The sequence below is a fragment of the Miscanthus floridulus genome, chromosome 10 (assembly GCF_019320115.1).
Source record: "Miscanthus floridulus cultivar M001 chromosome 10, ASM1932011v1, whole genome shotgun sequence".
Lineage (NCBI taxonomy): Eukaryota > Viridiplantae > Streptophyta > Magnoliopsida > Poales > Poaceae > Miscanthus > Miscanthus floridulus.
The window spans coordinates 38015338-38159516 of record NC_089589.1 but is presented as its reverse complement, the minus strand read 5'-3'; the positions used below and the strand labels follow the sequence as shown (position 1 = coordinate 38159516).

General features: G+C 44.9%; 1 protein-coding gene across 1 annotated transcript; it reads left to right on the top strand.

The window, feature by feature from the left end:
- Positions 1-37198: 37198 nt before the first annotated feature.
- On the top strand, positions 37199-135437 carry LOC136488430 (uncharacterized). Its single transcript, XM_066485364.1, has 4 exons — positions 37199-37573; positions 133839-134552; positions 135030-135069; positions 135210-135437. Exons 1-4 carry the CDS (start codon positions 37199-37201, stop codon positions 135233-135235), a joined length of 1155 nt encoding a protein of 384 aa, XP_066341461.1. The 3' UTR covers positions 135236-135437.
- Positions 135438-144179: the final 8742 nt, after the last annotated feature.

Genomic DNA, 144179 nt, shown 5'->3' with positions numbered 1-144179 from the left:
GAGTCATGCCCCGCAAGGCTTCGTCTTGTGGGCTGGGCCGCCCCTGGGGGCACAGCCCATGTGGTCTGCCATGTGTATCTAGGGTCATACCCCCCACAGCTAGTCCTCGAGCGCCTTGTACTGTCGCACCCAATTTTGCAAAGCAAAACCAAGTACTCATATATGTGCGCCCAGGATGTCCAAACACACACATATATCACAAATTGCAATAGTATCAAAGTAAAGTACTTATTACATCGCATATCTCATCATAAAGTTAATACAAAGTTTGCTCGAAGGCAATATTATTACAAACATAGCGGAATAACTAGCCCAACTGCCACAGGGACTCCAACTGGTGAACGTCTCCCTAGTAGTCCTGGACATCCTCTAGAAACTCTTCATATCCATTATCTATTACCCATCCGAGATTTTCATTGGATGTAAAGCAAGTGTAAGCTCACCATGCTTAGCAAGTATAACAAAGGGATCTATGAGGCTCAAATAGGCTTGACACTGTTTGACTGCGGTTTGCAATTTTAGTTGATCAATTTTTAGCAACCTGAACTACTACTTTAATGAACAGTCCCAATTCCCAAGTGGTATTAAAGTATCAGCAAGCTTTATCTCATAACCCATCCTTCCATCATCCACAGTAACCACTAATCTTGAAGGATCTAGACCGCTCGTATCCGTGAGCACGACTGTTATAACAGGTTAATTATTTCTGCAGAAATTGTACATCTTTACCCACTGAGCCGTGATTCCCAATGCCGGGGTTCGCGAGACCCACTACACCTCTTCCTAGGAAGTGTGGCAGATTTTCACTATGAAACCCTTAGCTAGTTGCACTAACAGGTCGTAGCTACAAAGGAATGGCACACGTGGGCATCGCAGCACGGTGCACACCCTAACAGAAAAAGGAAAGATACCCTCTTACCCCTTACTGGAGCTATAGATGAGCTAGTACAAACTAGATGATAGGTTAAAGTCAGAGCCATGTGACACTCGGGGTTGTACGGTCCCTCCTGGGTTGCCGCTTTAGGATTAAGTCCTTAAGGAGAGGCACTAGAGTACTCAACCCCGTACTCCAGCCCCTATCTGTTGCTAAAAAGTTCCATTTTATCATATTCCATATAGTCTTTAAACATGTTTAACAATTACTTCATGTTAAGCGCTGCAGCATCTATCCAAAATGCCTACCCAATATACCCAAGTATGAAGGATATGTGGTACACGGAATTATCTAGGTAAAGTCCTTAAAGGCAATTCAAATTAACTCATGCATGAATGTAAGTGATAGTAGTTCATAGGTAACAAGGGGCCTTTGGTACACTTGCCTTCCTCAAAGTCGTCCTGGCAGTACTGTTGATCCTGCTAGGGTTCCTCAGTCACCTCGAATGGCTCACCCTCTAATCATGATCCAAACATCAATCAAGCATCATTCCAATCATTACATGCATACAAGATAGAACTCCATTAGAACAGTACACCAAACAGTGAAAACATATGTTGAAAAGCTTATAGATCTATTCTATGCATTGCTACGAACACATGAGCGAAAGAATCACTCAAATCGGACTTAAAACATGAAAGTTATGCATGAAATAAGATGTAATGGCAATTCTGTAAATAAACTAACCTATTTTTGAATTAAAACAATTAAAAATCTGAATTTAAATGAAATTTGGACTGGGCATACTATTTCTAGAAATGATAGGGTCCTAAACGAATAAAATCAGGACTAAAAAATAATTATTTTGAACTAACCAGGACTGCGGGTTGATTCACTAAAAACTGGGGGGCTATTTTGTAAAACTGGCATGGCTGACCGCGTGTTGACCGGGGCTGCTGACTCATCTGACACGTGGCACACTGTGGTTCGCTCAGTGCACAACATGGTGTGGACTAGTGCTGACGCAGGCACGGTACGCCGGGTCCATGGTTCACCGTGGACCGGCCACTTAAATCCAATCGGTTTCTAATCTGGGACATCCGTGCTAGATCCAACGGCGCAGGGGTGAGGGCCGGGCGATGGCTCACTAAGGAAGAAGGAGATACCGGCGGCGCCATGGCCGGTGCGACTGGAACTTGGGCTATGGCTTCCCAGGGTGCCAAAACAAGATCTGAGGGCACAGGGACGGTCAGGAGCTCACCGCGGGGTCGACGGTGGTGGTCGCGGCGTCCGGGAGGGCTCCGAAGCTGGTCGTTGATGGCGGTCGTGAACTAGAGAGAGAAAAGGCGCGTGGGTGAGGATGTAACCGGGCAAAACAAGGCCAAAACGCGAATTGGGGAGTACCAATGGGCGCGGGGAAGTTCGGCGGTGCTTCGGGTGGCTTTGGCGACGGCATTCGCGCTCGGGAGGGGAGGATTCACCGACGGCGGTGGCTCACGGCAGCGAGCAGGGGATGGAGAAGGGCAGAGGGGAGGCTTGGCCTTTATAGGTGGGTGGCTGCGGCGTGAAAGGAAGGGGAGCAAGGCGGGTTCGGCGCTTTCCATACGGGCGCCGGTGGCCTTCCATCGGAGCCGCGCCATTGACATGCAGAGAAAAGGAAAGGGAGCGTCGGGGAAGAAAGGAAGGTGGACGACGCGGCTGACGGGCGGGTCCAGATGCACAGCAAGAGAACGGCGCGTGCGGGCGTAGGCCGAGCAGGCCACAGCAGCGCGCTGCCGAGCGCGTGCGGGCGTAGGCCGAGCATGCCGCGTTGGTGGGCTGTCGCGCAGAGCGGGCCGCAGCGAAGCAGCAGCTGGGCCATCGAGTGAGTCGCGCAGAGCAGGCCAAGCGGGTGAGGAGCCAGCTGGGCCGCGGGGGAGGAAGGAGCGGGCCAACGTCGGGAAGGAGGCCGGGCTGGTTCGGTTGGGCTGAAAAAGAAGATGAATTCTTTTCAAATCCAATTTTTTTCCAATTCTATTTTCTCCATTTTCATTTTTAAGCCAAATTCAAATAAGTTTTGAATGCAAATTTCAAATCATCTAGCCCTACACTCAATCAAAAACCATATGATTCGGCATGAATGCAACAAACAAGTTTCTAAACTTATAGTTTATTTTATTTATACAATATTTATTATTTGGCCTATGTTAGAAATACCTAGAAAATGTATAAATAGGGCAAGAATTTAATTGCTAATTTGTAGTAGAATTTTGGGTGTTACATGTACCCATTGTGCAACGCCGTCTTGAGCTTGTCCGAGCAAGTGCGAACAAAGCCGAGCAGTCAAACTCATGGTCCAACCACCATGATGAGTTGCCGAGCAGTTGTGAGCAGTTGCCGAGCAGCATAACCCAAGCATGGCTTGCCATAAGGGTGTAAGGAGCACAAGTTCAGAATCGAAAATTTCTTCATAGTGGACCAATTGTGCCCACTTAGAGTCCAACCACGAAAAAAGGAGATAGCCTTCTTCAACTTCAAGAGGCGCGGAGTCTTCCAGATTTAAGCAAACACACTCACCATAAGGTGAAGTGTGCCCACTTAGTCCCTGAGCCTAACAGTAGATGAGTAGTCATGTGATGCCAGGGTCCAAAGTAGAAGAATAGTAGAAAACCAGCTGAGCAGGCAGCCAGTCCCCAGGTGTAGCCCCAAAAAGCACATTCACCACAAGGTGAAGTGTGCCCACTTAGTCCCCAAGCCTGATTGTAGGTGACATAGTCACGTGGTGCCAGGGTCAGAAATAGCAGTCAACTTGTAGAAAACAGAATCACGGAGAAATCACCGGAGTAATGGTTGTACAGTAGCAATTACTGAGCCATGACGGTTGGCGGAGAGGTCACTGAATATTTGGTGAGCCATAACTAATTGTAGAGATAAATCAGCAATATGGGCCGAGGTTGTGCGAAGGCCTAGGTAATGGCCCACCTTCAGTTGTGGAGAATTCGGGGTGGCGTAAATCGCGGAAATGGTTCCCCAAAAACCCTGGAATGCGAAAGGGTGGGGAAAGTGCTTTATAACTGCGCCACCGCATCCCACGTTCCCACCTTTGCCACTTTGCCATTTTGTCTTCCTCCTTAGCCCTCACATTTCTAGATTCGCATCCACACTTGCTTCTACCGCTAAACCCTAATCAGATTTGAGAGATGGCGCCGAAGAAGGGTGCTGCCAAATCGAAGAAGACGAGCCCCAAGAAGGCGAGCGCCGAAGCCCGGCATGACGAAGAGTGGGTGTCATCATGAACGGGAGAAGCAGAGCTCAACAGATTGGTGGAAGCTGGTGTTCTTCCTAACCGCGCTACCGCCGGATGGTGGCTGACCCTTGGTGAGCCCTTCCCAATGCCTCATACTGATGAAGTGGTGGTATTTGAGGATTATTTCTGGTGTGGGTTGAGATTTCCTATTCATCCATTCCTGAGGGATTTGTTGGAGCTTTGGTGGTTAGCATGTGCAATCTCCACCCAAATACCATTTTACACATCTCTATCTTCATCTATTTCTATGAGGCATATCTTAGAATCCTTCCCCACTACAACTTCTTCCGTCACCTATTCTGGCTGAAGAAGAGAGGCGATGGTGATTCCAAGGTGGTCGACAGAGTGTACCTTTAGCTGCGCGATGGAATGGCGGGGGAGTACCTTACTGTGCCGCTAAACATGTCACTAAAGGGGAGGAACGCCAGGTGGTTCTACATGAGGCAGAGCCACCCGACCGTCCGCTGCGACACTGACCATATCTTGGAGAGCCAGAAGAGCTAGTCAGAGATGCCAAGCAACGCTAACATGGAGCAAGTGAGGGAGCTCCTTAACTTAATAAAGGGTGTGAAGACCAACAACAGATTGGTGGCGGCGAGCTTTATAGTGCGCCGTGTTCAGCCCTGTAAGGAGAGAGCCCACCTCGCCTTTGAATTCAAGGGAGAGATCGATGGTACCTGGGAGAGGCCGAAGATGCTATCGAGGGATGTTGTGGAAGAGCGGGCTGTAGAGCTATTCGCTCTGTTTGCCTCATTTAGTATGTCAGGGTATACGAAGCTCTTTAACTACAAGAATATGCCTCCTTAGGTAAATATCTCAGTTGTAAGTTCCTGATGCTTTTTACCTTTTGTCATTTCTGAGCATCGGACTGATTCACTTATGCAATGATCCACTCGTAGGATAGGGCGGTGTACTTCTCGGGCATGGCGAGGAGCGAATGGCCAAAGGGAGTAGACGCTCGGCCACCACTGCAGATAGAGGAGCAAACTGTCAACATCTCATCGGAGAGTTCATCCTCGGTGTCGGAGAAAATCCGAGGGAAGAGGGCAGCGGTAGACGAGCTGGACCAGAAGAAGAGAAAGATGGCAGCCACTGCTCCCCTCAAACCGAGCGGCATCTCACTTGGTGGCGACCAGACCACTCGAACGTGAAGAACCGTGGTGTTCGAGTGGTCGGATGACGATGAAATTTCGGTGGCTGCTCCACTAAGCACTAAAGCACCTCCGCACAACACGCACACAGAAGAACAATAGAAGGGAGGCGAAGAAGTCCCCGAGCAATGGGCAAGGAGAGTCCCTACGCAGCAGGTGATGGGGGCCTCCGCGCAGCAGGCGATGAGAGTCCCCGAGCAGCAGGCGGAGGATGTTCCAGAGCGATAAGCAAAACAGAGGCCGACAGTGGAGGAGGCGGCACCTCCACCCTAAAGCACAGAAGTTGACCCACGGTCGTGCCTGGGTGCTCGGGAGGCATCACCGGTTCAAGAAATTGTACCAACAGACCAAACCGTAAGTATCCTTGCCTTGGAGTTACTTTGCTATCGTTTCTTAACTTTTTTCGCGACTGGCGAGAAGATCTGATGTGGTGCAAAGCGTGCGGAGGATCCGGCCTCGCCCGTCCAGACTGTCGAGCAATCGAAGGCTGGTCCTGGAGCAAAAAAGGTGCTAGTAGACCCTATGCTGGAGTCCCTAGTTGCTCGGTCGCCTATGGAGGAGTCAACCATGGCTACTGGCAGACTTGGCGGTGGCGAGAGGTTGGTTGACAGGTCGGCGATGATGCCAGAGGTGACAGCGAAAACCACTAGATCTTTAGGGGCAGAGCCTAGAGCTGTCGATGCTACACCATCGTGCAGCATGGAGGGGCCTACGGTGTCAGCGGAGTAGACGGCGCTGCCTGAGGCATCGAAGGGCGTGATCGGACATGCTATCTAGCCATCGAGCCCCTAGGTGCAGCCACCAAGCCCCAAGGTGGTGCCTCCAGCTATAGTGGAGGAGGACGAGGTGGAAGAGATCGAGTGTGATGAACCTTGACCTCAATCTATCTGAATCCTTCGCAAATGCAGTGATGAGGTGGTGGTTGTCAAGGAGGAGGACACCACCAGGGAGATGAGGAGACTGAAGTCCACCCTTGGTGGGGTGATGAAACAAATCGAGGTCAGTACTGCATTAGGAGTGCTTCTCTTTGACATTGCAGGTTGGAGTTCATCATTATCATTGTGCATTTGCGGGGGATAACTCGGACTGCCGAGCAGCGGCACCAGCTGATAAAGAGGATGGAGCCCCTCACCGAGGAGAACAAAAAACTCAATGCGGCGATGAACCTCATGGAGAGAAACATCCAGAAGGCCCAGCGTGAGCGAGACCTTGTAGAGTCCAACACGCGGGACCTAGAGTACCAGAAGGGCATCCTATCCGAACAGCTACGAAGCAAGTTCGAGTAGCTGGCCACTATCTCCGAGCAACTGATGGGTGCTTCTGAGTAGTTGGAGCAGCTGCGGAAAGTTTTCGAACAGAAGAAATGTATGTCATATCGGCGAATGTGCTTTGTATTGCTGAATAGCTATATCTTTGGTGATGACCGTTGTGCTTGTAGAGCAAGATGCGGAGCTCGGCCAGCTACGCCAGGCCCTCGAATGACTCCGAGAGGAGAAGGCGAAGGAGTCAGAGCGAGCAGACAAACTGGTCGAGGAGCTAAAAGGTGAATACTTCTAGGTCAGAGTTACTGCTAAAGTGCTTTTCTTGTTTGATGGAACCTTGTAATGCTTGCAGGCTACCATCATAAAGTCAAGGCATAGTTTGATGTGCTGGTGCAGGAGGCCAGTTCCCAAAGGGACAAGTTCGACACCGTAGTCGCCAGAGTTAAACCGGTGCTTGACTGTGTCGACCTGGAGGTGGCTCCTCAGCCCGACGATAGGCCGCAGTGTTTGGACACCATCATCCAGAGGTGCAAGGCAGTGTGGGAGAACTTCAAGAGCTTCAACAGCGACGCCATTGTTACCACCGCTACTCACACCCTTGTGGTGGTTCGGTCCCACTATCTAGCCATTGACCTTCAGGCAATAGGGGTCAGATTCGTCGAAGGGCTGAGCAAGGCGGAGACCCAGTAGCTAGAGGATGAGGTGGATGACGCGGCAAAAAAGCTAGCTAGCGACATTGACCTGTTTGGTGAGATGAGTGGCGATGGCAAAGCTCGATGATCTGCTCAAAGATTATCATCTATAATATCTAGACAGTGTAGTTAGAACGCGCGAAAGCACAAAAAACATTTATGTATGTGTATAAATGTTATAAGGTTCATGTGCATGCAGTTTGCTAGTATTTTGGTGAAAAAAATCTTCGTAGTTTTAACCATAACGCAATTATATGTAGTATAAGTAAAGTCCGAGCAGCTAGTTCGCTACTGAACCCTATGGCCTCGGCTAGGCCATAGTCCATAACGTCGAGCGCGGAGCCCGTGCACATGTAGGAGGAATAGGCGTGACCAAGGAACTGTAGCCGACCACCCATAACATAGAGCGCGGAGCTCATGGCACGTGTAGGGAGAGATCGAAGACTGGCTCTTCTCCATAGAGAATAGAGCGGAAAGTGTGCAGCTCGGCGGTTGTCGAAATAACTTGGAGATACACGTAGTATTAGTAGCGTCCGCGTAGTTAGTTCTTTACTGGGCTCTCGGCCTTGGCTAGCCCATAGTCCATAACGTCAAGCACGGAGCCCGTGCACGTGTAGGAGGAACAGGCATGACCAAGGAACCGTAGCCGACCACCCATAACGCAGAGCGCAGAGCCCGTGGCACGTGTAGGAAGAGATTGGAGACTAGGTCTTCTCCAAAGAGAATAGAACAGAACGTATGCTGCTCACTGATCGATGAAATATCTTGGAGATTTGGAGAAAAATCTTCAGCGATTTGGAGAAACATGTGGCAAAATACGTTGGCAATTTGGAGAAAACATGTTCGACGATTTGGAGAAAACATGTTCAGCGATTTGGAGAGACTTGTGGCGAAATACGTTGGTGATTTGGAGAAAACGTGTTCGGCGATTTGGAGAAAACGTGTTCGGCGATTTGGAGAAAAACCCATTCGGCGAGATATGTTGGTGATTCCGTATTGGAGTTCGTTGTGGAGTAGCTTAGAGCTCGGTGACCGTAAGTGGAGATTAAACCGTAATGAAGAAAAAATGGAGACAAATTGTGGAGACCAAAACTTTATTCATTATAAAGTGGAGAGTACATATCTAGAGCGTTTCAGGGATAGAAACGTATGAGGTGCTCGATGTGCCATGAGTTTGGTACATCGATTCTATCTTAGTCACATAGGCGATAAGACCTTGGTCGGGTAACCTCTTTGACGACGTAAGGCCCTTCCCATGGGGAGGAGAGCTTGTGCATCCCTTCGGTTTTTTGTTTCCTATGGAGAACGAGGTCACCAACAGCAAATGAATGACCTTTGATGTTGTGGTTGTAGTACCTTCGCAAGCCTTCTAGATACTTGGTTGTGCGGATGCAAGTGATCAGGCATTCTTCCTCGTCCCTATCAACGTCCTCTATCTGAATAGCTGCGGCTTGCTCTTCATTAAAATTTTCCACCCTAGGTGCTCAGAAGGCAATATCCACTGGTAGTATGGCTTCTAAGCCGTAGACCAAGAAATATGGTGACACACCAGTGCTGCAACTAGCTTGAGTGTGTAGTCCCTAGACTACAGCTGGTAGCTCCTTGAGCCATCTGCCCAGATGCTTTTCTTCTTTCTGATATAACCTCTTTTTGAGGGCATCAAGGATCATGCCGTTCGCCCGTTCGACCTGGCCATTGGCTCTAGGATGGGCAACAGAGACGTACTTGATGGAGATGCATCGGTCTTCGTAGAAGTCCCAAAAGTGATGGCTAGTAAACGTAGTTCTGAGGTCGGTGATGATGTTGTTCGAGAGACCGAATCTGTGGAAGATATCTTCGAAGAGCTCGACTGCTTTCTTTGCAGTAGCTGAGACGAGCGGTTTATACTCGATCCACTTGGAGAACTTGTCAATGGCGACGTATATGTATCGAAAGCCACCTGGCGCTGGCTTGAAAGGCCCAATCATATCTAGTCCCCAACATGCAAAGGGCCAGGAAGTTGGGATGGTCTGCAGCTCTTGTGCCGGCATGTGTATTTGCTTGGCAAAAAAATGGCATCCTTCACAACATTGGACGGGGTCTTCTACATCGGAGATGGCCGTGGGCTAGTAAAAACTAGCTCAGAAAGCTTTGCCGACCAGTGTTCTCGAGGCCGCGTGGTTGCCGCAAGAACCAGAGTGAATTTCAAGAAGTAGCTTCACTCCGTCTTCTTGGGTGATGCATTTTTGTAGTATCCCTTCCTTGGTAGTTTTCCTCATCAAGTTGCCATCCACCAGCACGTAATGCTTGCTTTGATGGATTAGGCGTTTGGTTTTAGTCTTATCGGCGGGTACTTCAGCACTGGAGAGGTACTTGATGAACTATTCCCTCCAATCAGCGGCTGGTAAAGGTACCATAAGTACCAGCTGCTCGGCGGGGGAAACTTCCTGAATTTCCTTATCTTCCTTAATGGATGGTGCTAGAAGATCTTGAACAAAGACCCCTGATAGAATCATGGTGCGAGAGGAACCTAACTTGGATAGATGATCGGCGAGCTAATTTTGATCACGTACCACGTGGTGGTACTCGATACCGTAGAACTTCCCTTCAAGCTTCCTGATTTCAGCACAATATGCATCCATCTTTTCACTGGAGTAGGACTAGTCTTTGTTGAGCTGGTTGATGACCAGCGTGGAGTCTCCGTATACCATGAGGCGTTTGACGCTGAGCTCAATGGCTATATGGAGTTTGTGGAGACATGCTTCATATTCGACGGTGTTGTTGGAGGTCGGAAAGTGTATCTGGAGAACGTATCGGAGCTTATCCGTGGTCAGTGTAATGAACAGAATGCCCACACTAGCACCATTGATGTTAAGGGTGCTGTCGAAGTACATCACCCAGTGCTCAGGGCAGGTGGCGGCGATGGGCTCTTGGATCTCGATCCACTCAGTGACGAAATCAGCAAGCACCTAAGACTTGATGGTAGGCCTGCTTCTGAATTCAATGGCGTAAGTGCCGAGCTTGATAGCCCACTTGATTATATGGCCGTTGGCCTCTTTGTTGCGGAGGATGTCCCCTAGAGGGAACTCAGTGACCACGGCGATCTTGTAATACTTGAAGTAGTGACGGAGCTTGCGCGAAGTAATTAGGATGGCGTATAACAGCTTCTGGACCTAAGGATAATGAGTCTTGGGCTCATTAAGAACCTCGCTGATGAAATATACCAGACATTGCACCTTATAGGTGTGCCTAGCCTCCTCATGTTCAACCACGATGGCTGTGCTGATGACATGAGAAGTAGCAGCAATGTAGATCAGGAGAGTTTCGTCTAGCCATGGCGCCATCATGATTGGAGGCTTTGTTAGGAAGAACTTGAGCTGCTCGAAGGCTGTGTCTACCTCCTCTGACTAGGAAAAGCGCTTGGAGGCCTTGAAGAGTTTAAAGAATGGTAGCCCTTTTTCGCTGAGGTGCGATATGAAGCGGCTTAAGGTAGCCATGCAGCCTGTAAGCTTCTATATATCCTTGACGCATGTTGGTGATGGCGAAGACCTTGTTAGGATTGGGCTCAATGCCTCGTGTGCTGACAATGTAGCCTAGAAGTATACCAGATGGAACTCCAAAGATGCACTTTGAAGGGTTTAGCTTCCATCGGTACCTTTTAAGGTTGACGAACGTTTCTTCGAGATCGGCGATAAGATCATCGGCGGTCTTGGACTTGATGACCACATCGTCGATGTAAGCTTTGACGTTGCAGCCGATTTGTTGATCGAGGCACATGTAGATAGCCCTTTGATAAGTCGCCCTAGCGTTCTTGAGTCTGAAGGACATGGTGGTGTAGAAGTACACACCAAAGGGCATGATGAACGATGTCTTGATTTGGTCTTCTTCCTTGAGGGAGATCTGGCGATAGCTGGAGTAACAATCAAGGAAGGAGAGCAGTTCGCATCCGACGGTGGAGTCTACAACCTGATCTATCCGAGGCAGACCGAAGGGGTCTTTAGGGTAGTGTTTGTTAAGATCAGTGTAATCAACGCACATTCTCCATTCTTTATTCTTTTTTCAAACAAGAACAAGGTTTGCTAACCACTCAGGATGATACACTTCTTTTATGAATCCGGCAGCTAAGAGCCATTTTATTTCTACCTTAATAGCCTCCTTCTTGTTTGGTGTGAATCGACTGAGTTTCTGCTTGATTAGGCTTGGCGGTCGACGAGACATTCAAGGAGTGCTCGATCTGCAGGTTTCCAAGCAAACACGTCGGTGTTGGCACGTAGGAAGGAGACGAGCGCGCTTTCCTATTTGGGGTCAAGGTGAGCCCCAATCTTCACGGTGTTGGAGGGGTCATCGAGGCCAAGGCCAACCTCCTTTATTTTCTTAGACTTGGTGGAGGCACGAGGAGGCTCTAGCTCTAGGATCTCCATGTCATCGGTGGGCACCGTCTTGGCTTCAGTGACCACACTAGCCATCTGGTTGGAGAGGTCGGTGGCTTCGGCGAGGGCGAGACTCTCTGTCTCATAGGCATAGGCGATGGAGAGGTTGGCCCGTAGGGCCAGGACTCCTATAGGCGAAGGCATCTTCAACACCAGATAAGCATAGTGCGGTACGGCCATGAACTTGGCCAGAGCTGGCCGACCAAGTATGGCATGGTAGGTGGTGTTGAAGTCGGTGATGTAGAAGTTGATATGCTCGATGCGGTAGTTGCTTGCCGTGCTGAACTGTACTGGTAGGGTGATCTCTCCAAGCGGTTTGGAGGCCTTGCCAGGTACCATACCCCAGAAGGAAGAGTCAGAGGGTGTGAGATCTGCTAACTCGAGGCCTAGCTCCTTTAGGGCTCTGGCGAAGAGGAGATTCAGAGCACTCCCACCATCGATGAGCACTTTCCTAAAAAGCACCTTCTGGACAGTTGCATTGAGGACGAGGGGGAAATGCCCTGTGTAGGGGATGTCCACCCACTAGTCGGCCCTGCTGAAGGTGATGGGGACCTCGGACCATGGGCGATAGCTAGGGTTGGTGGCGGCATCTTCTGTTGTGACGACGAGCACCCACCATGTGGCGAGCTTCCATTCTCTTCTGCTCTCAGTGGAGGTGAGGCCCTCGAAGATGGTGGCGACCACCTTGTCGTGGTCTTGGAAGGCATTGTTATTGCCCTAAGGTGGTCGGCGGCCTCTAGCTCCATCGTTGGTGTCGTCGTCCAGCTTTTTGTTCTAGAACTCCTTAGCCATCGTCTAGCTTTTTGTCCTAGAACTCCTTAGCCAAGCTGAGGCAGTTCTTCATCTTATGTTTGGTGTTCTTATGGAGAGGACATGGGCCATCAAGGATCTTCTTGTATTGCTCATCGTAGTTGTGCTTGGCCCAAGGTTCATTGACGGCGGCGACGATGTGGTCTGGCCGGCGGTGGCAATTTTGGCCAGACTTGGGTCCTTCAGGCCGATCACGGCTGCTGTCACGATGGTAACTGCAGTCATCGTAGTGGCGGTCATTGTGGCATTGGTCGTCGAGGCGGTCGTCATAGCGGCGTGTTAGGCGATGAGTGCCTGCATCCTCATTGAAACACACCTCGGCTTCCTCGATGTCAGCATAGTAGTTGGCGGTCGTGATCATCTCACCAATCCTTGTGGGTGGCTTGCGGTTGAACTTGGAACGAAGCTCGTGGTGGTGGAGTCCTCGGATGAAGGCGGTGATGACCTCAGCTTCCATGATGTTGGGAATATAATTCCTCATCTCGGAAAAGCATCGGATGTAGCTGCGGAGGAGCTCGAACGGCTTCTGGTTGATGCAGTTCAGATCATGCTTGGTGCCTAGCCAAGTACACATAGCCATGTAATTGTCGGTGAAGACTTTTTTAGCTCTTCCTAGGATCCGATGGAGTCCGGGGCAAGGCTTGTAAACTAGATTATGGCGGCTAGCGTGAGCATGACGGGAAGATAGTTCGCCATGACACTAGTGTCTCCTCCGGCGGCGCGGATAGCAGTGGTGTAAGCCTATAGCCACTGTGTCAGGTTCATCCTTCCTTCATAGGGCTCGACCCCAGTGATCTTGAAACCATGGGGCCACTGAAGTGTTCGGAGCACCCTTGTGAATGCTAGGGGCCCCTTGGGGTTGTCGGTGCTGTCGTCTGCAGCATTGCCGTCGGCTAGTGGCTTGAAAGCTAAGTCCAGGTTACTGTACTCTTGCTCGTACTCCTGGCGATGTCGTACTTCTTCTTCATGGCGACCAAAGCGGCATTCATCGATATGTCGTCGTGCATCTTGGAGATTGTTGAGCTACACTCGGACGTCCTGGTCGACCTCCTGGTCGGGTTGGTGGTGATGTTCAATGTGTTGCCCCTAGCTCTGCCCTAGAGGGGTTGCCTGTCGATGCGGCACTAGTCGATGAAGCGACTTGGGTGGTGATCGGATCTTGTGGCGACTGATCGGTGAATCGAGGTTGTGGAGTAAGAAGGTCTCTAATCCTAGCAGATCTCATTGACCTAGCAATGCACTGCTTTAAGCATTGCGGCGACCTTGGTGACCTCCAGTGTCTGTTGGAGCCAGGCGAGCTTGTTGGTGGCCACGGCCAGGTTGGCGCTTGGAGTCTTGTAGATGTCATGGCCGTCAACATAGAGAAACTCGTCTTGAGGTTGCTCTGGAGTGGCCTTCCTTGCGAGTCAAGCTGCTGCTCAGCCATCACAAGGGTAATCTCATTTGCACGACATTGTGCGTGGTTGACGTTCTGGTTCTCATGAGCGGCGCATTCCTCCTCAGTTTCACCATTCCAAGGGGGCTATCGACACTGACGTTGAAGATCGTGCCACCCCAGAACGGAGGGAGAGGAAGTTGCTCGGTGAAGGTTACGATGAGGGTCTCTATAGAGCCCTAGGACTTGGAGTCTGGATTCTCCTCCGAGATGGTCTGAACAGACGCTCCGGAGCGTCGGCCGATGTGGAGCATGTTGACAGCCGGCGAAGGCTGGTCGGTGATCTGGTCAGTGGGAGGATGGACATCTCCAAGCTGGTCGGTGAATCTACCCCTTAGGGCATCTTGGTAAGCGGCAGTGGCATTGGTGAACCCAAAGGGTAGGGCCATAGCCCATTGAGTTTCCCAAGCAGCCTTCGACAGATCTAGATCGGAGGGTGGTCGGTGCTGAACCAGAGTGTCTAAAGCTGATTCGGTGATGGAGAGGCAATCGGTGAGCTTCAGACCAACCCGATCGATAGATGCGATCAGATCATCATTGTTGATCTACCTCATCTGGTAGTGAGGAAGCGGGCAATGAGTCGTTGTTGAAGGCAACCTCGAAGGCGGTTCCAAGATTGGATCTGTAGTTGCAGGTGTGGGGGTGATTGGCGCAAAATTGATCTGCACCGGCTCGAGGAGCTCTCCAACTTCGTTAGCATTGATGATCCACGAGATCAATCCGACCGTGAAGATCTAGCTAGGCTATGGGAGGTACGAAGAGCCTGTGGAAAAAGCCATCTTGTTCGATAAGGAAATAGCACGCAATCCCCCTACCTGGCGCGCCAACTGTCGATAGAATATCATCGGCAGTCCTTCGAGGGGTATCCCATGAAGGTAGATTGATCGGCAGAGAAGCATGAGATCAAGAACAAGAAGGCAATAGAGACACACGAGTTAGACAAGTTTCGGCCGTCAGTATGATGTAATACCCTACTCCTGTGGTCTGTTGGTTTGTATTAGCTATCATATGATATTGCGTGAGTTTGGAGGGGGGTCCCTGCCCGCCTTATATAGTCCGGGGGCAGGGTTACAAGTCGGTTAGATCTGAGAGATAACCGGAAAGTAATAACAAATTACAAGAATCTTGGGATCATACGTATCCTAATAGATCTCATAGTATCTTCAGGATATCTTCCCGGTGTCTTATGGGAGGCACCGAGCAGAGTCATGCCCCACAAGGCTTCGTCTTGTGGGCTAGGCCACTGTCGACGAAATATGGTCAGCAGTCTACCTAGGGGTATGCCCAAGGTAGTAGATTGTCGACAGACAGATGCACAAGCCACAAACAAGATGGTGACGCAAGACAGACACGTCGCTGGATGACTGGTATAAGAAGTGGTTCTACATCCACGAAGAGCCAAACACGATCACCCTGTGCGACGTGGGGTTCATTCCGGAGAAGAAGAACAGCTGGTCGGAGAAGCCCGAGCACTTGGAACAGATCGCAGAACTGCTTGGGATGATCCCGTGGGGGAAATTGGATGGTCCAAGCATGGTCAGGAACTTCATCAGCCGAAGGATCCAGCCCTGCCAGAGGAGGGTACATCCAGGCTATGAATACTAGGGTAGCATAGATCCAACGAGGACCAGGAAAGAGGCGCTTGACAAGATAGAAATCAAAGCCAAGATTGGAGAGCTATTCAACTTAGCTGATCCGAATTATGTCAGGTTAAGCGACATCGAGCATGCCTTCAAGCTGGCCCGACCTCCCCCAAAGGTAAATTATGCTGCCTTGTACCTATAGAGTTATGTTGTAACAAAAATTGACTGTGTTGTCGCCTTTATGTTTCCTAGAGTAATGGTCATGACAGGGCAGTAGTGTTTGTGTCTCCACCCCCTGGTGTGGATTGGCCACAAGTTGCCAGCCCAACCGCCCAGACCAGTGCTAGGGCCGAAGATGTCGACTGGGCCATACTCGGGGTTGGGGAGGAGGCAATGGCCAGGGCTGCTGGCAAGCGGCCGGTGGCCAGCAAACGTCGTTAGGCCATCTTCCCGCTGTCAGATGATGAAACAGAGGATGCAGACATCTTCCGACTCATCCCTCGAAAGAGGAGGAGACAACTAGAGACGACAGAATAGGGTGGCTCCTTCGTGCCAGCGGGGATCACATCACCGACCATTGCAACGCAGAGGACAAGCGGCAAAGGGGTCGAGCACCAAGCCCCGGCGCCGGTACTGGTCATGGAAAAAGACCCAGTGGCACCCGCCGAGCACATGGAGCAAGCATGGTCGAAGAGACGCTCCTTCGCCACGTCATTTCGTGCTTCTAAGCTATAAGTATTTGCAACCTTGATGTAAGCTTACAATTTGTATTGGATATTGTTGTCTTTTGAACTTATCTCTGATATATTAGGTCGGCATCCACCGAAAATCCCGATTAGCTAGCCGGGTGCGGCATGGCTTTGCCAGCAATGGCGGAGAGAACTGCCCAGCAGCCAGCTATGGAGGAACCTATAGAAGAAAATCCACCGGAGCCTCAGCAGATGAGCGGCCAGACGACAGTCCTTGAGCAGCTGGTCGAGAAGAGAGCCGAGCCAAGTACAAGTGCTCCAAGCACTAACACTGCTGAGGGGGATACTTCAGCGCTAAGGGAATCAGACCAAGTTGAGGAGCAGTAGCCGGAGGTGGCCCAGAGCATGCTTGCCAATGCTACGGCTCGTGGGAAAGCCATAGTGGTCACAGGGACTACCAACTCCAGACAAGCACCGCTACCTGAACAAGAGGCTGAAGAGGACAAAGTAGAAGAGGTCTTGGGCCGTCCCCAAGACAAGCGACAACACATATATGTGTCGCGCTGGCAGAATGACCAGTGGGTTATGCATGAGGAAATCCCAGAGGTCGAAGAGACCATGAAAGTTGAACGAGCGGCAAAATGTCTGGTGACAGAAGTCCAGGTATGTTTGGCTTGACCACTTGATCCTGCTATCCAATCGAATTGTCTGACTTAGCTTTTTTTGCATGTAGGACTTGATGAAGACTGCAAGGTTCTGGAAAAAGTGCTTCGACTAGATCGACGGAATCACAGCAAGCAATAGAGAACTGGCGGCCGAGGTGGAACGCTTGTGCCACCAACTTGAAGCCGTTGACCAGGAGAGGACGGAGCAAGAGGCATAGAACCAAAACCTGGTCGTCCAGCTTAGTAACAAAGAGCAGGAAAAAACAAGTAAGTTGTCATTTTATCACAACAAATGCATGACACGTGTTGTTGCATAGTTGGTAGTAACGGCTGTAGTGCAGGCTTAGAAGCTGAAGTAGTCTGTCTCCAAGAGGAGAATAGTCGTGTGGCCATAGAGTGTGGTCGCCTAAAGGAAGACAACAAGAAACTGGCGCACGACCAGTCGCAACTCCAGGACCGCACAACCAAGATGAAGGAGGAACTAAAAAGTAAGTGTTCCAGACCACCTTGCTCACTCTGTTGCCCGCCTTATCCTATCGTGGCGTAACATTTTAATGTCTTGTGCGTGTTACAGTTTTAAAAGTCAATGCCAAGAAGCATCTGGAAGCCGTGATGAAAGATCATGATGGCTGGAAGGCGCGATGCCTAGAGATCACCGAGGATCAGGACACATGGAAGAACCGGTGCCAGGAGGTGGCAACTGGCATTTTGCCCGTCCTCGACCTTATCAACCCAGCGCTTACAGAGGAAGTGCTAAGGACATCGTAGCTCAGACTAGTCGAGAGATGCCGAAAGGCATGGGGATGGTTCCAAGAGTTCGTGAAGGAGGCGGGTGAGTACACAGGTGCACATGTGCTAAGCATGGTGCATGCCCACTACCCCCTGATCGATCTCAAGCGCCTGGAGGCTGGGTACCTGAAGGAGGTAGACCCAAACAAGGCTGAGGAGCTTCGGATGACCTAGCTAGACCTGTCATCAAAGATAATTGGCGACATTAACCTGTGTGGAGGTAGGACAGCACCTGTACAGGGTACGCCATCGACAAGTTAGCTGGAAACGCCATCAATTGTGAGCCAACCGACGAAACATGTGGTCTCGACCAGCCAGGCATCGGCGGGGCCATCCCCTTCAGCTCGACCAGTACAAGAGTCCCCGAGACTCGAGTAGGATATCGGAAGTAGCGAGCAGCGGGTGCCGTGTGTCCCGACCAGCCAATAGAATAGGCTAGAGCTGTAGAAGAAGGACGTAGTTGTGTTATTGTAAACTTGGGCCTCTTCAGGCAAGCTTGTAATAACGTAACTGTATATCATCATAAGCTTGTTTGCGTTGTATAAAACGTATTTAAGCTTGAAACTCATTTTGGTGTAACTAAGTGAGAACATGTTAACGTTCTGTTTAGTTGTACCATTTTACTCGACACGTCATCCCGAAAAGTTTGTGCGGCCCTAGTTTGCCATGTGGTCGGAGTGTGAGGTGCGTGACCTGTGCACACATAGACACGAACAAGTCAAACCAAGGGGGACCTGCCGATCACCCGTAGCGTAGAGAGCAGATCCCATGCACGCATTGGGAGGAACCGGAGACAGGGCCTGCTCCGAAAACCGTAGAAGGGATGGTGGTCGACTTTTACCAGCTAAGTTAGAATAACCGTAAAATTTGAAGTGACACATTAGAGTGGTCGGAGAGATCATAATAGCTTTATTGAAGTAAATTGAAAGTACAAGAGGAGTACATATCTCAGTAGTTAAGCATAGAAACGTCTAAGCTTGTTGATATGCCATGAATTTGGTACGTCCGTACCGTCCAGGTGAGCTAACCTGTAAGACGTTGGTCGTGTGACTTCCTTGATCATGAAGGGCCCCTCCCATGGGGTTGTGAGTTTATGGACACCAGCCTAGTTCGTCTTCCACTTTAGGACTAGGTCCCCGACCATGAAGAACCACTCTTTAACGTTCTTGTTGTAGTACCTACGCAAAATAGCAAGGTATTTGGTTGTACGTACACAAGAATCGAGCCGTTTCTCTTCTGCACTATTCACTTCTAGCTCCCATACTTCGTTGACCTTGCCTTCATCGAAGTTCTCTACCCGTGCAGACCTGAAAGTTATATCTATTGGGAGGACTGCCTCAGCGCCGTAAACCATAAAGTATGGTGAGACGCCGGTGTTACGACTGGGCTGAGTTCTGAGGCCCCAGACCACGGCTGGCAACTCTTTGAGCCATCTTTCAGGGGCTTTGTCATTTTTTGTGTACATTCTCTTTTTCAATGCGTCCAAGATCATGCCATTTGCCCGCTCGACTTGTCCATTAGCTCTAGGGTGCGCCACCGAGACGTATTTTACTACTATGCTCCTTTCATCGCAGAAGTACTAAAAAGCGTTCCCAGTGAACTGAGTACCCAGATCAGTGATGATGCTGTTGGGTATGCTAAAATGGTGGATGACCTGGTCGAGGAACGTGACAGCCTTTTCTAAGGATGCCTGTACCAGAGGCATGTGTTCTATCCACTTAGAAAATTTGTTGATCAGCACAAAGACGCATGTAAATTTCCCAGGAGCCGGTTTGAAGGGCCCGATCATATCCAGTCCCCAGCATGTGAAGGGCCAAGAGGTTGGTATTGTCTGAATCTCATGTGTTGGTACATGGATTCTCTTGGTGAAGAACTGACAACCCTCATAGTGGTAGACTAGCTTCTCTGCGTCGGCTACTGCTGACGGCCAATAGAACCCTGCTCGGAAAGCCTTATCGACTAGCGTTCTTGAGGCCACGTGGTTGCCGCAGGAGCCAGAGTGGATTTGGTCTAGGAGACGTTCGCCATCCTCCTGGGTTATACACTTCATCAAGATTTCCTCCTTTGCGTTCTTGCGCCATAACTTGCCATCGACGAGCAGGTACTGCTTACTGCGACGCATCAGGCGCTCGTTTTCTGTCCGATCAGTGTAATCACTGCCATCTGTTAGGTACTTGATGAAAGGTATTCTCCAGTCGGGCTCATGAGTGGTCGGAGGTGGCTCGGTGGTGCTCGACACTGGAACCGTAGCCACCAATTGCTGGTCCAGAGGCTTGTCGACCGTGGAATCTTCCTCTTCGATGGAAGGCGTGAGCAGGTCTTGGATGAATACGCCATGTGGGACTTTGGCTCGGGATGATCCTAATTTTGATAGCGCATCCACTGCTTGATTTTTGTCCCGGACCACGTGTATGTACTCGATGCCATAGAACCTGCCTTCTAGCTTTCTGATCGATTTACAGTATGCATCCATCTTTTCGTTGGTCGTGTCCCAGTTCTTGTTGAGTTGGTTGATGACCAGAGCCGAGTCTCCATAGACATAGAGACGTTTAACACCGAGCTCGACAGTAATGCGCAAACCATGTAGGCATGCTTCGTACTCGGCGGCATTATTAGATGCTGGGAAATAAATCCTGAGGACGTACCGGAGCTGCTCCTTGGATGGTGACACGAAAAGGACTCCTGCTCCCGCGCCATCAATGTTGAGAGAGCCGTCGAAGTACATCGTCCAATACTCGTTGGACCCCGGAGAGGCAGGCGTGCTTAAGTCTATCCACTCGATGATGAAATCGATGAGTGCCTGAGACTTGATTGTAGTGCGGCTTGCAAATTCCAAGGAGAAGGGGCATAGCTCCATTGCCCATTTGACGATGCGCCCATTTGCATCCTTGTTGCTAATGATGTCTCGCAGAGGGTACTCAGTCATGACCACCACACGATATCCATCGAAGTAATGTTTCAACTTTCGGGATGTTATCAGTATGGCGTAGATCAACTTTTGAATCTGTGGGTACCTGGTCTTGGACTCATTGAGTACCTCACTGATGAAATAGATTGGTCGCTGTACCTTGTAGATGTGGCCAGGCTTGTCGCGCTCGACCACCATGGCCGTGGAGACCACTCGATTAGTAGCCGCAATGTAAAGTAGAAGTGTTTCATCTTCTCTGGGAGAAGTGAGGACCAGAGGCGACGCAAGGTATTGTTTCAGCTATGTGAAGGCAGCGTCTGCTTCCTCCGACCACTCAAACTTTTCGGATGCTTTGAGCAGTTTAAAGAACAGTAATCCTTTTTCGCCTAATCTTGATATGAAACGGCTGAGGGCGGCCATGCATCTGGTAAGTTTATGAACATCCTTCACCTTTTTGGGTGGCTTCATGTCCAAGACAACTTTGACTTTCTCCGGGTTAGGGCGTATGCCGTCGTAACTAACGACGTTGCCAAGTAGTATGCCAGAAGGAACACCAAAGATGCACTTTTTTGGGTTTAATTTCCACTGGAATGTGTTAAGGGCTGCAAAGGCGCGTTCCAAGTTGTCAACAAGGGTATGTGCTTCCTTGGTTTTGACAACTATATCATCAACATAAGCCTCGACGAGGTCGTCTCTTATCTCGTCTTTGAGGCAGGCCTGTATAGCGCGTTGGTAGGTAGCCCCGGTGTTCTTGAGCCCGAACAACATGGTCGTGTAGCAGTAGGCGCCGAAAGGCGTGATAAAAGATGTCTTGATCTGGTCATCCTTTTTGAGAGCGATCTGGTGATAACCAGAGTAGCAATCGAGAAAGGAAAGCAGCTCGCAACCGGCGGTTAAATCTATGACCTCGTCTATGCGAGGTAAGCCGAAGGGGTCCTTAGGGCAGTGTTTATTGAGATTAGTGTAATCAACACACATTCTCCATTCATTATTCTTTTTGCGTACAAGAACCAGGTTGGCTAACCACTCCGGATGATACACTTCTTTGATAAATCCGGCTGCCAAAAGCCGCGTAACTTCTACCCTAATCGCCTCCTTTTTGTCGTGAGCGAACCGTTGTAGCTTCTGCTTGATAGGTTTGGCCTTGCCGTTGACATTCAAGGAGTGCTCGATCAAGTTCCAAGGTACACCGGGCATGTCAGCAGGTTTCCATGCGAACACATCCACATTGCTCCTCAAGAACCTGACGAGCGCATCTTCCTATTTGGGATCCAGGTTGGCCCCGATAAGGGCCGTTTTGCTGGGATCACCGTCGACCAGCTGGATCACCTTGTGCTCCTTGGACTTGATGTTCTTGCATGGAGCCTCGAGCTTTGGGATCTCCAGGTGGTCGGCCGAGGTCTTCTTTGCGTCGAGCATGGTCTCGGCCATGCGAATAGAGAGGTCGTGAGCCTCTGCTATTTTGAAACTATCGTCCTCGCAGGTATAAGCTACGTACACGTTGCCTCGGAGGGTTAGAACTCCTTTCTCGGTAGGCATCTTGAGCATCAAATACCTATAATGAGGTATGGCCATGAACTTGGTGAGCGATGGTCGACCAAGAATAGCATGGTAGGTGTCGTTGAAGTCAGCGACCACGAAGTTGACGTAGTCAGTGCGGAAGTGGTCCGAGGTCCCAAATTGCACAGGTAGCGTGATCTGCCCGAGAGGTGTAGAGCTCTGTCCGGGGAGAATGCCCCAGAACTGTGCCTCGTACGGCTTGAGGTCCGCCTGGGCTATCTTCAGGGTGGGCAGACTATTCTTGAACAGTATATCGATGGAGCTGCCGCCGTCGACCAGTACTCTATCGAACTGAACCTTGTTGATACAAGGATCGAGGACCAGGGGAAAACATCCTGGCTCAGGTATTGCGGCCCATTGGTCCTTTCTGCTGAAGGAGATTTTGCGGTGAGACCACGGAGGGAGCCGCGGATCGGTGAGGAGGTTGTCGGTGTTGGCCACGTTCAAGCAAGCGCGGGCGAGCAGCTTGCGTTCTCATTTGGTCTCGATGGACACTTTGCCTTCGATGATGGTGTGCACACGATCAGTTGGCTTGACGTACTTGTGACAAGGATCTACGTCTTCATCGTCGTTATCCTCGTTGCGCTGTTCCCCTACGTCATTAGGCTTGTCGGATGTATCCGGAGCCTGTTGACGCGTGTAGATAGACTTGAGAACGCGGCAATTCTCCATGGTATGGTTTGACTTAGGATGGAGCTGGCAGGGCCCTTTCAATGCTTTGGCGTAGTCGTCTTCGTAGTTACGACATCCGCCACCTTTTTTAACGGTGTTGACTTTGCCGTCGTCTTCCCGAGCGCGCTTGCCCCTATAATTGTCACGGCGGTTACGCCACTAATTACGTTGGTCATGGTGGTCGCGGGAGTCGTTGCGCTGATTACGTTGCGTTCCGACCACGGTTGCCATGGTAGTCGTTGCGGTGTGGGGGTGGTCAGAGCGTGGAACCCTTGCTGCTTCTTCAATAATTATCTTTTTAGCGTCGTCGGCGTCCGCATATTTCTTAGCAGTGGCCAGGAGTGCTGTGACCAATTTAGGTCTCTTGCGGAGGAGCTTGTCCCTTAGGGCGTCATGGAAGCGGAGGCTAGTGATGAAAGCCTCGATTGCCTCGTTGTCGGAGATTGATGGGACCTTGATGCGCATCTCTGAGAAACGCCGGACGTACTCACGTAGTGGCTCATCTTTTCGATCTTGAATCCGTTGTAGATCATATTTGTTGCCGGGTTGTTCGCAAGTAGCAATGAAGTTGTCGATGAAGGCTTGCTTGAGCTCTTGCCAAGAATCAAAGTAGTTCGCCAGCAAGCTGACCAGCCATTGGTGACCTGCATGGCCAATAGTGACTGGGAAGTAGTTAGACATAACGTGCTCGTCAGCCATGGCTGATCTGCACGCAGTTCCATAGAGCATGACCCATAATTCGAGGTTCTCCTTGCCATCGTACTTCTAAAGTTTCTCGAGCTTGAAGTTCTTGGGCCATATGACTTGGCGAAGGTGCGGAGTAAACTGCTTCAAACCCGGCGGGCCGTGGGCAGTGTCATATTCCATATGGCAATAACTTTCATGGGATGCTCGATCGTTGGCTCTCTGGTTGATGCGATCGCGTAGATCATGTTCCCCGAGGTAGCGGCGGAGATCGTTATTGCCATCACGGCGATCCCGGTTGCCATCCTGATTAACCCTGCGACCGTGGTGACTGCGGCGATTATCGCGGTTATCTCAGCGGTTGTCATCCCGAACATCGCAGCGGTTGTCCTCCCGATGGCGGTTGTTGTCCCGACCACCATCATGACCACCGTTTCCGCCTTGACGGTTGTCTGATGGGTCATTGTTGTGTGAGCCATGTTGGTTAGGTGGTTGCGAGCGACTTGAGTATTGGCGGCTGTGGCTTGATTCGACTGAAACGGATGGAGTCCGGGCTTGATTCACCATCTCTGCGGTCTGAGCCATAGCAGCCGTCAGATAAGCTTGTATATCATCGTGAACTGCCTGGGTTTTGGGGTGTTGGGTAGCCATTGCATTGTCGCCATGGCGACAGCTACATTAGCGCTTGGAGTCCTGAAGACCTGTTTGTCCCCCACCCTATCGAAAGCATTGTTGAGGTCGCGTGGCTGGACCCTTATGAGTCGTGCCTCCTCTTCTGCTTCAGCTTCGATTTGCCGACGATTAAACCGGTCAATATTGCATGCCTCGCGTGCAATCCTTTCTTGTTCCATTTCGCCAACTGCTGGCGGTTCGTCATTGCTGACAACATTGATCAAATCCCCTCGCCTTGGCGGGAAAGACGGGAATTGTAGGAACCCCGGGGCGTGGTCTGGGATATCCAGATCGTATTCGACGCCTTCATCATCGTGATGCTGGAGCTCGATGTGGATGGAGGCATTAGATGCGATGCTAGACGAGGAGCTGGAGTCACCCTCTTGGACCGTGTGGACGGATCCTTCTTGATAATCCTCAATCCAGATCATGTTGATGAAGTTGCTTGGCCTCGGCCGAGGCTGATGTACAAAACACAGATCCGAGCAGCATTGTATGTTGTATGCGTAGTTGGAGGCAGCATTTCGTAGGCCGTAGGGCTGGGCCTGGTAGTTCTTCGTTGAGGCTTTGTACTCAGAGAGCCAGAGACCCATCGCGGAGGCTGGCCGGCGACAAGCGGAGCGCCCTTCAGGAGTAGATATGACCACGAGATCTGTACCAAGTCATGCAGGATGACTGGCCTGAACTGGTTGGGTAGATCTATTGTGGGGAGCGGTTACCTGCTCATTAGGTTGACTTTGAATTGTACTTACCAGAGCTAGGGTTTCAGCGAGTTTGGTGCCGACCCGATCGATAGAGTCGAGCAGGTCGGTGTTGTCGATCTGCTTCCCTTTGTAGCAGGGAAGCAGACGACGGGTTGTCGACATGGCTAAAAATGACGCAGGCATGGTCGGAGCCAGATGTACCATGGTTGGAGCTAGATCCATTGTGGTCGGAGCTGTATCCACCATGGTCGGAGCTGTATCCACCGTGGTCGGAGCTGTATCCACCGTGGTCGGAGCCATAGCCGATGCAGGTGGAGCAATGGTCGACGCAGATTGAATCCATGCTTCCTCCGTGGTCATGGCAATGAAGTCATCGGAGCCGGTGGTCCAGGTGATCTGGCCGACGGTGAACGTGAGGCCGTTCGGTGTAGCCATAGAGCCGGAGATGATGACCATCTTGTTTGCTTGGAGAGCAGTACGCACACCCCCTACCTGGCGCGCCACTATCGATGAAATATGGTCGGCAGTCTACCTAGGGGTATGCCCAAGGTAGTAGATTGTCGGCAGACAGGTGCGCAAGCCACAAACAAGACGGTGACGCAAGACAGACACAAGGTTTTATCCAGGTTCGGCCGCCGAGAAGGCGTAATACCTACGTCCTGCGTCTGATTGTATCGCTGTATGTCAATGAGAGATGTTTTTTAGAGGGGTCCCCTGCCCACCTTATATAGTCCGGGGGGCAGGGTTACAGATCTAGAAACTAATCCTAGTCAGTTACAATTGCCATAGGTGACCGGATAAGGATTCCTATTCTAACTGACCAAGATCTTGCTTGATCGCCAAATCTATCTTGACTCCTTGCGCGGGACTCCGAACAGGTTGGCCGGGCCACGCGTCATCTTTTGGTGGACCGGACCCACTGATCCGGGCCAGCCCAATCTTAGCCGTAAGGGTATAGGGGTTAATACCCCCACAGCCACCCCTGGGGGCGCAGCCCATGTGGTCTGCTATGGGTATCTGGGGTCATACCCCCCACAATGCATCACCCTATGGAGGACATTATGGAGCATTTCGTACACATGCTAAGATCTAGCAAAGCGGATTCTTCTGGTCAATGATGTATCAAGATACAAAGGAATTTGTTAGAAGATGCGCTAGATGCTAGAAACATGGAAACATCAACACTCGGGATGCAATGGCACTCATGAACAGCCTCCAAGTGGAGTTGTTTGATGTCTAGGGGATCAACTTCATGGGACCATTCCCAATGTCTAGAGATGCTGAATACATCTTGGTGGCGGTGGACTATGTGTCCAAATGGGTGGAAGCACTTCCATGTCGAGCCACCGACTCCAAGCATTCCAAGAAATTGTTCCATGAAGTAATATTCCCATGATTTAGAACACCTTGAATGGTCATAAGTGATGGAGGGTCACATTTCATCAACAAGTCATTCAGATAGTTCTTGGCAAAATATGGAGTCAAGCACAAAATTGCAACTCCATACCATCCTCAAACAAGTGGTCAAGCTGAAACATCAAATAAGCAAATCAAGAACATTTTGCAAAAGTCCTGGATGAGATGGGTAAGAAATGGAAGTACAAGCTTCATGATGCACTTTGGGCATATCGAACTGCATACAAGACACCCATAGGTATGTCACCTTATCAACTTGTATATGGAAAAACATGCCATTTGCCTATTGAACTGGAATTCAGGGCCCATTGGGCAATCAAGAAATGGAATATGGATCTCCACCTAGCTGGTAAGAATCGTCAAATGCAACTATCTGAGCTGAAAGAATGGAGAGAAAAGGCTTATCACAACACCAAGATTTACAAAGAGAGAACAAAAAGATGTCATGATAAGAGAATCAAGCATAAGGAGTTCAAGACTGAAGATAAGGTTCTACTATTCAATTCAAGGGTAAAGCTCTTTGTCCATGGAAAACTTCGAAGCAAATGGGAAGGGCCATTCAAGGTGATTGAAGCCTCATCACATGGTGTTGTCATGCTTCAAGATGATATAGGTAACACCTTCTAGGTAAATGGTCAACGTTTGAAAGTTTTTCTTGAACCTCAAAAATTAAAATAAATTGACTTGATTGAATTTTTGCAATTTAATAATCCAACTTAAAACTCAATCTTGTCCTCATTTCATTTTAAGTTTCATCCTGCAGTTAAATGAATTTTGACTCTCTGGTGCCCTCACCAGAAGAGTCCTCTTTGTTTTCACCATTTCTATCTATGAATAAAAGCCAGGTATAGTCTCAAAGAAGTGTTGGGATGTGCCACACCCCATTGTGAACAAAAGAGTTGAAGCACATCATGAACTGGTGAAGGAGCCTGCACAAAACTTCTAGAATTTGGTTTTATCCTCTCTCTCACTTGTTCATATGCTTACTCCCTGTTTTGCTATTATTTAAGCCTGCAAATTAAAAAGAACCAAGACCACACTTTGATTTTTTTAAAGTGACATGTTTATAACATTATTGAGATGGAAGCTTGCATAAAGATTGTTCCATATACATATACTTATGCTTGTGGGAAAATATTTTTATAGGACAATCATATTGACTAAGTTGTTGTGGAGTGTGATATAGTTCTGGCTTAGAAATTCAACCGGTTCTATTCAAAGTACTTGGAGATTTTTTTTTTGATAAAATATCATAAAACTATAGTGTCACATACTCCTTAATGGTGAGAAATTCCTACCAAAGCCATATCAAGTTCTTACATGTTTTAAACCTTCTTCATATACTGCTTGTTATTGCATTGAGTTTTGGTCAAACCTTGTGACCCTTGTTGAGAAATTTATCATGCTCCCAAGATCAAGATCACGTACACCACCAAAATATGCACTACTCCTACACTAGGAGTAGGCGCAAAAACATGCCTTCCATTTAGATCCACCCAAAAATATTCTACTGCTACACTAGGAGTAGGCAAAAACATGCATGATAGGTTCCACAAAAATATATGCTCCATGTTTTAAAAGTATGATCTCTCTCTAAATATATGGTTTAGTAGAGGAGACATGGGCTATGCAAAAGTACGAGAAAAAGAATATATATATATATATATATATATATATATATATATATATATATATATATATATATATATATATATATATATATATATATATATATATATATATATATATATATATATATATATATATATATATATATGGACACATGAAGGTCCAAGTATAGAAAAAATATGTGAGCACATGAAGGCTCATGCTTAGTAAAAAAAGAAGAGAGAAGAAAGATAGCCATGTCTCAAAATAATAAGTTAGAGAGAGATCTTATCTACAAAAGGAGTATACATACACCATATATCCACACACATGCACATCTTGGTCTAAGAGTATGACATTTTTCACCATGGATCCATTGTTTGCCTTAGCAATATATTCCATACAAGTATGCTTTCATATTTTCCCTACCTGAGCTCCACATAAGTTTTTTTGAAGTAGGAAGGAAAAGAAGGCATTACTATGATATGCCCTGGTGAGGAATCATACACCATTGAGCGATTTGAGAGTACCATTTGAGGAGTATAAGTGAACTATGCTTTTCTTGTGAAAACTTTAAAAAAACTCCAAGTTGCTAAGATGAGAATTTGGGAAGATGACTTCGCTTCAAGAGCTATTCCACTTTTCAACCGCCCAAGGATATATGTTAGCTAACGCCACATATCCCACCTGTGTAAGAAATGTTTTGGAATAGGCTTTATGTTGGCTATATATCTTAAGATGTTATGCTCATGTTTACTTTTATCTTTCATCTGTACTTTTATCTTATATCTTTACTCGAGGACGAGCAAAGAACAAGTGTGGGGGAACTTGATGGCTGTTGCTAACATCAACCATAAATATAAGGACCAATAAAGATGTTAAGATTTTACTTGGTTCCACTTGTACTTGGAGAATTATGCTTGCAGGGTCAAATAGGGAAGATTATGCAAAAACAGGACATCTAGAAGCATCCAAAGGATTTTGGTTTACTTCATAGGATCAATGGGCCCATCGTCATATACTCCAAGTATGCAAACCGAAGTCAACAAGTGTGCAAACCTACGAAAATCCACTCAAGACGGAGTGTAGGGCCCACTTACCAGAGGGGGTGGCCCACCTGCCATAAGGGGGGTCGGCCGACCCTATGTGTAGGTCGGCTGACCTGCTAGTGGGCCCCTAGCCCTCCACCACCTCGCGCACGCTTCCAAGATCTGCACCGTTGATTCTAAGGTGGTTTGAAGTCGGTTTATCCAATGGTGGCCAAGGAAAGTGACATGGATTGATGAAATGGCGTTTGCATGCTCCCTAGTCCACCTTTCACTATAAAAGGACCGCCATACCTCTTCTAGAAAGGCACACTATGCAATAGAGCTTCATTCTAATTTCATACACTTTGTAGTAGTGTCCCTCTAGGTGGCTCTCACCTAGCTGTAGTAGTGTTGGTGCAGAAAGTGACCAACACGTAAATATTTGTAGTTTTGCCGTACGTTGTGATCGGAGGTGTCCTAGCACTCAATGACACAGGGCTTATACTAGTTCAGGCAACGTGCCCTATGTCTAGTTTGAGTCGGTCGGTGACTTTATTCCTGAGCCCAGGTGCTCAAAGTTTCCAGTGGGGTTACAAACAAGAAGGAGAAAGATGGGGGGTACAAGAGGTCTGGTCGGACTCTGGTTAGAGGGGCCAAGAGTGACGGGAGCTCCGCTATGTGCTAAGTGTTCGAGCATGTGCTCGTGGTTTGAACCTGGTGGTTTTGTTGTTTTGTACTAGTAAACTGATCGATCTGAATCAACTGAGATGTGTTGGAGAGAGCGCATCCCCTTTTATAGATGAAGGGGATGGCCTTACAAGTGAGAGGGAGATAGTGTGTATGCTTACTAAGTCTTGTTGCCCACACCGGTGGGTACAGGATGATGGTAGGCGCCCACAATACTGTTTAATGTCAGATGCATGTGGGAGGTTGTGTCATCTTCTTCAGGTATGGCAGATGTCGATGCCTGCCACACTATTGATACCCAGAGGCATGCAAGGGGTTTTACCATGTTCGCCTGGCATGGTAAATGCCGGCGCCCACAACACTATTGATGCCTTAGAGGCATGTGGAGCCTTATCGTATTCGTCTAGTATGGGAGTTGATGGCGCCCACAACACTGTTGGGGAAAATGTTGGCGCCTACAACACTGCTTCGGTTCTATCATGCCAGGCAAGTCATAGGGTACGATCCTACAGGTGTATAGGGTATGGTCCTTGGTATTGTGGTTGACTTGAGTGCCCTACCTTACTTTCTCCATCCGTTTACTAGTCCTTACCGAGCGAGCGTCCTAGGTCAGTTGGTCCCAGTCGGCTCTGAATGCGCCAGTTGGAGAAGAGTAGTGAGTAGGGGTTTGGTCGCATCCCCAGTAGGAGATGCGGGTCGGAGTTGGAAGTGGTGTTTAGCCAGGCCTTCTAGTCGGAGAGGCAGTCTAGAGGTGGGCTGGAGACTAGAGCGAGCGCTCTGGTCAGAGAGGTGGGCTGGAGTCAGAAGCGAGTGCCGTTCCTCCTTGGCCAGGCCTTCCGGTCGGAGATTAGATCGCCCCTCTGGCCTATCGTCTAGGTATTTGGGCTGGCCCAAGAGTTACGCATCATTCACAATGTTGTCTGCTGGGCCAAGCCTTTGCTGGGAAGCTGGTCCATGAGGGACCCTGGGTTTATAAACCCAACAAGAGCCCCCAAGCCCCTGGGCGATTTGGGTAGAATTGTCTAGGGGATTTTTGCCTTGTCAGTGGGTAAACGCGAGCGCACCCGCGGGTGTAGCCCCCAAGCCCCCGGGCAATTTAGGCAGAATCATCTGGGGGTTTTTCCATGATGCCAACGGGGGAGGTTTCGTTTCGTCGGTGGGTGCTCGTGAGCGCACCCACGGGTGTAGCCCCCGAGGCCTTTGGTGATTCGGGCAGAATCATCTGCAGTTTTTTTCTTGATGCCAGCGGGGGAGGTTTCATTTCATCGGTGGGTGCGCGCGAGCGCACCTGGGGGTGTAGCCCCCGAGCCCTAGAGCGATTCGGGCAGAATCACCTGGGGTTTTTTATCAGCGGGTGTGTGTGCATGTATTTTAGTTGAGACAAAGTTGTCAACCAAATCCCCGCATAGCCGTGGCAGTTAGTTTTTTTTGGGATCGGGCGAGGCAGGGCTTGCGGATCCTAGTGTTGGTGCAACCCGCGCAGCCAAGGTAGTTAGTTTTGGGATCAGGCAAAGCGAAACTCACAGATCCTGGCATCGGTGTAGCCCACGCAGCCAAGGCAATTAGTTTTGGGATCGGGCGAGGCGGAGCTTGCAGATCCTGGCGTCGGTGAAGCCTGTGTAGCTGAGGCAGTTAGTTTTGGGATCGGGCGAGGCAGAGCTCGTAGATCTTGGCGTCGGTGCAGCTCACGTAGCCGAGGCAATTAGTTTTAGGTGTCTTGAGCCCCTGAGCCCTATTGAGCTTGATAGGGGTTGGTTTGAGTTTTGTGCGTTACCCCATCCTTGGTTTCTCACAACCAGAGGGGCTGAGCTTTGTCGCTTGCCTCGATCGCTCAAGCTTGAGTGACGCGCTCGGTGAGCTCGCTAGTTGGTATGATCGAGTGGAATCTGGGTCCATCGTTCGTGACGGGGTCAGCATCGCCCTCTTGTGACATTTCACTGCTCCTTTACCTACAACCCAATAGATGCCTAGGTCGTTCCGGAGACCGACCTGGGTGGCCTGTTGGCCTCCCCTCGATGGAGATTATGTGGGCTTGGTAGAGGTTTAGGATCGAACGAGAAGGTTGAGATGACCCTGTCTGCTCTGGGGTAGACTGGGCGAGGGCCACATGGGGCTCATCTGCATTTTCTCCCCTAGCTCTGTTTGATGCGAGGCAGCCTTGAGCCCTTCGTGGGCTGGCCTTCGAACCCGATCGATCATTGCTCATGTTGAATGAGGCAACTACCACTTCATGACGCAACACGAAGCGTTGTGATGCATTTGACTGCATACGTAATGCTTTAGTTCCCGAGCCCCCAGGTGATTCAGGTAGAAACATCTGGGGGACGCGGGCGTATGGAATGAATGCGTGTATGGATGTATGAATGATTATAAAGAATGAGCGGGGGTCGGTAATGTTACCTTGATGACTCAAGTGACGGGGTTTGAAGAGCTCCAATCGGAAATGTTCGACCGGGACCCATGCTTGTCGTTCGTGATGGAGTCGACATGGCCCACATGGGGTGTCCCTTTGCTCCTTACCTATCTCTTGGCATTTTCCTAGGTCGCTCAATTGACTTAGGAAGCCCAATTGGTCTCTCCTGGCAGAGATCCTATTGTTTGGGTTTTCCCATGTCCCGCCTGGGGAGGTGGAGAGCCGCCTGCGTGTGGTGGCACTTTGTTTTTTGTGCCTGGTCGTGCGGTAGTGGTGGGCCATACCTAGGCCATGTCCCATCTGATCAGGCACCATTTTGTCAGGCAGGGTGCGTCATATCGGTCAGGGCACGTCCCATCGTATCCCATCTGCATTAAATGGGGAAGAGAGAGGGGTTTTCACCAATGTCGTTTCGCCTTTCCCCGATTGTCGTTTCATCCCCAACTGCTGCACCCTTTTCTTTAAGTAGGAGAAGGGAGAGGGCTTTCACCCCGTTCCTTCGCCTATTCCTCATCTGCCGTCTCTTCTCTTTCTTCCTTCTCGCCAAGAGCATCTGAGTGCCATGACGGTTCCTAGGAGAGAAAAGGGAGAGAGCGAGGGAGAGGAGAAAACTCACAAATCCATTCGCGAACCCGGAGTGAAATATTGGGTTGGAGGTCATCCGTTGTTAGGTAGTCGGTGTTGGAGGCCTTCGCCGAGAAGGGGTTTCTGCCATCGAAGGAGGTGACGCACTAGAGGGCTCCTGGGAGGGAGGATTTCCCGCAACCTCAGCCCGCCGAGGTGGTTTCCTTCCTTGCTTTCCACGAGCATGGGCTAGGATACCCTACGCACTAGTTCCTACGTGGGCTCCTCAACGAGTGGGGTTTGGAGCTGCAGCACCTCAATCCGACTAGGGTGCTGCATATCACCGGCTTCGTCACCGTGTGCGAGGCCTTCCTTGGGATGGTGCCGCATGTGGACTTCTTTCGGTGGATGTTCTCTAGGCAAACTTTGTTGGTGGGGAATCCGCCCGAGGCCACGCAGATGGGGGCTTCGCCCTACAGAAGAAACGAGCATGGGGGGCTCATACCCCATGTATATCCCCTACGATTCCAATTGGGGGTGGCATGGAGAATGGTTCTACATCAAGAACCCGGTGGAGGCACCGTTCCCTCCCTTCACTAGCAGGAGGTCAGAGAGGTTGGACAGCTAGTCGTGGGCCCCGCTAGCTGGCAGAAGCATAAGGTGGAGATTATCGAGGTGGAGCTTAAGAAGCTCATGTGTTGTGGCCTTGATGGGGTGTGGGTGTTCCACACCCTTTTCCACCATCGGGTTGCTCCATTGGCAGAGAGGACATGGCCGATGGGAAGTACAGCAGCCCGACGGACCCTGATCGCGCTTTGCTAGAGGAGCTGCTAAACGATGAGGTCTAGAGTCGCCTTGACCGGGTGCTGTTGCTGAAGCCCAAGTAGAACATTGATGGAAAGCCCGGACCTCTCAACTCCTCGGTGGTGTCCAAACTGGTATGCTCCCCTTTCTTTACTCCGTGTTCTTTTCCCCCTTTGTTCTCCTGTTTTTTATTGATTCACCTGTTTCATAGGGACTTGGAGTTTACAAGTCCCGGCTACACCTTCTGAAGGGGCTATAGGGCACGGCTCGGCAGGCCACCCAGAAGGAGGCGGCGGATGCCAAGAAGAAGAAGAAAGCCGAGGAGGCTCGGTGGAAGCATGAGAAGGAGAAGGAGATCACCCGGTGCATGTGGGCTGGGGAAAATAGGAGCGACATCGAGTCAGAGCTTGAGTCAGAGGACCCCATAGAGGTGGGGGATGACATGATCTTCTCCGAGGAGGAGGAAAGCTGGGAGGTCATTGCGACCTTGGTGGAGCATCACGATCCTGTGGCTGCGTCCGCTGGCGGCGAGCAGGAGGCAGAGAGGCACGGTGATGTTCTCGCACTGAGGAGGGTGCCATGAGCGCGAATACCATCAGCGAATGGGAGACGAAGCGGACACGGTCACTATGCCCTTTGGTGGCATCGCCGGTCTCATCCTCGCCTGCCACGGGCATGACAGAGCAAGGCAGGCGGTCAGAGGAGCGGGTTTGCACCCATGCGTCATCGGGGCTAGCGCCGACGCGTGACTCATAGCGGGAGGATACCCCATAAGCTACTGTAGTTGGCGTGCCTCGAGCCAATGGTCGTGGTGATTTGTAGGCCGAGCAGCTGGCGATTGAGTCGACTCCCCTGGTTGAAGCGAGGGGGCGCGGGTCGTGGCCCCAGAGTGGTCCTTGCCCTGTGGGCCCATCGTCGTCATGTCAGGGCTTCAGAGTCATACCGTTTTCATCCCGATATACCCCTTTTTGTTTCGTTTTGATCATGCTGTTAGTTTTTTGGAGTGTGACTAACCTATACTTTTTCGACAGCGGCCGGATGCTGATGGGGCTGAGCATCGCCCCAACTCCTATGTAGGAGGTTTGGAGGCCCACCTTGCATCACACCACGGCAAACGGCGTGGAGAGCAGGGTGGTGGTGGCAGATCCTTCCCTTCCAGGGGCAGCGCCCCCTGGGTCGGTTGCTAGTACGGCAGCAGCGACGGTGATGGTGTTGGTGGTGATCCCGGTGGTGATGACGGAGGCCATGTCGGAGGTGTCCCTTGCAGCCCCTCCTCCACCGGCTACGGTGGAAGAGGAGAGGGAGATCGGGCTCCCTGTCTCGCCAGGCAGAGGGCTGCACGGCTCACCTTCCTCTTTAGAGTTGGAGGTGCTGGGGGGAGATGCGGCCGAGATGGAGCCAGAACGCCTGTCGGTGGCCCATGAAATCGAGGTGGTGGAGATCCCCTCTGACGACAAAGCGAATGATGAGGTGGAGCCACCGGTGCTATCGTGGGAGCTAGCGGTGGTCCGGTCGGAGGCTGGGCCCTCCAGCGGGCTGGAGGAGACTAACCTAGTGTGGCCCTACCCCGAGGACCCGACAAATGTTTGGTTCATCCTTCGAGATTCGCAGGAGTGTCAGCTCTAGGACATCCTTGGGTGGAGAGGACTCGCCATGGAGTCCGATCTTGCCAAGCTGTCGGTGAAGCTTGAGGATGCCTAGGAGCGGGTTAAGTCCATCCAGCGGTTGGTCCAGGTCGACCTATGCCATGACATGGAGGTGAGTTTCCCATGCTTGTCCTTGACCCCTTGGTCTCTCGTTGGTTGCCTTAGCATGCTTGCTTCTTGTTTTTGCAGGGTCTGCAGGAGATGTTGTGCCACAAGTCTCATTTCCTCTAGATGGAGCACGCCCGAATGGCCAAGTTTGAGCACCAGCTGGAGTCCGCCCGCCGTGAGTCCTAGGACCGGGCAACGAAGGCGACCGAGGCATGGGCGGTGGAGCAGGCGACTACCGCTGAGTGGGGGCTTGAGGTAGCAAAGGCCCGCTAGGTGGAGACTGAGGTGACACTACAGAAGTCCCTAGCGGACATCGAGGCGGCGCTCTGAGGTACCCTAGAGACCTTGGATGCGGAGCAGGGCGCCCTAGCGTCGGAGCGGAAGGCCTGGTCAGAGGCTGACCAGGATGTGCTCACGCTCTAGGGCTAGGTGATGGGGACGGAGGAGGCAAATGCCCGGCTGCATGAGCAGGTGACCCGGCAGGCGAAGGGACTCTCCATCCTTGAGAACTCCCACCTCGGTACGTATCTTTTCTATTTTTTGTCATGTTGGTTTCTTCCTTTAGCTTGCTTCTAAGCTTGTCACCCTTCTTCCAGTGCTGGGCAGAAAGGTGGAGTCATTGGAGTGGGACCTAGAGATGACCAAGGCGATGTTTGGCTAAAATGCAGAGGCACTGGCCAAGTCCCTTGAAGAGCGATGTGCTCTTGAGGGGGAACTTGACCAGATCCGCAATATTGCCTAGCTTGTCGTCTCGGAGGTCTTTGGGTCAGCGCCAAGTACCAGCACGCCCGCCATCTGGCTGGAGGAGGTTCCGGATGAGGTCCAGGCCCTCATCACCCATGAGCCATTCTATGGAGCATTAGGGATGTTGACTTTGGTGGCGATGTACCACCCGAACCTAGACTTCTCCACCATCTACAGTGGGTATGCCGACGGCTGTAGCATGGAGGACATCTAGTCGCTCGGGGAGAGCTTGCTGCCACACACAAAGTTGTTGGCCAAGCAAGGCTCCATGCAGTAGGTGATGGATGCTCGCCATGAGGACATGACCAGAAGCATGCGTTAGGAGGACTTCGCCTAGCCTATGGATGGCGTGGAGCTTGGGTCAGAAGTGGATGTCGCCCCGCCTTCAACCGAGCCGAATGTCGTCCAGCCGGGGAGCGAGCAGCCCGTGCCTTCGCCGGTCGCACCAACAACAGATGTTGTCGGGCAGCCGCAATAGCTTATAAAGTATAAGTAGTTTAGCAGATGTAAAGAGTTAAGTTCATGGGGGAGCCCCCGTGTAAATGTTCTTGTGTACTCAATGAATACAATCAGTTTTGTTTTTTGTGATGGAATCGCTCCATTTGGGGAAGCTTGTCCCATTTGTTCCTTAGTTTTACCTTAGCATAATTTTGTTTTTTATTCTTTCTTTTTTGCACTTGCCCGTTCATCCCGTAGGCTGCAACCTTAGTAGCCCGGGCATGGCCCATGAGGCTCAGCTGCTCGTAACCGTAGGTAGAGGCGGGGTGCGATCGGTCGGAATATTTAAAGCAAAGCTACGTAAGGTAATTTAAAGGAATGAACTACCCTTTTGTTTAGGTAGGAAGGAGTTTTACCATATGATAGTAAATGACAAGAGAGGTGGTAGTGCACCCCCATGGAGCCCCCGAGTGACCTAGGCCAAAAGTGTTCGGGTCGGGGAGCTTTTATAGGAGCAAACATTAAGTAAACAATGGTAAGACTAAATTTTAGGGGAAGAAACGACATAGCTGTACCAAGCATTGGTGAGAATGTTGTTGTTGTCGTCCTTCAGTTGGTAGGCGTCCGGTCGGATCACCTCAACCTTCAGTCAGCTGGATCCTTGCCCGCTATGCTCTCTTTCTTGACCGCTTCTTCTTTGCCTTTTCCTTCCTTCGGCCCGTCGGCCTATCGTAGAAGGCGCTTGAGGACCTTGCAGTCCATGTAGAGGTGTTTGATGGGGTAGGTGTGGTTGGTGCACGGGCTCTCCATGAGCTCATTGAAGTGGTCTGAAAGGCCCTGCTAGGGCTGCTTGTCCGTGTGATCAGTTGTGGCGACCAACATGGAGTTGGCCAGTCGATGACGATCTTCTTTGTTCTTTTTGCACCTCTGTGTGGAGGGACCCTCGTCCTGATCCTGGCGCTTGGTCTTGCCTTTGCCTCAGCCTCCGTTGAAGCACTATGGGAGCAGCACTCTCCTGATGCATCGGGCAAAGGCCTGTGGTCCCAGGCCATCTGGGCTAGGACTCCGGTCATCCGGCCAGCGACCGCACCTAGGGTGCGTTTCACCACTCCTCGTGATGGTCCGACTGAGGTCTGTGTCGCCTACCATCACTGCCACTTGATGGACGCCATCATCATGTTGAGACTGACACTAGCTGTTGATGACTCTATGAGCGTCTTGGTTTGGCCCGAGCCGCTCGCGTATAGGCGGTTGGTGTGGAGCAGGCGCCAGGTCAGACCGGGATGCAGATGCAACCTCCTATGCCGCGCTCGGCAGCTATAGCGGTGAGCGGGTGGAATGATTCATCTGGTGCGTCCCCACTCCCCTGGTGGGGAGAGAGGCCTTGAGTTGGTGTCGCGATGTAGAGCTCTCTGCTTGTTGAACGGCGGTGGTTTCCACCAGTGCCTGGAGGTTCCGGTGGATCGCCTGTTCCTAGGGGTCGTTCGGCTAGGGAAGGCCGCGCAGAAGCATTGCCATAGCGGCGATGTTCTGGTTAGCCTGAGCAAACTGTGGGGGATCGCTCCCCCCATCCATGATGTTGCACTGGACCTGGCAGGCGTGACCCCAAGCGTCACTCACCGTTTTATGTGCACGGGGCATAGTGTGGTGCACCGAGCGTGCCAACGCAGGTGGCGGCTGGTTCTACCGCCGTTGTCTTAGCTCCTCGCCGTGCTCTTGAGTGAGCGCGATGGGTCCCCGCACAAGGGTCCAGAGGGGTGTGAGTCCATAAGGACTCTGCTACCACTAGCGGCTGTCCCGGAGCGTTCGCCATAGCGCACTCCTGGGACGGACGGTGGCTAGGTGCCACATCGCCGATGCTGGAGCTGTCACTGTCAACATCGTCATCCATGAGGTCAAGGAAATAGGTGGGAGCATAGCTTGCCATCCCCATGAATTTGGACATGAGAGGGGGCGGCATCGGCATCCTTTGGAGCCCCTAGGCATACACATCCATGGGGGACGCGAGGCCATAGGGGAACCGGTCACATGGCGGTCATAGTAGGGACAACAGGGTCCCTTCGGATAATCGGTGGAATATAGTGAATAGTAAGTAAATAACAGCATGTACATTACTCACAGTGGAGTTTGAGCAGAGAGTTTGCTCGGAGTGAAGCGCAGGCGCTTCGTCGCTGAAGTCGTTGGGTGTCCCAGAGCCGATGGAGGGCGTCCCTCCAATGGGCACCGGAACGAGTGCCTCCTCGCGGAGGTGTAGTACGCCGAGCCAGTCGGTGACGAAGTCCAGGCTTCCGAAGAGGAAGGCCTGGGATGGCTCGAAGACGGGTGGAACCCACATCCCAATAGGTGGGAGTGCAGGAAACTCTAGTGAGCCAAAGCGAGTCGTATCGCTTGAGCCCACCATGGCGAAGGTGGCGGAAAGGTGGGCCATCCGATGACCAAAAAATGTTGAACGTACAATGTCTTCCCCACGGATGGCGCCAACTGTCAGTGCAGAAAGTGACCAACACGTAAATATTTGTAGTTTTGCCATACGTTGTGATTAGAGGTGGCCTAACACTCAATGACATAGGGTTTATACTAGTTTAGGCAACGTGCCCTACGTCCAGTTTGAGTCGGTCGACGACTTTATTCCTGAGCCCAGGTGCTCAAAGTTTGCAGTGGGGTTACAAATGAGAAGGAGAAAGATGGGGGTACAAGAGGTCCAGTCGAACTCTGGTTAGAGGGGCTAAGAGTGATGGGAGCTCTGCTATGTGCTAAGTGTTCAAGCATGTGCTCATGGTTTTAACCTGGTGGTTCTATTGTTGTGTACTAGTAAACTGATCGATCTGAATAAACTAAGATGTGTTGGAGAGAGCGCATCCCCTTTTATAGATGAAGGGGATGGCCTTACAAGTGAGAGGGAGAGAGTGCATATGCTTACTAAGTCTTGTTGCCCATGCCGGTGGGTACAGGATGATGGTAGGTGCCCACAATACTGTTTAATGTCAGATGCACATGGGAGGTTGTGTCGTCTTCTTCAGGTATGGCAGATGTCGGTGCCTGCCACACTATTGATACCCAAAGGCATGCAAGGGGTTTTACCATGTTCGCCTGGCATGGTAAATGTCAGCGCCCACAACACTGTTGATGCCTCAGAGGCATGTGGAGCCTTACCATATTCGTTTGGTATGGGAGTTGATGGCGCCCACAACACTGTAGGAGAAAATGTCGACGCCTACAACACTGCTTCGATTCTATGATGCCAAGCAGGTCGCAGGTTATGGTCCTATAGGTGTATAGGGTATGGTCCTTGGTATTGTGGTTGACTTAAGTGCCCTGCCTTACTTTCTCCATCCATTTACTGGTCCTTACCGAGCAGGCATCCTGGGTTGGTTGGTCCTAGTTGGCTCTGAATGCGCTAGTTGAAGAAGAGTAGTGAGCAGGGGTTTGGTCGCATCCCCAGTCGGAGACATGTGTCAGAGTCGGAAGTGGTGTTTGGCAAGACCTTCCGGTCAGAGAGGCCATCCAAAGGTGGGCTGGAGACTGGAGCAAGCGCTCCGATCGGAGAGGTGGGCCGAAGTTGGAAGCGGGCGCCGTTCCTCCTCAGCCAGGCCTTCCGATCGGAGATTGGATCGCCCCTCTGGCCTGTTGTCTAGGTATTTGGGCTAGCCCAGGAGTTGTGCATCGTTCACAACATTGTCTGCTGGGTCGAGCCTTTGCTGGGAAGCCGGTCCATGAGGGACCCTAGGTTTATAAACCCGACAAGTAGAGAAAATAGGGAGGGAGGTGAGGAGAGAGTTGAGGAGAAGCTGGATCTGTCGGATTCTCCTCGACTTTGTACCTCTACGGATCTGATTGAACCTTGAGTTATATCCAGGTTCTTCTTCTGGTAATTCTAAGTTTTCTATTTAATTAAGTTCAGTTCTTATTATACTTTACTTATGAGAACTCCGCTTGCATCAAGTGCTCTAGTCATAAGATCTGGATTAGAGTAGTAATCGTTAGCGTAGACATGGTGTCTAGGCTAGTGTTTACCTGAGTTTGTGCCCAATACCATGGTTAGTTGTGGTAGCCCCAGAGGTGATAGCTCTATTAGGCCTTTGTAATCCACCACGTTCGGATTGGTGTTTTCATAGAGCTTTAGGTCGCCTTGCCCTGACTACCTTTTCTCACCTCCTTCGAGAGTCAAAAAGGTACTATTTCTCTAAAGTAAGTAAGTATAGTAAGCCTGATCCTTGGTTAGCTAGTTTATCTTTGGAAAACTTTAGAAAACCCTCTCTACCCACAAAAATACTTTAGCTTATTTTTCTTTGGACGTACTTCATCCTTATTAGAACACTTCGCATTCCCCTTGGAAACCAATACCTTGGAATACTCCTGGGTGAAAGCTACAATGGTATATGTGCGCTTGCGGATTTTTCTATGTGCGTTAAAAAATACCAACAAGCTTTCATAGCCATGGTTTGGAGCAATCCTTCTCTGGGCAAGAGGATGAAAATCCTTATACCCACCTTAGAGAGTTTGAACAACTGTGTTCTTGTCTGACTATTTCTGGCATGACACAAGAGACCATTAAATGGAAATTGTTTCCATTCTCCCTTTTGGGAAGAGCGAAACAATGGTATGCTCATACCATAGTAGGCGTAAATGGAAATTGGGATGAATTTCAAGACAATTTTTTTCTTGCTTTCTTCCCTCTTTCATGAATTGCCGCTCTATGAATAGAAGTTATTACCTTTCAACAAAAAGAGAAGGAGACATTAGGAGCAGCCTGGGCTAGGTTCATAAGCCTAATCCATTCTGGCCCAAACCTTTCCTTGCCTAACCATGTACTACTTTACCACTTCCAACTTGGCCTTAGCAAGGAAGCTGCTCTCCACCTTGACATATCTTCTAGAGGCTCGTTCACACACAAAACCATTGGTGAAGGGAAGGCCATTTTTGAGAAAATCCTTGAAAACACCCCTTACACTAGTGTTTTTTATGAGTTTCCTTAAGAAGTTGATGCAAGCCCCGACCAACAAGAGGAGGCACATGACCAACAAGAGGAGGTGCACATAACCGAATTTGAAATTCCTTTAAATCCTTCTCATGATTTGGTTGCCAAAGAACCTTCCATTGAGGGAACACACCACACTTTAGAGGATGATGAACCTCATCCTTCTATGTTCCCCTTTGAAATCGAGGAAGATATCTTTGAAGATTTTGGTAATGCTTCGAATTTACCAGTTCAAGTGAAGCCTCTGGCACATTCTGTGTCATCTGAGGATGACGATGGTCTGCATAATGATTCTTTCCTTTGTTTATTATATTGGGTAAGTCCTGTAGAGTACAATTGAGTACTCACCCTGTGGTAATCTTGAGTTTTGTAGGTAATGCCACCCCAGTGCATGGTTTCTTTTATGCTTCCGAGTCCCTAGAGGATCAGGAGTGGTAGAGAGGCCTATGTGTCATAGTTGTATGAACGTGGCACATTCATGCAACATGTATCTTTTCAAAACTATGTGAAGACTTATGCTAGACTCTAATGGTAGTGTGTGATGTTGAACTTGATGGTGTTATGAACTAAGTTTGTGGAACAACCTGGCTTGTAAACTTAAGTATTTTGAATTTGTAATATGTTCTATCTGTGGTTGTGGTGTATTCTTTCTCTCTAGCTTGATCCTAGATGAAGGTTGGCATTTGATTAGTACATCATATGGGAGGTGTACCAGGATCACCGATTAAGTGAGCCATCCAATTTAATAATCAATGGAAGACTATCATCTTGGGTATTCATTTAAAAGGGTGTTGATCCTGACAGCTAGGTGGACAGGTATCGAAGCAGGCTAGAGGTGATCGAGAGCCATTACAAGTTGAGCCAATTCCCTGTATGGCCCTATGAATGTCACATGTCCCTTCTATGGCCCTATGAATTTCAAAGTTCCCTATATGGCCCTGATTTTGAATTTCATCCCTCTCGTGACACTACCGTGACTTCTATATACTAACACCGTTAACTAGGACACGAAATGACCATAATGCCCTTGATCAAAGAAAATGAACTCATTCCCTACGTGACACTAATTGCACATATGAAGCAGAAGCACATGCTGATATGGAACATTTATATAAATACCAACCATTTATATGACATTATATAAGTGCCAAACATTGTATGTCATCCACAATATATGAACCAATCAAGAGAATGTAAAGCACACATAAAAGGTTGACACACAAACTAGTGGCCAAAGTGGTTCACACACAAATTGGTTGAAACATTAGATCAGGTCCACATGCATACATAAGGTTCACAGATGCATACAACCATACATATGTTTAGGTTCATATAAATAGGTTCAAATATTACATTAAGTCTGCATTCATACATATCATAACATGGAGTAACACAATGGTGAAAATCACATGCTAAGTCTCCTTTTGCTTCTTGTGCTCATGGCAGGACTTGTTGGATCACTTTTCTTGCTTCTTGTGCCCATGGTAGGGCTGTTGACGAGATTCTAACATTGGGGTATGTTAAACTCCTGAGGAAAGAGGTTCCCGACCAAGAGAGCCCCCGACCGATCCCTTCGGGATTGCCTAGGGGCTTGGGGGCTACACCCCTCAAGTGTGCTCGCACGCACCTTTTGGCTAAGGACTGGGCCGAGCCCGAGCACGCCCTCTGCCTCTACTCGGGAGTTGTTTCATGCCTCAGGAGTTGTTTCATCATTCTGTTGCTTAAAATTGGAAATTCTTCCTCGTAGAGAATTAGTCTTACCCATAGGGAAAAACTTAGCTAGAATTCGCATTGGAGCATTTTCCCATGTATCAACGTTATCTTTGTTGTTGTAGAACCATTGCTTTGATTTTCCCAACAGAGAGAATGGAAAGAGACGAAGGAGTATGGTATCTTGATCAATGTCTTTAATAATAAGTGTACTACCAATTTCTAGAAAATGTTGGAGATGAGCACTAGCATCTTCATATGTCTTTCCACTGAATGGACTAGCTTGTACCATGTTGATGAGAGATGGCTTAAGTTCGAATGAAGCATCTTCTCCGATTTTGAGTGTCGGTCTAGTACGAACATTATTAGCATTTGGAGTAGAGAATTCACGTAGAGTCTTTTCAGCCATAACTTCAAAGACTAGTGTTGAGTTGTCTATTGATTGGTTTGATAAGAATATTCAATTAGAAATTGTTGGTGAAGCAAAATCAATGTTGCAATACCCTGTATAAGATAGAAACAAATAAAAGACAAGGGTAAGCCTGCTAGTGTAGTGGTGCATAGTTATGATTTATCAATAAATAATATTGATCAATTCTTCTATTGCCTTTTCCTCCCCGGCAACGGCACTAGAAATGCTTGTTGGCATTTATTAATGTGAGTTAGAAATTTAGAATTCTACAAGCGCATAAATATACCATTGTAGCATTTCACCGGGAGTATTCCAGGTATCGTTATTTATATTTTTACCACTGGGAGGAACGTTGGCATATAAGAGATTGATAAATATTTATTTATGATAAAATCATTAACTAAACACATACTCAAAACAGGGGTAAGTTTAAGATATTTATAATTTAAGTATATGGCAATTCAGAGAGAGATTGATACTCATAAATGTAGCATAGCAAAACTAAGTAATACACAAAAGAGGGCGTGCTCTATAACAATAATTAACTCTCCATCTATGCATAAGGGACATCTCTAGGGAAGAGCATAAAAATATGCTTCTCCTTAGAGACATAAGTCCTACTATTCCTACAAACGGGATATGGAATACAGAGGATCTACAAGGTTGTCACCCCAAGTAAATCTACCACAATTGAAATGCAGGGTGCATCCATAGGCAAAACAATGTATAAGCACCACGCTTACAGAGTTTAGCTACTCAACCCACTCGAGTACTGAATTGAGCGCTCCGTGAACTTAAACATAAACTTATAGATAACTAAAACTATATCATGCATGTACTCAAGATAAACTAAGAACATGATGAAGAGAAAAAAATAAAGATTAAGATCAAAGTCACAATAAGAGATAACCGATACATTAGTTTTACCAAGTCTTCTAGAGACGTATCCAAAATCTTGAACAATAACCTGACTACTTGGATCTTACTTTAGCTAAGCTATACTAGAACTAAAGATAATTGGAGATCTAATCTTCTCTCATGAATTGGATCTCTCAATGAATCATGATGGCCTTCTGGAGGGGGTCTAGGGGTCCTTTTATAGGGTAGATGGAGTAGGGAGCAAGTAATCGCCACGTCATTGATCCGCATCAATTCTTTTGCCCACCATTGGATCAAACTGACCTAAACAAATGGTGGAGCTTCAGCCAAAAAGTCGGTTGAAGACAACTGGCGCTGACGGGTGGATCCTGGTGGGTCGGCCAACCCCACCATGGTCCTGGCCCATGTGGATCTTCTTCTCTGGCCCATAATTGATGGATTAGAGCCTTGTAGAGTTGGTTTCGTTACAAATTGATCTGATGTCCTATGATAATATGGCCCACTTTAACCTGTTTTCTGATTAAATCTTCTTGTATTCACAAAATCACCAAAACTCATGAAAATAATTATTTTAAACCACTACACCTATGTTGGTGATTGATTTTAAAGATGAATACAAAGTATATTGATGGTTTATAATTTTCAATAATGATCGTCAACAACCCCCAAACCACAATGTACCCGACCTACCTCGATATATAAGGGGAGGTTAGATCCTATAGAGGGAGGAGGATAGAAGGAGGCTGATTCAGAATAGATCATTCGAGTCCTCACGAGAGAATAACTCGAGCTCTACACTAAGAGCAGAGCCACCCAAGAGGAGTATCGAGAGCTCCTCCACCATTTCCATCGTCTTCTTCCTCTCCGACGAGGAGGAGACCTCATTGCTAACGAGCCGAGGATCAACACCGAGCGATCTCCTGCCAAATCTCTCTCTTACACTCTGTTGTAACCCCCCGATTTGGGTGCTCTCGAATACAAACATACTCAAACTGCTAGACGTAGGGCCCTAATAGCACAAACTAGGATAAACCTCTATGTCTGATCTGTGATCTTTGAGTTCTTCCATGTTCTTGAGTCCACCTGAGCCACTAGAGACCTCACACTCAGTGACACCCGATGAACAACAATGCTTGCTGCGGTTTTGATCCTACGACAGCTAGCACTCTAGGTAGGGGAGCGCATCAAGTGTGATTCTAGCTCTACAGTGGCTGGAGCCACCCATCTCATCACTGGAGCAGGAGGCGCTGCCCTAGACGGTGGCGTCCTCCTCCCTAGCGAGTTCTCTGTCATAGCCGGCGCCTTCCCCCTGGCCAGGTCCTGAACTTTGGGAGCCTAGCCTACATCGTTGACTGCTACGGTGAGCTTCACCCGCTCAGGGAGGCTACACCGATAGACAAAGATCCCTGGCGTTGTCTCCTATGCCAGCCCACTTGGGAGCAGATCTTGAGGTCTTGGCCTGACATATTTGGAACAGTTTGGGATTGAAACCCACCATCTCGGAATGCCACCAGATGTTCTATATGCTGGCCAAGATCGACCACTGGGTCATCACTGGCAAGATACTATCGCAACTCGGACGCCTCTAGCGCTGCCCACTGGACACACCATGCGGGACCATAGAGGCAATCATGTCGACGGAGCAGCCAAAGCCCACACTGGCTAAACAGCTAAGTTCTCGAGCCCTAATGCTTTTTTCTATTCATTCTCTGCCCCCTAGAAGTCAACTCCTTGGTCCACCGAGGTGGGACACATGCGCGCTGCTTGATCGCTCTGATTTTCAACAAGGAACGTAGCTCTGGTAGCCCCTCGCCTTGCCTAGCCCAAGCCGACAAGGTGGGGGTGATGAGGACATCACTCCTTTAGATGCATCTGCTGATCCTCCAACCGTCATGCAAGGTCCAATGACCTGGGCTCGAATGCGTCAACTCAATTTAGAGGTGAGCTCGTTCTTAAGCGATTCTTTTTATACTTTTGAGAATAGACTACTACCTAATGATGTTATCTTGCTTAGGAACATTGGAGAGGGTCATGAAGGACTTAGAGGACGTGGTGGAGGCAAAGATAACCAGCAAGGACGTCCAACAGGAACCGGAGGCCCGGTCCAACATGATTTCAAGTATGCCTCGGCCTCTAGGACCAGTCTGCCTTAAACTGGTCACCCAGGACGTATCCGGACTCTGTTTTCGATAATCCACATATGGATGGAAAGCTAATTTGATAAGGAAGCCAATCCAAGTGGTTTTACATCAAAATATGTTCGGAATCAATGGGAATCGTGGTCACAAGTTAGCATCCAAAATCTGCCAGGGTGCTGTGATACCGTCTTTTGGTCCGTTGGACCATGTATCCAGTTTGGGCCCATTAGAGGCGTGTCCAGGGGTCTTGCATGACCCTAGATTCTTCATAAACAGCCATCGCCCCTCCATTAGGGTTTGGGTTTTGCTTAGATTATTCTTTCAAGATCAGTTTCGTCGTTCAACGGTTTGTGAGACCCCAACTTTGTGAGATTAATCATTCATCTGCAATTTGGTTGTGTTCTTTCTTGTTCTTGCTTGTGTTCTTCGTTGCATAGGTAGGGATTAGCCTTCTTGGCAAGGTCAACCTAGTCCATGACTTGGTTGATAACCAGAGGAGCTGTGGTGCTAAGATTGCAGGGTTCGATCTTTCGATCTGAAGCCGGATCGGTGTGTCATTCTCCGCCACAACGATAGTTACCTCTACCTGACGGAACATCGGGATCCCCATTTCCATTAAGTGGTAATCAGAGCTAAGGTATACCATCAAGTTCACATTTATCCCCTAGTTTTGAGTGTTTCGCTTTCATCCTATAGTCCAGTGCCATATTTTTTCCCTGTCCTAGAACGTTCCGCGCCATAGCCTTTGCATATTTCAGTTTCAGAGTCCGTCGTGTTGAGTTTGTGTCCTGGTCAAGGTCTTGTTGCTGGTTAGGTCATGTTAGAGTCCAATTCATGTGTTTTCCCCCATCGTTTCCATCAAATCTTTGCTGCTGTGACCAATTTTGCGCACATTGTTCCCGTTTTGTCCTCTAATTCGGAGCCAATTCTTAAAACTGGTCCAGTTTTCGCATACAAACTCCGATTTCGACGTTCCATATATCAAAATCGATTAGAAAAAAAATTGGATCCGTCCATCCCCTGACTTGTCAGGGTTGGAAAATTTTAAATTGGTCAAAAAGTGGTCACAAGATCCTCTTTTCGTGGTCACAAGGTTTTTGTCGATTTTGAGCAAGTTTTCTGAAAATTCCACAGGCCACGTCTTTCACTTGTTTAAGCTCATATTTTTTGTGGTTACTTCTTTTGTGCTCCTAAGTGAAGAAAAAATATCAAAAAATAAAATAAAAAAGTCAAAATTTCCCAAAAAAACAACGACAGCCCCAAAAAATAGAAAAAACAGAGGGGCAAAAGAGGAACAATATCTAGAGGAGCACATAGAGAAGACCAAAGTGAGTTGTGTTAGCGTGTGTTGTCTGGTTCCTTGTTTGTGTTGCTGTTTCCATCCACCATACTTGTTTTTCACACACATGTCTCCTTGCTATCCACCATACTTGCTTGTTTGTTACACACCTGGTACTTGGAGCATTTTAGACTAGCAACGAGAACAAGTACTTTGGACTATAATTCAGCATTACTTTCTGTTACTGACTTGTGTGCCAGATATACATATTACTCTTTGTTTGCCTTCCAAGCTCCACAAATTCTTCAGATCAGTACAGAAAAAGGGCTTTGCAATCTCGGTACCACTGCCTCACAAGTATCACGAACCAGCCGCCGGTTGTACCGCCCACTGCTTGCGTTGGTAAAAACTTTGTAAGAGCTTGGTAAGACGCTTGCACTTGCTTTGAAAAGTGACACCACTGCAACCATGTAGTCATTTGGTAGGGATAACTTTCACCGTTTGTTCCTGTTTTTGTGTTTACAATGGCAGGAGGTGATCAGACTAGAGATAACAATCCTAAGGGTATCAATGAGTGTGTCAGCCAAGAGCAACTACAAGCTGTTGTAGAGGATGCCCAAAAAAGGATGAATGAGGCCGTTAGGAAGGCTGTCACTGACGCACTCATTGAACTCAACATTGGCAATAGCATGGAGAGATTGGACAAATGAATTTCCATGCTAACCGACAAGGTTACTGAGTTGGAAACATTGGTGGCAGTCAACAACAATGACGTCTCCGGCAGCAACACCGATGGTCTCTTGCTAGAAGAGACGGTGCATGATGCCGTTGGGAACATAGATCGAGCAGCCTTCCAACAAGCAAGATTACGGCGATGTCTTCGCCGCAACACGACAGGTATGGGTGGTGTCCACCACCATCAAGGTAATAATCACCATGTACCCGATGATCCTTATGCTAAGATTAAGTTCACAATACCATCTTTTTTGGGTCATTATGATGCTGAGGGATATCTTGATTGGGAGTGACAGTAGAACAAAAGTTTAGTGCCCACCTTGTGCCTGAGCATCATAGAGTTCGACAATCTACTAGTGAGTTTAAGGATTTTGCCATTATTTGGTGGAATGGGCTAGCTACATAGGATGCTTTACCTGGTACATGGGAAGAACTTAAGGTAGCTATGCATGATCGCTTTGTTCCTCCTTCTTATCATTGAGATTTGCGTAAGAAATTGATGCAATTAGAACAAGGAGATAAATCTGTACAGGATTACTATGGTGAGCTCCAAAAGGGATTAATGTGCTGTAGTGTTGTGGAGGGGAACGAAGATGCCATTTGTCGTTTTTATTCAGGTTTGAGGCATGAGATTTAGGACATTGTTGATTATAAAGAATTTAACACTGTCAACCAGTTGTTTTAGTTTGCTATGTTTGCAGAAAAGGAATTGCAGGGGCGTGAATAGCAGAGCAAGAGCAAGGTCAGCACCACATACATGCCACGCTCGGCACCATCTTCGGGGCTAACCAAGCCAACCACTTTTCAGGCGCCTCCACCAGCGAGCAAGCAACCAACAGCCTCTGGAGTTTCTGCTACACCTATGGCACCTCCCACACGACCTTCAGATTTAGGTAAAATTTTTTTGTAGGTGCCTACCAAGAGTGCCTCATCCGTTGCATCGACGGGACACACTTCAAGCATTCAGTGCCACCGCTACCATGGCATTGGCCATGTGCAGAAGGACTGCCCAAGTCAGCGAGCATATATTGCTACAGAAGATGGTTACATCAGCACCTCTAACATTGAGGATGAAGAAGACCAAGATGTAGATGAGGAGGACAGTGAAGTCCTTGGTGACAAGGCCACGGCGTCCTATAGGAGCATCATTGTACAATGGATGCTCAGCTCACAAGTCCAGCAACCTAAGAAGCTACAACGCCATAACTTGTTCTAGATTTTCTTTGTCATCAGCAACCATCGAGCACGTGTCATTATTGATGGAGGTAGCTACAACAATTTGGTGAGTTCTGATTTGGTCAAGAAGCTTGGCTTGACCACATGCCCACACCCACGTCCATACCATATTCAGTGGCTAAATGATTCTGGTAAAGCAAAGGTAACACAAACTTGCAGAGTTTCATTTTCCATTGGTTCTTATGCTAATTCTATTGATTGTGATGTGGTACCTATGCAAGCTTGTTCACTTTTATTGGGTCATCCTTGGGAACATGATAATGATGCTACACACCATGGTAGAAGTAATAAATACACTTTTGTGCATAAAGGAAAGAAAATTACTTTGGTACCTTTGACACCTGCTCAAATTGTACAAGTTGATAGAGAACGCACTGCTAGTTCAAATGATATTCAATCTGAAAATCAGCAAGTTGCTAATTCTATCTTCCCACCTAAAAAGGAGGGAATTAAATTGAAGGGTGGTGTTATGCTTGCAACAAAATGTGACTTTGCTGAAATTTCTGATGATGATATTTGCTATGCTTTGGTATGCAAACGAGCTATGTTTTCACTTGATGATATTGTTAGCTCAGTGCCTCCTGCTATCACTAACCTTTTGTAGGACTACGAGGACATTTTTCTAGCTAAGATACCCTCGAGGCTGCCACCTATGAGAGGAATAGAGCATCAAATTGATTTGATTCTGGGAGCAACCTTGCCCAACCGTGCTGCCTATCAAACCAATCCTGAGGAGACTAAGGAAATTTAGCGGCAAGTCCAAGACCTTTTGGACTGCGGGTATGTACGTGAAAGCCTTAGTCCTTGTGCCGTTCCTATACTTTTAGTTCCTAAGAAAGATGGAACTTGGCGTATGTGTGTTGATTGTAGAGCCATCAATAATATTACTATTTGGTATCATCATCCTATTCCTAGGCTAGACGACATGCTTGATGAGTTCCTAGGGATTAGCCTTCTTGGCGAGGTCAACCTGGTCTGTGACTTGGTTGATAACCAGAGGAGCTATGGTGCTAAGATTGCAGGGTTCGATCTTTCGATCTGAAGCCAGATCGGTGTGTCATTCTCTGCCACAACGATAGTTACCTCTACCTGACGGAAGATCGGGATCCCCGTTTCCATTAGGGGGCTTGAAGACTTCCCTACCTCCCGACCAAGGCCAGGGAAGTTCCCTGCATTGGCCTTCTCCCTCACTCGCCTCTTGGCCAGGGATCATCCCACTCTGCTCGCTTCCTCTCAAGACCACTGACTGAGATAGGCTAATGCCCTAGCACCACACGAGCACGACCCAGGGCAACAATGCTAACAGCTGACGCCCATCAGGCTCTTGAGAGGGCGATAGGTCCAAAGTATGACCACTGCAAGATTAGTCTTTTTCCTAGCTATACCATGTCAATACAAACTCAACAAAATTGGAATCACAATTTTTGCACATACCAAGCTCAAGTTATGCATTTTCCAAGATAGAAACCATTTAAAAAGCATTTATATAGCTCTATTTTATTCTCCTTGAAAAATACCAGCAACAGTGCATTTCATATTTTTATCAAATACTACACTTCATGAGGAATCCAACAAAATTTGGTTCACCAAAATTGCACACTCCTAGCTTGAGAGATGAATTTTTGAAACATGCATTCAAATCTAGAAAATAAATCAAAAAATCAAAACATACACAGGCTAACAGCTGGGGCCCGCGGTCAACGGGACCTACCCATCAGCGAGACCAGGACAGGGGACCAGTGCTAACTGGCAAGAACTCCCAACAGCGAGGTCTCCGGTGGTAGCGTCTTCACCATTGCACTCTTCTCACACCCGCGCAACGACAGGTAGGTTTAGTTGGTCCGGTGGCTCGCCGAAGCAAGCTCAACGGTGGCCATGGCGGACAGTGGAGGTCGGGCGGTGGTACGCTATCCATCTCTGGCTATGGCACACTCAGGTGAGGATAGATACTCCATCCTGGTGACCTAGCGAAGCTACATGGTGCAAGTGAGGGCTCAAGGTGGCGTTAGTGAGCTTGGCCGCATGCATGGCCATGCGGCAGCGCACAGAGCACGGTGGTGCTCTCATTGTTCTAGCTAGACGGTGGTGAAAGGTGGGTCTCTAACATGCTACTAGATAGGTCTAAGGTTACTCAACCTAAGACATGAGAGAAAGGAGGGAGACGGTGAACCAACTCAGCAGCAGCGAGCTACTCATTCCAGCGCAGTCAAGTGGTGGCGTCATTCCTAGATCTAGCCTAAGCATCTATACTCTAGCATGGTGCTGGACCAAAGAAGATAGAGGCATATAGTGCAGTGGAATGGCCGGGCCACGGTGAGCTGCGAGCACAACGGCGCTCCGGTGATGATGACGGCTACGGCGAGGCTAAATACCGCTATACCTGGGTTGATAGGTGATGTCGATGGCTCAAGGAGGTGGAGGCGATGGTGGAGCAGCAATGGCTGAGATGAATTAGATGGCGAGACTACGTCGGTGGTGAGCGGCTATGGTGGAGCGGTGGCAACACACAATGAGCTCGGCACAGTGCTTTGGCAAGGCAGAGCGAGCGGGAGAAGGCGAGAGCGAGTGAGTGGAGTGAGCGGTGAGTGCATGGCGCTTATGTGCCTACACTGGCCTGACTGGCCAGGCCAACACCGATGTATGGATGCCACACAGCGTCCATGGCCTATGGCTGGTTGGCCACTGACGTGCGGGTGAACGCGGCCATCAGAGCTGACGCTGGCGACTGACAGCGTGTTTTCAAACCCTTATATCTCCTAATCCATTTGTCCATTGATAAAACTCTATTAAGGAAAGCTATAGAGCTACATGTCCTCTACATCTTTGCTTTAATAAGCATCCCCTAATTCACCATGGTTTGTGAGTTAAATCATCCCAAAGTTGGTTACTTGCAAACTGAAATCAGCCCAACACTTAGAAAAATTTCACCAAGTGTAAAATAGAATTTTCTTGCTACTTGTGAGCTATTTTTGAGCATGCTATGCACTGAATTAGACTTTGACCCAAAAATAAAAGTTGTTACCCTAGTTATGTACTACAACTTTTCTTAAGCATGCATAGCCATGCAAAGTCTCTAGTGTATAGTTCAACTTATGTCAAACATGCAACTTGAAAATGGTATATTACACTATAACCATGACTTAGAGGCCAATTTGGTCCAAGTCATGAATACAAAAGTTGTTCCATGTGACATTATAAGAATGTTTAAGGTACTCCTAGGGTCCCACAAGCATTTTATATATTGGTCACATGTAAACCCTAGCATATGTAAAGCATTTAGTGACAAACAATGTGATATAAGCAATCATAGAGATAAAATTTGAGATGCTCATGCTCATGAATGATCAATGATGTTTGTGCTCATGCAATGCCAATGCCAAATGCATGCTTAACACCTAGGGTGTTACACTTCTGATCCCAATCTCTGTGTTTTCCCCTGTCTATGAAAACTTAAGCTAATGGTCATTCTTATCCTACAGAATGAGGACCCATCCTATAAACACCGATATTCCAGGCACTTCGTAGGATGGTGCCAACATGCCAAATCCACCTCCTCCATCGCCCGCACCAACTTTGGCTGATGCTATTGCTCACCTGGTCAACATGAGCGCTAACAATACTCATATCCTTCAGGCTATGGCTCAGAATATGGCACCCGGTCCACATGGTCGCCGTGATCCTGAAGCCAACAACAACTGTGGTGACTTTCTAAAACTCACCTACCCATCTTCACCAAGGTAGAAGAACCTCTAGAAGCGGATGACTGGATCCAAACTATAGAGCAAAAGTTTGGACTTACTCATTGCAATGGGGAATAGAAGACCTTGTTTGTGGCACAACAACTCTAGGGCCCTGCAGGTGCCTGGTGGGCAAGTTATCTTGCTATGCAGCTAGAGGGACATTAGGTTCCTTGTGTGGATTTATGTGATGCTTTTTAGGCACATCATATCCTAGATGGCATTATGGAGATGAAGCTCAAGGAGTTTCTAAAGTTGCAGCAAGGAGGAAAGAGTGTCATGGAATATGTGGGGAAGTTTAATCACTTGTCTCAGTATACCCTAGAGCATGTCAACACTAATGCCATGAAGAAGCAATGCTTTATGCGTGGTCTCAATAGCAAGCTCTAGACCATGTTGACTACATGCACTACTACCATGTATAATGAGCTTGTTAGTATTGCTATCACTACTGAGGAAAAGAATCGTCAGCACAAGGAGATTGAGAAGAGGAAGAGTGCTTCTGTGGTATCCTCTAGTAGCACCAGTCAGTGTTAGAGGATTGATTATCAACCTATCTACCATCCTTCTTATCATCCACCTCAGCAGCAAAGCCAACAGTAGTCGTTTGTCAGACCTGCTATAGTTCTTTCCTATCCACGCCAGCAGAATACCCCTAGTATTCGTCCCAACAACCCACCACAGAATAATGCCTTTCCCTATTACACTGTGGCAAGACTGGGCACTTTGCTCGAGAGTGTCGTCTGCCAAAACAAGTCAATGTTCAGAGGCCACCTATGAACCAGTTGTAGACCAATCATCAGAATGCTCAGAAGAATAGAGCTATTCCAAAGATGGGGTGAGTGCACTACACTCAAGCTAAAGCAATTCCTGAAGGAGAACCTATCATGATGGGTATCTTTTCTATTGCCAAGCATCCAGCAATTATTCTATTTGATTCTGGTGCATCGCATACATTCATCAATAAAGCATTTGTTGTGAAGCATCAGTTGTCGATAGAGGCTGTGAAGGGTAGTTATTGTATACAGTCTCCTAGGGGATGCCTATATACTAAGGAAATGGTGGAACATGTGCCTATAGAGTTGGTTGGGCATTCCTTTCCCACCAATCCTCTTATTCTTAAGGATCAAGATATAGATGTGATCCTAGGCATGAATTGGATGTGTCAGCGTGGAGCTATCATTGATACTCTGCGCCGGACCATACAGTTGAACTCACCTCAAAATAGTTCTAAACTGCTTATCCATCTTCCAACCCCAAAGAGAGCAGTGGAAAGAGTGTATGGAGCCACTGTTAAGGCAGTAAAAGACATTCCTATAGTAAGAGAGTCTCCAAATGTCTTTCTAGAAGATTTGCCTAGCTTACCTCCAGATAGAGATGTGGAGTTTGTGATTGAGTTGAAACCTGGTACTGCTCCAATATCTAGAAGAGCATACACGATGCCACCAAAAGAGTTAGTTGCACTCAAGACTCAGTTGCAAGAACTGCTTGGCAAAGGTTATATTAGGCCTAGTTCTTCACCATGGGGATGTCCTGCAATCTTTGTGAAGAAGGACAAAACTTTAAGGTTATGTGTTGATCACCATCCCTTGAATGAGCTAACTATCAAGAATAAGTACCCTCTTCCTCACATTGATCTCCTTTTTGATCAACTTGCGGGAGCTAAAGTGTTCTAAAAATTGATCTTACATCTAGGTACCATCAAATTAAAATCCAACCAGAGGATGTTCCTAAGACCGCCTTCACAACTTGATATGGTCTTTATGAATATCTTATCATGTCCTTTGGTCTGACCAATGCTCCAGCTCACTTTATGTACCTAATGAACTCTGTGTTCATGCTAGAGCTTGATAAGTTTGTTGTTTTCTTTATCGATGATATTCTAGTCTATTCCAAAACCAAGGAAGAACATGTAGAACATCTACGTGTTGTTCTAGGTCACTTGAGAGAACACCAGCTATATGCCAAATTTAGCAAGTGTAAGTTCTAGCTTGATGAAGTCTAATTTCTCGGCCATGTTTTGTCTGCTAAGGGTGTTGATATTGACCCTGGTAAAGTGAGAGATATCCTTAATTGGAAATCACCCACCACTATCCATCAAGTTTGTAGTTTCCTTGGAATGGTGGGATACTACCATCGTTTCATCCCAGACTTCTCAAAGATATCCAAAAAAATCACTGAGCTACTAAAGAGCCAAGTCAAGTTCGTCTGGTCATCTGAATGTAATGAAGCTTTACAAAGCATGAAAAAGCTTCTGACCACCGCTCTTGTTCTAACTCAACTAGATATTGAGAAGCCATTTGATGTGTATTGTGATGCATCTAGCATTGGTATTGGGTGTGTACTGATGCAAGAAGGGTGAGTCATCGCCTATTTTTTCAGACAACTCAAGCATCATGAAGAGCATTATCCTACCCGTGATCTTGAGTTAGCAGCTGTTGTTCATGCCCCAAAAATCTGGCATCATTATCTATTGGGTAACACATGTCATATCTATACTGACCATAGGAGTTTGAAGTACATTTTTACCCAGTATGATTTGAATATGCATCAGAGAAGGTGGTTGGAGTTAATCAAAGATTATGATTTAGAAGTTCATTATCATCCAGGCAAGGCTAATGTTGTTGTAGATGCCTTAAGCCATAAGCCCTAGTACAATTGTCTTATAGTAAGACCGTTTGATATAACTCTATGTTAGGAGATGGAAAAGCTGAATATAGAGATAGTTCAATAGGGTACTCTAGCCAATATTGTAGTTGAGTCTACTATTTAGAGTCAGATTATATCTTCTCAGAGAGAAAATAAGGGTATAGCCCATATTAAGGAAAGAGTTTTAACCAAAAAGGTTTCATGTTTTCGGATTGATGATGAAGGAGTTCTATGGTTCAAGAATCATTTGGTTGTACCAAAAGTTCCTGAATTACATCAATAAATCCTCGATGAAGCTCACTTGGCTAGATTCTCTATTCATCTAGGAAGTAACAAGATGTATCAGGATCTGAAACAAAGATTCTAGTGGACCAAAATGAAAATTGAAATTGCTCGATATGTAGCCAAGTGTGACATCTGTCAATGAGTGAAAGCTGTCTGTCTGAAATATGTAGGGCAGTTATAGCCTATTCTAATTCCTGCTTGGAAATGGGAAGACATCAGTATGGACTTTATTGTTGGTCTACCCAAGACATCAAAAGGTTGTGATTCTATCTGGGTCATTGTGGATCGCCTTACAAAAGTAGCATATTTCCTTCCAGACAAACTATTTTATACAGCAAAGACATATGCTGAGTTGTATATCAATAGAATCCTGAGTCTCCATGGTATACCAAAAACCATTATTTCTGATAGAGGTACACAGTTTGTTTCCCGATTCTGGGAAAAGTTGCAAAAATCACTGGGTACTAAGCTTATCCACAGTTCAGCTTATCATCCTTAGACTAGTGGGTAGACTGAAAGAGTCAACTTGATTCTAGAGGACATGTTGAGGTCATGTGTTCTTGCTTATTCTGATAAGTGGATAAATGCTTATCTATGGTAGAGTTCTCATACAATAATAGTTATCAAGAAAGCATTAAAATGGCACCTTTCGAAGCTCTGTATGGGCAAAGGTGTAGAACTCCTTTGAATTGGTCAGAGCCTAGAGAAAGATGGTTCTTTGGGGTAGACCTTGTGAAAGAAGCAGAAGAAAAGTTTTGACTTATACAAACTAACTTGATGGTAGCACAGTCATGTTAGAAAAGCTATATTAATATTAGATGTCGACCTTTAGTTTTCAAAGTTGGTGATCATGTGTATTTGAAGGTATCACCTATGAAAGGAGTTAATCGTTTTGGAGTCAAAGGCAAGATAGCACCTCGCTACATTGGTCCATTTAAAATTCTAGAATGATGTGTACCAATAGCATATTGCCTTAAGCTACCAGAACATGTCTCCACTGTTCATAATGTTTTCCATGTATCTTAGTTGAAAAAGTGTCTTCGAGTGCCAGATCAAGCTATTGAGATTAAAGGAGTCAACCTTGAGCCAAATTTGACCTACTCAGAATATCCTGTTAGAATCTTGGATCGAAAAGATTGTGTCACTCGAAAGAGAACAATCAAGTTTTACAAGGTGTAGTGGAATATGCATTCAGAAGATGAAGCTACATGGGAATCGGAGGATTATCTTGTGGAAAACCATCCAGATTTCCTTGCTTCTATATAGATTGCTAACTCCTCTATAGTTGTAACCTTTCTTCCGAGCTGTTGTAACCTTGTAACCTCCCCTATTGTTTTGTCAAATTATTGGAAGTAGATGTGTTTGACACATTTCCTTTTCCATTACTTAACCCAAGGCTTTAGGTGTTTTGTAATCTCAGGACAAGATTTCTTTAAGGGGGGAGGAGCTGTAACACCTTAGGTATTAAGCACTTAATAAAAACCTACTCATGGTCATCATCATGCATAATCATCTAGCATTAAGACATAAATGCATTGCGTGTTTCAATTATAGCATGTATAGGTTGCATATGTCAAGTTATATGTGTTGCATGAAAAGATATGAGTAATGTCAATTAAGGAACTTTGAGATTTTATGGTATGAAAATTTCTTGAATATTTGAAAATATGTCAATGTAAAAATTGATATACAAAGTATGCACTTTACACTAGTAACAAGATTGGGTATTGTTTCCAAGTCAAACATGTTTAAATTTGAACTCCAAATTTGAATCCAATACTGAATTCCACATAGCCATTTTTGGCTAAGACCTGGAAAATAATAAACAAATTCCATTTTGGTGGAATTATTAAATGGATTTTCATAAATAAAATTGATGCAACTTTGGTTCTATGAATTGGTGTGATGTTTGAACTTTGTTAATGAGTCTTTGGTTGTGATGTTTAATCTCTATTTAACCTTTAATTAATTGCTCAAATAGCTAATTCAAAACTATTTTTGAAATTCTAAAACTGAATTAAATTTTTAGTTTCATCTCCTTGTTTTTAAAATTCATAATCTCTCAAACCTTTGATCTTATGCTATTGGTCCTTTAAACAAAGTCGGAAATCACAGTTAGTTGAAAAACTTTGCTTGAGGAAGATCAACATGTTTTTGTTTAAAATTGTAGCAAATAGAGAGAGGAAGAGAGGTTGTCAGCGCTACAGTAGCACTGGTGCCATATCTCTTTTCCCTTCTCTCTCTGCTTGTCATGCTGATGGCCACCGTGCCTTCATGATGCACCTACGCATGTGGCCACAAAACCGCCCATGTGCCTCGCTCCAGAAGATGCCCGTGCCGTCTCCTGGCTCGCCCTCGCCATTAAAACCTCCACCGCCAGCGACTCTCTCTCTTTTCCCTCCCAGCACTGCCATCGGCCGCCTCGGTTTCACCGATGAAATTCACCATTGCCTTTCCATTTTCTTCCAATTCCTTGCTCCCACAACATTGCCTCATTGTTGCGCATTCGCTAAGCTCGCTCGCGCTGTCCATCTCCACCGGAGTTGCCCGGAGGCCATCGCCTTCCTCACAGCCATCCACCGCCACCACTGAGACCACCTCGTCGTGGCCAGACCGCTCGGAGCTCCTGACACACTGGAATGCTAGACTTGCTATAGGAGCATGCCACCATCCTCGCCATCACCGATGACAGCCGCCTCTATGCCCCCTTCGATTTAACCAAGTAGTCGGTCAAGTCGCGGTTAGCACCTAGATTGTGTAGCAGTCCGTATCTAGGTCAGGTAGGGCCGAAAGTGGCGAATTTGCCATTGTGCCATCGTGCCATGTGTCGTCGTGCCGCCATGGCCATAGGCGAGCTTGCGCCAAACCCTAGCTCATTCAACCGATACCATATTCTTGTGTAGGAGGTTGCTGGGAGTTGGTAGGGACCGACCTCATCGCTGGCGAGCTCACCGTCGACGAGTACCCACCGATCTGCGTCATGCACCCACGATCACACGCGGGCACACTGTGCCACTGACCTAGGCCTGGCTGTCAGCCGTTGGGGCTAGCTGGGTGCGGGTGCAAAAGGGTTTTTACCCCTTTTCAATTTTCAGAAAATAATTTTATGTGCTAATTCTTGTTTAATTCATAACTAATTGTAGGAACGGGATAAAAAGGTGAAACAAATTTGGTTAGCTTTGTTATGATGTGCTCTATCCATGAAAAATCTGAGTTGGCCATGTTCAGTAAATTTTCTATGCTTAAAAATTGCATATTTAAATGGAAAAATTGTAGATGTATGATTTTTGTAGGCCAATATAATAATCCTAAAATCATGAAACTTTTTGTGTAAATGTTATGTGCTAATAACTGTCTCCACAAAAAGTTTGAGACTGTTTTGATAAATCGAGCTTGTCCATCTAATTTAGGGTGTTTAAATACCCTTTTTATGCTCAAATAAATATTAAAATGATTTAGAAAAATGGATAAATGCTTTTGGTGACTTTTAAATATTGAGTGAAGTCCTTGGAACATCAAAACCCTACCGTTCCTTGGCAACTTATTTAATTGCTTGATGTACCCATAATCGAATTGTTTAATAAATAGTAACACTTGTTTTGTGCGAATTAAACTTATATCGCGAAGGAAAGTTGTACTCAAGTTTGTTAATCCTGTTTGAATTCATCCATGCACTTGTGTACCTCTCATTTTGCATCATGTTTAGCACTTCATCATGTTAAGAATGCATCCTTTATTCACGTGTAGTAACCAAAAGTGACGAAATAACCGTTGATCAAGTTCTAGAGGAGGAGCATCCACCAGTGGAGTTGGATTTGACATCTATGGTTCATCAGAAGAACCTAACACTTCTACTAACCAAGGCAAACCCCAGAGCATACAAACCTTTCCTTGTGTTTTACAAATATGCATTACACTTAAGTCATAAGTTGTATATTTTTAGTAGATGAGAGTTGGTCTTATACCAACTGTTGCATGCTTGTCTTGACAGTACTAGTTGGTCAAGTACCAACTGCTGCACGCTTGCCCTAATACTAGACACTTATCCTTAATCACCATTTTAGACTAGTAGGTTAGTAATGCTTAGCCATGCTTAGTTTTAAAAGTCAAATGATGAGTTCATCATTCGCACCAGTTCTCTACCCAAATAATGTTCTAAAAGTTAATGATGAAAGTAGATGAATCTGAGACCAGATGGGACATGGGATATGTCTCTAGTGGTTAGGCCGACAAGGTGTGCCTAGTCATGCCTGTCCCGTCTGAGTCAATTGAGGACCATCCGTTGTTGGACCATTGTGAGTCAAGACTTTATAGTACTAGCCACATAATCTGGTAAGCCTAATACCTAGGCTATTTCATTATGTGAAAAGACAACTATGCACTGGGAGTGGGAGATGGTGGGAGTAGCATGTACCCACCCTATGGAAATGTCCGGGACGACGCAGGGTGGTGGAGTACTATACTCTTGGGTAGCACGGACCGGTTCACATTTTGGAGGATCTAAGGGAAGGATTGATATATGTAGGTCTGGGACCTACATATATCGTGTGGTTGAGAATCCCTAGCTGGGTTGGTAATCGATTTGAATCAGCGTTGCTTCTCGGAGATGAAGACTCGATTCCTTGATTGGCATCGTAGTTAACAACTAGAACAATAGTACTTATACTCATGAGATGTGATGTTTAAAGAAGTGATTGATTTAGATTAGGTGCAAACTGGATACTGATAATAACTAACTTTGAGCTAAAATATTGAAAGCAAGGATCCACTATTAGTGAGCTTTTATGCAAAGGTTAAACTTGATTATTGTTAAGACTCCCTTTGTATCCCCTTAACCTAATATTCATGGAGTCTTTTCCCTTTTGTCGGGTAAGTCTTGTTGAGTACCTCAAGTACTCAGGGTTTGTTAATCCCCTGTTGCATGTGAACCTCATCAGTAGTTTGGGTTTTGCCCCTGCTGTTTGATGGTTCTAGAAGAAGAGCCCCAGCAGTAGATGTCTTGTGGTGCACCCTTGGGCAGGGTGAAAGTCTTTTGGTTGTGCTTATAATATGTGGCACCTGTCATGCTACCCTACTGTCGTGAAGGCTAAACTTATGGTTTGTAATAACCAAACAAATGGTTTGTAACATTTATATTATGTAAGACTTCCATTGTTTTATTCTGATGTAATATTTTTGTATCAACTATTGTAGTACTACAATGTCTTCTATAATGATCCTGATCGGATGTGAAAAGTGGATGATTTGGGGTTCCCTGAGGACACCCGATAGACTACCAGATTATCTGGCTCTTGTGTCCAGTACTCAAAGGTCTTTAGTACAATGACAAGTGCACTGGTTGCAAGACTTAAAGACATTCATTGTCCAAGGCCCTAATGGGCTAAAGCAAGCTCCAAGGGCATGGTATGAGTGCCTTTGGGATTTCCTTCTTAAGAAGGGCTTCATCATTGGGAAGGTCGACACCACACTATTCACCAAGAAGCTTGATGGAGAAATCTTCATTTGTCAAGTATATGTTGATGATATCATATTTGTCTCAACAAATAAAGAATATTGCAAAGAATTTGGTGAATTGATGTTGAAGGAGTTTGAATATCAATGATTGGAGAGCTTACATTCTTTCTTGTTTTTCAAGTCAAACAAATGAGAGAAGGGACTTTCATCTCTCAAGAAAAGTATACCAAGGATCTCTCAAGAGGTTCAATATGGATGAATGTAAGCCAATCAAGACACCAATGGCATCTAATGGACATCTTAGATGAGGAAGGTAAATTGGTTGATCAAACTCTCTACCATTCAAGGATTGGTAGTTTGTTGTACTTGACTGCATCTAGGTCCGACATCATGTTTAGTGTGTGTATGTGTGCTAGATTCCAAGCCAATCCTAAGGAGGCTCACTTAGTTGCTGTTATAAGAATCCTTAGTTACCTTAAACACACACCAAGCATTGGCCTTTGGTATCCCAAAGGAGCTAGTTTCCAATTCATTGGCTATTCTGATTCGGATTATGCGGGTTGCAAAATTGATAGGAAAATCACTTTTTAGAGGGTGCCATATGCTTGGTAGATCACTAGTGTCTTAGATCTCCAAAAACAAAAATAGTGTTGCCTTGTCCACCGCCGAGGTGGAGTACATCACCGCGGGTGCTTGTTGTGCACAAATCCTTTATATGAAGCAAACCCTTCTAGACTATGGTGTAGTTCTAGAAAAGGTACCCATTTTGTGTGACAACGAGAGCGTCGTAAAACTTGCAAATAACCCGGTTCAACACTATCGCACCAAGCACACAGATATCCGTCATCACTTCCTTAGAGATCATGTAGCAAAAGGTGACATCTTACTAGAAGGTGTGAGGATAGAAGATCAATTGGCGGATATCTTCACAAAACCTTTAGATGAAGCGCGGTTTTGTAAGTTAAGGAATGAGGTCAATGTGCTTGATCTAAGTAACTTCACTAAAAAATGAGCTTGTGTTGTCCCTTACATTGCATTGTAATATCAAACATGTTTAAATAACTTGCTTTGCATTTAGGGCTTGCCTAACTTGGTTAAGATAACGCCCAAAAGCATGTGAAGAAGCTTAACCAAGGTTTGAACTTGACAAGCAACTAGATTTAAACTCTTGTATTACATTGCATATGCATGTGTGTTGCTTTTGTCGTTTCTTTTTGGTTAAGTTTGAGCATCCGCTGTGTTCATCCACCGATAGGGGGAGCATTTGAAGCTCCTAATGGTTGAGACCCATATTGTGTGGCCACATAATGACTTCTCGCCCTTTTTATTGCCTATTTTCATAAAAATATATATAGCCTGCTTCCTTTGGCAGGGCTCGCCGTCATTCCTCCTACTCCGACGTTCCCTCTACTCCTGTTCCCGGCACCCTGCTTCGTCCCTGGTGTCTCCCTTTGGCCGGCAGACACTTTTCCCAGGGTGAGTGCCCTCCATGCTGTAACACCATCGGTGTTACACTGTATAGTCTTTTGCAAAAACACTGCATGAGCATTATACTTATGTGTAAATGTGTGTAATATAGTGTATAAACAATATATGTAACTTGAAACGTTCATCGGAAACGTGAAACGAATGTTATATTTCATGTCGCGTTGTGTCACTTAGGGTTCTAGATGAATTTTTATTGAACGAAAATATTATAGAATGCATATATGGAACTTTAATAATGTTTGTAGTTTAAGATTCGTAGGTGATGATGAAATACGTGCGGTCGTGAATGGGATTCACTAGCCAGCTTACTTAATAGCTTGAAAATCGCATTCCACGCGAAACCGTTTGAAACTTAGTCAATTTTCTTAAGTCGGAAGATGGTTCAACGAGGCTAAGTTTGGGAATTTTTGTAGGTGAATTGGATTAAGAAGTAGTGTAATTTCATGGTCGGTTTTAGTAGCTTGATATACCATCTCGAGCGTAAAATGGGTAGTTTAGCAACCGGATCATCGAGTTGGATTTTTTAGCAGCTTTAAAAAGCGTGCATGACACTGTTGCAGCACATGGGCCCGATCACCGTGCTGGCACTTGGCGTCGCCGTGCCTGCTGCCCGACATGCAAGCCCGCATGCGTGCCACCGTGTTGGCCCAGCCTACCACTTGCGTCACATCACTGGCCGCTGTCATCCGCACCGTCGTTGCCATACCCTAGCCCGCGTCTCACGCACACATGTGCACACCTCGCCGGTGGGTCTGGCCGCTCTGCCACCGCCGCTGTCGCTGTGGGCCCTATGTCCTAGTCGGTCCGCTGTTGTGTGCCCCATGGTGCCCTTGCGTGGCTGCTAGAATCGGTCGTGAGCGCTGGACCGCCTACGTACGCTCTCACCGTAGCGTCGCGTCCGCCTGCATCGCTGCGCCGCCATCCCGTCGCCGTGTTGCTGCCACCTACTTCGCTGTGTCATTGCCTGCGCTGTGTTGCGTCGCATCATCGTGATGCTGCTAGTCATAGTCATGATTGCTAGATTGCCCGCGTGCGCTGCACTACTCACGTCACGTCTGCCTGAGCCGCTGCGCCAGCAAATGGCCATGTCGCCGTTGGGTTGCAAGTTAATGCTCTACGGCCGCTCGAGCCATGCCAACTCATATGAGCACGTGTATCTTCCCTGTGTGTGCCCTTGTCCATTGCGTTTGCGTGGCGAGCATCGCTCCACGCCCCCGGTCACCTCTGCCTTTAATGGCGTCGAGCCAGAGCCACCGAGCCGCACCAAGTCCAACTCGCAGCGCCGGTCAAATCCATGCAATTGCATGCGCCAAAGGGTTGAGTAGGAACCTAGCTATGCGCTAAACCCTCCCACTGCTGCTGCCAACCGGTGTTGAGCCCCAATTTAACGATTCTTTCGCCATCGGCCATCTTAAGACCCCATGGTAGCGCCCATCTAATTCACCTTACCCCGTCCACCTCCATCCAATTCATTGGCAATGTGTCTTCGCCCTGTTCCCCTCTATCCCGTACGCACCCCAATTTGCCTGGTTATTACCTGACCAGCGTCGCTAACGCAATCTCACCACCACGACCGTCGTCGTGTTTGCCGTGCGTGCGTGGCTGGACTCACTCGGCCTATCTCCGGTCAGTCCACCACGTCTTTTAGGTTTAGGGTGAGTCTCTGATGCCCATTCTTGAGCTCGTTCACGTTGTCTGTGCCTTGGCTCACGGGAACGTGGCCACCATCACAGGAAGGAGTCCGCCGCCGTGGAGGGAGCTCGGGACAGCATCTCTGTTCCCCTCTTCACCGCCCAACGCTTCGAGTTTGTGCATAGGTGAGCATCGGCTCGATATTGGGGGCAGGGAGGGGCTAGTCTGGCTGGCGTAACCGCCCTATGCTAGCGTCGTCGTGCCGCCGCGCATGTGGGTGCCCGAGGGCTTCATCGTTGCGAAGACAGGTTGTTTCGAGGGCTTATCTACGAAGTAGCTGACTATAGGAATAGTGTCGTGGGTCTCAGGGCGATTCATTGGTAGGTCAGGGCCATTTCCGCAAAATAGATGAAGCGCGTGGACCTCCCCGTCGTGGGCCATCGTCGCATGGATGGGCCGCGCCGGTGCGTCGCGTGCGCGTGTGTTTCGCCAGACTGGGCCGAGCCACTCGCGCAACGGGCCGTGCGGGTGGAATTCGGTTTTTAAATTTCCAATGAAATTATGAATGTTATTTCAATTTAGTTTTGAGCTGAACTTTGAAAAATAATAGTAAATTCTATAGATGTCCAAAAATAGTGAAACAAAAATTGTTAGGTTCACAAAAATGCTATCTATCTGTCGGTATAGTTAGTTTACAGTTATCTAAGATAATGATAGATGCATAAATTCAAATTAGAAAGCTTAGTATTATTTAGCTCAATATTTGTAGGAATTTTTGTGGCAAATCGGTGATAGCTTTAGCCATGAAAATTTTACATTAGGTTCATTAGATTATTATGTACTCACTGTAATTTTTGTAGCCCTAGAGTAGGTTGATAAATAGGCAAGGCCCCAGTGCATAACCCATATTTTTAATGGCCACTGAATATATATATGATGTGCATTTACGTTATAGGCATTTTATGGAAACTACATGCATAAATGTACTTACCTATGAGTCCTACTAGTATAGGTCGAGTAGCTGCCATGCTCAGGGTATCGGTAGCGTGAGTAACCTGCCGTTACTCGCAATAGGTGATAATTATGATCGCTCATGATAAAATGGTGGAAAGGAAAATGGTGACCGGGCAGGGATATGGTTTGCGTATTGGTGGGTGTAAGAGGTTGTGTCCTGTGGCCAAGAGGGCATAGCTTGGTTACACTTTTTTCTTGTCTATGTCGGTTGAGGACCAGCCGTTGCATTGGGCTCTAGGCAAGTCACAGATTTATTATCCCGAGCACATACTTGGGTATGGGCGCAGGGAAGACTTGTTGCTCTCTTGTCGTGGGTTTCGGCTCATTTTGGACCGACTGATTGGAGGCAGGGATGGTGGAGGTCCTTGCACCGCACTGAGTCTAGGACTCATGAGTGGGGGCTTGGAGTCCAAGTTTGGACGGGGACCTAGACCCCATGACAGGAGGGTGATGGGTTGGTCCTACTTGTGCCTGGGGTACAAGCGGGGTGTGTGTTTTTGGGGTACCCAACTGGGGGCATTGATTCGCTTATCGCCGGTGTTCTAGTACGGCTTGTCTACGGTCTAGCACCGTAGTAAGAACTAAAAGATGAAAGGTGATGAAATGGAACCGATTGCTCAACTCTTGCTTGAAAGTAGAATAGGTGCTTACATAGAATGGCTAGATAATAAATTAATCATGGCTCCTAATAATAACATAAATAAGGACTCACTATTAGTATTGCTTTCTACAAAAAGGAAACCCAGCAAACCATAAAGCTTTGCATATCCCTTGGAGTTGGGAAATTATTCCCACTAGTAGGATAAGTCTTGTGAGTACATTGTGTACTCAGGGTTTATTTACCCCTGTTGCAAGTTAACTTGAGGAGCACTCGTTGTGTGAAGGATTCTTCTGGTGGGCACAGACGGATCCTTGTTCTTTATCGATAGATGTTTATTTTCATTCCGCTGTGTAATATTCCGCACTCTGACTTTGGAAATGTAATAATGTAATTTTTAAGAACTCTGGATGTATGAAATGGATTAAGTATTGTAACTCGTTCTCATTATTTGATGCTTGGGGAAAAATGTGGATCTTTTGGGCTCTCCCTTGGGGTGTGCCTGACGGAAACCGCACGCTGTAGCTTGCTTACGAGGTGCATAGTGTCTGGTGGAAGACAAGTGCCTCCGTAAGTGCGTTATTTTGAGCGGTTCTGCCATAGTTGGTACCAGAGCCAATAATGAGTTACGAGTCCATCACTCTTTTCCAAAACTTAAAAATTTGACCACCAAAAGTGTTGAGAAAAGTAGGGTGTGCTAAAGTTATGTAAATAAGTATAAGCCCTAGCAATATGGTCTATCTAGGATAGCGGCACTGGTTTTATCTAATTAGTTTTCTATAGGTACACTGACTTATGTTGCGTAAGAAATCGCTTAGCATACGGAAAGTGAGTGTGCGATGTGCCGAAATTTTTACGAATGCCGCTATATTCCAGCTTGAGTGAGCGTACAGGCTGATACATGCATCATGATAATAGTATCTTGCTTAAACTAAGTCCCCCTACATGTATAATTTGGATTAATAAATTAATAGGATAACAACAAGAATGCTTTAATAAATGTCTTGTCATTTCTCTAATCTCTTGCTTCTGATCTAGAAGGTTGTCCTAAGTGGTTGGTTTATATCTCTTACAAATGAATCTGAGGTCCGGACATGGGAGAACCAGTGCTGGGGCGGGCCACGGTCTTGGCGAGAGCCAAGGTGAAAGTGGCTGGGCCAATGAGCACGGTGGGAAGAACCATGAGGCTCCACTTCTGGCTCCTCCTCCCCCACCACCGCCACCTCCGATGACTCATGCGGAGATGATGGCGGAAATGATGGCTACTCGCCGTGAGTCAGCCCGTGCCATGGAGCTGCTGGCATAGGCTATCGGTGGCTTTGCCCGTGGAGGCCACGGGGCAATGGTGGGAATGGGGGTGGTGCTCGTGGTCTTGAGGGACCCTGCTCTTACTAGGATTTCCTCAAGACACACCCACCCATGTTCACCCCATTGGCTGAGCCTCTAGATGCGGAGCACTGGCTTCGCATTCTGGAGCAAAAGTTCTTGTTGCTCACCGTGACTGATGAGCAGAAAGTGCACTTTGCAGCGCAACAGTTGTTGGGGTCCGCAAGTGCATGATGGGATACCTTCAATGCCATGTAGCAGTCAGATCACCGAGTGACCTAGCAGGAGTTCACCGCAGCGTTCAGAGAATTTTATATTCCTGCTGGTGTTCTCAATAGGAAGCTAACTGAGTTTCTAGACCTTCGGCAAGGGAGTATGACAGTGATGGACTACATCAACAAGTTCAATCACTTGTCGTAGTATGCTGGGACCCATGTTGACACAGATGAGAAGAAGAGGGACCGCTTCTATCGTGGCCTCTCTTGCAGCTTACAGAAGGAGCTTTATACTGTGAACTATCAGACCTTTGGGGCAATGATGAATGCTACCATCGCCATGGAGGGCTTGCAACGGGATTCCTAGACAGAATGGAAGTGAAAGCGGGTGGCTATGGGGTCTTTTAGTCACCCTCATACTCAGAAAGTACAGGTTGTACGATGGGTGTCCTATCAATCATTAGGCGAGCATTCGTTCCAATAGCCCCAGCATACTTCTCAGGCTCCTTCCATGTAGTACCGTGCACCTACTCAGCAGGTGCAACATTAGCAGCCCCAAGGGTAACAGACCCCACCTCGTCTGGGATAGGGAAACAAGTCGGGTGCTTGCTTCAAATGTGGCAAGGATGGCCACTATGCCCGAGAGTGTCCTCAAAACCAGCTAGCCCAGTCAGCTCAGCCATCAGCTAAATCTAGGCTAGTCAAGCGGGCAGTGATCAAGAAGAAAGTGCCAGTCAGTCGATCTGGACAGGTGAATCTCACTTATGCTGAGCAAATATTGCAACAGGAATCGATGATGGCTGGTATGTTCACCATTGATTCCCATCCAACTTATGTGTTGTTTGATTCTGGTGCATCACATTCATTCACGAGTATGGGTTTTGTCGTGTAGCACCCGGTTTTAAGAACAAAACTAGATACACACCATATGTGAGCCCAGGAAGTCAAATCTCACATATAGCTACAAATAAGGGTAATATCAATAGACAATGCTTAAATACATAATGTATTAGTATAAAGAATATAACCTCAGAGTATAGACAGCGTAAAGACAACTCCGATCTTCAGGCGAAGACTCCAAATCCATAGGGACAACTGACTGGTTGATCACAAGCCTAATTCCTCCATACTCTACCAATCTGGTACCCATCTAGGATTTTTATCCAAATATTTGAAAAATAAAGCAAGCGTAAGTACATGTCGTACTCAACAAATATAACATGGGGTTCATGAGGCTCAAAAGGCTGACACTGGTTTAACTGCGATTAGTTTTTAATGAGTCATGATTTTAGCAATTGAGTAGCAACAAGTTCACCTCAAGCCCATAAACACATGATCAGGTAAACATGAATAATGAATAGCATAAACAATTAACCATTAGTGAGCATCTTCATCATCAGTATCATATGTGTTCATCATCTATTTCGTAAATGTTCCAAGGCCGCTCGTGACCATGAGCATGGCTGATATACCAGTTTTACACTCTGCAGAGGTTATACACTTTCACTATGAGTCGTGATTTACCCCTTCGCCCGAGGTGATCAGCCTCTTGACCCACTACCAAGGAAGGTCGGCAGGGTTCACTATGAAGCCTTTCAAAGGTTCATCTAACAAGTTAGGGCCATTAGATTCACTCGACAAACAGATTTAGGAACCCCCTATCGAATGGCACAATTCCATCATGGCTATACACATAAGAGTAGAGGCTGTCCTATACCTAATTCGTCAAGCCATTCTTACGCCAATAAAGGTAACCACTAACAAGCTAGAAAAGGTCCTCATACTGAGCTAAAGCCAGAGCCATGTAGCCCTCACAGCTGTACTGTAAGTCCCGGATGATCACTTACAGATAAGTCCTTAGGGAGAGGAATCTAGAGCACCATAAAAATAGCCCAATGCTCTAGCCCCCTTGTTCCATGTTGCTAAAAAGCATCTTTTAATGTTTATTGCATATTCCATTAGTCAAGTTACAAGATCATGGTTGTAGTTGAGCACTAGCATCATACTACCCAATGCAGTACCCCATAGGAGTCAAGGTACAAGTACAAAAGACTAGGATATCCTTAGTGGTAGTCAAGGTAGACACATGCAGTATGAATTAAATGATTAACAGTGAATAGGCAACAAGGATGGTCCCATGCTATACTTGCCTTAAACACCGATCCTTCGGTAAGCTTTAATCTTCAACGTACTTCTTCTTTTTCTTCTTGATCACCACGTATATCTCACCGACTAGACTTAATCATAAAGCACCACACAAGCATCCATACAATCATACATGAAGCAGACAATAGATCTAAATTAGAACAGTACACCAAACATAAAATCAAGATGAAAAGTTTGTAAAACAAATCTATGTCTCGCTACGAACACACAGACACGAAAAACACGCTAATCGAAGCTACGGTGAAAAAGATACAACTATCGATAGATTTACTCATAAAACTATTAGCTTCATGTGTCTTAATGGTATAAAAACATATATAAGACATTTTATAGATATTATAATTTAAGTCAAATTTAGATTTGATTTATAAAACTAAAGTGAAACAAATCATATTCTATTTATAAGATCCAGTTGCATAATTGTTATTTAAGATATAATTCAAACCATGAAATTCCAGTATTAGTGACATGATAAACACTGTTACGAACGTGTAGATCTTGACGCTATGAATCTAACGCAACTTGAATGGACTAAAATGGATCTAAGACGCAGAAGATATGATTTAAACAAGATTTCTTTTAGTCGAATATTAGATTAAATCTAATCACGAATTTTAAAAGTTAAAAACATACTGAACAGTAGTATAAACACGTAGATCATGAAATTACGAACCTAACGCAAGTTGAACGGATCAAATCGGAGTAAAAACGGAGAAGTTATGGCTAAAACAAAATCAGTGGCAATTCTGTAAATAGTTGAAAATGTATTTTGGATCTAAACCAACGAAACTACGCTTTTAAAAGAAGAAGACGAAGTCTGGGAAAATATTTTGGATGGCGGTCTTACCTAGGGGTACCTCGGTGGCGTAGGAGGAGCAAGACGACAACGGCGACGACGACGGCGACCGCAACGGCGAGAGAAAGAGGAGAAAAATATAATTTACTACACGAGGGATTTCCCAAACTAGGGGCTCTCCACATGGTAGTTTTGGTGTGCTTTGCCCAAGGGGTTGGTTGATATATATAGGAAGAAAAACTCTCCACATCCACGTCAACTAGTGATATGGTACTAATTGATGTTACCCCCTCCACAATTACTAATGGGCCTAAATAAACATTAAAGCCCATTAGTAAATAAATGCATGAGCCTTTAGGATTTATTAGGATTATTGCACATGGGCTTTGAGCGTTGGGATAAATGAGAGATTTATTATTTTCGGAATTAATTAATTTCGTGGATAAAATAATTCTAGAAAAGTCCAGAATTGATATTTAAGCCAAGAAAAATACTCCGAGACCTCCAAAAATTTGGGGAAAATTCTCAGAGACACTTTGGAACATGATGAACCCAAATAAAGTATTTGGAGCTCATAAAAAGATTGTTGGGAACTTTGAACATAAAGATTAAGGTGAAGCAGTTAGGAATTAAATTTTAGAAAGAAGCTGGAAAATTCCTAGAGATAGATATTCGTCTTCTAAACGTATAAAAAACATACATTTTGCACATAGAAACACGAGGTGCGACCGGCATGAATGCAACAAACATGTTTCTACCTTATGATAAATTTTAAATTAATGAAAATTTTTATTTTCCTATGTTTTCATGTGCACAAAAAATCACAAATAAATCATTTTAACTCTATTTTCAAAAGTGGCAAATTTTGGGGTGTTACATGTCGATCGGCACAATATACCTCTTATGGCTATACCATATGCCTATAGAATATGTACTCTGGGTGCATAGATGTGCATCAATACTCGGACGAACATAGTTAGCTTAGTATTAGCCACCCATACTTATCGCCTCCAGTTCATGGTGCTGCCTGGGCAAGGCATTGATGCAATTCTTGGAATGAACTGGTTGTGGGTATATGGGGTGGTATTAGATCTGAAGCAGAGAGTTGTGGAGTTACGACTTCCTTCTTCTAAGGATAGGATGTCTCTTCTGGTACCCTCAGATCCAGTCTTACATATTGCTGCTCATGCTAAAGCCTCTCATAATCTTACCTCTATTTCGGTAGTATGTGAGTTCCTAGATGTTTTTCCTGAAGATCTACGTGGGTTGCCACCATACATAGAGGTGGAATTCTCCATTAAGCTAGAGCCTGATACTGCTCCTATCTCCCGACGCTCGTACCGCATGGCTCCAAAGGAATTGGCTAAAATGAAGAAGCAGCAGGAAGAATTGTTGGAAAAAGGCTTCATCCATCCTAGCTCTTCACCATGGGGTTGTCTAGCCATTTTGTCAAGAAGAAGGATGGCACTCTTCGGATGTGTGTGGATTACCACCCTCTTAATGCGGTAATGTCGACACAAAATTTTCATCCTGTGCCGAGGACACAAGCAGCAAGCTAGAAGGATCTGCTCGATGGAGCTATAGATCCGCCTAGCTTCAGCGCAGGGGTGGTTGATCCTGCGCACTCCTCCCAAGACGTGCCAGTAAATTTGACCCTGTAATTGACAAGGAGAGAAAGCTTATCAGTAATTAAGGGTGGAACTTGTCGGTGTTGCCAGACAGTCCCGAATGTGCGGCTCTGAGAGCCGATATGGAAGGAGATCGACTAAATAGTCAATTCTAGCATATTCATGAGAATAAATCGGTTAAAGCTCATTGGATTATATAATAAGAATCGGTTATCATTTAAGATAAATGTCATTATTTGAGCAGATATTAATCAATGGCAATAAGATGTCAACAATGATTGGTTTATGCTGAGCCAATGATTACAAGCAACCGAACCCCTTTTATATAAAGAAATAATTCAACACCATTTAACCATTTAATAAAGATAAATCTAATAAACATGTTAGATCTCATCTATCGCTATGACCAGTGGGGCATGATGCAGAATCATGTAGGTCGTAGAAATAACAATAGACTCAATGACCCTAACTCATTACTAATATCAGTGGGGCATGAGGTAGAATCATGCAGGACATAATACAATAATAAGATCATGGGGCTAACACATCTTTCAACCTATCTTTACTTCAATGGTCTCGTGATACGAACTGTTCGTGAAAGCACTCGATATCGGCTAAAATAGCCGATTCAGGCATAGCGCACAGTTAAAGTCATGCCTTATTAGGAATAGACATACCGAATAACGATCCCCACTCCACGGTGCTAATAGTAGGATGTGAGGTAGAATCACACAGGTCATGATAACGGGCCATGGAATGGTTTTCGCTAGCCAATAAATCTACTAAAGACGCAGCATGCTTTAACCGCACGCTATGCACGATCAAGATTGGTGTAAAACAAACGATAAAATGTAACTCATCATTTAATGTACAGATTAGATCAGTTTTAGATTAACAAACGATGGGCTAAACAAGATATAAGGCCGATCTAGATCAATCCCAATCGGGCAGAGTGATATTGCTGTAATTTAGATAAATAATGAAAGCAATAAGCAATATCGGTAACTTAATGAATCTACCAAAGACTGCCATTCTAAGGTAGAGCCGATAACTTGACCTTGATCTAGTTCATGCAGTGGGGGTCGATCGGATCGATGCAGCCATACTTGAACTAGGCAAGAATCGATAACTAACTTATACCAGAGTCGCAGTGGAGGTCGACCGGATCAATGCAGCCGTACGAACAGAGGTATAAGCCATGATGGTACTTACAACAAGCAGTGGAGGTCGACCAGATCGATGCAGTCATACTTGCTAAAGAACTCGCCGAGATCTACTCTACTCCTACTCCTAAGGGGTGGCCGGAGCCAAAAAAGTAAATGAATTGTATATTGGATTGACTGTTGTTCTTTACAATAGCCGGGGTTCGGTATTTATACCCGGAGTCTAAACATGAATCCTACTTGATCACAATTCGTTATAGTCTTTGGTATAAAGGAAAACATTCCTAATTTAAGATAACTTGGACTCTAATCTTTCCCCTTTTGTAGAGTCCATCATGTTCCATCCTAGCGTCGATCATAGCCTTTGTCATTATCTGCCAGCGCTGCTTGAAGAAAGTTGATTCCGGTGCTGCATTCGAATCAGCTAATTCTGATATGCACGCAATTGCTCCCTTGATGACATGATCTTAGGAGTTTTTAAGTCTCTGTGAAACTCCTTCCAAATTTTGGTGTAAACACATGCCCCCCAATTTTGGGATAAAAGTAATTTTATTCCAAAAATATCATGTCTGTATTCCTGATTCGTTCGCAGTCACGAGTAGAGAATCTTGATCTGGGGTCTACTGTTTGTCGCCGCCTGCAGCTCATGAGCCTATGCCTCAAAAATTTTACAAGAGCATCACTACTTCACGGGCACTTGGATTCATCTTTCTAGGGTGGCTATAAAACGCTTATCCGACCCTGGCGGGAGCAACTCAACAATTCAGCCATGTTTCTCTTCTATCTACCTCCTCGAGTGCTCCTGACTTCGCTAGACCCTCCATGGTCTATCATTTTGCTATGAAGGTCTCAAATGGTTAGAAGAATTCTTGTGCATAGGGTGATTGTGTCTCCCATCTTAGCACCTTGTCGAGCAAGAGAATCAGCTACTGCAGTTAGAAGAATCCTTATGTTATCGCCTGGGTCTTCTCTCCATGCTCGTAGAGCTGTTCTAGTGTTTGCAAGGGCTAAAATGCGTGGACACTTTCCCCTTGTTTGTTCAACCAAATGCACATCGGGGAAAGCCACAAGCTTCTTTCCAGCAGCTTCAAGAAATCAGCTGGGCATTTGTTAGACAGACAGCCTTTTCCTTCCCTATCATAATTAATGGGCCGATGTGATTTGGTTTATGATGACTTTCGGCCCTATAGGGATTCAAACTTCCTTCAATGTAAAGAGGCTTTGGTAGGCTAATTGCAGGTCAATGTAAATTTTTTGCATTATCCCATGGCATTCTGTAACTTGAGAGAGCAATAAGTCTGAATCTATTATCTCTTCATTATCTGTTCCCTGAATTCTTGGGACGTCGATCCTTTTCTGTATCTGATCCCAATTTCACACCGCTGGCAAAATCTATCTCTCTGCCTTCCTGGGCTATATATACAGGCCACAGCTGGGGATCGAGAAACAACTCACCTCACCTTAAACCTTCCACGTTCTTAGTATAGTTCCTACTTTTCCGTAGGTTTGAGATCATGGAGAATAGCAAAAAGTTTGCTGAGGAGGCCCTCAATGGACCTGCATCATCGCGTCAGTGCCTTCATCATTAGGAGGTTACAACTCGTGGTGCCCCCACTGCCTCAGGGAATAGGACCGACTCCGTTCGGCCTTTAGGGTCCTCTTTGTTAATAGCTCATCGCTAGCTCCCTTGTTATCAAAGGAGGCGGATTGATAATGACGATCTTCTTGCCTCTATTGATCGACATGGTCAGAGTCTCGACGAATGTCTCTCCCTCGTAGAGTCAGCTCTAGCCATGGTTCGATGTCGATCACCTCCTGAGGCAGATTCTGTAGAGGGTAGGCTGGCTAAGGTCAAGGCCAAAATTACGAGTGAGATTTCTATTATATCCTCTGCTTCCTTCTAGTTTCATCTTCAAGACTCTGATCATCTTCCCTTTGAATCTTTTAGATTTTTCTGCTCAACTGGAGAGCCTCTGATTGCCTACGGAGCACGCAGCGGGATTTGTCAATGCTAGAGGCGCCATCCTAGTGGTTCACCTATACGACGTCCCAAACCATGTCAGAGAGGTCGCTTTGCATGGCATTCACTATGGTGCTGTCATGGCATTAGCTTCTGCGCAAGTCCATTTTGGCCACGAGCTTTGGTTCCTTCCCCATGGCTTCCCAGCTGTGGCACACCCTGGGGATTATGAACGCTTGATTGAGGACTTCTTCAGTGTTGCTAACTCTATAGCCTTTATCTCCTAGGCTGATGATATAGTAGCCAAAGTGTTTTCTGGCCCGTAGTTTGTAATAGGTGATATTAGCAAACAATTTCTCCATCTTGAGTGTTTTTCCCTTTTGTTTTGTACTACATACTACATGCATCACTTTGTCTGTGTCTGCTTTACTCCTGTGGCGATACACATTGTACTGGCTTTTACCCTTTTGGGTTTACCTTTGCACTAGAAGCAATGCCCTTCTGGTATCGGCTATTAGAGCTGACAACTGAGCAAATTGGTCATCAAATATTAATCCAAACGTTAGGGTAATATTCCTTTAAATATTCCCCATTTGATTGCTCCGCTGAATCCTTCTTTTCCTCTTAGTGTTTCCAAAACATAAGTTTTACCCGGTGCACATCGCTTGATCCGATAAGGTCCTTCCCAATTAGGTGACCACCCTGCCAGATTCGCCGTCTTTCGACCCAATCGGTAGTTTTACTCTCCAAACCAAATCTCTCTCAGAGAATTGCCCATTCTTGATCTTTTAACTGTGATATTCTACAATCTTTGGTTTATGCTTTTCAAGAGCACATAGCCAAAGGCAACTCAAGTCTTCTAAGTCATTCATCACAAAATTCTCGTAGACTTTGGCTGATAAATCACTCTGCAAAATAACGCACCTCAATCCAGTTTGAACTTCCTAGAACTGTATCATGGCTATACGAGATCATGAGTCGACTCTATCAGCTCTTTCGCTCTTTGGCCATCTAGGGTAATTCATTCCCAGCCTTCTCAAGAGTCTCATCTCCCTTCCTCATTTTTGAAGATCAGATCCTCTGTTCCGGCTAAAGAGCCGATTTTGAAAATAGATGATTCCAGACTCCTAGTTTGAATTCCATCTAGGTCTAAAAACATGGCCTTTATTAAGAGAGCCCTTCGATCTTCTATCCTTAGTCATCTGGCGCCGTATTCTCTTCAGCATTAGTGAAGTGGTGTTTTGCCTTCTATTAATTGTGGTTGCCTTTTGCGTGTCCTAAGAAGTATGCCTCTTCACTTCATGTCTTCAAATACTAGCCAAGGGCTTCAACCTCAAACACATCTCCATTCACAACTGTTCCTTCGCTTTCTTCCGCCTACCAAAACCCTATAGCAGTTTTCCTCCTCCCTTCCATAGATCCAACCATCTCTCATGGCCGGTGAGGATAACCAAGGCAAGCATGCGGTGGAGGAGGTCCCTAAAGAGGACATGTCGATGAACTAGCATCTTCGACGCATGAGGTGAGATTGGCAACATCTTGTTCATGATGATGACCCGTTCTGATTCGCCTATAGGTTCGTTGTGAATGACAGCCTTCATCCTTTCTCTAGGACTGGCAAACCCACTGATGTTGCGTCTTCTGCGCCGGCTTCATCGTCGGATGCTTTCAACTTGTATGACGGCGATGATGCTCGACGCTTCTTCTAAGAATGGAGGGCGGCTGAGGACCGCTATTCTGAGGCGATTCGGAACAATGGTCAGCTTGACATTCATCTAGGGGTCTTGCAAGCGGCCCTTAATGCGGCTGAGGAGGAGGCCAGCGCCATTCAAGCGCGGCTGGCTAAGTCTGATGCTGTGGTAGCAGGTGAGATGTGTTTCACGAACGTTTCTATTCTAGTTTCCATTGCCTTTGTTTTGATAGTCTTCTATAATTGCTAGCCCAAATGGTGCAGTTGGAGTCCCTCCAACTAGTAGTGAACGCAGCCACAGACACCGTCAATGCTAGGGGTTCCCTCATTGACACTCGTCTCCAAGACATCTTGGCCTGTGTCTAGGAGATTGCCCTTCACGGCATTCATTATGGCGCATCGATGGCGCTAACTACAGCGTAGGTCCAAATCGGGCAGGATCTCCACACCATGGAGGTTGGCTTCTCGATTGGCGATGGCCCTAAGGGACATGAAGATTTGATAGAAGATTTCACCGCAGCGGCGGAGGCCATCGTGGACATCACATCCGCTCAGGATGTGGTGAACAAAGTCTTCGACTAGATTGTACCTAGGGGAACCAATGAACAAAGACTTCTCTTTCATGAATGCGCCTCAGTGCAATGCCCTTGTGTATGACTGTTTTTACTCTTTGTTTTTTGCTCTATAGACGATACATATCGTATCGGCTTTTATTGTTTTTGAAGATTTTTATTTTTTAATCTAGAGGCGATACCCTCCTGGTACCGGCTATTAGAGCCGAGAACGAATCGGCTATCAAGTGTTGATCAAATGTTAGGATAACACCCCGCAGAACTTTTCATATCAAAGGTCAAATGATTAATCAACCCAGGTCAAGCGTCCTATTAAGCGAAATAGAACTTCTTTAAGAAATCCATTAACTCTGAATTGCGCTTACACTTTGACTCAGCATTCACATACGTCGGCCTAAATCTATCTCCAAGACTCAATGCTTATTTTTCCTTTAATCCATCGGCCAAGTTTAAGGAAAAGCACAAGTTCCTGGTTTCTCGAAACCTCTGAAGAAATTTAGTGCCCGATTCATTAGTCTTCTGTCTTATAGTTGTCAGATCGGTAATCTTCTTTTCTCCAGTCCCAGTACAAAAATATGTATGAAACTTCTTCTCTGGGTCAACCCAATTGGCAATGGAATTGACTAGCAATGATGAAAACCAAGTGAAGGCTGGCCCTGATAAGGACAGAGAGAAGAAACGAACTCGATGGGCATCTTCAACTGACACTTCGCCTAATTGTGTAAGATACTGACTGATATGTTCTATCGTGCTTGTACTATCTTGGCCAGTGAACTTAGCGAATTCTAGAAGCCTATAATTTGTTGGAAGAGCGACCAAATCATACCATTCTGGATATGGGCGTTTGTATGAAAAGGTCAGCCCTTTTGGCTTTAGACTGAACTAATTCTTCATCATCTTGGTCACCCTCAGCAGTAATTTATTAGCTTGTGGATTTGGATTTGTTTGCATTTGCTGACCCATCTGTGAATTGAATCCTGTGTGCCTTGGTATCCTAGATTTGGCATCATGTGAAGGGTGTTATAATCCATGCCATAGTGATACCCTTGTGAAATCTCGATCTGTTGGGCCCTTTGCTGGCTTGCTGCTTGAAGTCTCTGATTGTAGACATAAGGATCTATATCTCTACGGATCCTTTGAATTGATGGTGCTATTTTTTGAGCCAACGACGGTATGTGGTCTGATGTGCCAAAATTGATCGCCTGGTTCTGACTTTGCCCCGTCGGCTATTGCACATGTTGTACTGACGGTCTAGGATTATAATGTATCTGATTCGTAGTGGTTCCTTGAGCCTATTCAGATGAACCCTGAACTATCTCGATATCACCATTACCAGCTGGTGCTGCTTCTTGATGGCTAGTACCGACTTGATTAGTCCCTTGGGTCAATGGATCTGGAATGTTGTAATAAGTCGGTCTGCCTTGACCAACTAGAAATCCATGAATCGCCTCTCTCATGGCGTTGTGGAATATGTCCATGAAAGCTTCGTTATGGCTTGATATGGCATCACGAACAGATTTGTCTACAACTTCCTTAAAGAAACGCATGTTTTCATCTTTAGTCATATTTGTCTGCCCGTGTAGTAGAACTCTTGGTAGCGGAAATTTCTGAACAATTGTGTTGTCACATATTTTGGTGTAGGACAACAAACACTTATTCTGAAACTCTTCTATAGCTTTGCTGATGATACCCTTATCCCCATCAGGTAGATCTTCATAATGCAGCATAAGGATGTCGTTGTTGTTGTGAACCGCCATGATGATTGTGGTGTCCCACCAGGCGTGCCAGAAATGTGTGAGACACAGAATTTTTGTCCCATGCCGAGGACACACGCAGCAAGTCGGAAGGATCTGCTCGATGGAGCTGTAGATCCGCCTAGCTTCAGCACAGGGGTGGTCGATCCTATGCACTCCTCCCAAGACGTGCCAGTCAATTTAACCCTGTAATTGACAAGGAGAGAAAGCTTATCAGTAATTAAGGGCGAAACTTGCCGGTGTCGTCAGACAGTCCCGAATGTGCGGCTCTGAGAGCCGATATGGAAGAAGATTGACTAAACAGTCGATTTCAGCATATTCATGAGAATAAATCAGTTAAAGCTTATTGGATTGTATAAGAAGAATCGGTTATCATTCAAGATAAATGTCATTATTTGAGTAGATATTAATCAATGGTAATAAGATGTCAACAATGATTGGTTTATGCTGAGCCAATGATTACAAGCAACCAAACCCCTTTTATATAAAAAACAATTCAACACCATTTAACCGTTTAATAAAGATAAATCTAATAAACATGTTAGATCTCATCTATCACTATGACCAGTGGGGCATGAGGCAGAATCATGCAGGCCGTAGAAATAACAATAGACTCAACGACCCTAACTCATTACTAATATCAATGGGGCATGAGTTAGAATCATGCAGGCCATAATACAATAATAAGATCGTCGGGCTAACACATCTTTCAACCTATCTTTACTTCAACGGTCTCATGATGCGAACTGTTCGTGAAAGCACTCGATATCGGCTAAAACAACTGATTCAAGCATAGCGCACAGTTAAAGTCATGCCTTATCAGGAATAGATCTACCGAATAATGATCCCCACTCCATGGTGCTAACAGTGGGGTATGAGGTAGAATCACATAGGTCGTGATAACGGGCTATGGAACGGTTTTCGCTAGCTAATAAATCTACTCAAGATGCAACATGCTTTAACCGCATGCTATGCACGATCAAGATTGATGTAAAATAGCCGATAAAACGTAACTCATCGTTTAATGTACATATTAGATCAGTTTTAGATTAACAAATGATAGGCTAAACAAGATATAAGGCTGATCTAGATCAATCCCAATAGGGTAGAGTGATATTGTTGTAATTTAGATAAATAATGAAAGCAATAAGCAATATCGGTAACTTCATGAATCTACCAAAGACTGCCATTCTAAGGTAGAGCCGATAACTTGACCTTGATCTAGTTCATGCAGTGGAGGTCGACAGATCGATGTAGCCGTACTTGAACTAGGCAAGAATCGATAACTAACTTATACCAGAGTCATAGTGGAGGTCGACCGGATCGATGCAACTGTCCGAATAGAGGTATAAGCCATGACGGTACTTACAACAAGTAGTTGAGGTCGACCGGATCGATGCAGCCATACTTGCTGAAGAACTCGCCGAGATCTACTCTACTCCTACTCCTAAGGGGTGGCCGAAGCCGAAAAAGTAAATGAAATGTATATTGGATTGATTGTTGTTCTTTACAATAGCCGGGGTTCGGTATTTATACCCGGAGTCTAAACATGAATCCTACTTGATCACGATTCGTTACAATCTTCGGTATAAAGGAAAACATTCCTAATTTAAGATAACTTGGACTCTAATCTTTCCCCTTTTGTAGAGTCCATCATGTTTCGTCCTAGCGCCGATCGTAGCCTTTGTCATTATCTACCAGCGCTGCCTGAAGAAAGCTAATTCCGATGCTGCATTCGAATCAGCTAATTCCGATCTGCACGTAATTGCTCCCTTGATGAAATGATCTTAGGAGCTTTTAAGTCTCTACGGGACTCCTTCCAAATTTTTGTGTAAACACGTAACCGTTAAGAACAAGTATCCTTTGCCCCGCATAGATATTTTGTTCGATTATCTAGCTAGTTCCAAGGTGTTCTCCAAGATTGACCTTCGTTTAGGCTATCATCGTATCAAGATTAGACCACAAGATATACCAAAGACAACTTTTTCTACTAGGTATGGGCTGTATGAATACCTAGTCATGTGTTTTGGTCTCACCAACGCTCCTACATTCTTCATGTATCTGATGAATTCAATCTTTATACCAGAGCTGGACAAGTTTATTATGGTATTCATCGATGATATCTAGATATATTCCAAGAATGATGAAGAGCACGCCCAACACCTTCGCTTAGTACTAGCTCGATTGAGGGAACACAAGTTGTATGCTAAATTTAGCAAGTGTGAATTCTGGTTAGATCGAGTGTAGTTTTTGGGGCAAATTTTGACACCTAACGGCATTTCTGTAGACCCCAACAAGGTGCAAGATGTGCTGAATTGGAAGTCTCCCAAGTTTGTGCACCAGATTCGTCAGTTCCTTGGTCTGGCTGGGTACTATCGGTGTTTCATTCTAGATTTCTCCAAGATAGCTCAGTCGATGACCAAGCTGCTCCAAAAAGAAGCCAAGTTTGATTGGAGACAAACCTATGAAGAAGCCTTCCAAGCTTTGAAGACATTTCTGACCACTGCTCCTGTGTTGGCCCAACCCGATATCGATAGACCTTTTGATGTATATTGTGATGACTCGAAGATGGGGTTGGGATGTGTGCTTATGCAAGATGGGCGTGTGATAGCTTATGCTTCGCGCCAACTGAAAAAGCACGAAGTAAATTACCCCACCCATGATTTAGAGCTGGCTATTATGGTCCATACTCAAAAAATTTAGAGGCATTACTTGTTGGGCAACAAAGTACACATTTTTACAGATCATAAGAGCCTCAAATATATTTTTACTCAGTCTGAGTTAAATATGAGGCAAAGGAGGTGGTTGGAATTAATCAAGGATTACAACTTGGAGGTACATTATCACCCAGAAAATGCCAATGTGGTAGCTGATGCCTTGAGCCGAAAGTCATATCAGGTTGAAGAAACACCTTTGTCTCTCGACCATGCAGAGGTGCTGGCTCACATTGCTTTGACCTTAGAATTGCTAGAGCAGATTATTCTAGAGTAGAGGCAAGATACTTTGGAAATCCCTCACATCAGGAAATTGATGGCCGAAGGGCGTGGCCCGCACTTTAGTATTGATGAGCAAGATGTAGTGAGGTACAAGGATAGATTGGTGGTTCCATCAAATGATGAGCTAAAAAGGAAGATTTTGAATGAAGCTCACCATTCAAAGTTGTCTATCCATCCTGGCAGCAACAAGATGTATCATGATTTGTGCCACTTGTACTGGTGGTCCAACATGAAGCAGGACATCACCCAGTATGTCGCGGAGTGCGACACTTCTAGGAGAATTAAAGCAGATCATATGCATACTTTGGGATATTTGCAGCCCTTGCCCATTCCTGTATGGAAATGGGAAGATATCTCTATGAACTTTGTGGTGGGTTTGCCCTGCACATCCAAGGGCTATGATTCTATTTGGGTCATTGTGGACTGTCTAACTAAGTCTGCTCATTTTATCCCGGTGGACACCAGATATGCAGCTAGGAAGTATGCTCATATATATTTTGACCGGATTGTGACCCTACATGGAGTTCCCCTTACTATCATCTCTGATAGAGGGTCAGTTTTTGTCTCTCATTTCTAGGACCAACTGCAGCAATGTCTTGGTACTCGTCTCCTCAGAAGCTCAGCATATCATCCACAAACTAATGGCCAAATAGAAAGGGTGAACCAGGTGCTCGAGGACATGTTGAGAGCTTATGCCATTTCTTTCCCTAAAAAGTGGGATGAATGCCTGAAGTTCGCTGAGTTTTCTTACAACAACAGCTATCAAGAGAGCATTCGTATGGCACCCTTTGAAGCTCTATATGGAAAGAAATGTAGGACACCACTCAACTGGGTTGAAGTGGGAGACCATGGATACTTTGGGCCTGATTTCATCAAAGAGGCTTGAGAGCAAGTAAGCATTATTCAGAGTCACTTGAAGGCAGCTCAGAGCCGATAGAAAGCTTATACAAACAAGCGAAGAAGGCCCTTGTAGTATGTAGTTGGGGATTATGTGTATCTCAAGGTGTCTCCTATGAGAGGGGTGCATCAATTTGGTGCCCATGATAAGCTAGCCCCTCAATATGTGAGTGCTTACAAGGTGTTGGAGCAGTGTGGCCCAGTTGCTTATCGTCTCTAGCTTCGAGATATTTTATCTGCGGTACATAATGTGTTTCATGTATCGCAATTGAAGAAATGTTTGTGGGTTCCTGATGAAGCTATGGAAATTGAAGGGCTTCCCCTCCAGCCGGATTTGACTTATATTGAGCACCCTGTCAAAATCCTGGACGAAAAGGAAAGAGTCATAAGGAACAATGTGGTGAAGTTCTACAAGGTGCAGTGGCAAAACCACTCTGAGGATGAAGCCACGTGGGAACAAGAGAGCTATATATTGAAGCATTACCCCCACCTTCTCTCTGGTTCTAATGAGTAGTTGTTATGTTGAAATGTATTTCCTATCTCCTTCCCACACTAGGCACATGAAATCTTGGGTCGAGATTTTATTTTAGGGGGGTAGATTTGTAACACCCTCGGCGTTACACTATATAGTCTTTTGCTAAAACACTGCATGAGCATCATACTTATGTGTAAATATGTGTAATATAGTGTGTAAAGCAATATCCGTAACTTGAAACGAATGTTATATTTCATGTCGCGTTGTGTCACTTAGGGTTCTAGATGAATTTTTATTGAACGAAAATATTATAGAATGCATATACGGAACTTTAATAATGTTTGTAGTATAAGATTCGTAGGTGACAATGAAATATGTGTGGTCATGAACGAGATTCACTAGCTAGCTTACTTAATAGCTTGAAAATCGCATTCGACGCGAAACCATTTGAAACTTAGTCAATTTTCTTAAGTCAGAAGATGGTTCGACGAGGCTAAGTTTGGGAAGTTTTGTAGGTGAATTGGATTAAGAAGTAGTGTAATTTCATGGTTGGTTTTAGTAGCTTGATATACCATCTCGAGCGTAAAATGGGTAGTTTAGCAACTGGATCATCGAGTTGGATTTTTTAGCAGCTTTAAAAAGCGTGCATGACACGGTTGCAGCGCCTTGGCGCGATCACCGCGCCATCACTCGGCGTCGCTGCGCCTGCTGCCCGACACGCAAGGCCGCACGCGTGCCACCACGTTAGCCCAGCCTGCCACTGTCGCCGCATCGCCGACCACTGTCATCTGCACAGCATGCGCACGCCTCGCCGATGGGTCTGGCCGCTCTGCCACCGCCTGTAACACCCCGGGTGTTTAAATATTAAAAACATGACATGTCATCATATGCATTGCAAGGCATTTGTTCATATTACAAACTTTGATATGCATTCACTAAAACAAGTTTACATTTGTGTTATGAGTGTTGAATTGAATTGCTTGAATCATGTCAAAATTTGGTTTGGATTTGAATTTTCCAGAAAACCCTGATTTTCAGTATTTAAACCCTACCCTGAAAATCCATTTCAAAATCTAAGCATATTTTGGGGTTGAGCCCAAAAGCAAAAGTGTAGAGCTTGGCAAGTTATACAAAGTTTGTTTTTGGAGTTTTTCAAGTTGTTTAGTAAAATTTGGAGTAATTCAAAAAGGCGTAATTCGTTAAATATCCCCTATTTGAATTTAAAAGATCATTTCAAAATCATTTCAAAGATCATTTAAAAAACCTATTTGGAGTAATTTGTGAAATTTGGCGAATGGCAAATCTGTAATTTTTGTGAACAGTGTCCACCGCCGAAGCTACATTGCCGGCGTTTCCTTCTTCGGCGTTCTAGGCGCGGTCGTGGCCATTTTGGCGTCGCGCTAGCGCAGTGAAGGCCACAGCGCAGCTTCCTCGAGCTTCTTGGCTCCCTTTATAGCCTGAGCCGCCGTCGTCTTTGCCCTTTCTTCTTGCTTTGTTTTTCCCGTCGCCTTGCTCATCTCCGGCGAGCCCGCGCCATCGTTGTTGTGCTCCACCGTCGCTGATAAGCTAGTTCCAGCTTTGCTTACTCCTTGCGCATCCAGCCGACCCACCAATTCAGCTTGTCTCCATCGGGAACTCGAGTTGCATCGTCTTCTTCCTCGCGGCCGGCAACTCCTCCGCCGAGCACGATTCGCCGCGGCCAGAGCTCCACGGTGCATCTCCGTCCCTAGTTTTGGTTGATTCTGTTTTGTTTCGATGCTGTGGTACTTAATCCATAGTTGGTTGCTCATTTTGACCACTGCAGTCACCGGTTCTTCCTCACCGACGATCTTTGCTCCGCCGTGATCACCGTGATCGTCGTCACGCCTCTCCGTTGCTTCTCCAACCTCGCTCCTTGCTTCAACGTGTTCGGGGTGAGCCACTGGTGCTTCCTGGATCCCTTGTTTGAGCTCTACCGGTTGCACGCCGCCGGCGTAGCGCTGCTGTGCCACCGCGTTCGCCACGGCCGACGACGAGCTAGTATAGGGCCGTAATCAGTGCTGATAGGGACGTCAATCGATGCGCCTAGTCTTGGTGATCATTTTGGTACCTTGGCCGTCGCCGTTGGACTCACCGTCAACGAGTTTACGTCGGTCAGCGCCGTCGCCGTCGTGGTCAAACGTGCGAGGTTAGGGATGACAGGTGGGGTCGGGTTGTCAGTGACTCAGCGTTCAAATGGATTTTTTCTATTTTCAGATTTGAATGAATAGTGTCTGTTTTTGTTATTTTTGTGTAGATTTATTTAGAGCTCCAAAAATTATGAAAATTTTTGTGTGACTTCTCTGTGATGTATAGTATTTAAGAAAAATATGAAATAATGTTTTTCAGTACTTTTTGAATGTGATAAAAATTGCTCAATTTATTAATAAATGGATTTCCATGATTTTCTAGGCTTGTTTAATTGTCCAAAAATTATGAAATTTGTTTTGCCACTTACTTATCATGTAATAAACATATACTAAAATTTTTAGCTCAATTAGAATAAGTTGATTTATTTCATAATTTTGAATTAAATAATTAATTCATAAAAACAAATAGTAACCTTTAATGATTTAGGTTTTGTTTGAAATTTTGATTGAGTGATGACCTTGGGTCATTTGTTGATAATGATCCTTGGCCATTGATGTATGTGTTACGAAAAAGATTTAGTTTGTTTAACTTGCAACCGTACCGCGAAGGAAAGTTGTATTCAAATTGTTAATTTTTGCATCCATCATCGAGCATCATGTTTCGTATTCCGCATCATGTTAAACATGGCATTGTTACTACGTGTAGTGAACGAAGGTGAACACGTGGTAGTTAATCAAGTTGTGGAAGAGGTTAATCCGTCTGTTGAGGTCGGATCGAATACTTGTGAAACGTCGCAGGAACCAGACTTTTCCGTCAACGAAGGCAAGCCCCGGATGCATACAACCCTACCTTGTGTTTTATAAATTAATTTCACTTTTGCTTTCCGTTACTGCATTAAGTGATTAGGAGTTAAGTAAGAGCCTAATTGGTGCATTACCACCCTTGTTATTCCATATTTACCATATTACCAGTTTTAAACTCGTATATGCCTAGTTTTGCTTAGCTATGCGTAGAACGATGAAAGTCGGGTGACTACCTACCACCTGCAAGTTTTAAATGGAACATTGGTTAATTATGTTAGCATGTGATATGGGAATGTGGAGTAATAAATCTAGACCAGGCGGACTCGGTGAGTGTGAGCCACCAGACATGGAGGTCTTGTGAGCGGGGTCTTTCCACCTGTGTCGATTAAGGCACGTCCGTTGTTGAATTGCATGAGGTGAGAATTTGTAGTACTAACCACATACTCCAGTAAGCCTTTGCTCAGCTATTCTACTATGAGAATGGCTACTCGCGCACTAGGAGTGGAGAGATGGCGAGAGTAGCGTGTACCCACGTGGCCATGGGCTGGAATGGTGGAGTACTGTATTCTCAGGTGGCGCGGACCCATTCTTGTTTTAGAGGATCTGAGTGCAGGTTGGTATATGTAGGTCGAGGACCTGCATATGTCGTGTGGTCTGGAATTCCCAGCTGGGTTTTTAATCGGTTCGAATCGTCGTTGCTCCTCGGTTATGGAGACTCAACTCACTGTTCATCATCGTAGTATTAATAACTGGAACTCGAATCAGGCTTGTGAAGGTGTTGGATATAAAGTTTCATGATCTCAACACGGATCGTGTCAGCTTTGTATATAATTCTTATGAAGTTTTCTATATAAAGAATTTTGTTAAAAGAGCTTTTACGCAAAAGAACTTTGATTATTGTTAAAGCCATACCTTGAATCCCATGAGCCAGCATTCCTGAGTTCTATCAGTTTTATTTCGGTTAAGTCTTGTTGAGTACTTTTATACTCAGGGTTCGTTGACCCCTTGTTGCAGGTGAGCCTCATGAGCAGATCTATTTTGGATCGTGCTGCATGACTATCATTCGTTCTGATGATGAGAAGTAAATGTGTGATCCTTGGGTAGGATGTTTATTTTGTGTGTTATGGATATGTTAATTATGCCACTCCACTACTACTATGGTTTGTAATAATTATCAAACTTAGTTTGTAAGGTTTGAAACAACTGGTTTCTAAACTATGTCATCGTAAGACTTCCGCTGTTTTTACTCTGGTGTTGATATTTGAATAAATGTTGTAATACTGCAATGACTCTGTAATGTGATCCTGCTCGGAAATCGTGGATGATTCGGGGTTCCCCGAGGACACCCGACAGTCTTTTTAAGTTAATGGAAACATATGCATAAATGTCAAAGGTCGTCGGATAGTGACAGATGCATGTGGGCCCTATAACTTAGGAGGTTCTGCCACAGAATGGTATCAGAGCACGATCGTTACAAGGTTTTTGTTGTATTGTTTTACAAAAACTTCAAAATGATTTGGATGACTAAATTTAATTTGATAATTTGGTCCAAATTGCTTCTGGCTTATCTTATTTCTTTCTCACCATTCCGTATTTGATTAAAAAGGTTTTGTGTGGTGGAGTAGTAATTTTACTATGCCCTATATAAAAATAAATGTTGTTTATGTGTATTATAAACTTTGATGTTTTTGTTCGTAAGAACGATTCATGCATCATGATTAATTCACTCGTTACTTCCTTCACCTCTTAGTCAAGAGTTGAGTAGTGAGACTAGTTTGAGTAATGTAATCCATCTTAGCTACTCTTTAGACTTTGATCAAATGGTCTTACTTGGATTAATTGGCTTCCTACAGTATGGCTCGTGCCAAGATGACGCCCTGTAAGTCCACTGGACCCAAAGGAGTTCCTCGTCACCAACTTGCCCCTAGAAACGATGGTGCTAGCAGTAGCAGTTCTAGGCCTGATCCCCAAGCAGAGATACAGAGGATTTCTGCAGAATTAGCACAAGCTACTAGAGATAGGGCTTTGGATGCTATACAGGTAGGAGAATTACAGGATCAATTGAGGCGTCTCACCACCGCGCACAGGAACTATGAAAGCATGTTAGTTCGTATGGTGGAGGGAAGAAATGAAGCTTGACATAGGGAAAATGTAGCTAGAGCTAGAACTCATGAGCTAGAATTCTATGTAGAAGATTTAGAAGAACATAATACCTATCTACATGAGGAAGTTCATAGGCTTTGCAATCTACTAAATCCGAATCATAAGCCCCAAGCTGATGCCATGGACCCCGGTGTCATCCTTGCCGATGATAATGAATCGGAAGAGGAAGAAGAAGAAGATCCTGAAGAATTAGTAATGATCAATGAAAGTAATGATGAAGGTGGTAATAATTCCAGAATGGATACCGAGCCTGAAGTTTGAAGTAATCACGGAAAAGAGTAGAGTTGTATAATAGTTAGTTATAGTTAAGCTATGTATCTTTGTTTTGGTACTTATAGGTTCTGGTGTTTATATTAGTAAACCCTATGTAATGTGTCTGGAGTAAGCTTTTTGTGCAATTCAATAAAGGCTTGTGAATAAAGTTTGGTTTGTTATGAGCAGATGCGTCATACGCGAGGTTCGTATGTTCCTGGAACTTCACAAGATGAGGATGGTATTCCAGATCCACCACCAGTTCCAACAAATTTAGCTGATGCTATAACCACACTTGTCAATGTGACGGCTGAAAATTCTCATTTGCTTCATGAGATCGCTCTAAGTAATTAGAATCAGATGCAAGGAAACCATGGTCGCCACCATAACAGACAGGAGGCTACATATGTTGATTTTACAAACACAAGACCACCAGTGTTCACCAAGGCAGATGAACCATTGGAGGCTGATGACTGGCTTCGAACCATGGAGCAGAAATTTGACCTTATCCCATGCACGGAATATCAGAAACCTATGTTTGCTGCTCAGCAACTTAGAGGAGCAGCAAGTGCTTGGTGGGCAAACTTAGTGGCTATGCAACCAACTGGCATTCCAATAACTTGGGCTGAGTTCCATACTGCCTTCAGAGCCCATTATATCCCTGAAGGAGTGATGGCAATGAAGTTAGATGAATTCCTTGCTTTGAAGCAAGGAGATCAAACCGTAATGCAGTATGTGGAAAGATTTAATCACCTGTCACAATATGCATCAGAACATGTCAATACTGATGTAAAGAAGAAGAGGTGGTTTATGAGAGGTTTGAATACCAAGCTGCAAACAATGATGACAACTTGCACCAATGTCACTTACCATGAGGCCATAAATATTGCAATTACTTCACAGTCAAAGTATTGGCAGCATAAGGAGCTCAAAAAGAAAAAGAGTATGCCGTCCGGATCTTTTGGGGGAAATTAGAAGAGGCAGAGGGTAATTTATCATCCAGTACATCATAATCGTCCTCCTTATCGTCCGTCGCAGTCCCAAGTCGGGCAACAGTCAAATGTCCGTCCTGCTATAACCTACCCGAGTTCACAGTCGACCAATGCTCCTGGTGGCAATGCTCCAACATCCCAGGGTCACAACTATTTGTGTTACAATTGTGGAAGGACTGGTCATTTCTCCAGGGAATGTCCATATCCTAGGCAGGTTAATCCAAATTATCAGAAGGCCCCTGCCAATCAACAACAGGGTTAGGCACCAAACAAGAACCCTAATCAGAATGCTCAGAAGGGCAAAGATGAGAGGAAGATAGGACGGATGTTCTATATTCAAGCTGGAGAAATTCCAGAAGGGGAGCCAGTGATGATGGGTATATTTCCTGTTGCCAATCACCCTGCAGTTATACTTTTTGATTCTAGCGCATCACATTCATTCATCAATAGAACATTTGTCGTGAAGCACGAAATTTCAATTGGGGCAACAAAGGAAAGTTTCTTTATACAGTCGCCCGGGGGACGTCTGTGTACTAAGGAAATGGTATACCAGGTACCCGTAAACTTGGGTGGGCATATTTTTCCCACTACCATGATTATCCTTAAGGATCAGGATATAGATGTAATCTTGGGAATGAATTGGATGTATCAGCATAAGGCTGTTATAGATGCTTTGAATAGGACATTAAGAGTAAGTTTGCCTGATAGTAATTCTCAACTTCTCATCCAACTTCCAACCCTAAGAAGATCAGTGGGCAAGATTTGTGCAACTGCTGTCAATGAGATTAGAGATATTCCGGTAGTGTGTGAATTTTCGGATGTGTTTCCTGAAGATTTACCCGGTCTACCACCTGATAGGGATGTACAGTTTAATATAGAGTTACAACCTAGAACAGCTCCGATTTCTCAGAGAGCTTATAGGATGCCACCTAAGGAATTGGCCGAGTTGAAGGCTCAGTTACAAGAATTAATTGAGAAGGGGTTTATCCAACCTAGTTCATCACCTTGGGGATGTCCAGCAATTTTTGTGAAAAAGAAAGATGAGACCCTGAGGTTATGTGTTGACTATCGTCCGTTGAATGAAGTGACCATCAAGAATAAGTATCCATTACCTCGGATAGATTTGCTTTTTGATCAATTGGCCGGAGCCAAAGTTTTCTCCAAGATAGATTTGAGATCAGGATATCACCAAATCAAGATAAAGCCTGGAGATATTCCCAAAACGGCATTTACCACAAGATATGGATTATATGAATACTTGGTAATGTCTTTTGGTTTGACAAATGCTCCCGCTCATTTCATGTATTTGATGAACTCAGTATTCATGCCTAAGCTAGACAAGTTTGTGGTGGTGTTTATTGATGACATTTTAGTATATTCCAAGAATAAGAAAGAACATGCGGAACATCTCAGAATTGTTCTGACCCGCTTGAGAGAACATCAACTATATGCCAAGTTCAGCAGGTGTGATTTTTGGCTTAAGGAAGTGCAATTTCTTGGACATGTCTTGTCAGCCGAAGGAGTTGCAGTTGATCCCAGCAAAGTGAGTGATGTGCTTGATTGGAAACCGCCAACCACAGTTCATCAAGTTCGGAGTTTTCTGGGATTGGCGGGGTATTACCGTCGGTTTATTCTAGATTTCTCTAAAATATCAAAGTCCATAACTGAATTGTTGAAGAACCAAGTTAAGTTTGTCTGGTCATCTGATTGTGAAGAGGCTTTCCAGACCTTGAAAAGACTGTTGACTACTGCACCAGTATTAGCCCAACCTGATATCGAAAAGCCGTTTGATGTTTATTGTGATGCTTCAGGTATTGGTATTGGATGTGTGTTGATGCAAGAAGGCCGAGTCATTGCCTATGCGTCTAGGCAACTTAAGCAGCATGAAGAACACTATCCGACTCATGATCTGGAGTTAGCAGATGTGGTTCATGCTCTGAAGATTTGGCGGCATTACCTGCTTGGTAATACGTGCCATATGTATATAGACCACAAGAGCTTAAAGTATATCTTTACTCAGTCAGAATTGAACATGCGACAAAGAAGATGGTTAGAACTGATTAAGGATTATGATTTGGAAGTACATTATCACCCGGGTAAAGCAAATGTGGTTGCAGATGCCCTCAGTCACAAAAGTTATTGCAATTGTCTGACAGTGAGAACAATGGGTTTGAATTTATGTCATGAGATGGAGAAGCTGAATGTAGAAGTAATTCAACAAGGAAGTTTGACCAACATAATTGTTGAAGCCACTATTCGAGATCAAGTTATTGCTGCTCAAAAGGAAAACAAGGGTATAGCCCATATCAAGGAAAGAGTCAGGAATGGAAAAGCGGAATGCTTTAGCATTGATGATGAAGATGTGTTGTGGTTCAAGGATCGCCTGGTGGTACCAAAAGTTCCTGAGTTGCGGCAGTCAATTCTAGATGAGGCACATGCTACTAGGTTATCTATCCATCCGGGAAGCAACAAGATGTACCATGACTTGAAGCAAAGATTCTGGTGGACTAAAATGAAAATAGAGATTGCTAGATATATAGCAAAGTGTGATACTTGTCAAAAGGTGAAAGCTATACATTTGAGGTCTGCTGGTGAATTACAACCATTACCTATTCCATCTTGGAAGTGGGAGGACATAAGTATGGACTTTATTGTTGGTCTACCCAAGACATCAAAGGGATTTGACTCAGCATGGGTTATTGTAGATTGACTCACTAAGTCAGCACATTTTCTTCCTGTCAAGACAATATATCCTACGATCCAATATGCCAAGATGTATTTAGCAAGAATTATGAGCTTACATGGAGTACCAAAGACCATAGTGTCAGATAGGGGTACACAGTTTGTCTCTAGTTTTTGGAAACAATTGCATTCTTCATTAGGTACCAAACTTCTGTATAGTACAGCTTATCATCCGCAGACTGATGGACAGACTGAAAGAGTCAATCAAGTACTTGAAGATATGTTAAGATGTTGTGTCCTTAACTATTCCAATAAGTGGGATGAATGCTTACCTTTGGCTGAGTTCTCATACAACAATAGTTATCAGGAAAGTATTAGAATGGCTCCATTTGAAGCACTCTATGGTCGTAGATGCAGAACATCATTGAGTTGGTCTGAGCCTGGAGAAAGAAGATTCTTTGGAGTTGACCTTGTGAAAGAAACAAAAGACAAGGTTAGGCAAATACAGAGCAATTTGAAAATAGCTCAGTCCTGCCAAAAGAGTTATGCGGATAGAAGACGGAGACCATTGGTATTTAACAAAGGAGATTTTGTATATCTGAAAGTATCACCAATGAAGGGAGTTAACCGTTTTGGTGTTAAAGGAAAATTGGCACCCCGATACATTGGACCGTATCAAATTTTGGAGAGGTATGGAAAAGTGGCATATCGCTTGAAATTACCAGAACGTCTCGCAGCTATGCATGATGTGTTCCATGTTTCTCAATTGAAGAAGTGTCTCCGAGTGCCTGAACAGAATGTTGAAGTTGAAGGAGTGGAACTAGAACCGGATTTAACTTATTCCGAATATCCTATCCGAGTGTTAGATCAGAAAGATCGTGTTACTCGAAGACGGACAATCAAGTTCTATAAAATATAATGGAATCAACATTCAGAAGAGGAAGCTACTTGGGAATCAGAAGATTACTTGTTAGAAAAGTTTCCAGAGTTTCTAGCGTCAATATAGAATAGAGTAATGTTAGTTGACTTCGGTGGTACAAGTTGTGTTTTGTAAAGGGACCTCAGCTATTTTATGGACAAGTTTTGGATGTTTTTGGACTGACACATTTCCTTTTCCATTACTTACTCTATGGCTTTGAATCTCGGGGCGAGATTTCTTTTAGGGGGAAGGATTGTAACACCCTGGGTGTTTAAATATTAAAAACATGACATGTCATCATATGCATTGCAAGGCATTTGTTCATATTGCAAACTTTGATATGCATTCACTAAAACAAGTTTACCTTTGTGTTATGAGTGTTGAATTGAATTGTTTGAATCATGTCAAAATTTGGTTTGGATTTGAATTTTCCAAAAAACCCTGATTTTCAGTATTTAAACCCTACCCTGAAAATCCATTTCAAAATCTAAGCATATTTTGGGGTTGAGCCCAAAAGCAAAAGTGTAGATCTTTGCAAGTTATACAAAGTTTGTTTTTGGATTTTTTTCAAGTTGTTTAGTAAAATTTGGAGTAATTCAAAAAGGCGTAATTCGTTAAATATCCCCTATTTGAATTTAAAAGATCATTTCAAAATCTAGACTGAATTAGGGGTTGGTTATAAAAGCAAAGTTGTAGAACTTTTGATTTTGGACAACTGTAGCACCCGGTTTTAAAGGCAAAACCAGATACACACTATATGTGAGCCCAGGAAGTCAAATCTCACATACAGCCACAAATCAGGGTAATATCAAAAGACAATACTTATTACATAACGTATTAGTAAAAGAAAAGTACCCTCAGAGTAAAGACAGCGGAAAGTTGACTCCGATCTTCTGGTGAAGACTCCAAATCCACAGGGACGACTGACTGGTTGACCACAAGCCTAACTCCTCCAAAACCAGCAATCTAGTACCCATCCGGGATTTTCATCCAAATATTTAAAAAGTAAAACAAGCATAAGTACATGTCGTACTCAACAATTATATCATGGGGTTCATGAGGCTCAAAAGGGCTGACACTGGTTTACTGCGATTAGCTTTAATAGATCATCTTTTTAGCAATTGGCTGGCAACAAGTTTATCCATAAACCCATAAACTCATGATCAGGTAAACATGAATAATGTATAGCATAAACAATCAATTATCCATTGGTGATCATCTCTATTCCATAAGGGTCCAAGGCCGCTCGTGACCGTGAGCACGGCTGTTATAACAGTTTTACACTCTGCAGAGTTTGTACACGTTCACTGTGAGTCGTGATTTACCCTTTCGCCCGAGGTGATCAGCCTCTTGACCCACTACCAAGGAAGGTCGACAGGGTTCACTATGAAGCCTTTCAAAGGTTCGTCTAACAAGTTAGGGCCGCTAAGGTTTTCCCATCAATAAGCATGAACCCCTCTTCAAGTAGTGACTAGCAATTGCACCTACTTGGCAGACCGAGATCATACCCGTTGGAGCCCCTCTTGCACCGTCAAGGTAACCGCTAACAAGCTAGAAAAGGTCCTCATACTGAGCTAAAGCTAGAGCCATATAGCCCTCACAGCTGTACTGTAAGTCCCGGATGATCACTTACAGATGAGTCCTTAGGGAGAGGAATCTAGAGTATTTAGAAAGTAGCTAAACACTCCAGCCCCCTATTTCCATGTTACTAAAAAGTCATGTTTTAATGTTTATTGCATATACCATTAGTCAAGTTACAAGATCATGATTTTGATTAAGCACTAGCAAAACTATCCAATGCAGTTGCCCAAAGGTTTTCAAGGAACAAGATATCAAATATCTAGGATATCCTTATTGGTAACAAGGTAGACACATGCAATATGAATTAAGTGATTATATATGAATAGGTAACAAGGATGGTCCCATGCTATACTTGCCTTACACACCGATCCTTCGGTAAGCTTTAATCTTTGATGTCTTTCTTCTTCTGGATCACCACATGTATCTCACCGACTGGACAATCGTAGAACACCACACAAACATTCATACACATACATGCATAGCATACAATTGCATCTATATCAGAACAGTACACCAATCATAGAAAAATAAGTAAAAGAGATCGAAACATGATTCTACGCATCGCTACGTACACACAGTTGCGAGAGGCACGCTAATCGAAGCTATGGTTGAAAAGGTACAACTACCGAGAGATTTGCTTAATACGTGGAAAATAAACTATAGGCTTCATTTATGTTAACTTTATGAATTCATATACAAAAGATATTTTATAAACAATATAGATTATACTAAGTTAACTTTAGATTTAAATTATAAAACAAAAGTAAAACAAATCATATTTTATGTATAAAACCTAGTTGCATAATCATTAATCAAGATATGATTTGAACTATGATTTTTATGAAATAGTAATGTAGTAAACATCATTACTAATACGTAGATCTCGACGTTATGAAACAAACGCAACTTGAACGGACTATATCGGAGTTGAAATGAACAAGTTATGATTTAAACAAGTTTTACTTTAATTAAATAATAGATTAAATCTACTCATAAATTTCAAGTGTTGAAAACATGCCTAACAGTAGTATAAACACGTAGATAACGTAAATACGGTCCTAACGCAATTCGAACGGATCAAATCGGACTTAAAACGCAAAAGTTACGCATAAAATAAGATCCAGTGGCATTTCTGTAATTAACTTGAACTCAAATTTGAATTAAAACAATTAAAAATCTGAATTTAAATGTACTTTGGACTGGGCACACTAATTCTGGAAAATACAGGGGTCTAACCGAATAAAAACAGGGCGGATTTTTAATTATTTTGAGCTGCTTTGGATCGCGGGTTATTTTCTTGAAAACGTGGGGGCTTAACTGTGAAACGGGCGTGGTTGACTCGGGGGTTGACCGTGGCTGCTGACTGGGCGACACGCGGCAGCTGCTGGTTGGCGCAGTGTGCCACGCGGCTTGGTGGACTGGCTGACGCAGCGCCGTGGCCCAGGTCTACGGGTCCACGGTGGACCGGTTACTTAAAGCCGAAGAGGTACGCGATCTCGTCCATCCAGCGCGGATCTAACGGCTCTGGCAAGATAAGGGCAGCGGGCCACCGGGGAAGACACGCTGGCCGGCGGCGCCATGGCCGACGGCGTGCCAAGCACGGCGGCGGGCGTCGGGGGCGTTCCAGACCTCCACGGTCGAAGCCGAAAGGACGTTCGTGAAGCGCAGGTCCTCGCGAATTCAACGGAGCGCCAAAAATGAGGACCGAGAACAAACCGAGGCGGTTTCCCGCGGTGGCGCCATGGCTGGCAGCTCGGGGCTTGCGGATGCGGCGTTCTAGTGGGCAATAAGATTAACTGGAAGCACAGGTGGGAGGAGAAGCTCACTGCGAGTCGATTGGAGCGGAGCGCGGCGTCCGGGAGAGCTCCGAAGCGAGTCGTCGACGGCAATGGCGGCTGGAGAGAGAGAAGGTGCGCGGGTGAAGGCGAATCCGGGTGAAACAAGGCCAATTCAGGAAAATAGGGGTACCTTCGGCTACGGTGAAACACGGTGGAGCTTTGGGAGTCGTTGGCGACGTTGATTGAGTCATGGGAGCAGCGGCTATGGTGCGGCGGTGGCGAGCTCCGGCGGCGGTCAGAGAAAAGAGAGGAGGATGGGGGGGGTCAAGCTCGGTCTTTATAGGCGGGTTGTGCGTAGAGAAAAAGGAAGGGTAGCGGGCAATTTGGCGCTTGCCTTGTAGGAGCGACGGCGCGGGCGACTTGCCGTACTTGCAGCGCCATCACCGGTGACTGGGAAGGAAAGGAACGCTCGGGGAAGAAAAGGAAAGGGAGGGGGATGGTGCTGACGTGCGGGACCCGCAGCGCAGTGAAGGAGAAGGGGACGGCGTTCGGGCGTAGGCGCGCGGACGGCTGGCGCGTGACGCGACTGACGTGCGGGGCCAGCGGGCAGCGTAGGTGGGCTGGCGCACTGAAGGCCGAGCGCTTGCGCGAGGCAGGCCGAGCAGCGGGCCGGTGCGGGAGCAGGCCGGCGCGCGAGGGAGGAAAGGAGTGCGCCTGGCCGATCAGCAGGCCAGCAGGCCAAGTGGAGGTAGGGAAAGGGAGAAATTGCTGGGCCAAAGGGGAAAAGAAGGGTGGGCCTTCGGGCCAAATGAGAGAGAGGGTTTTTTTTTCTTCTTTTTCTAATTCCTTTTCTATTTTCTAGTTTTCAATCCTAAGCCAAATTCAAATCAATTTCAAGTGTAGTTTTCAATATACTTTTCATCTCAAATATAAATGAGATATTTTGGTAAGTTTCCAAAAATAAATTTTACAACTTTTGAAATACTTTTATTCTCTAATTTTCTTTTCTTTCTTTTCTTTTATTTCAAAGCCATTTTCAAACTCTTTTCAAAAACATTCCAATTTACTTTGGAGTTCTGGATCAACATCATTCATCACAATAAATAAAATGCAATAGCATGTATGCTCACACATGTTACTACCTTATGATGAATTTTAAATTAATGAAAATTTTTATTTCCCTATATTTCATGTGCACAAAAATTCCAACTTAAATCATTTTAGCTCTATTTTAAAAGAGGCAATTTTTAGGGTGTTACAATTCTACCCCCCTTAAGATGAATCTCGTCCCGAGATTCGAGAAAAGTAGGGACAAGGAAGGGAGACAGAACTAGGAATAGAACTCAAATGAAACATTCCAACATTTCAACTTGCATTGTAAACCAGCTTAACAAGTTACATCTGTCTCATCTGCAAAGCTTAAGAACAAAAGATTTGGATGCACGGACTACCCCTTTAAGTCAAGGGATACAACTGTCTTGAATACATAAATCTTAAACTCAAGGGCATAACTAACTTCATATGACACCCCCATCTTGACTTCTAGCGTAGTTGTGTTACACCTCAAAGAGATGAGGAAAATCCATCTTCAATTGATTCTCATTTTCCCAGGTTGCATCTTCCTCTGATTGGTTATTCCATTGAACTTTACACACATTAAGCACTTCTCCCTTAAGAGTTCCTTGGGCTCTTTCTAGGATTCTAACTGGATAATCACCATCTATCGGATGGAGCTCCTCTAAGGGTGTTTGTTCCTCTACACCATCATCTGGAAACTCACAGTCAACTTTACTATCCTCAGTATTCACACCTTCTATTAGATCATTTCCATTATCATATTCCTCAGGTGCAGGTTGAAAACCCTCATACTCAATTCTTTCTCCTGGCGGTGTGGTTAGAAGCACCGAATGCTGGGCATACTTGATGACTCCTTTACATGCAGACATCCATCCCATTCCAAGAATAACATCAACGTCCACTAACTCTAATACAATAAGGTTTGCTTCAAACTTTATCCCCTTTATGTCAAGACTAACTCTTGGGCATATGCGGTTTGCCTTCATTTCTCCTCCTGGAGACTTAACTATCACTGGTTTCCTCATTGGTAGCATAGTTGTCTTATGTTCTTTTACGTATGCACTGGAGATAAACGAATGTGACGCACTGGGGTCAAACATCACCATAGCATTGGCTGAACCTACTGCAATCCATCCATAAATGACCTCCTTAGCTCCATGAATGGTAGTCATATTCACATTATTCAATCTTCCAAGGATGTAATTCCGTTTTAACTTATTTCCATGCACCTGCTTCCCATGGACATTCTGTTCTGGCTCTTGAGAGCTGACCTGTTGCACTTTATCATCGGGTTGCGGATACTGATTCTGATCTGTACTCACAAGTAGATTCATAGGAGGTGACTGATATTCTGGTTGCGTTGCAAGCTGAGGTTGAGTGTTCCTTAGCTGGCATTGAAGATCACATTTTCTCTTTTTCCCTTCCATCAGCTGAGGCTGCATCATCAAAGCTTGCTCTTTAGTTGGGGGACTTGACAGCGATGGGTTAGAAGTGGGAACATTCCTTCCAACATCTTGTGAAGCATTTCTCCTGGTAGAGGCCATCTGTTTCCAACATATATGCATTAGGATTTAGTCGTTCATAGCATTCTTTATTATAGTTTCAAGAGATGACAAGAAAGGATTGATAATATAAAGACTAGAGAAAACCCCGACCATCAGGATATCCAATTCTTCCACATGATCATTAGAATGCAAGAAAACTTCATCTTGCAAACCCTTCAACTTGGCTACCCCCTTAAGATAAGATAAACTAGGGGACACCAAAGTATAGCTTGCATCTTCTTGTGATTGATGTCTACTGTTGTCCAAAATTTTTCTCATGACTTCTTTTTATCGTCCAAAATCAGAGATATGAACCGATAGAGACAGGCTGCTCCAAAGACGGGATAGGTAAAACAGAAGAAAACGATAACCCAACTATTTATTTCATTAATCCTTATACCTTAGGCCTATAAACTAAATGAAATTGTGGGAACACCCAACAAGATCATTGCAATCATTACAAAGATGCAAAACAAGCATAAACATAATGACAATTCAATAAAGCACCTAAATATGCATAACTCACTCATTGACTCAACTTGCGATACTATCGTTTTTATTACATAAGGGGCACAAATTCCTATTTCTTAACTAAGGATCTTGGGTAGTCTAGCATAACTTCTTCGTTCGTCAATTTCACCAAATGCTTCTTTCGGGTTGGGTACCACTGACACTTTCTAGTAATAGTCTAGTAGTGATCTGACTCTGGCCACTTCCTTGGTGTAATTGTTGATTCTTCTATGGGCAAGGTTTAACATAATGTTCTTCCTGCTGGCAATGATGACACCTTCTCTTAGCTAGGTCTTTTGTGATGTCATACTCTATGGAATTGTTATTTGGTGTTTTGTTAGCTTTCTGATTCTAAAGATTCACCTTGGTTTGACTGATCTATTTTCTAGCTTACTTGGTCTTTCGAGGTTGAAACTCCTTATAGGTGATAGTCCACCCATCTATGCATACCTCATGTGAAGTAGGTTTAGCTTGAGAAGCTTCTAACTCTTTATAGTTTAGATTCATCTAACTATGGGTCAGAGCTAGATGTGATGAATCCAAATGTCGATTGCTTCCCAATATTTGCTCTGTTGAAACCTCCATTCTCTTCTTATCCATATTAGTTTCACAACTCGGGTTCACCTTAACTTCCTTCTTATTAGACTTGTCCTAAAAACAGGGAAAACCAAAATGTTTACAGCACTGACTTGGATCCTAACCTCTAAGAGACTTGCTATGAACACCCTCATTATTTAATACTTTGAGTTCTCTCTTACATCCTTGAGTACCACCACGCTTCCGCTGCGCAAACTAGAATATAGGACACTTCATCTTCTTCCAAGCTTCTGTGACTTGTCTCTTCACTGGTCCCTTTGGTATGTTGATTTGACCTTGTAACAAGCACTGTTGAAACTCCTATGTTGAGTTATTCCTTCTAGCACTTGTTGTTGCATAGCTACAGGCTTCTTCTTGTCGAATGCAGTCACGGATAATGTAGCTTGATCCTCCTAATTTCTGATGCTAGTGGTTTCTTCATTACGACCCATCTATTTAGATGAAAAGAGAGGATTCAGGATAGAGACAAGGTTTTCATAACAGAACAGAGGCAGAAGTGAGCATAACTTTTTGCAAATAACAAGGTTAGAGGGAAAGAAAGAAGTAAGCAGAGATGAAGGCATGCTAATACGTCCAGTTCTAACTAGGCTTGCGTCCTACAGTCAGCATTGCTCTGATACCACTTTGTAGCACCCGGTTTTAAAGGCAAAACCAGATACACACTATATGTGAGCCCAGGAAGTCAAATCTCACATACAGCCACAAATCAGGGTAATATCAAAAGACAATACTTATTACATAACGTATTAGTAAAAGAAAAGTACCCTCAGAGTAAAGACAGCGGAAAGTTGACTCCGATCTTCTGGTGAAGACTCCAAATCCACAGGGACGACTGACTGGTTGACCACAAGCCTAACTCCTCCAAAACCAGCAATCTAGTACCCATCCGGGATTTTCATCCAAATATTTAAAAAGTAAAACAAGCGTAAGTACATGTCGTACTCAACAATTATATCATGGGGTTCATGAGGCTCAAAAGGGCTGACACTGGTTTACTGCGATTAGCTTTAATAGATCATCTTTTTAGCAATTGGCTGGCAACAAGTTTATCCATAAACCCATAAACTCATGATCAGGTAAACATGAATAATGTATAGCATAAACAATCAATTATCCATTGGTGATCATCTCTATTCCATAAGGGTCCAAGGCCGCTCGTGACCGTGAGCACGGCTGTTATAACAGTTTTACACTCTGCAGAGTTTGTACACGTTCACTGTGAGTCGTGATTTACCCTTTCGCCCGAGGTGATCAGCCTCTTGACCCACTACCAAGGAAGGTCGACAGGGTTCACTATGAAGCCTTTCAAAGGTTCGTCTAACAAGTTAGGGCCGCTAAGGTTTTCCCATCAATAAGCATGAACCCCTCTTCAAGTAGTGACTAGCAAGTGCACCTACTTGGCAGACCGAGATCATACCCGTTGGAGCCCCTCTTGCGCCGTCAAGGTAACCGCTAACAAGCTAGAAAAGGTCCTCATACTGAGCTAAAGCTAGAGCCATATAGCCCTCACAGCTGTACTGTAAGTCCCGGATGATCACTTACAGATGAGTCCTTAGGGAGAGGAATCTAGAGTATTTAGAAAGTAGCTAAACACTCCAGCCCCCTATTTCCATGTTACTAAAAAGTCATGTTTTAATGTTTATTGCATATACCATTAGTCAAGTTACAAGATCATGATTTTGATTAAGCACTAGCAAAACTATCCAATGCAGTTGCCCAAAGGTTTTCAAGGAACAAGATATCAAATATCTAGGATATCCTTATTGGTAACAAGGTAGACACATGCAATATGAATTAAGTGATTATATATGAATAGGTAACAAGGATGGTCCCATGCTATACTTGCCTTACACACCGATCCTTCGGTAAGCTTTAATCTTTGATGTCTTTCTTCTTCTTCTGGATCACCACATGTATCTCACCGACTGGACAATCGTAGAACACCACACAAACATTCATACACATACATGCATAGCATACAATTGCATCTATATCAGAACAGTACACCAATCATAGAAAAATAAGTAAAAGAGATCGAAACATGATTCTACGCATCGCTACGTACACACAGTTGCGAGAGGCACGCTAATCGAAGCTATGGTTGAAAAGGTACAACTACCGAGAGATTTGCTTAATACATGGAAAATAAACTATAGGCTTCATTTATGTTAACTTTATGAATTCATATACAAAAGATATTTTATAAACAATATAGATTATACTAAGTTAACTTTAGATTTAAATTATAAAACAAAAGTAAAACAAATCATATTTTATGTATAAAACCTAGTTGCATAATCATTAATCAAGATATGATTTGAACTATGATTTTTATGAAATAGTAATGTAGTAAACATCATTACTAATACGTAGATCTCGACGTTATGAAACAAATGCAACTTGAACGGACTATATCGGAGTTGAAATGAACAAGTTATGATTTAAACAAGTTTTACTTTAATTAAATAATAGATTAAATCTACTCATGAATTTCAAGTGTTGAAAACATGCCTAACAGTAGTATAAACATGTAGATAACGTAAATACGGTCCTAACGCAATTCGAACGGATCAAATCGGACTTAAAACGCAAAAGTTACGCATAAAATAAGATCCAGTGGCATTTCTGTAATTAACTTGAACTCAAATTTGAATTAAAACAATTAAAAATCTGAATTTAAATGTACTTTGGACTGGGCACACTAATTCTGGAAAATACAGGGGTCTAACCGAATAAAAACAGGGCGGATTTTTAATTATTTTGAGCTGCTTTGGATCGCGGGTTATTTTCTTGAAAACGTGGGGGCTTAACTGTGAAACGGGCGTGGTTGACTCGGGGGTTGACCGTGGCTGCTGACTGGGCGACACACGGCAGCTGCTGGTTGGCGCAGTGTGCCACGCGGCTTGGTGGACTGGCTGACGCAGCGCCGTGGCCCAGGTCTACGGGTCCACGGTGGACCGGTTACTTAAAGCCGAAGAGGTACGCGATCTCGTCCATCCAGCGTGGATCTAACGGCTCTGGCAAGATACGGGCAGCGGGCCACCGGGGAAGACACGCTGGCCGGCGGCGCCATGGCCGACGGCGTGCCAAGCACGGCGGCGGGCGTCGGGGGCGTTCCAGACCTCCACGGTCGAAGCCGAAAGGACGTTCGTGAAGCGCAGGTCCTCGCGAATTCAACGGAGCGCCAAAAATGAGGACCGAGAACAAACCGAGGCGGCTTCCCACGGTGGCGCCATGGCTGGCAGCTCAGGGCTTGCGGATGCGGTGTTCTAGTGGGCAATAAGATTAACTGGAAGCACAGGTGGGAGGAGAAGCTCACTGCGAGTCGATTGGAGCAGAGCGCGGCGTCCGGGAGAGCTCCGAAGCGAGTCGTCGACGGCAATGGCGGCTGGAGAGAGAGAAGGTGCGCGGGTGAAGGCGAATCCGGGTGAAACAAGGCCAATTCGGGAAAATAGGGGTACCTTCGGCTACGGTGAAACACGGTGGAGCTTTGGGAGTCGTTGGCGACGTTGATTGAGTCACAGGAGCAGCGGCTATGGTGCGGCGGTGGCGAGCTCCGGCGGCGGTCAGAGAAAAGAGAGGAGGATGGGGGGGGGTCAAGCTCGGTCTTTATAGGCGGGTTGTGCGTAGAGAAAAAGGAAGGGTAGCGGGCAATTTGGCGCTTGCCTTGTAGGAGCGACGGCGCGGGCGACTTGCCGTACTTGCAGCGCCATCACCGGTGACTGGGAAGGAAAGGAACGCTCGGGGAAGAAAAGGAAAGGGAGGGGGATGGTGCTGACGTGCGGGACCCGCAGCGCAGTGAAGGAGAAGGGGACGGCGTTCGGGCGTAGGCGCGCGGACGGCTGGCGCGTGACGCGACTGACGCGCGGGGCCAGCGGGCAGCGTAGGTGGGCTGGCGCACTGAAGGCCGAGCGCTTGCGCGAGGCAGGCCGAGCAGCGGGCCGGTGCGGGAGCAGGCCGGCGTGCGAGGGAGGAAAGGAGTGCGCCTGGCCGATCAGCAGGCCAGCAGGCCAAGTGGAGGTAGGGAAAGGGAGAAATTGCTGGGCCAAAGGGGAAAAGAAGGGTGGGCCTTCGGGCCAAATGAGAGAGAGGGTTTTTTTTTCTTCTTTTTCTAATTCCTTTTCTATTTTCTAGTTTTCAATCCTAAGCCAAATTCAAATCAATTTCAAGTGTAGTTTTCAATATACTTTTCATCTCAAATATAAATGAGATATTTTGGTAAGTTTCCAAAAATAAATTTTACAACTTTTGAAATACTTTTATTCTCTAATTTTCTTTTCTTTCTTTTCTTTTATTTCAAAGCCATTTTCAAACTCTTTTCAAAAACATTCCAATTTACTTTGGAGTTCTGGATCAACATCATTCATCACAATAAATAAAATGCAATAGCATGTATGCTCACACATGTTACTACCTTATGATGAATTTTAAATTAATGAAAATTTTTATTTCCCTATATTTCATGTGCACAAAAATTCCAACTTAAATCATTTTAGCTCTATTTTAAAAGAGGCAATTTTTAGGGTGTTACAACAACTTTTATTTTTGGAGATTTTTGAGTTGTTATGAAAATTTGGGAGTAATTTGTGAAATTTGGCGAATGTCAAATCTGTAATTTTTGTGAACAGTGTCCACCGCCGAAGCTACATTGCCGGCGTTTCCTTCTTCGCCGTTCCAAGCGCGGTCGTGGCCGTTTTGGCGTCGTGCTGGCACGGTGAAGGCCATAGCGTAGCTTCCTCAAGCTTCTTGGCTCCCTTTATAGCCTGAGCCGCCGTCGTCTTTGCCCTTTCTTCTTGCTCTGTTTTTCCCGTTGCCTTGCTCATCTCCGGTGAGCCCGCACCGTCGTTGTTGTGCTCCACCGTCGCTGATAAGCTAGTTCCAGCTTCGCTTACTCCTTGTGCATCCAGCTGACCCACCAATTCAGCTTGTCTCCATCGGGAACTCGAGTTGCATCGTCTTCTTCCTCGCGGCCGGCAACTCCTCCGCCGAGCACGATTCGCCGCGGCCAGAGCTCCACGGTGCATCTCCGTCCCTGGTTTTGGTTGATTCCGTTTTGTTTCGATGCTATGGTACTTAATCCATAGTTGGTTGCTCATTTTGACCACTGCAGTCGCCGGTTCTTCCTCACCGACGATCTTTGCTCCGCCGTGATCACCGTGATCGTCGTCACGCCTCTCCGTTGCTTCTCCGACCTCGCTCCTTGCTTCAACGTGTTCGGGGTGAGCCACTGGTGCTTCCTAGATCCCTTGTTTGAGCTCTACCGGTTGCACGCCGCCGGCGTAGCGCTGCCATGCCACCACGTCCGCCATGGCCGACGACGAGCTAGTATAGGGCCGTAATCAGTGCTGATAGGGACGTCAATCGATGCGCCTAGTCTTGGTGATCATTTTGGTACCTTGGCCGTCGCCGTTGGACTCACCGTCGACGAGTTTACGTCGGTCAGCGCTGTTGCTGTCGTGGTCAAACGTGCGAGGTTAGGGATGACAGGTGGGGTCGGGTTGTCAGTGACTCAGCGTTCAAATGGATTTTTTCTATTTTCAGATTTGAATGAATAGTGTCTATTTTTGTTATTTTTGTGTAGATTTATTTATAGCTCCAAAAATTATGAAAATTTTTGTGTGACTTCTCTATGATGTATAGTATTTAAGAAAAATATGAAATAATGTTTTTTAGTACTTTTTGAATGTGATAAAAATTGCTCAATTTATTAATAAATGGATTTCCATGATTTTTCTAGGCTTGTTTAATTGCCCAAAAATTATGAAATTTGTTTTTCCACTTACTTATCATGTAATAAACATATACTAAAATTTTTAGCTCAATTAGAATAAGTTGATTTATTTCATAATTTTGAATTAAATAATTAATTCATAAAAACAAATAGTAACCTTTAATGATTTAGGTTTTGTTTGAAATTTTGATTGAGTGATGACCTTGGGTCATTTTTTGATAATGATCCTTGGCCATTGATGTATGTGTTACGAAAAAGATTTAGTTTGTTTAACTTGCAACCGTACCGCGACGAAAAGTTGTATTCAAATTGTTAATTTTTGCATCCATCATCGAGCATCATGTTTCGTATTCCGCATCATGTTAAACATGGCATTGTTACTACGTGTAGTGAACGAAGGTGAACACGTGGTAGTTAATTAAGTTGTGGAAGAGGTTAATCCGTCTATTGAGGTCGGATCAAATACTTGTGAAACGTCGCAGGAACCAGACTTTTCCGTCAACGAAGGCAAGCCCCGGATGCATACAACCCTACCTTGTGTTTTATAAATTAATTTCGCTTTTGCTTTCCGTTACTGCATTAAGTGATTAGGAGTTAAGTAAGAGCCTAATTGGTGCATTACCACCCTTGTTATTCCATATTTACCATATTACCAGTTTTAAACTCGTATATGCCTAGTTTTGCTTAGCTATGCGTAGAACGATGAAAGTCGGGTGACTACCTGCCACCTGCAAGTTTTAAATGGAACATTGGTTAATTATGTTAGCATGTGATATGGGAATGTGGAGTAATAAATCAAGACCGGGCGGACTCGGTGAGTGTGAGCCACCAGACATGGAGGTCTTGTGAGCGGGGTCTTTCCGCCTGTGTCGATTAAGGCACGTCCGTTGTTGAATTGCATGAGGTGAGAATTTGTAGTACTAACCACATACTCCGGTAAGCCTTTGCTCGGCTATTCTACTATGAGAATAGCTACTCGCGCACTGGGAGTGGAGAGATGGCGAGAGTAGCGTGTACCCACATGGCCATGGGCTGGAATGGTGGAGTACTGTATTCTCGGGTGGCGCGGACCCGTTCTTGTTTTAGAGGATCTGAGTGCAGGTTGGTATATGTAGGTCGGGGACCTGCATATGTCGTGTGGTCTAGAATTCCCAGCTGGGTTTTTAATCGGTTCGAATCGTTGTTGCTCCTCGGTTATGGAGACTCAACTCACTGTTCATCATCGTAGTATTAATAACTGGAACTCGAATAAGGCTTGTGAAGGTGTTGGATATAAAGTTTCATGATCTCAACACGGATCGTGTCAGCTTTGTATATAATTCTTATGAAGTTTTCTATATAAAGAATTTTGTTAAAAGAGCTTTTACGCAAAAGAACCTTGATTATTGTTAAAGCCATACCTTGAATCTCATGAGCCGGCATTCCTGAGTTCTATCAGTTTTATTTCGGTTAAGTCTTGTTGAGTACTTTTATACTCAGGGTTCATTGACCCCTTGTTGCAGGTGAGCCTCATGAGCAGATCTATTTTGGATCGTGCTGCATGACTATCATTCGTTCTGATGATGAGAAGTAAATGTGTGATCCTTGGGTAGGATGTTTATTTTGTGTATTATGGATATGTTAATTATGCCACTCCACTACTACTATGGTTTGTAATAATTATCAAACTTAGTTTGTAAGGTTTGAAACAACTGGTTTGTAAACTATGTCATCGTAAGACTTCCGCTATTTTTACTCTAGTGTTGATATTTGAATAAATGTTGTAATACTGCAATGACGCTATAACGTGATCCTGCTCGGAAATCATGGATGATTCGGGGTTCCCCGAGGACACCCGATAGTCTTTTTAAGTTAATGGAAACATATGCATAAATGTCAAAGGTCGTCGGACCGTGATAGATGCATGTGGGCCCTATAACTTAGGAGGTTCTACCACACCGCCGCGGTCGCCACGGACCCTATGTCCTGGTTGGTCCGCTGATGTCTGCCCCGTGGTGTCCTCACGTAGCTGCTAGCCTCGGTCGCGAGAGCTGGGCCACCCGCGTAAGCTCTCACCGCAGTGTCATGTCCGCCTACATCGCTACGCCGCTGTCCCATCGCCGTGCTGCTGCCACCTGCTTCGCCATGTCATTGCCTGCACTATGTTGCGTCGTGTCACCGCACTACTGCTAGTCACGGTCGTGATTGCTGGATTGTCTGTGTGCACTGCACTGCTCGCATCGCGTTCGCCTGAGCCACTGCGCCAGCACATGGCCGTGTCGCCGTCGGGTTGCAAGTTAATGCACTGTGGACGCCCAAGCCATGCCAACTCATATGAGCACATGTATCTTCCCTGTGTGTGCCCTTGTCCATTGCATTTGCGTGGTGAGCCACCAAGCCGCGCCTAGTCTAGCTCACAGTGCCGGTCAAATCCATGCAATTACGTGCGCCAAAGGGTTGAGTAGGAACCTAGCTATGTGCCAAACCCTCCCACTATTGCTGCCAGCCAGTGTCGAGCCCCAATTTGATGATTCCTTCACCGTCTACCATCTTAAGACCCCGCGGTAGCGCCCATCTAATTCACCTTACCCCATCCACCTCCGTCCAATTCATTGGCACTGTGTCTTCGCCCTGTTCCCCTCTATCACGTGCGAACCCTAATTTGCTCGGCTATTGCCTAACTAGCATGACTGACGCAATCACGCCACCACGGCTGTCGCCGTGTTTGCCATGCACGTGTGGCCGGACTCACTCAGCCCGTCTCTGGTCAGTCCACCATGTCTGGTAGGTTTGGGGTGAGTCTCTGATGCCCATTCTTGAGCTCATTCATGTTGTCTGTGCCTTGGCTCATGAGAACGTGGCCACCATCGCAGGAAGGAGTCCACCGCCGTGGAGGGAGCTCAGGACAGCATCTCTGTTCACCGCTATGCTGCCCAACACTTTGAGTTTGCGCCTAGGTGAGAATTAGCTCGATATTGGGAGTGGGGAGGGGCTGGTCTAGCCGGCGTAACCGCCCTGTGCCAGTGTCGCCGCGGCGGCGCGTGCATGGGTGCCCGAGGGTTTTGTTGTTGCGAAGACATGTTGTTCCAAGGGCTTATCTACGAAGTAGCTGATTGTAGGAATAGTGTTGTGGGTCTCTAGGTGATTCGTCGGTAGGTCAGGGCCATTTTCGCAAAATAGCCAAAGCGCGCGGGCCTCCCCGTCGTGGGCCATCGTTGCGCGGATGGGCCGCGTCGGTGCGTCGCATGCGCGCGCATTGCGTCGGATTGGGACGAGCCGCTCGCGTAGTGGGCCGCGCGGGTGGAATTCAGTTTTTCAATTTCCAGTGAAATTATGAATGTTTATTCAATTTAGTTTTGAGCTAAACTTTGAAAAATAATAGTAAATTCTATAGATGCCCAAAAATTGTGAAACAAAAATTGTTAGCTTCACAAAAATGCTATCTATCTGTTGGTATAGTTAGTTTACAGTTATTTGTGATAATGATAGATGCATAAATTCAAATTAGAAAGCTTAGTATTATTTAGCTCAATATTTGTAGGAATTTTTGTGGTAAATCGGTGGTAGCTTTATCCATGAAATTTTTACAGTAGGTTCATTAGATTATTATGTACTCACTGTAATTTTTGTAGCCCTAGAGTAGGTTGATAAATAGAGTAGCTAGTACTCCATGTTTAATCATATATAGAGTAAATCGGTATTAAGAGTAAGAATACCTTTAGTTGCTAAGATAATATATGTTATGCTTCATACTTGTTAGTGGTAACAGTAGGTAACTTAGCACCTTAGCCGGTAGAACTAGCTTAGTAGATTGATAGGTGTATTCGTATTTTAAGAGTTGCTATTACCGTATTACTAAGTGTTGCATCATCATTTTATGCATGTAGATCACGAGTTGGTAGAGTTCATGCCTGCGGACGAACAGGACTACGAGGAGATTATTGAGGAGTACGAGGAGGAGGTCCTCATATAGGAGGGAGCCTTGGAGCCATTCGTTGCTGACTTTGTTGATACACCGCCTGCCCAAGGCAAGGCCCCGGTGCATAATCCATATTTTTAATGATCACTGAATATATATATGATGTGCATTTACGTTATAGGCATTTTATGGAAACTACATGCATAAATGTACTTACTTATGAGTCCTACTAGTATAGGTCGAGTAGCTGCCATGCTCAGGGTATCGGTAGCGTGAGTAACCTGTCGTTACTCGCAATAGGTGATAATTATGATCGCTCATGATAAAATGGTGGAAAGGAAAATGGTGACTGGGTAGGGATATGGTTTGGGTATTGGTGGGTCTAAGAGGTTGTGTCCTGCGGCCAACAGGGCATAGCTTGGTTACACTTTTTCCTTGTCTGTGTCGGTTAAGGACTGGCCGTTGCATTAGGCTCTAGGCAAGTCACAGAATTATTATCCCGAGCACATACTTGGGTATGGGCACAGGGAAGACTTGTTGCTCTCTTGTCGTGGGTTCCGGCTCTTTTTGGACCGACTAATTGGAGGCAGGGATGGTGGAGGTCCTTGCACCGCACTGAGTTTAGGACTCAGGAGCGGGGGCTTGGAGTCCAAGTTTGGACGGGGACCTAGACCCCATGATAGGAGGGTAATGGGTTGGTCCTGCTTGAGCCTGGGGTACAAGCGGGGCATGTGTTTTTGGGGTACCCAACTAGGGGTATTGATTCTCTTATCGTCAGCGTTCTAGTATGGCTTGTCTATGGTCTAGCACCGTAGTAAGAACTAAAAGATGAAAGGTGATGAAATGGAACTAATTGCTCAACTCTTGCTTGAAAGTAGAATAGGTGCTTACATAGAATGGCTAGATAATAAATTAATCACGGCTCCTAATAATAACATAAATAAGGACTCACTATTAGTATTACTTTCTGTAAAAAGGAAACCTAGCAAACCATAAAGCTTTGCATATCCCTTGAAGTCGAGAAATTATTCCCACTAGTCGGATAAGTCTTGCGAGTACATTATGTACTCAGGGTTTATTTACCCCTGTTGCAGGTTAACTTGAGGAGCACTCATTATGTGAAGGATTCTTCTGGTGGGCACAGATAGATCCTTGTTCTTTGTCGATAGATGTTTATTTTTATTCTGTTGTTTAATATGTCACAGAACCGATCAATTTATAAGAATACAAGTACAATGGCAATCCGCAAGGGGTCGCACTGTCATACTTGAACCCATATAAACCCGGTAGTCCGTCGAGTACCACGACGGGTCCCGATAAACGATTTACAACAACCAAGATCGTACAGGATTCAACATACATGCCACATATTACATAAAGTTCACAGATACCTTTCATCATCAGAGTACGAATAAAAGTTATTACAAACCGAGTTTGATAAATAAACCAGAAGCAAATAAGTTCGAAGATAAAGTTTCCAACATAGTTTGATACAGTGCCAAGCCAGATCACGGTCCACAAAAGCAAGGATAGGAATTAATAAAGAAGCCTGCCCAAGGCTTACTCCTCATCCACAGCGGGATAGAAGCAACTCTTGCAATAACCATGATACACAGTGCCATCTGCAATAATGGAAAAATAAACCCTGAGTACGAGAAGGTACTCAGCTAGACTTACCCATCATGAACCAGAAATAAAATGACTCCAAGGATTATGCAAGGCTGTATAAGTGGACGTAACTTGACAACATTTTGCGAAAAAGGCAACTAATCCGTTGTACAATTATGATTCCTTTATCAAGTTAATTATAACTATCCATTTCTAGATTAGCAACTATCCTGTGCCAAACATGTGGTATATCATTTAGAAGCATACAATAGTAACCATAGCAGGTATTGTAATTCCATTTTCATCCGAACCATCATATTTCATAACACAGTTACTACGATGTTGGAGCTAGTCAAGTTTCTCACTATCCGGGAGAGACGGCGATTCGAATCGATTTCAACCAGCTGGGAATTTATTCCTAACACAAACCCAGGTCTACCAGCCACGATAGCCTTAGGTCACCTTTGGTACAACTCTGGTACACATTTCTCGGGTCCGTACTGCGCCGCACAATCTGGAACACCAGATGCCAGGATGCTCAGGCCAAGCCTGCCCGTGGGCTCAGTCTGATCGTTCCCCGGAAGGAGCGCACAATAGAACGATTCCCGGCCTAAGTTGAATTACTCGGCTTCGTGGTCGGAACGAGTTATCCGGCCAGCTAAGTGAGAGGCATGCGTTCAATCTTGTCAGAAGTTCCAACAACAGTACGGTCCTTGATCGACACAGACGGGGATAGATCCACACCCAAGACCTCCATGTCTTGTTGCTTCTCTATCGACCTCCCGTCCGGTCTCGATTTACTTTTACCTCATGGTTCTATTCCACGATGGTAGATATAGCCAACCGTGCTCCGGTATCCACCTATATCTCGCAGGTGACAGGATATCACCCGACTTCTACTGGTCTAAGCATGGCTAAGCATTTATTCGATCCTGGACCTATACCGGTTAAAGGTGTAATATTTGGACAAGGAATGTACATGCATCAAGTGGTTTCATTCAACTCTTATAACCTAATGCATCAATCATAAATACATAAGTAAACATTTGTAAATTACTGGGAGACTTATAATGCTCCGGGGCTTGCCTCATAGAAAGGAAGTAGGGCGGTGGTCAGGACACTCCGGAAGCTCTTCAGGGTTCTGCTCCACGCCTTCGGGAGCTGCGGCTTGCGGATCCTCCTGCTGGTTCCCTTCCTCTACTTCTTCGAATTCCAACAACGTGATCTCTTCCTCCGATCCTAGATGCATGAGTATGGCATAAGTATTATGAATGCATATATGTTAACAAGTGCATCATGTTTATTGAGTAGGTGCATATCTCTTCTCAGTTATTTAATTATCTACTTCCATAATGCATCGATTATACCATAAAATAGTAGCTACTTGTTTCACTCATAACTGGAGTTCTACAAATCCAAATCCAGTGATCCTAGACTTTCTGGAAAGCTTATCAAATTCTCTACAACTTTGTTATTAACCATTTTTACAGTACACATCAGTTTCAACATGCAACTCATCAAACTCTAGAATCAGTCCGGAAACTATTTAATATGCAATATAAAGTAATAATACTTCTACTTCATGTAATCATTAAAAATTTGACAACATAGAATCTACCAACAGTTTAAGCATACCAAAAACATTTAAGATAATATAGTGGTGAAGCCCAAACTATTTATTTAATTGCCTTTATTATTTTATTTAGATATCTAGGTTAAACAATAAACATATATCAGATGCACTTCATAAATTCTCAAAAATTTACAGTACCTTACTAATGCTATCAAAGGACTACTATAAAAATTTCATGTCATTTTACCAAGTAGAACATCCTATAAAAAATGACAAGGAAGCAAGGCTTGAAATAGCATAAATGGAAAATCCTATTGAAAAGTGTCAAGCAATAGATTTCCTATTTTTCTTAACATCCATATGGTACTAGGATTACCTCCAACAAATTTCATGAATTTTGGACTCATAAATAATTTATAAAAATTCATGCAAGGATTGACTATCCATAAAAGAAAAATCTATAACTATAAATCTACCCATGCACTGGTCCTCAAATTTTTACCAGAGTTCATATATGACAAGAATAGCTTACCACAAAAATTTCATAATTTTTGGAGCACAGGAACTCTAGATATAAAATAAACAAATTTGAATGCATTCAAAAGCACATTTCAAATCCCTATTTAAATCTCCAAAACTTTCTACTGTAAATGTTAAAAAACATATTTTTCCTAAATACTACACTTCCTAAGGAACACTACAAAATTTATTTCACAAATTTAGGAGCTACCAAACTGAAGATACAAAAATCACAAATCACACTTGAATCTGGAATTTTTGAACTATCTTTATAACCTAAAGTCGCTGACAGCAGGGACCCATTGGTCAGCAGGGCCCACCTGTCAGTGAAACCAAAACAGAGGACGGCGCGGGAACGGCGCTAGCTCACTGGCGACCACTTCCCGGCGAGACCGAGGGCACCATCGTGCGCCTCACGACGAGCCGCACCTAATGAACTACCTAGCTCGGCCTATTACTGGCTCTAAGCACGGTGGCAGCGTGTATGGCGGATGGTGGAGGAAGTCCGACGACGCTCCGACGAGGTCCGGCCAGGAAGGGCGCGGTTAAGCTTGGTAGAAGCTTCCAGTGCACACGGGGAAACTAGTGGATGGTACAATGGGGAGTGAGATGGCTTCGGTGGGGGTCGGCCACGACGAGCGCCAACTCCGACGAGGTCTGGACGGCGGCGGAAATAAAACACGGCCACTACCTTGGTTCGTCGGCTCAACGACGAGGTGGAAGGGCTAAAGGAGGCTATGGGGAAACTCCTGGCTAGCTGGAGGCGGTACCGACGCGGTGGCGAGCGAGCTGGGCGACGGCGAGGTGCTCGGCTACAATGGCGGAGAGCGGCGCTGCGGGTGAGCGGGTGGGAGGCAGGAGAAGAAAACGGAAATGTGGCACAGGTGGGGCTCTTGGTCGCGTTCAGGGGCTTCAAATGCCGTGCTCCGGCCCGCCGTGGCCTGCGCGGTCAGGGCAACGGCGACGCGCGGCCGTCATGACCTCCACGCGGCAGCTCTGTTCTGACGCCAGTCGGCCACTGACGACTGAATCGATCGGCCGATTCAGCTAGTTCAGACACGATAGGGGCAGCCTGACAGCGGGTTTTCACGTTGATTTAACTGCTAAACCGTGGCTCCAATTCGTAAATGATCTAAATGAATTTCGTAGTCCTAAGTACCAGCTACAAATGTTGTTCAATCATCTCGTGCTAATTCGCAACCGAAACTGAGAAAAATCATCCCCAAAGTGAGCCTGTCAGTCGGTCAGTGACCCACGACTTAGAAAATTTTGTTAAGTATTGAAATGTTAAATTGCTGATTCTTGTGATCCAAATTCAAGCATGTTAGGAGCTGAATCAATCAATGACCCAAAAATAAAAGTTGTTCCTTATACCAAATACTACAACTTTGCTTTAGTGATCTCCTCCATGCAAGGTCTCTAGCACCTAGTTCCAAATTAGTCAAACATGTCACATTTGAAAGATGAAACACATCAAAGCATGGCTTAATGACCAAACTAGCCCTAGCCCCAAATACCAAAGTTGTTCATGATGATACTCTAAACATGTTTAAGCAATTTGCAAGGTCATTTAAACATTTCATGTAGTAGTCACTCATAGAGCTATTTAAAGTAATCACATGAAATATGCCTTAAAGACTTGACCATGGAAAATGACATTCATGATCCATGTTCCATTTGTGAACCTAAGCATTGCCAAAATATTTTGGTGACTCAAATCTACCAAGTACATGTTTACATTCATGATCATTTGCATATGTACAAAGAAACATGCAATAACAAGCAACGTTGCATATGTTTCAATTCAATGTTCCAATTGTAAATGCATGTTTATGAATGCGTGATGATCATGCTCATGTTATGCAAGTCAAGTTATGCAAGGCTAACACCCGAGGTGTTACAGCCCCTCCCCCTTATAAAAATCTCGTCCCGAGATTTGCAAGACCTACCACTCTTGGAAAAAGGCGGGATAAACTTCTCGTAGATAATCTTCTCTTTCCCATGTAGCATCTTGTTCACTATGATTGTTCCACACCACCTTATAGAACTTAATAATCGTACTCCTTGTTACTCTCTCCATCTCTTCTAATACTCGAATTGGCTTTTCTTCATAGGTCAAATCCGATTGAAGCTGCACGTTGGTGGGTGCAATAGCTTCTTCCGGTACTCAAAGATATTTCTTTAACTGAGAAACATGGAACACATCAAAGATTGCACTCATCTCTGGTGGAAGTTGTAATTTATACGCAACCTTCCCTTTTCGTTCCAAACTTTTGTATGGCCCTACATATCTTGGTGAAAGCTTCTTCTTCATCCCAAATCTTTTCACACCTTTCATGGGTGATACTCTCAAGTATACATAGTCACCCACTTCAAAAGTTAGTGGTCTTCTTCTTCTGTTGGCATAACTCTTCTGTCTAGATTGAGCTGCCTTCATGTGTTGTTGGATGATACGTACTTGCTCTTCGGCTTCATTGACAAAATCAATACCAAAGTATCTCCTTTCACCGGGCTCAATACAATTCAATGGAGTTCGGCACTTTCTGCCATACAAGGCTTCAAATGGAGCCATTTTGATACTCGCTTGATAACTGTTGTTATAGGAGAATTCAGCTAAAGGTAACCATTTCTCCTATGAACCTTTTAAAGATATAACACAAGCTCTAAGTAAATCTTCTAGGATTTGGTTCACTCGCTCTGTCTATCCTGAAGTTTGCGGATGATAAGCTGAACTTCTGATTAGCTTGGTTCCCAAAGCCTGGTGTAAGTGCTCCCAGAAACGAGCTATGAACTGTGGTCCTCGATCTAAGATTATGGTCCTGGGTACTCCATGCAGTCTCACGATCTGGGAAACATATAACTCAGAGTATTTCCCCACGTGATATGTTGTGTGAACTGGTACAAAATGTGCTGACTTGGTGAGACGATCAACAATAACCCATATTGAATCATGACCTTGTGGCGTCGTTGGAAGGCCTGTGATAAAATCCATGCTGATTTCCTCCCATTTCCATCCTAGAATAGGCAATGGCTGAAGTAATCCAGCAGTTTTCATATGGACAGCTTTTACTCTACTGCAGTTATCACACCTAGCAACATAGGCTGCGATCTCTTTCTTCATCTTAGTCCACCAAAAATGGGTTCTTAAATCTTGATACATTTTACTACTACCCGGATGGATAGACAATTTGGATGAGTGAGCTTCTTTTAAAATTTGATTCCTTAGCTCACGGTCTTTTGGTACCACTAACCGGTCCTCAAACCATAATACACCTCTTTCGTCCAATCTAAAATGTTTGGTTTCTTGCTCTTGCATTTTTCTCTTGATGTGACTTATTCCTACATCTGTCTGCTATAGCTCTATGATTTTGCCCTCAAGTGAACAACTGATTGTGATATTGTATAGTACAGCAGGATGTAACAAGTTGAATCCATCTTCTAATAATGCTTCCACAGTGTTGCAATGGGACTTCCGACTAAGTGCATCGGCTACTACATTTGCTTTACCCGGATGGTAATGCACTTCCAAATTGTAGTCCTTAATCAATTTTAACCATCTTCGTTGTCTCATGTTCAGTTCTGGCTGGGTAAAGATATACTTGAGACTTTTGTGGTCAGTATAGATATGACATACATTGCCCAACAAGTAATGTCTCCATATCTTTAATGCATGAACAACGGCTGCAAGTTCCAAATCATGTGTAGGGTAGTTGACTTCATGTTTTCTCAATTGCCGAGAGGCATATGCAATTACTCTCCCTTCTTGCATAAGCACACATCCCAAACCTATTCCTGATGCATCACAAAATACATCAAAAGGCTTTTCAATGTCTGGTTGTGCTAACACAGGTGCTGTAGTCAACAAAGTTCTAAGGGTGTGAAAAGCTGTTTCACATTCTGGTGTCCATTTGTAATTCTCATCTTTCTGAAGTAGTCTGGTCATAGGATTAGCTATCTTTGAGAAATCTGGAATAAACCGACGATAGTATCCTGCTAACCCTAGAAAACTCCGAACTTCATGAACCGAAGTTGGGGCTTTCCAATCCATGACCTCTTGTACTTTGGATGGGTCTACTGAGATTCCATCTCTTGATAAAATGTGACCTAAGAAAGGTACTTTGCTCATCCAAAATTCACATTTGCTAAACTTGGCATATAGCTTATGCTCCCTCAGTCTAGATAGGACAATCCTCAGATGCTCCTCATGATCTGACTCATTTTCTGAATAAATCAATATGTCATCGATAAACACGACCATGAACTTATCAAGTTCGGGCATGAATACCGAGTTCATTAGGTACATGAAATAGGCTGGAGCATTTGTTAGTCCGAAAGACATAACCAAATACTCGTATAAGCCGTACCTGGTAGAGAAAGCAGTTTTAGGTATATCCTCCGGTCTGATCTTTATCTGATGGTAGCCTGATCTCAAGTCAATTTTGGAGAATACCTTTGCCTTCGCTAGCTAATCGAACAAGATGTCTATGCGGGGCAACGGATATTTGTTCTTGATGGTCACCGCATTGAGTGGTCTGTAATCTACACACATTCTCAGTGACTTATCCTTCTTTTTTACAAACAAGGCTGGACATCCCCACGGAGATGAGCTAGGTTGGATAAGACCCTTGTCCAATAGATCTTGCAATTGAACTTTAAGTTCCGCTAACTCATTGGGTGGCATTCTATAGGGCCTTCTGGATATGGGTGCGGTACCTGGCACTAATTCGATCTTAAATTCCATGTCCCTATCCGGTGGTAGACCTGGTAATTCCTTTGGAAATACATCCGGAAACTCACAAACCACGGGGATATCACATATTGTGGTGGTTTGGATAGCATAGGCTAAATGTTGGGGTTCGAAATCGCGGGAGAGTGGGACTAGAAAAGCATTCCCTCCCGTGGGTTCTCTCAACATAATAGTGCGGGTGCTAGTGTCAATAAGAGCACCATGATACTTCATCCAATTCATGCCTAAGATTACACTTATCGACAACCCCGGCAATATTATCAAATCTGTTGTGTACTCCCTCCCTTGTATCGAGATGAGTACATTTTTGACTATCTTTTTGGTAGTAACAGTTCCCCCTGCTGAACTTATGTTAAAACCCCCTTTGCTTACTTCTATTATTTCTTGATCATGTCTAGATGCAAATGCTTGACTCATAAATGAATGAGAAGCTCCCGAATCAAATAAAACAACAGCGGGATGCTTGTTGACGAGAAACATACCAGCCGTGATAACTTCTCCGGCGGGCACTTCCTCCACAGCGGTATAATGCACTTGTCCTTGACGTGCCCTGGCATTCACCTGCCTCTGATTGTTCTGATTTGGGTTGCCATTCCTCTTGGGGTGGGGGCACTCCTTGGACCAATGACCCAGTTGGTTGCAGTTGAAACATGGTTGATTACTTCTGAATCCAGTGGAGCTGTCCTGTTTGCCATTTCCTTTCGGTAAGGCAATAGTGAACGCCTTACGGAATGGTTTTTGTGGCCTATTATTCTGAGCTTTTGGTGGTGGAGGCCTAAACTTGGATGCCGGTGGACGGAATTGTGGCCTAGCTGTGATAGGTGCTTTTGACTGGAAAGATCCGGATGCACCGGCCTCATATGCCCTCTTGCGACCTTTAGCAACTGCATGCATGTTGTTGTGGTTTTCTTGGGTCAAGGCATCACTAATAAACTCATTGTACGTGGCACATCGAGAATTTGCCATAGTCTTCATCAGTTTGGTACCCAAACCTCGCTTGAAACTCTCTATCTTTTTCTCTTCAGTATCCACGAAACTTGGAGCATATCTTGACAAGTTGTTGAATGCGTGCATATATTCTGTGAGTGACTTTGTTCCTTGAGTGAGCCTCATAAATTCGGCTGCTTTCATGTGCATCAGGCCCGGGGGAATATGGTGTCCTCTAAAAGCCAGCTTAAACTGTTCCCAGGTCACTCGCGCATTAGCAGGCAGAGACGACAGGAAGTGTGTCCACCAGATTCCTGCTGGTCCTTGCAATTGATGAGAAGCATACTCTGCTTTTAGATGCTCCGTGACCCTCAACAGACGGAATTTCTGCTCAATGGTATTCAGCCACTCATCGGCCTGCAGTGGTTCCTCAGCCACCTTGAAAATCGGAGGCTTCGTGTCTAGAAACTCCTTGAATGTACTGTGCTGATTTGGCTCGGCCCCTGGTTGATGTGGGTGGCCACGAGCAGTGTTTTGCGCGATAAGGCGCAAAGCTTCTTCCATTGTCCTCTGGCTCCCCAGGAACTAGGTAAAAGAATTCCTGAGCAGACGGCGGCGGTGGGGGTGGTAAGTCATCATGGTTGCCATCCTGGCTGCTACTAGCTCCTGCACGGGTGCGCGTCATCTGCGAAGTTGCAACAATAAGCGATTATTGGTTGAGGTCAAGAGATTGCAGAGGAATTATGTACTCATGCCAAACTAAAATTACTGGAGAAAATTCTCAAAATCACAATAAAACAGAGGCATAATAATTCATTCTCGCAACATTACATCACCAATTTGACCACTTATTGCGCTCATAACGCATGCAAATTTAAATCATGATCACCAACAAAGGACTGGAATAACATTGATGTTCAACCAAACGTGCAATTAATCAACATTACATGATAGTCGGGCTACTAATACCAAACTTCGAACTATAGGTCCATTACATGAATAAAGGTGATACATTAGTCCTTCCACTAAGTGCTAAGCGATCTAATCCTCATCATGATCACTATCGAGGTCAGACGCAGGATCATCTCCTTCCTCAGGTTCTACTTCTTCTTCAGGCTCCACTTCTTCTTCTCCTTCCTCGTACCCTTCTAGATCCATTTCTGCGGCTCTAGGTGGGACATAAGGGTGGAGCTGATTGTTCAGTAGATGAACCTCCTCATGTAGATTATCGTTGTATTCTTCCGCATTGGCCAGCTGCTGTCCCAGCTCAAACTGTCGAGCTCTCAGGACATCTTCCCTGGTCCAAGCTGCATTTCGCTGGTGAGTTAACCGAGTCATCTCTTCAGTGAGCCTCTCAATCTCGGCGTCGTGCTCCCTCTAAAGTTGACGTCGGTCCTCATGGGCATGACCAAGAGCACCAGACACACGTCTGAGGCTACCTTCAACTCCATCTAACACTCTCATCATTGCGAACATGGCGCTCATGGCAGGGTTGTCACTGTTCTGTCCTTCTGCTGCACCAATCTCCAAAGATCTTCCTCTTGCCTGCTGCCATGAGTCAGTGGAGGGGTTACCCCTCGGAAAGACTCCAACCAAAGCGGCTACCAGCTCCTGAGGAAAACGATCCATGATGTCCCTCAGGATCCCAAAGGCTGCCCTGCCAGCTGCTTCTTCAGCAGTTCTGCCAGTTGACTTATAACACCAGCCTGTCCACTCAGAATCGTCACCTCGGGGATGAACAACGGCCTCCATAGTAACTAAGAGACCTTCTCCCAACCGCTCATTCGCCCAGAAGTAGCGGGGTTCCATTCCATCAGGATAGCCTACATAGCTGAGTACTCTCCACAAGAGTGTAGGCATCCCAAACTCTCCAAGGAACGTGTGACGTTGACGGGTACGTGGAGCAAGCTGACGGCTAGGAGCTCTGCCTCCGGTGGACTTGCGAGCAGTCTGCTTGGTGCGTGCCATCTGCACCATTAACATGTACCACTTGGTGAGACAATGCCATAATGGATAAGAGTTACATAACCGAGTAAGAATTTTATAAGGGGAGGAACAATGTAATTATGTGGATGGTAATTTAACATGATGCATGCTCGTGCCGTACGTCCTCACAAACTTAGGAAAAATTTGTTTCTAACAGTAGACACGGTGGCATACATACGTTCTCTCATAAATAGCGTAACTAATCGAGCTACACGTTTCGTTGTTAGTGTACCTGCATAAAATTTCATTTCAGCCCTAAACCCATAATGAAATATGTAGAATGTAATTGTAAATACTTTCATATATGTATACCTATACATATACTTCCGTATCAATCTACCCGACAAAAATTTAAGCCCACAATTAAATACGTACCATATACACATGCAAGCATGCATACATAGCCGTACCAAAGCTAACTCTTCCCGACCGCACGCTCACATCTTGCGGTCATACACTCATCTTACCTTGGCGTAGAGGCATTTGGTCCATACATTACCACTCAAGTGAATGGCATCCATACAATAGCACGCCGTATGGACGACGAAGTAAAAACCCCCATGTTAGTACTTAAATAGCCACCTAATAGTCCTTAATTTGGGCATAAGGAAAGTGATCATTGGCACACTTTAGATTTCAATTACCTATTATATAACTATTAGTTGCTAGAGAAGGGTTTTTGGAAAAACAAAAACTTTTGTTTTAAATACACTTGTGACAATTAACGTTGAATCTTGCTCTGATGCCAGCTATCGCAGAACCGACCAATTTATAAGAATACAAGTACAATGGCAATCCGCAAGGGGTCGCACTGTCATACTTGAACCCATATAAACCCGGTAGTCCGTCGAGTACCACGACGGGTCCCGATAAACGATTTACAACAACCAAGATCGTACAGGATTCAACATACATGCCACATATTACATAAAGTTCACAGATACCTTTCATCATCAGAGTACGAATAAAAGTTATTACAAACCAAGTTTGATAAATAAAGCGGAAGCAAATAAGTTCGAAGATAAAGTTTCCAACATAGTTTGATACAGTGCCAAGCCAGATCACGGTCCACAAAAGCAAGGATAGGAATTAATAAAGAAGCCTGCCCAAGGCTTACTCCTCATCCACAGCGGGATAGAAGCAACTCTTGCAATAACCATGATACACAGTGCCATCTGCAACAATGGGAAAATAAACCCTGAGTACGAGAAGGTACTCAGCTAGACTTACCCGTCATGAACCAGAAATAAAATGACTCCAAGGATTATGCAAGGCTGTATAAGTGGATGTAACTTGACAACATTTTGTGAAAAAGACAACTGATCCATTGTACAATTATGATTCCTTTATCAAGTTAATTATAACTATCTATTTCTAGATTAGCAACTATCCTGTGCCAAACATGTGGTATATCATTTAGAAGCATACAATAGTAACCATAGCAGGTATTGTAATTCCATTTTCATCCGAACCATCATATTTCATAACACAGTTACTACGATGTTGGAGCTAGTCAAGTTTCTCACTATCCGGGAGAGACGGCAATTCGAATCGATTTCAACCAGCTGGGAATTTATTCCTAACACAAACCCAGGTCTACCAGCCACGATAGCCTTAGGTCACCTTTGGTACAACTCCGGTACACATTTCGTGGGTCCGTACTACGCCGCACAATCTGGAACACCAGATGCCAGGATGCTCAGGCCAAGCCTGCCCTTGGGCTCAGTCTGATCGTTCCCCGGAAGGAGCACACAACAGAACGATTCCCGCCCTGAGTTGAATTACTCGGCTTCGCGGTCGGAACGAGTTATCCGGCCAGCTAAGTGAGAGGCATGCGTTCAATCTTGTCAGAAGTTCCAACAATGGTATGGTCCTTGATCGACACAGACGGGGATAGATCCACACCTAAGACCTCCATGTCTTGTTGCTTCTCTATCGACCTCCCGTCCGGTCTCGATTTACTTTTACCTCATGGTTCTGTTCCACGATAGCAGATATAGCCAACCGTGCTCCGGTATCCACCTATATCTCGCAGGTGATAGGATATCACCCGACTTCTACCGGTCTAAGCATGGCTAAGCATTTATTCGATCCTGGACCTATACCGATTAAAGGTGTAATATTTGGACAAGGAATGTACATGCATCAAGTGGTTTCATTCAACTCTTATAACCTAATGCATCAATCATAAATACGTAAGTAAACATTTGTAAATTACTGGGAGACTTATAATGCTCCGGGGCTTGCCTCCCAGAAAGGAAGTAGGGCGGTGGTCAGGACACTCCAGAAGCTCTTCAGGGTTCTACTCCACGCCTTCGGGAGCTGCGGCTTGCGGATCCTCCTGCTGGTTCCCTTCCTCTGCTTCTTCGAATTCCAGCAACATGATCTCTTCCTCCGATCCTAGATGCATGAGTATGGCATAAGTATTATGAATGCATATATGTTAACAAGTGCATCATGTTTATTGAGTAGGTGCATATCTCTTCTCGGTTATTTAATTATCTACTTCCATAATGCATCGATTATACCATAAAATAACAGCTACTTGTTTCACTCATAACTAGAGTTATACAAATCCAAATCCAGTGATCCTAGACTTTCTGGAAAGCTTATCAAATTCTCTACAACTTTGTTATTAACCATTTTTATAGTACACATCAGTTTCAACATGCAACTCATCAAACTCTAGAATCAGTCCGGAAACTATTTAATATGCAATATAAAGTAATAATACTTCTACTTCATGTAATCATTCAAAATTTGACAACATAGAATCTACCAACAGTTTAAGCATACCAAAAACATTTAAGATAATATAGTGGTGAAGCCCAAACTATTTATTTAATTGCCTTTATTATTTTATTTAGATATCTAGGTTAAACAATAAACATATATCAGATGCACTTCATAAATTCTCAAAAATTTACAGTACCTTACTAATGCTATCAAAGGACTACTATAAAAATTTCATGTCATTTTACCAAGTAGAACATCCTATACAAAAATGACAAGGAAGCAAGGCTTGAAATAGCATAAATGGAAAATCCTATTGAAAAGTGTCAAGCAACAGATTTCCTATTTTTCTTAACATCCATATGGTACTAGGATTACCTCCAACAAATTTCATGAATTTTGGACTCATAAATAATTTATAAAAATTCATGCAAGGATTGACTATCCATAAAAGAAAAATCTATAACTATAAATCTACCCATGCACTGGTCCTCAAATTTTTACCAGAGTTCATATATGACAAGAATAGCTTACCACAAAAATTTCATAATTTTTGGAGCACAGGAACTCTAGATATAAAATAAACAAATTTGAATGCATTCAAAAGCACATTTCAAATCCCTATTTAAATCTCCAAAACTTTCTACTGTAAATGTTAAAAACATATTTTTCCTAAATACTACACTTCCTAAGGAACACTACAAAATTTATTTCACAAATTTAGGAGCTACCAAACTGAAGATACAAAAATCACAAATCACACTTGAATCTGGAATTTTTGAACTATCTTTATAACCTAAAGTCGCTGACAGCAGGGACCCATTGGTCAGCAGGGCCTGCCTGTCAGTGAAACCAAAATAGAGGACGGCGCTTGCGACGGCGTGGGAACGGCGCTAGCTCACCGGCGACCACTTCCCAGCGAGACCGAGGGCACCATCGTGCGCCTCACGACGAGCCGCACCTAATGAACTACCTAGCTCGGTCTATTGCTGGCTCTAAGCACGGTGGCAGCGTGTATGGCGGATGGTGGAGGAAGTCCGACGATGCTCCGGCGAGGTCCGGCCAGGTAGGGCGCGGTTAAGCTCGGTAGAAGCTTCCAGTGCACACGGGGAAACTAGTGGATGGTACAATGGGGAGTGAGATGGCTTCGGTGGGGGTCGGCCACGACGAGCGCCAACTCCGACGAGGTCTGGACGGCGGCGGAAATAAAACACGGCCACTACCTTGGTTCGTCGGCTCAACGACGAGGTGGAAGGGCTAAAGGAGGCTACGGGGAAACTCCTGGCTAGCTGGAGGCGGTACCGACGCGGTGGCGAGCGAGCTGGGCGACGGCGAGGTGCTCAGCTACAATGGCGGAGAGCGGCGCTGCGGGTGAGCGGGTGGGAGGCAGGAGAAGAAAACGGAAATGTGGCACAGGTGGGGCTCTTGGTCGCGTTCAGGGGCTTCGAATGCCGTGCTCCGGCCCGTCGTGGCCTGCGCGGTCAGGGCAACGGCGACGCGCGGCCGTCGTGACCTCCACGCGGCAGCTCTGTTCTGACGCCGGTCAGCCACTGACGACTGAATCGATCGGCCGATTCAGCTAGTTCAGACGCGATAGGGGCAGCCTGACAGCGGGTTTTCACGTTGATTTAACTGCTAAACCGTGGCTCCAATTCGTAAATGATCTAAATGAATTTCGTAGTTCTAAGTACCAGCTACAAATGTTGTTCAATCATCTCGTGCTAATTCACAACCGAAACTGAGAAAAATCATCCCCAAAGTGAGCCTGTCAGTCGGTCAGTGACCCACGACTTAGAAAATTTTGTTAAGTATTGAAATGTTAAATTGCTGATTCTTGTGATCCAAATTCAAGCATGTTAGGAGCTGAATCAATCAATGACCCAAAAATAAAAGTTGTTCCTTATACCAAATACTACAACTTTGCTTTAGTGATCTCCTCCATGCAAGGTCTCTAGCACCTAGTTCCAAATTGGTCAAACATGTCACATTTGAAAGATGAAACACATCAAAGCATGGCTTAATGACCAAACTAGCCCTAGCCCCAAATACCAAAGTTGTTCATGATGATACTCTAAACATGTTTAAGCAATTTGCAAGGTCATTTAAACATTTCATGTAGTAGTCACTCATAGAGCTATTTAAAGTAATCACATGAAATATGCCTTAAAGACTTGACCATGGAAAATGACATTCATGATCCATGTTCCATTTGTGAACCTAAGCATTGCCAAAATATTTTGGTGACTCAAATCTACCAAGTACATGTTTACATTCATGATCATTTGCATATGTACAAAGAAACATGCAATAACAAGCAACGTTGCATATGTTTCAATTCAATGTTCCAATTGTAAATGCTTGTTTATGAATGCGTGATGATCATGCTCATGTTATGCAAGTCAAGTTATGCAAGGCTAACACCCGAGGTGTTACATAATATTCCGCACTTTGACTTTGGAAATATAATAATGTAATTTTTAAGAACTCTAGATGTATGAAATGGATTAAGTATTGTAGCTCATTCTCATTATTGGATCCTTGGGGGAAAATGTGGATCTTTCGGGCTCTCCCTTGGGGTGTGCCCAACGGAAACCACCCACTGTAGCTTGCTTACGGGGTGCTTAGTGTCTGGTGGAAGACGAGTGCCTCCGTAAGTGCATTATTTCGAACGGTTCTGCCACACATGCCCACCAAGTGCTCGACCTTTTGCCTCAACCATTCTAGCACCCTGTTCTAACTTCGGTTCAACTGTTTCTTGTTTCATTGATGTTCTTGAACCTTGTGAGCTCCTGCGTGTGTAGATTTTCTTACCTCATCATAGGATTTTCATAGGTAGGAAGCCATCGCTTCACATCTTACCTAATGTGCTTGCTCCAATAGGATTCTCGCCTCTCTAGTTCATATGTGATGCTTATATATCCATCTTGTTCTCTCGTGCAGCGAGTTTGGGTAGTTGAGTCAGCTTGGCAGTTGGGCAGTGATAGAGAACCTGAGGCTAAGCCTGCAGGTATGGATTGAGGCCAAGCCTCATGAGTGTTAGCTTGGGCAGTGATGGCATAGTCAGGGGGAGTTTTCTATTAGTGGTAGTGAGTCAGGGGGAGTGTTAGCTTCGCAGTTGCTTAGTGAGTTAGTTTTTCTTGCAGTGTCAGTATGCTTTGCACTAAGAATGTTGGTGGAGCCCCTAGTGATAATAACCATGATAGACGACCGCCTCCTTCTTCAGGTAGAGACAAGGACAAGGCTGTGCATATCGAGAGCACTAGGAAGTGCAAGCATGGAGATAGAGGTGCTCAGGTAGCAGCTCAAGTTGCAGTAGTAGCAGAGGCAGCTGAGAGAGGTGGCAGTGATGGTGCTATTCACATTGGTGGCATCCATGTTAGTCTTGCCAGTCTAGAGGCAGAGGCTCGGTAGGAGACAGAGCAGCAGTAGGAGCAGCCTCTTCGTTGGTCCAGTCGTGCTCATGTTCAGGTGGCTCCAAGGCTTGTGGGTCTGAGGTGTGGTGGACGTGTACCACCCACTAGAGCAGCTAGTCCACCTCCAGTAGTGCACCTTGACTTGAGGACCGCTAATGCTCAGAGAGTTCAGGAGCTACGATTTATTGAGATAGAGGAGTGGTTCAGAGAGACCCCAGAGCTTCAGAAGGGTTCTACACAGTGTTGCAGGAGGACTTCTACACTGCTTACGTCCTTTGTGGCGTCGCTTTGAGGTCTCACTAAGTGTGTCCAATACAGGACATTATTGCAGATGGTGGAGAACAGATCTGTCCCCACCTTACCTACCTGCTAGGCTTAGCAGATCTTCTTGGACGATCTGGCTCATACATAGTGGCTTGGGTGAGAGAGTTCTATGCTAGTCTTTGGATTCACTCGGACCATGAGTATTTATAGTTTACCTTTAGAGGTTGCCCTCACAGGCTCTATAGCTTATAGGTCAAAGAGAGACTGGGACAATCAGTATCCCCTACCAGGCTTCACACTGTCTGTTATGGTACGACAGCTCCACCCAGACACCCTCATGGTGGAGTGGTTCTAGGTACAGCCACCATCAGCGCCTGCGTTCGCCCACCGTTTGGAGACGGGTCCTACCGCACTCCAACTAACTATTGACGATGATTTCGTCAACATTTTGGTTGGTCAAAAAAGTCACAAAAGTGTCACATATAAAAGGACATAAGCCAACCATGAATGGTTTTTGTTCAAATAACTTGGTTCCACATGTACATGTCCTCTATTTGAATGTAGGTACAAAGTGGACAAAAAACCAAGCTTGGGGGCCCAACTTGACATGTTGGCATACCCCACAAGTATGGCCAATTGACTATCTAAATGCACCATTATGATGGGCTTAGCATATGACGGTTACCTGCAAAAGATGTCCCCAATTGGCCACAATTGGCCGGTTGGCCGACGTATGAATGTTGGCCAAATTAGCTCAAACTTGGTGTGGAGCAAGCCAAGAGAAAGATGACACAGCCCCCACCAACAAAGTGTGGCCCACCTAACATAGGGAGGTCGGCCGACCTCCCCATTGTGCCCATCAACTTCCCACAAGCTTCCATGATCCATGAGACACACTCCACAAGTAACCTCAACCATTGGATCATAGGTGTGCTTTCTCTCAATGGTGGAAGATGAGAGTACATGGATTGATCGACCCACAATGTACCAAACCGACGTGACAAAAAAATTCCAACTCTACATACCCATCAAGGAAGTGGAGGAGAGGTCCCACACCAAAGGGGGTTGGCCCCACCTACCATAGGGGGGTCGGACGACCCCCCCTCTAGTGGCCAAACCGCCTTAGATTTCTTTCACCGCCTCCATGCATGAGCCTTGATCTGCATCATCCAAATCATGTTAGTTTGATCCAATGGCTCAAAGAGGTGATCACACTGATTGCTGACGTGGCGTTAGAGTAGCCCCTACTCCTCTCCCTATAAATACCCTGTTACCCCCTCACTCTCACTCATGACTACAATGAGTAAACTACTCTCTCTTTAGATTGGTGAAGCCATGCTTTAGTAGTAGTAGTGCTATGCAATTAGGGAGAGAGTGAGGGGAGTGTGGAGAAGAGCCAGGCCTGTCTAGTGTCTTCTCCAAGCTGTACCTCGATGGATGCGCTCTTCTTTGTAAGTAATCATCTGAGATCTTTTATAGTGTTTGATATTCTGATTCTGGTATAGTGGATATATAACCTATCCTCATTGGTGCACCGCTTTACTTTAGTAGAGTGCTCTAGCTTCACTAAGGGAACTTAGTGGCTCAAGGTTAGAGTAGTGAGATATAGGGCGATATCTTGCCTGTGTTGACCGCTTGTCGCACGGATTATTTGTGGTAGCTAGCAAGTGGTGACAGCCTTGTCTAGTCACTGTATTCCACCACGTGTTGTTTGGTAAGTTCTTAACAGGTTGGGCCTCTATAAAAAGATAGCCGCTTTAGGTAGGGGTTATATCTCATATTGTCTCACCTATCGCCTCTGTGAGCGGGGGAGTGAAATTCTCCTTATATCCATCTTACCTTACCAGATATCATTTCTATAAAGATCCTCTCTTCCAAAATACCATAGACTCCTTGTATCATCATAGGATGGACTTGATCCTTAGTTAGTTCACTTCACGTTTCCCGTGGAAATCACGATACCTGGAACACTCCCGGTGAAGGCTACATTGACAACCGTACGCTTGTGGTTTACCCGTTTGCCACTTCTGGTCAGGGTTTACAATACCGGTAAGAAAAAAATTTCGGTCCCCAGCGATAAATACGAAATTTCGGAAATTTCGGAAATATCGGTTCAAATTTAAATAAATTTAAATTGAGTTTTAAACAAATTTGACATCATTTCACTAGAAAAACTCTATAATCCATCATTCATCATAAATTTATATAACATCGACGAAATAACATAATATATCACAGAAGTAGAGCCGCGGTAATACAGTGTGCTGACGGTGGGCGAGCTGCATATACTAGTGCCGTCCAATGTGTGAGTGAGAAAATTAAATAAATTTGAAGAAATTTAGGGCTTTGATAAGACTAGATGATATGGAGGGTCATTTTAGTGTGGTTTGGTGTAATTTTAGAGCGAAAGATGAATTTAACCGAAAAATTTTGACCGATACAAAAAAATTTCGGACCTCAACGAAAAAGACGATATTTCGGAAATTTCGGCGATACTTCGCCGAAATTGTAAACCCTGCTTCTGGTGTCAACACTGACCTTACTCCTGTGGCTTGTCTGCTGAACGAGATCATGAGGAGGACTTTACTTTCGAGGTGTGGTTACCATGAGGGGTTGACCAACCTCCAGCTATGGTTGCTTGATTCCCTCATGTCTCAGTCAGAGTTTGACGTATGGGACGTCATTCGGCCTGTTCGCTGGTTGGTTTCTGGGCTGGTTTGGGCTGGCTGGTGCTGGTTTATTGTGAGAGAAAAACACTGTTGGCTGGCTGGTTTGGGCTGGCTGAAACCAACAAGCGAACAGGCTGATTGTTTCAGAGATGGAGGACATGATTGCAGAGGGCTTGAAGGGCCGTCGTCAGCTGCCGTATGGTCACTGGATTTGCTATTTGATCATAAGGATACCTGAGCGGCTAAACACACAGTTTGTCTGAGAGTTGAGAGAGTCACCTACAAAGTTTCCTGTCTACAAGATGAGCAGAGTGATAGATGGCCGACTTGTGGACAGGGCAGTGAGACAGGCTTGTTGCTCCGGCAGACCAGAGGATGCCGACACTATAGCCGAGTAGGACTAGGCCATCAGGGCCACTGACCTAGCAGAGCTTGACCAGTTAATTGAGTAGCTCGACTCCTCCAACAGCTCAGACGAGGACTACGGGCCTCCTCCTGAGATGCCTACACGACCACGAGGCCGAAGGCTCCAGCTCAGCTCCACCACAGCCACAGCCAGTGGATCCTACACTAGCTACGATCCATGATAGGATGCAGCAGGAGCAGCAGAGGCAGGCTCATGTACAGGCCAACTAGACTGACCACTTGCTGACAGTGATTGCCTAGGTACAGGCTCGTCAGGATCAGTTTTAACCGCAACACTTGGGGGTTCACCAGTAGACTTTGGCGTTCATGGATCATATGCTATGACATACTGGTGCTCCTCCATTTGTGCCTCCAGTGCAGCAGCTTGGCCTCGCAGCTAGTACCACTACAGTGACCCCAGCGTTATAGTCCAGCAGACTTTAGAGTCAAGGTCAGCTGCCATTACAGTTTGCCTCGCTCAGGTTTGAGTTTCCTCAGTTCTTTGCTACTCCAGGCACTAGGCAGTTAGAGGGCTAGTGACAGCTCAGCAGACAGTTTCAGCTTCTTTCGCCAGTCAGTCTGAGTCACTGTTGGCCTCGATGACCCCTGTTGCTAGGAGCCTATCTGCTACCTTCAGTGAGATCACCGGGCACCCCACTCCACCACTTTAGGTGCCCGTGACTACAAAGGCTCCTGTTATCGGGATAACCGACACGCTACCTTCTTCAGTAGCTTCGTCCGAGCCAACCCCTACAGTGAGTCAGCCTCCTTTCGTCACTCCTACTCCAGAGGCTTCAGCTTCAGAGACAGCAACAACTCTAGTGGCTCCTACTACTACTCTTGTTGAGACAACTTCAGAGCCATAGGGTCAGGTCACCACCTTAGAGTCACAGCAGGCAGACCCAGCTACCAAGTACACCGAGTAGACCCAGACCACTTCACTCACACTTCTAGAGTCAGAGGGTCAGGCAAAGTCCGCTCGAGAGGGTCAAACAGCTCAGAGTTCAGATTCAGATGTCGACTTGACCTAGTTTGAGATCACTCCGCACGCCTCAGCACTCGACTCGTCTGCTCCTGTCCCGCCAACCGACCCTTAGGTTTTAGTGCTTGACGCCAAAGGGGCAGAGGGAGCGAGTATGTTAGATTTAGGGAGAGCGTGTGAGATGAACTTGTTCTTTTGTGTGTGCTACTTCATGCATTCACGTTTACTTTCATGCATTGTATTATATGTGTACTTGCATGTGTTTGACTCTATGTGCCATGTGTGCTTTATATATATATATATATATATATATATATATATATAGGAAACTTCTTTCCTACTCCCGCTAAGTAGCTACTCCTGCATGAAAATATACGCATGCGAGCGTCCGCTGGTCCGGCGTGGGGACCTAGCTAACGAGCCAATGACGGCGTTCCACCGAGGATGCTCGCACCTATAGAAACACCTTAGCGAGTCAGAATAAGCAGACCCGTTAATTCAATGTATATACAATAGGGCTAGATAACGAGCCGGCTCGGCTTGTTCTGGCTCGTTAAGATAAGGCCAACTCGGCTCGACTTGTTTACGAGCTCGAGCTAGCTCGCTAAGCTCGTGAGCCAGGTATAAAAAAGTACACAAAATATAATATTTATGTTTATCTAAAGCTTGAGAATAGTAATAATACAAAGATAACACATCCAACAGCCTTAAAACGAACAAAACATTAATATGTGCTAACATATATATATACAAGTATAATAATATACTATAGTATTATACCATACCTCCATGGTCCATACTCCATACCATACATAATGTGTCCATAAGTATCCATATATCCATTAAAAACAAAACGACAAAGTTATAATAATCCTAAGTTTATAGGTTTTAGACAAGTCAACGATCAATTGTAAAGTGTAAGACATGGATTAATATAAAAACTAATATAATTTCTACTATTTTTTCTGAAAGCACGACTCATTTGACCTTGTGAACGTTACGAGCTGACTCAAGTTAACTTGTCAGAGCTGACAAGCTAAAAACTTGCTCGGCGGCTCGCTATCCACAAGCAATCTGTTTAGGGAGAAATACGGTTGATCAATTGTGAGAGATAAATACTATTTCGGCTGAAAATTTAGAATTCTATACGATCGTAAACGTCCAGCCGAACAGGTTGAAGAGACGAGACGAGATGAGGTGAGCCGGGCACTAGTCGAGCGACCTGACGACCTTTGAGTTCGCCCTCGCCGAGCAGCACCGTGCCGGAGTCCACGCGCCGCGCCGGAGTCCACGCGCCGCGCCGCTCGGCCCCTCGAGATCTAGCGTCGCCTGTGGATCTGGCCGCGACGCCTCCTTCCCTCCCGAAGGCGGTGGCAGGGCCCCTCCCCGGGCAGATCTCCTCGGCCCAGGCGGAAACAGCTATTCCTCCCGACCCCGACTTCACCGACGGCGGCGCTTCCACCCAGCGGCGGTGCTCTCTTCTCGCTCCATTCCATGGCGTCCCCTCCCCCAACCCCATGGATCCGGCGGCGCCCCCTCCTCCACGCCCTCTGGACCTGGCGACGAGCCCCACCAGGGGCAGTGGCGGCGGGGCTTCCCCCTCCCAGCGGCAGCGGCGGCTTCCCCATCACCCCGATGGCGGCCCCTTCAAGGAACTGGCATCCGGGCGGCTGCGTCGGACGAACCTTCCCGTTCGTCTGTGTCGTTCTTCTCTGCGCTGCTTCTCTGTGCCATCAATCGATACAGATTATGCTTCCTGCGCTTCTCATTGGGACTATGTGTACATCCTGCATTTTGCGTACATGCATACCTTCTCAGATCGCCATTCCGTCCTTCCGGCGAGAGGCTGCAGCTTGCTTGCCGCCGGGAGCCCCCCTCCGCTGGACGTTGGTGCTGGTTCTCCTTGGACTCAGGTGCCGTGCCCCAGGTGAGCTCCTCTGTCCTGCCCCTGTCTTCTGACCGTCCAGATCTGCCAACCTGTGCTGATGTGCGGTGCCAGAGATTGATATGTGTGTTGATTATTATGGACGGGAGTATATGGAAAATGAGATTGGGATGGGGAATTTGTTGATTTGGGATGGGGAAGAGGCGGAAATGAGATTGAGGTTGTGTTTATCGTTGATTTGTAGGGGAGAAGTGCTTATCAGTTGCTCTAAGCTACTAGCCTACCAGTTCTCGTAGTATAGGTGTTTGATAAAATGCCTATTATTTGGGGGCAGATTAGGTGTTAATTTATTTGATCAGTGGGGAATATTTTAAGATCTACTGCACTCTTCATTCATGGATTCATTCTATCTTTTCCATTCTAGAACCTTAGAGTTTCCAGATTGTACATGGTTTCAAATTATGAGATCCATTCTATTGAACTGAAGTTCCTGACACTCTACTTCTTACATTTTCGAAGTCAAAGAACAATTCATTATCTGTGACACTACCAGGAGAAGGTCAGCAGGAATGTACTCAGACTATTTTCTTGTTTTTTTAGATAGTATCACTTGATACTCTTTCCATATTATTATAGGATCACTTGATACTTTTCAGATTGTACTATCCCCTGATACTTGTATCTCCCTATTCTTTTCAGAAAAGAGTGTGATTGCCCATCGTTGATCATCAGGCTGATGCCCGGCAGCTATGTTCTGAGTCATGTGAAAAGGCTGCATTTTAATCTATGGATGCACATATACTTATTTTTGGTATGTATACAGCATGTATGCCTGGATAACCAACATGATCATGTACTCATACTTTTTTTTTTCAAACCATGTATGTACTCGTACCTAATTGCTATACATATAATCCCCATTTTGTCCTTTCGAAAGTACGTGCTCCATACAAGTATGTGCTCATACTACACTGCTTTGTCGACGTACTCATACTTTGATCAGTATATATACTTTAATGGATGAGTATGTACTCATACTTCAATTATAATATGCATCTGATCAAACAAGTATGTACTCGTACTTCTATAAACATACTTTCTGATAATGTGTATGTACTCATACTGATGTAAACTAGGTCTGATCTTTCGAAAGGTATGATAGCGTCGATTGGTGGAGACTCGACGTTCACGATCTAGGCTTCAAACCAAGACTGATTCGGACCCCCGCAACCGTTACACCACTGCTCTGTTGGTTATCAACCACGCGAACGCGATTGACCTCACCGAGAAGGCTTTCCTGCAAGCGAATCGAGAACACAAGCAAGAACGAGATAAACGCAATCTGAAATTGCAAATAAATATAAGGCTTATGATAACAAGAAGGAGTTCAAGTCTTTATTCGAAAGGACTAATCGCCACAGGCGAACAAGATCAAGAACTGGGGTCTAGGTTCACAGCAAGCGGCCTTAGCGGCGACAGTTGTAGCAAAACGACGTCTGTTTCACGAGGAAATCAAGAACTAAACAAAACTCAAATCCTAAGGAGAGCGACGGCTGCTATTTAGAGTCTTGGGCGTCACCCCTCCTGGATGCGCCCCTAATGGGCCCAAACATGATACACGGTCCAACGGACCAAAAGACAGTGTCGCAGCACCTTGGCAGATTCTGGACGCTGACTTGATTCGATGATTCCCGTTGATTTCGAAGGTCTTTTGACGTGAAACCAATTGGGTTGGCTTCCTTATCCAATTAGCTTTTCATCCATATGTGGATCATCGAAAACGAAATCTGGATGCGTCCTAGGTGACCAATTTAAGGCAGACTGGTCCTGGAACCCGAGACAGACTCGAACTTGAGTTGCTTTGGGCCTCCACCTCGGGGACTCGAACCGAATTAGCCTTGGACCTCCTTCTTGACTTGGACACCCTCGCTGATCTCCTTAGTCTCTATATGGTTCTCCAAGCATGGTCATATGTATGGAGGTCATGTCCTCATCATCCTCCCTTTCTTGGCGAAAAGCCGTCCTCGGCGTCGATTTTGCTTGAAGTCGATCCTGCACAACATGAGGACAAACGAGGTTTCCAAAATAATAGGAATGGACAATGCTGTGAGAGAATATGACCACATGTCCAGGTTTGTAGCATGTCTTGTCCTACAGACATGTAGTCTGCTCGATTGAAATACACACGATCTTTGTCAATATTATCCTGCAAACGATTAGTACTAACAAGAAATATATGCTCCCTTTCTTTGGATTTCACTTGTGTTCAAAAAGCAAAATTAGAGGAATATGGCATAACAACAGTGTTGATTTTACTGTCCTCTAGTTGATCATTAATTTGTACAACAAAAGGAGAATTCGGATTTGTACAAATATAAACTCGTTGTATCAAATATTGCCCTTGGTTGTTATATTTACCAAAAACATGACATGTATGTCTAGAGAACCATGACAAATCAACATATGCATAAAGTTTCTCCTCTAAAGAACTAAGATTACACGGAACATCAAATTCAATGTAACCCAAAGTATTTAAAGAAGACAACAATTTCAGTTCATCAACTTCACTAGCATTATGAATAACAAGTCTATTTTCAGCACAAGTGCTCGATTTCAGCACACATATATCATGATCATTCTTCAATGATTGCATAGGTATAACATAAATATCATCATGCAAGTCATCTTCATCACAAGAAACATCAAGCAAATCATCTTGTGACAAAGGTAAATCAAGCGAAGGCTCCACTAAAATTTGCTCTATCATAGCATGATTGGTGAAAAAATTCAGCACATCAAGAGAACTCTCACATTCCGTGAGTTTAGCATCGTGGCCATTACCTTTGCTCTCATGTTCAGCAGGCGTAATAGTTGATGGTTCTGAATTTTCACATAAGGCTGTGAGCATCTCCTTTTCTGTCATGTCATCCTCGCTCTTTTGTACATTGTCCTACAAAAGGTTAGGCATAGCAGGAGGAATAACAAGAGATTGATCTAGTTGATGCACCTCATCATTTGAATTAATTACAAGAGATGGATTAACAAATTTTTCTCTCATAAGATGTTTCATATCATTCCAAGTTTGAGGTTTATCAGAAGGATCTAAAGACTCCCACCAAGATAAAGCAGAATGTCGCAAAACACTAGCTGTATTTTTTACCTTCCTTCTTGGACACATAAAGCGAGTAGCAAATATGTTATCGATGGCAATTTCCCGTGTACTCATCAGCACCTATACCATCATAAGTCGGTGGATATGAACAACCTGTCATTGTTAGAAGACAGCAAAAGACAACACAAAAGTATTATCCCTATCAACTACTTAGATTGTGGACAAGGAAAAAAAATAAGGCACTCAACTCTCAAGCGTCCTATCACGGTCTTACAAGTGTTCTTACCAAAGCAACAGGCGGTGTAATCGATCGGTGACTATGATACCGTTGTAGCTTGAGTGTAACAGTTGCAAGGTGAACCTGTACTTGGTTAGAAGAAAGTGGAGCTTAGACAGGCACAATATAGTAGCAAGGAATAGCAATAATTTAATTCAGAAATTACAAGATTGAAAAGTAGTCCCAAGCTAGTCTATGTCGCTGGCCCAAACTAGTCCTGAACCTAGTTCAATCAAGCAATACAATACAACTCAGCACAAGGACTCAAAAGGATGCAAGCACTTCTGAACTTTTTTTTACTTTTTTTTTCTTTCCTTCTTTATTTTTTTCTCTCTTTTTTTAGGTGCGGCTTTTTTTCCTTCTTTTGGTTTTTGCACCTCTTTGCCTTTTTCTTTGTTTTATGTTTTTTATCTCACAAAAATGCCGCACATAAGAGATTAGACTTTAGATATTTCCACTGTGGAAGAAAAATACTTAGCCGAGGAAGCCGTAGAAGGAATTGCTAGACAAAACAAACTCAATCACGCAACCCACTCCGTGACTCTTTCAGATCCAAAGAAAAACTAGAGATCAATCTGATGCAAGCCACACTAGGAAACAAGACTTGACACTAGACCAAGAATAAGATCAGAACACAACGAACACTAAGACGCGGCAAGGGACGATAGTTCAATAAAGTAAACTGAAATTAAAAAAATTGCAAAGGCACAGCGGGGCTATAGGACTAGAGATATGTGATAGTGTATATTTTTTTGGCTTTTTGTGGACTATAGGTAATGCAAAAACAGTAACAATCTAAAGGGGAAATGTAATACCCGGTTTCAAGGACAAAGCCGAATGCATACCATATGTGATCCCTGGAAATCAAATCTCACATATAGCTACAAATGAAGGGGCAATATCAATTCAGAATGCTTAATATATAGCGAACTTAGCAAAAGAGATAACCTTAGAAAACAATCACCGGATAGACAACTCTGATCTTCGGGTGCAGACTTCACTCCACTGGATCCAACTGACTGGTTGATCATAAGCCTAACTCCTTCAGACTCTAGCAAACTGATATCCAGCCTGAGGTGTGGGGGAAATTGCAAGGGTGAGTCCATGTCGAACTCAGCAAATATAACAACAAGGTAGTGTATTCCATAACCACATGATCAATGAACATGAATAATCAATATCTTAAACAATTAACATAAATGATCATCTTAACAAGTAAAAGTCATCATCCCTTATGTAAGTGTTCCAAGGCCGCTCGTATCTGTGAGCACGGCTAGTATACCAGTTTATTAAACTTTGTGCAGAGGTGTACACTTTCACTGTGAGTCATGATTCTCATATGCCCAGGTTAGCTAGGCCCAAAACACAGAGAACCATATAAAGCCACCCAAGAGCTCGTCTAACCGGTCAGGGCCGCAGGGTCATCAGATATAGGAACCCCCCTTCCAAAAATAAAGTAAAAGACCGCTTCCAAAGCTAGGCTCAACAGGACAGAGGCTGTCCTATACCCAACTCGTAGACCTCTAACCAGCTAGAAAAGGGTTTCTCAAGCGACTAGAGCCAGAGCCATATAGCCCTCACAGCTGTACGTTAAATCCTAGATAATCAGTTACAAGACAAGTCCTTATATTGCTAAAAAGTCATCTTGTTTATGTTTATAGCATATTCATTAATCAAGTTTCAAGATCATGGTCACAGAAAGAAAACCCAAGCTATACTTGCCTTAAACTCTTATCTTCTTTTCTTGTAGCCAAAACCTTCAGTAAACTTCTTCTTGATCTCCAACTTATAGATCACCAACGCAAAACTCACCGACTGGGCAAGACCGAAAAGCACCACACAAGCATCCGAACCAGCATGCATAGCAAACATACTAGATTAGAACAATACACCAATTAATGAAAAGATTCGAAATCTAATCTACGCATTGCTACGATCACACACACGCGAAAGGCACACTAATTGGAGCTACGGTAAAACAGAAACATCTATCGAAGGATTTACGTTGGAAAGAAAACTATATGCTTTATCTATTTTAATGATCATAAAACATGTATAAGATATCTCAGAGGAATATCTAAAATTTGAGTTAAGTCATTTTATACTTGAGTTATTAGATTTAGAAAACTAAGACAAATTAATCATATCTTAATTATAAATATTTTGATATCATTTATGCAAATTAAATTGAAATATAATAACAAATGAGAGTATATATATTCAAAGTATATATGTCACATTTAAACTTGGCAAATTACAATTTAAAGACACACATGTTTATGTCACTAATTAATCATATTTTATTAATCAACATATCTCATATTATATAAAGTATTTAAACTTTACTTTAGAAATACAGAACATGTGAGAGCAACTAATAGAACAATTATATTATGTCTCATAATTGATCTAAGCATGTCATAATTAAAAAGGCATTAATGTTGGCATACGTCATATTTTATAATTATAAAAGATTATATATATATATATACTTTTAGTCATTTAAACATCTATAAATTAAAAACATAAATCATGTGAGGGCATCTATTCATACTTAACACATATGCAACATTCAACTAATTATAATCTAAGACTATACTGAAGTTACTGATTAATCAAATTAACAGGTTATGTAAAATCACCGAGATATAAAACATATATTGTTTCTAGTTATAAAACTAATTATAAGCATGTTAATCAATTTAATATTTAGCTATATATGAAAAATCATGTGACATGAAAACCATTAGCGCTACTGCGTAGAGCGCTTCGACACGAAACTAACGTAACGAGAATGGACTAAAACGGATCTAAGACGCAGAAGATATGATTTAAACAAGATTTCTTTTAGTTGAATATTAGATTAAATCTAATCACGAATTTTAAAAGTTAAAAACGTACTGAACAGTAGTATGAACACGTGGATTATGAAATTACGAACCTAACGCAAGTTGAACGGATCAAATCAGAGTTAAAACGGAGAAGTTATGGCTAAAACAAAATCAGTGGCAATTCTGTAAATAGCTAAAAACGTATTTTGGATCTAAACCGATGAAACTACGCTTTTAAAAGAAGAAAACAGATTCTGAAAAAGTGTTATGGGCTGTGGGTTTGAAAATAGAAAACTGGAGGGGCTCTTTTAAAACAAACCAGCGACGGCGACGACGGCGACGGCGACGGCGAGAGAAAGAGGAGAAAAATATAATTTACTACACGAGGGATTTCCCAAACTAGGGGCTCCCCATACAGTAGTTTTGGTGTGCTTTGCTCAAGGGGTTAGTAGATATATATAGGAAGAAAAACTCCCCACATCTACATCAACTAGCAATATGGTACTAATTGATGTTGCACCCTCCACCTTTACTAATAGGCTTAATTAATTATTAAAGCCCATTAGTAAATAAAGACATGGGCCTTTGGGCATGAGGAAATCTGAGATATTTTATTATTTTCAGAATTAATTAATTTCATGGATAAAATAATTTTAGAAAAGTCCAGAATTAAATTTTAAGCCACGAAAAATACTCCGAAGGCTCCGAAAATTCAGGAAAAATTCTCAGAGATATTTTAAAACAAGACGAACCCAAATAAAGTATTTGGAGCTCATGAAAAGATATTTTGGAGCATTTAAAAATTAGATTATGCTCACAAACAAGTGAGAACAAGTTCCGAAAAAAACCAAAGAAATTCCCGAGGTATCCATGGAGATAGGTTGATGAATAGTGAGCAGGAAGGAGTGATTTGGATTTCATGGAAAAGATTTTAGGATACTTCTCAAGCAAATATTAAGTCGGAAAACAAGGAATTTGATCGGTGAGAAAGACTAAGAATTGCTGGAGAAAGAAGATCGACTTACTAAACGCACTTTTAAAATCCTTTCTCACAACATGAAATAAATCAACAACCAAGCATCACATCAAGCAATAGCTCGTCAAATTAATTTGGAAAAACTTGAAAATTCACATTTTTCCTATAACTAAATTTACGCTAGTTCAAACTAAGATTGGTAAATTTTATCCAAATATCAAAACATTTATTTTAATTAGTGTTTTCTATGCACAACCCAAAATTAGAAATTTTGGGGTGTGACAATTCTACCCCACTTAACAGGAATCTCGTCCCGAGATTCGAAGAGACTAGAGAGAAAGATAGGACGGATCTTCATGCCTCCACACTCCTTTGATTAGCGACTCATGAGATGTAAAAACAAGGATCAGGGATACACAAGCGATGACAAGATGGATAGAGATAGTTCTTCAGTTCAAGCCTGAACACCAAAAGGATGATAGCTCAAAGTAAAGACCAATCCTCATGAATACCCGAGCTCCAAGTGAAAATGCTTGAATGCATGAAACCTTCGTCTTATAACTTCTTTATCTTAGCTACCCTCCTTAAGAAAAGATCAACTAGGCGCACCAAAGGTTAGCTTGCATCTTCTTCTAAGTGAGATAATTATCACCATGTCCTCCTGTCACTCCAAAGAACTTCCGTGTCGGGGTAAAATCAAGTAATCTGAAATTTTCTCGTGAGATGAAAAACGGCAGTCCAGAAAAAAACAGCTATAACTCCTATTCTAAAAATACAATAATGTCGTACTTTACACCGTTGGAAAGCTTATCAAGTCCTATACAGATTTCTTATAGAACACTTTTCCAGATTCTATAGTTAACTTGGTCGAAAACAGTGCACAACAGAAACTGTTCCATGATTCAGACTGCGCAGAAACTTCCAATTGAGATGATCATATCTCCCAAAAGAAAACAGCTATGATAGTGATTCCAGAGGCATATGAAAGATACGAAAGTCTAGTTATTCCCAAAAAAAATTCATATACTTTGCATGAACCAAAATCGTGTTATGACCAGAATACCACAGACTGCTCCAGATTTCTGACAGCACAGATGCATCATCTTGTGATTTTCATAACTCCAAATATATAATAGCTATGAGAGTGATTCTTACGGCCAGAGAAAGATATTGAAGTCTACTATTGTCTAGAAGTTTTCCATGGTTTTTGGTAACCCAAAAATAGAGGTATAAGCTGAGAAAGACATACTGCTCCAAAAAGACAGAATAAGGTAGAAACGAGATTTAAAGACTAGAGAGACAGGTAAGACTAATCTTCGAGTCTTCATGCTCCAATGATTTGAGATTAGTGTGATATATGACATGGATTGAGGATATACAAAAGATGAAAAGAAAGATAAAGTTTAATCTTCAATTCTTCATGCCTTGTTGCTTGAGATACTCAAGACTTGTTGTTGTTGATAGGAGACGCTACCCCACTTAACAAGGATTTTGCTTGGCTTCAAAACTTTACTTTTGGGGTCTTTTTTGGAGAACACCGATGACACACAAGCAGCACACCAAACAAAACAAGTAAACAAACACGTAGCACAACACCGAGACTACTCGTGCATTCTTCAACTATGGTGGTCATCCTAAAATGTGGATTATAGATGATGAAAGGCCATCGTCAATTTGAACATGATGTCTATCAGAAATTTTTAGTAAACCAAAAAAAAAGAATAAACCAAAAGGGGATAAGAAGCATTAGCTCAAAGGAAGCTATCAAGGGGGAGACAATAAGACAAGGATGAGAAATAGCAAATCAATGATCCAAGGAGATAGAAAAATAGTTTTATAGAAAAGTAAGCTTTACAAATCGACCAGTGCTAACTAGGCTTGCATCCTACAGTCAGCATTGCTCTGATACCACTTGTAACACCCAGTTTCAAGGACAAAGCCGAATGCACACCATATGTGAGCTCTAGAAATCAAATCTCACATATAGCTACAAATGAAGGGGCAGTATCAATTCAGAATGCTTAATATATAGCGAACTTAGCAAAAGAGATAACCTTAGAAAACAATCACCGGATAGACAACTCTGATCTCTGGGTGCAGACTTCACTCCACTGGATCCAACTGACTGGTTGATCACAAGCCTAACTCCTTCAGACTCTAGCAAACTGATATCCAGCCTGAGGTGTGGGGGAAATTGCAAGGGTGAGTCCATGTCGAACTCAGCAAATATAACAACAAGGTAGTGTATTCCATAACCACATGATCAATGAACATGAATAATCAATATCTTAAACAATTAACATAAATGATCATCTTAACAAGTAAAAGTCATCATCCCTTATGTAAGTGTTCTAAGGCCGCTCGTATCCGTGAGCACGGCTAGTATACCAGTTTATTAAACTCTACGCAGAGGTGTACACTTTCACTGTGAGTCATGATTCTTATATGCCCGGGTTAGCTAGGCCCAAAACAC

Excerpts from the sequence above, each read along its gene's own strand:
- LOC136488430 (XM_066485364.1), top strand. The coding sequence starts at position 37,199 with ATGACGATCTTCTTTGTTCTTTTTGCACCTCTGTGTGGAGGGACCCTC. Across the intron at positions 37,574-133,838 it reads TGGTGTGGAGCAGGCGCCAG|TCGAGCGACCTGACGACCTT; the intron begins GTCAGACCGGGA and ends GCCGGGCACTAG. Across the intron at positions 134,553-135,029 it reads ACTCAGGTGCCGTGCCCCAG|TCAAAGAACAATTCATTATC; the intron begins GTGAGCTCCTCT and ends ACATTTTCGAAG.